At 40.7% G+C, this 144,179-nt stretch overlaps 2 protein-coding genes and 1 pseudogene across 4 annotated transcripts in view; 1 reads left to right on the forward strand and 2 right to left on the reverse strand.

Annotated features, from left to right (window-relative positions):
* Window positions 1-27,295: 27,295 nt before the first annotated feature.
* Window positions 27,296-58,663, forward strand: HOPX (HOP homeobox). Of its 3 annotated transcripts, XM_030313808.1 has the most exons (4): window positions 27,296-27,627; window positions 31,325-31,511; window positions 51,191-51,347; window positions 57,873-58,663. In XM_030313808.1, the coding sequence occupies exons 3-4, from the start codon at window positions 51,204-51,206 to the stop codon at window positions 57,948-57,950; spliced, it is 222 nt and encodes a 73-aa protein (XP_030169668.1). In that variant the 5' UTR covers window positions 27,296-27,627; window positions 31,325-31,511; window positions 51,191-51,203; the 3' UTR covers window positions 57,951-58,663. The 3 variants fall into 3 exon arrangements, with proteins under 3 accessions (XP_030169668.1, XP_030169666.1, XP_032448869.1); XM_030313806.1 differs by lacking the exon at window positions 31,325-31,511 and having other exon boundaries at window positions 27,300-27,627; XM_032592978.1 differs by lacking the exons at window positions 27,296-27,627; window positions 31,325-31,511 and adding an exon at window positions 50,347-50,380.
* Window positions 58,664-59,807: 1,144 nt separating this feature from the next.
* Window positions 59,808-82,353, reverse strand: LOC115513074 (annotated as a pseudogene).
* A 5,938-nt stretch (window positions 82,354-88,291) lies between these two features.
* Window positions 88,292-144,179, reverse strand: part of THEGL (theg spermatid protein like) — a 61,992-nt gene continuing 6,104 nt past the window's right edge. The window contains exons 2-9 of the mRNA XM_030311948.1: window positions 138,180-138,210; window positions 124,136-124,201; window positions 115,842-115,970; window positions 113,472-113,609; window positions 99,178-99,292; window positions 92,699-92,830; window positions 89,873-90,048; window positions 88,292-88,634 (exon numbers count right to left, since the gene is read on the reverse strand). Coding sequence (XP_030167808.1) covers window positions 88,520-88,634; window positions 89,873-90,048; window positions 92,699-92,830; window positions 99,178-99,292; window positions 113,472-113,609; window positions 115,842-115,970; window positions 124,136-124,201; window positions 138,180-138,210 — 902 coding nt within the window. The 3' untranslated portion in view covers window positions 88,292-88,519. The remainder of the gene's footprint in view (window positions 88,635-89,872; window positions 90,049-92,698; window positions 92,831-99,177; window positions 99,293-113,471; window positions 113,610-115,841; window positions 115,971-124,135; window positions 124,202-138,179; window positions 138,211-144,179) is intronic.

Here is a 144,179-nt window from a genome sequence, read left to right on the forward strand (position 1 = left end):
CATCCCAACATAACACAATTTTAAAGTAATCTGGAAGTTTAACTTTGATATTTCAGAATATCAAGGAAATCTCTGAAAAAAGATAACCCTAAGGGCCTAGGCATTTTTAAGAGTAAAAATATTTTAAAGTTCTAGTGATTAAAACAATGTACAAATAACTCTGGAACAGGTAGTTTACTGGAGCCATCTAGAGTGAAAACAGTCAAACTCAAATGGCCATTCACTTGGCACAATCCCCTATTCTTCTGTGTGTCTTCTTTTGTTAGCCCAGTAGGCCTGTTTCCTTGACCTTCTCAAAACCTTGAATCCTGACCCCTCTGCTTCTTACTGCATCTACCTGTTTATCTCTTGTCTTTGTTTTATTCTGAACCTCACTTAGAGTCCATGCTTCACAATTCTTTGCTTATACTTCCAATTTTCTCACTCCATTTGCCTTCCATTATTCCATGTGGTAAAAACCCACAACAATCAAAATAAATTTGTATCTAGTGACTGGAAAGGTACACAAAGAGGGTATACTAGGTTGCACAGTGTCCTCCTCAAATTCAAAACCTCACCAGAACCTCAGAAATAGAGTCTTTGCATATGTAATTAGTTAAGTGCATACCAGGTGAGGATGGGTCCTAACTTCAATGACTGGTGCCCTATAAGAAGGCCATGTGAAGTCAGGGAGACATAGAAGCACAGAAACACACAGAGGCAAGAAGGCCATGTGAAGTTGGAGGCAAAGACCAAAGCAACTATAAGCCAAGGAGCCCCAAGGACTGCTGGGAATCACCAGAAGCCAGGAAGAGACAAGGAAGGATTCTCCTCCAGAGCAGATACCCTGATTTCAGACTTCTAGCCTCCAAACTGAGAGAAGTTTCTGTTGTTTGAAGCCACCCCATTTATGGTTATTTGTTGAAGCAGCGTAGAAAATAAATATAGGGGGTTCTGGGATGCTGGGTACACAGGTGCCTTCACTGTGTGAATTCATCAAGCTATACATGATGTATGCAATCTTCCATAAGTGTTATACTTCAATTAAAGTAAAAAATATTTTGCAACATATACAAATATAGAATCATTATGTTGTCTACTTGAAACTAATATATGTCAATTATAACTCAAATGAAAAAAAAAATTTTAAGTTTGTTTATTTATTTTGAGAGAGACAGAGGGGGCAGGGGAGGGGCAGAGATAAAGGGAGAGAGAGAATCCCAAGCAGGCTCCGTGCTGTCAGCACAGATCCCTATTTAGGGCTTGAACTCACCAACTGTGAGATCATGACCTGAGTTGAAACCAAGAGTTGGAAGCTTAACCGACTGAGCCAATATTTCAATTTTGAAGTAAAAAAAATCCACTAATGTATCAATCATCACTCTTCCTTATCTGGGTCCACATCTGTTCTGGTCAGTGCTGCTTGAGAAAAACTCCCAACCTCAGTGAGTAATGCCTTTATGTTTAGCTCTTGTGTTGCTCAGTGACACTTCCTTCCCTGTCCCAGGGAAGGACTTTCTTATGCTCTCCTGGAGCTATTTCAAAGTTCTCTTGTCAAAATTCATTGCAGGAGAGCATTTCCTCCTTTGGTTGCATGGAATAACCTTGCCTCCAGCTTCTTAGTGAAAAGACACCATTTGAAGGAGGTGTCCTGCCCTGCCATTACCCCCATCTACCTCTCACTCTCCTCCTCCCCTCTAATTCAAATGGAAAAGGCTTCCCTCCTTCTGTCAAGAATTATCCTGTTCTCTGGATCCCATGTCTTCCAGCCTCTGAAAAGATCTCACTCTTTTGCAATGTTCTAAAATTTATAAATAAATCTGTGCTCCCTTTGGCTAAATATAAAGACCTTACCCATCCCTTCTCATCCCATCCCCTGAAGATTCTGAAAGGTTTTCCCTAGCAAGGTGTGCTTTGGTACCCTTTTAAGAATCCCTCTCTTATGTCCTCACCAGGTAAGAAGAATCTGTGGAGCATCATTTTGGGTCGTTTGCATCATGTAAATATTAAATACATGTTGTGTATTGTGTTCCGCATGATGCAGGGTAATATATTGAAACTTTGTTCTGGTATTTCCTGTCACTCTTTCCCAGCCCCACATTCAGGTGGCTTGGCATTTTGTTCTGTTGTCTCAGGAAAGGATGACACAGCAGAATGTGAATAACAAAGGACGCTCATTTTTGGCTTTAGAGTTTCAAAATCCAAGGCCTCAGGGCAAACAATAAATTAGGAAGACTATAAAAAAGCCAGGCTATCCCTCTAGACTAGATAAAGATTCTGTAGCCTGAGGAGTGAGAAGAGAGAGGAGCCAGGGGCACAAAGAAAGCTCAAAGGCCAGTGAGGCACATGGGGAACACTGTGGTCACTGCCCACATCCCCCCTCCAGGACTGAATGCTCATTCCCTCCAGCTTCCTGGAGTATTGATATCTGATGGCTCTCACCTGAGTCCCTCCCCAGGATGTGCAAAAGGCTGCCCAGAACAAGAGTACACTCCCTCGCTAGAGACAACCAATAATAACGATTCTTCTATGTGAAAGAACACAGGTATGGCCCACTTGCTTTACCTTAGAAGGACTCTGAGGGGCCATCCAGCTTCAGAGCCCCCTTAGGAACTGGTAGAAGCCTCTGCTGCACTTGAGCCCTGGTTCAATCTTTCCCTCTGCTCCATCATAGTTGTTGGTCATTCTGAATGGCTCCCTACCCCCACCAGCTTCTTGCATACAAATATTCATATACCTAAAAAGGTTGTTCAGACAGGGCCTGGTACTTCCTGGGAAGATGCATCTGTAAACTAAAGAATTGGAAGGAACCTCAAGAAGACCCCAGAGTTCCTGAAATTTAGCCTAGTGCAGGAGAGTAGAGGAGAAATAGTGTGGGGCTTATACGGGTTGAGAAGGCCCAAGCTGGCCTAAGCATTTCCCACAGGTCCAAACACCTGCCAGAACAGTACAGGATCATTGATGTGACCAGGAAGTGGCCAGTCGTGGCACTGGCAGAGAGCGGATCTGAAGAGGCCTCAGGATGGGACCTGCATGGACTCACAACTACAGATCAGATGGGAATAAGGACATCCCAGAAAGTGCCACCATGATGGACAGGACACTGAGCACCCAAATCCAGCCCTTTTCCTTGAGGTCTTGATACTATCTACACTGCCCCTCAGCCTCCTCAAGAAAAGGAAATCAGGCTGGGAATGGACAGAAATCTCACTCACATAGGCTATGAAATCATGTTTATCAAACCTCCACGCAAGTTCCAAGCCAATAGTCAAAACAAAAAATAAGCAATAGATTGGGGGAAATATTCAACAAATATAAAGACAAAGGACTACTATTTTTAACACAAGGAGTCCACACAAATGGACTAGAAAAATACAAAGACCCCAAACGGGAAGGGGGAGAGGAGAAATAGGCACCAAACTGTTATAGTGAATATTTTGGGTGGAATTCTGGAGGATTTTCACATTCCTGTAATGTTTAAATTATTACAAACTAAAAATTAGGTTAATAAAAGCCAATATTTTATCTTTTTTCTTTTAACCTTTTTTTTGCACTTATTTGATATAGTTTTTATTATTATTATTTTAATATGAAATTTATTGTCAAGTTGGTTTCCATATAACACCCCATGCTCATCCCAACAGGTGCCCTCAATACCCATCACCCACCCTCCCCTCCCTCCCATCCCTCATCAACCCTCAGTTTGTTCTCAGTTTTTAAGAGTCTCTTTTAACATTTTTTTAATGTTTATTTATTTTTGAGAGAGAGAGAGATAGAGTGCAAGCAGGGGAGGGCCAAAGAGAGAGGGAGACACAGAATCTGAAGCAGGCTCCAGGCTCTGAGTTGTCAGCACAGAGCCGGATACAGGGCTTGAAGTCAAGAACCTTAAGATCTTGACCTGAGCCAAAGCTGGAGCTTAACCAACTGAGCCATGCAGGTGCCCCTCTCAATTGTCTTTTGAAGTACATTCCATCTTTTCCCTGTGTGAGAAAAATGAGGCACAGGGCATCACACAGTAAGTGGTGGAGTTAGAATTCATACCCAGAGCCTGACTCTGTAGCCTCCATCTTGACCAGTATGTTATATTGGCATATATTACATATGCCAAACCACCACATTTACCATAGTATGTTTTATATGTATATGTTATATATATATATATAATATATACAAATATATATATTTATATTTATATATTTATATATAACCTACTGTAAGCACTGGACACATAAATGTAAGCATATATGTTTTAATTTGCAGTTAAAATATTTATGATGATTACAAACACTAAAAGTGCCAGTGACAGAATATTACCTGAAAGGTGAGCCAGGAAATGTGTGTACACAGTGATATGTAATTTTCTATATATATAACGTGTATCTCTGAAGGGGTTATAGTCATGGCATGGATGACAGTGATCTTTTTATTTGTCAATGTGCATAAAGTAAGTACCACAAGCCAAGGGTTGAACTCATTCATATGCAGTCCAGGTGTCCAGGCTAGACCAGCTCCCTCTACCTCCTACACCACTGCCCTGGCTCATCCTGCTGTGCCGTCATTGTCAGTGTCGTCGTTTGCTTCTGCAAATGGCACTATGAATTTGTGAGGGAACTGAAGATCAGAGAGTTGATGTGTTTTGGCCAAGGCTGCAAAGCTAGGAAGAAGCCAAAAATGGACTTAAACCAAGCTTCTCCAGGTTTGACCCTAGTTTTCCTGACCCCTATTATTGTTCCTATTTCCATTCCATCATTCTATTTTCTTCTCTATCTAGGAATTGAAACCTATTTTTAAGAATATACTTATTTTTTTATTAAATTTTTTAATGTTTATTTATTTTTGAGAGAGAGACAGAGACAGAGAGAGACAGAGAGAGACAGAGCATGAGCAGGGGAGGGGCAGAGAGAGAGAGAGAGACACAGAACTGGAAGTGAGCTCCAGGCTCTATGCAGTCAGCACAGAGCCTGAGGCAGGGCTTAAACCCAAGAACTGTGAGATCATGACCTGAGCCAAAGTTGGACACTTAACCGACTGAGCCACCCAGGTGCCCTGAAACATACTTTTTATTTTAGAATAAGTTTGGACCTATAAGAAAGCTGCAAAGATAGTACAGGTTCTGTATGCTCTTCCCAGTTTGCTTTAATGTTAACATCTTTCATAACCATGGTACATGTCAAATTTAAGAAATCACAATGACTATGATTATTAACCAAACTCCAGACTTTATTCAGATTTCACCAGTTTCCCCCACCAAGATCCTTTTTTCTGTTCCAGGATCCAATCCAAGAGACTACATTTAGTTGAAACTCATTTTTCTTTCATACACTAAAAACATGAAAACCCACTCTTTAATTCCAGTGGAAAAGACTGCACAAATCTGGCTGTGGTTTCCAAGTGCACTCAAGGAAATTTTTGCTTTTTCAATGGCCATCCTCAAGAATATACAGTCCAAGTATGAGGAACAAAGAACCCCTCAACTTGGTTCAAGTAAGATGTGGGGAGAGCCCATGGGAATTCATGGGCAGGAAGTAAAGACTCTAGGATGGGAAATGGAAGAGCTGTCAGGAATGGAGTCTGTTATTTCCAGTTTGTCTCTGAGTCTCTCCCTTCTACTCCTCACCTGCCCTTCTTTGCCTCCTTCTGCACCTCTCTTCTCTCTCCTAACCTAGTTCCTTAGCTTAATTGTCCTACAAATGCCCACATTGGCCACCTTGGCCCACAATCCTCATAATTCAGCATGTGCCACCAACTGTAACCTCACTCCGCTTTACTCCCAGCTCAGATATTCTAGTCAACCCCTGATTTTCATGCCTGTAGTCAGTCAGTGAAAATGGTGGTAAAGCTCAGGTTTCTTTTCCAACCTAATCAACCTTGTGATACATTTGTTACAATGTTCTTTGTTACTATGGCATAAAGACCAATTTATAATGCAAGTTATCACTAATCTTTGACAATAGATTCATTAGAAGCCACTGAAAAATAGGAGAAAGGGATCATCAAAATTGAATTTTTATTTGTTGAGAGTAAACTAGACAAGAATAAAACCTCTAGGGATCATTAAATATAGCTTGCAGAGACTCTGTCTCAAAGGACTTGGGGCAAACTGCATGGGATTCAAACATTTCCCAGAATTTCAGTGGAAACAGAATTTAGCTAATGTCCTAGAAAAGAAAGCACACAGCTAATCCAAATCTGCTAATTAACCTAATAGACTATACTGGCTCTGGATGGCTTTCCCCTTTGGGAGAGGAAAAAATAACCCTGCTTATAAATCAATATTTCCTTAGACAGATTGAAATTTACTACAGTTCTTCAGGGATTTTAGGTTTCAATAAACCGAGGGGAAAGTTCTTCCTTGAATACATATACCCGCCCTGTTCCCCCACTGACACTAGCCACACTTTTGTTCTTCCTTCTCCTTCCTTCCTCTCTTGCCCTCCCCCTCTCTCCCTGCCTCCTTCATTCCTTCCCAATTGAAGGCCTACACCCGCCACATACTGTTAGGCCTTGGTAAAACAGCAACAAACAATAAGAAATAAAGGGGCTCAGAACATGCCACCTCAAAACATGATGCTTTGACATATTATTTTGAGCTAAAGTCACTTGAAAACCAACAGGTGCAAAGAAAGCACTTTGACCTTTCCTCTTCTTCCTGAAAACAGGAGATGAAACTCCGAATGTGAAAGATGCCCTCCTAACACCAGGAGGAAAAGAACATTTTTATCACCAGAGATGGGGAGTCGAGGTCGAGGGAAATTTGTACAAACAGACCTTTTTAAAATAACTTTTATCTTCTTCTAGTCTCCCCATATATTTTAGTTACTTCTCCACAATCGTCACTCTCCTTTCAACGTTGTACATAAGCCCTGGGGCCTAGATGCTTCTTTGGATCTTTCTTTTCCTGTGAAGACTCCTATGTACGGGCAAACTTTTATTAAATGAAATTTGTATTCTCTCCTCCTCTTCACCTGTTAAGACATCCCTGCCAGAAACCCTCGATGGGCAAAGAAGAAATGTTATCTCCCCTACAGTAGTAAATTAATAAAATAGAATATTAGACATGTAACATGTTTGGGAAAATATAAAGCAAGGGGGGCCCAGGAGTGCTGGCGTGAGGCACTGCAACTTTATATAGAGGGTCAGGGAAGGCTCATTAAGGGGGAAATTTGAGCAAAGACTGAAGCAGGTGAGGGAGAAAGGCTTGCAGATATTTAGGGCAAAAGCAAACGGCAAAGCACTGGGGGTTGTGTGTGCCTGGAGGGTTCAGAGCAACAAAGATCAGGTCTAGGATTAGCCAAAGGCGAGGCGTACAAACGCAGGGTTGGATCCTGCCTTTCTTCCAAAGTTTTGTTTTTTTCTTTTGTATTAATGATGATATGTCATTAAAATATTATCTTGATTACTGAATGTTTTGGCATCTCAAGGTCCATGCCTCACAAGTTTCACTCTGGTCCAGGCCCTGGAGTTGATGGAGGGGGTGAGGGGAGCCCAGGGGAGAGTAGTAGGAAATGACGTCAGAGACAAAGGGAGATGGGGATTCTGAGCAGCTTGGCTTTTACACTGTGGGGTGGGAAGTTGCTGCCAAAACAAATTACCACAAACGTAGTACCTTAAAAAACATAAATTTGTGTCTCACAGTTCTATAGATCAGAAGCCCAACACAATATAGCTCTGCTATCGTCAGAGCTGTATTCCTTACCAGAAACTCGCAGGGGGAAGAATCTGTTTCCCTGCTCACTGGGTTTGCTAGCAGAATTCAGTTCCATGCAGTTGTACGACTGAGGTCCTCTGCTCTTTGCTGCGGGCTTGTGGCCCCTTCCTGCATTTTCAAAGCCAGTAGTAGAGGGTCAAGTCCTCAACAGCAGATCTCTCACTCTTCTGCTTGCCTCTTCTGCTTTATGTGATTAGATTGGGCCCACCTGGTAATCCAGGACCACCTCCACACCCACACCCTAAGCCTAGCTTCCAAGTCCCTTTTGCCAAGCAAGATAACACACTCACAGGTTCTGGGGATTAGGACATGGCCATCTTTGGGGGGCCATCCTTCTGCCATCACGGAGGCTTTGGTTAATGGAGCAATGATCCCTCTAGTTGCTCTGTTGAAAACAGTTGGGGAAGGGGGAGGGACAGGGAGGATCAGAAAAGAGACAGGGAAACTGGTAAAGAGGCTAAAGCAGTAGTAATTCAGAGGAGATGTGATGGTGGCTTTGATAATGTGATGGTAGGTCTTGTAGGTCAAGTTGGCTAGGCTACTGTCAGCAGCTATTCAATCAAACACTGATCTGGGTGTTGCTGTAAAGATATTTTGTAGATGTGATTAAGATCCCTAGAGGGTTGACTTTAAGTAAGTGAAATTATGGTAGATTCAGGTGGGCCTGATTCAATCAGTTAAAAGCCTTCTGAGCAGACCTGAGGGTTCCTGGATGAGGAAGCAGATCTGCCTGTGGATAGCAGCTTCATCTCCTGCCTCAGCATTTCTGCTTGCCTTTCCTAAGGACCCCCTCCCGCCCTAGGGACTTCAGACTCACCTAACCAGCCCACAATTGTGTAAGCCAATTCTTTGCAATGAATCTCTTAATACGCATCTGCCACTGGTTGTTTCTCTTGTTGAACCACATATATGTATAGATACTGACTTAATTTTATAGTTTTGATTGTTATTGATATAGATACTGATTGATATAGATATTAAAGAAATTTTGAACGTGAAGCCAACAGGATGTAGCAGCAGACTGGAAGTAGGATGGGAGAAAGAGAGGGATCAGGGATGATTCCAAAGTTTTCTTCCTGAGCTGCTAGAAGGATGGCTCACTTGTCTCCTTCTAAGATTGGGAATTGCTCTACCATGAAAGCCACTCGAAGAGCACATTCAGTTTCCCCTGCAAGGAAGCCCCTTTCAGAGACAGGGTGTACACAGGCAGGAATGGGTGGGTGAGTCTGGCCAGCCCTGAGGTAGGCAGGCTCCAGTCCAAAGGGGGAAATAGAGAATAAAGTCACCACTGTGTTCATGCCACTCATCCAGAATATTGTGGCTTTCCATTGCATTCTGGAAGAGCAGGTCTCTTTACTGTTCTCTACTCTGAACCCCACCTCCCCTGCTGGTCTGTGCTCTGTGGGAACCAGTTAGCTGAACCCTGAGCCAATAACAAGCAAGAAGAGCTGAATAGAGACTTTATGAATAAATGTTGCTCTGTGGTCTTCTTTTTTCCTTGTGAAGGAACAGGGTGTGCTTGAAAATAAAAAAAATGAGTTTTTTTGTTTTTTGTTTGTTTGTTTTTTTTTTGTAGTAATCTTCCTGGAAGGCAGAAAAGAAAAAGAAAAAAAAGAAAGAACAGCATAGATTTGTCACTTGGTACTGCTCTGGTTAGCACAATGGTTGGGCCCCAGGCCCCTCTCTAGGCCTCCCAACCTGGCACTGAATACAATTGAAGAAATCAAAGGAACTTTTCCAAGAGTCTGGCAGCTCAGACAGATACTGAGATGGCAGAGCTGTGTGGTACCAGGCCACACACAGAGGCCTCCATTTCCTCCTACCTTCTGGAACGCAGCAACCAGAGCTCAACAAACCTGCAGTCCTGTTCAGGGAAACCTCACCTGGGCATCAACTGTTCACAGAGAATCTGAACCACCCCCCCAAGGAGACAGGGTGGGTCAGTTTCTAGCCTAGTCATTGCCAATATAAATGTTTGAGGGGCTCTCTGATAAATAAATCAATAGAACATCTTGAATCTGAAGGGGGCCAAACATTGTGCTTCTTTGGTCTCCTACAAAAGGTAAAAGATTTCATGTCAGGAAGTACTTTGGTATGCCAACAAGTTTCCAGAACCTCTTCCTCCTTCTCCCTCAATTCCGTATTGGACCACCAGTTAGATGTCAGAAACTGATCCTTCTCCCCAAAGAAGTATCAGGTGTTTGTTGTTCCTTCAAAAGCCAAGTTTTCGAGTTTCTGGTGGACTTCACAGGATTTCTCTCCTCCTGAATCACTCCTGGCTGTGGTAAACCTGGGTGAAGTCCTTATCACTCCAAACCTATACTGCAAAAAAAGTGAAATATTTTTGTCTCATCTCCCCCCTGTCCTTGATCTCTACAGGAAGAGGATAAAGGCGCAAGGAGTCAGGTTTGGAGTAAAAACATGCACCACACAAGATATTTGTGAGGATTAAATAACTTGGGCCCAAGTATTTTGGAAGCTGCCAAGGGCTCTACAGATTAGATATACAGAAGTACTGGCTGAAAGCCGACCTCCATTGACAAGCATAATGCAGATGTAAGAAGCTGAAACAGACTCTGAGTCCCTGGTGGGTGGTAGCCAGACAAGGGATGTACAATCATGGGTTGATGGGGAAAAAGTCTCCCAAGAGAAAAAGACAAAATGAGATTCTTGGTCCAGCAAAAAAAAAAAAAAAAAAAAAAAAAAAAAAAAAAAAAAAAAAAAGGCTCAAGAAGGGAAGAAATGGCAGGTAAAAAAGTAAAAATGATAGTGATATAAGAGCATGGGGGGCGGTCCTATTTCTATTCACTAGAGCTATAGATCTATGAGAGACATGTTCAGTGCTAAGAGCACACCCCAGAGGCCTGTGGGAAAATCAAACCCAAGGAGTCCTTGCCACCTCTGTCTCAGTGCATGCGGTCAAGTACATCCAGAGCATGGGATTTGGGGAGTGAAGGGAATTTGGGCTTCTCCATAGTGTTTCCAGACAAGATATTTGTTACTTTCTGCTAGTCAAACTTCTTTTCTGATGATCTTGTGGTATGCATGCTAAAAGAGGATTGAGCTGTCTGTCCCACATTTCAGCTATTCCCAGAAATGCTTGGCAAAGGAAAATGTAGGTGAAAGTGTGACAGCAAAATGCTTTGGAAACCTATGGAAGGGCACATTGCTGGGGGGATGAAAGCAAAGCTAATATAAAGTGATCAATGACTTGCTGTGGGCCAGGCACTGTTCTAAGTATTTTCTATGTATTAGCTCATTTGATCCAGTTCTATGAGGCAGGATGATGATTTTTCCCATTTAATGGATGACATAACTGAGGCATGGAAAAGTTAATTTGACAAAGGTCACAGAGGTAAAGCCAGGTTTCAAATGCAGATTACCTAACTTCATAATCTTCCATAAAGTGGAGATAGTATATTTCCCTAGCCTGTCTCCAGTTAAAAAATGGGGAAATAACATGCTAGCAAGGGTGAGATATATTTGTTTTGACTAGGATAACCTATAGAGATAGAGCATTACAGCTTTGAATGTTAAAATGTTTTTGGCCACTGCATCAGTAAGGATGCTTTTTGCTACAAGTAACAGAATATCTAACCATAATTAATTAAACAATAAAGACATTTATTACTTCATATGTCAATAAGTTGGATTCAGTCCATTTTTTTAAGATTTTTTTTTAGATTTTTTATATTTATTTTTTTAAGATTTGTTTTTTTAAGTCCATTTTTTTAAGATTTATTTTTTTAGAGAGGGAGAGAGCATATGAGTAGGGGAGGTGGGGGAGAGAGAGAGAGAGAGAGAGAGAGAGAGAGAGAGAGAGACCGAGACCCAAGCAGGCTCCATGCTCAGTGCAGAGCCCGATGCTGGGCTTGATCCCACAACACTGAGATCATGACTTAGCAGAAATCAAGACTTGTATGCTCAACTGACTGAGCCACCCAAGCACTCCAGACTCAGTCTAATTTTAAAAGGTTGGATCAATGATGTCATCAGGATCAAGATATTTTCCATCTCTTGAGTTTGCCTTCCTTAGTATTTTAACCCTGTCTACCTCACACTAATAAGATGGCTGTAGTAGTTGACATCCCATGTTAACAAGATTATATTCAGTGGAGAAGGAATTTCCTATCAGACCCTTAGCAGGCTATACAGGTCAATTAGACTAAATTAAGTCTCATGTCTATGCTGTAGCTACAGGGAATTTGAGAATGTGAGTAGCTGGAAGTCACAGCTCTGTTGAAAGGACAAACTCTTCCAACAAGCAAGAGGGAGGTGGGATGAGGTGGTGTTGAGCCACTGATTTGGGCACCTACCTAGTCTTTTTATGTTTTATTTTTCTTCATTTCTTAGCTGTAAATGCATAAAGGACAAATCAAGGTCATGACTTAAAGCAAATTACTAAATCGTAACCAAAAAAAAAACACAAAAAAACAAACAAACAAACAAACAAAACACAGAGCTAGCTCCAGACATGTTTCTGGCTTGAGGCTGGACTCAGGATCTACACAGCTCGAAACATCCATGTGATTTTCTGAAGAGACTTTGCTAACAGTGAAATTGCACCTGCCCCAGCATCCCCCAGGTGTTATGGGTGGTGTCAGCCTAGGATCCCTGAGTTTAGTCCTAGCCTTCCTCCTCCCCACCTGTTTAGAAAGAATCCGTATCTGTTTCTCTTTCTTTATTCTTCAGTGTCATATCCTGCTTCTTCTAAAGAGAAAGCCGACCAATGTGAGAAAGACTTAAATTGGGTCATTCCCTCCTAATAGAATTTTTTGAATACTAGAAATAAAGTCCCTAAGGGCCACCAGAGAGAAGCACTTCTAATTCCAGCACCAGAATAACAGGAATTGTACCTGTTAGAATTAGGTTCTGTTGCAACAGGGACATTAAACATGGCTTAGCAGCACCTGGCTCAAATGGTTAAGCATCCGACTCTTAATTTTGGCTTAGATAATGATCTCATGGTTTGTGATTTCAAGTCCTTTGCCCTGCTTTGTGCTGACAGTGCAGAGCCTGCTTGGGATTCTCTCTCTCCCCCTCTCTCTGCCCCTTCATCACTCTCACGCTCTCTCTCTCTCTCTCTTAAAATAAATAAAAATAAATAAACTTTAAAAATAAATAAACATGGCTTAAACATTACTGGGGTGTATTTCTCTCTCATGGAAATACAGTTCAGGGCTGCTCCGCAGGCTCCATAGCTAGGGCATGATCTATTACCTCATAGGGGGCCCATACATATTAAAGAAGGTCATTTATTTGGAGTCTAGCACATTATAAACTCTTTTGGTTCAATAATGAAAGTAATAATAAATAATATTAGTTGAGCTTTATCTATGTGTCAGGCCCTGGATAAGGGCTCTCGAAATATCAACTCATTTAATTTTCACAATAGTTCTATGAGGAAGGGACAGTCGTTGTCCTTATTTCATAGATGGGGACATTGAGAGATTAGGGGTCTTGGCAATGATTGCCTAGTTAGGTAGTTAGTGCAGAGCTGTGATTCAAACCCAGCCCAAAGGCCTAACCACCAGACTCTACCATCATCACCTCCCTGTCAAAACCCTCCCACCATTCATCTCCTTCACTCCCTTCACTGTGAGATGGTCACAAGGTAGCTGGGAAAACAGAGCATGTATCACCAAAGAGCAAATTTGTAATGTAAAGAAATGGGGTCTAGGTGTCAAATGAGAGGTGTAAGATAAAAGAGAACATCAACTTCCCTGGAGTGGGCACAGAAGGTGTCACACTGGAGAGGGTGTCCAAGTTGGGTTATGATGGACACACAGGGTTTAGAAGAGTAGAGGAGGGTGTGCCAGGCATGAGGAATGGAGTGGGTAAGGCTTGGAGGTGGGAAAGGAAATAGCATGATAAAGGAATAATAAGAAAACAATCTTGGCTAAATCAGGATTCTTACAGAGGAATCCTGAGAAAGCACTTTGGAAATGAAGATTAGAATTAGATTAAGAAGGAGTTTGAACTTCCTTCTGAATAGCTGAACTATAATCGGCAGACACTGGGTAGTCACAGGGGATGTGTGGGGAAGGAGGGGGTTGAACGGTGAAATCGTGTGATGGAAGCAGTTTCTTTAGGAATAATGTGGTGATTGTGGGAGGGGTGACTTACAGATTCAGAGGCTGGGACTCTAGTTAAGCTTTTGAAATGATCTAGACATGAGGTAATGAGAACTTGAAATGGAGTGTTAGCACAAGGCATGGATGGAACAGCAGGGATGTGAGAGATACCACTGGAGCAGAATTGAGGGGCTTGGTGACTAGGTCTGAGAGCCAGGGAATGGGAGGGGTCAGGGATGCCTGCCAAAGCTGGGGTGATGAGAGAACATTGCTGTAAATCAAAGCTCTGGGACTTCCAGTCAGAGAGGACTCCATTTGCTATCCATCCTTTGCAAGATCTCTGTATCCACTGAGCATCTCCACATAGTTGGTATTCACCAAAGCTACCTGGACCAGACAGCCATCTTCTTTTTCTTCTTTGCTGCCAAGTGTTACTTCCATCAGGGAAGACTCTAGGTCAGAAGAGAAAGCATAGACTTTGGGTCAAAGAGCTAGGAATTTAAATCTGCTGTATCCATCACCAGCATGGTAACATTAAGTACATTTCTCAGTACTTTGAGATTCAGTTCTCTTTTTAAATTAAAAATTTTTTTAAGTTTATTTAATTACTTTGAGAGAAAGAGAGAAAGTACACACACATGAGTGGGGGAGGGGCAGAGAGCCAGGGAGAGAGATTCCCAAGCAAGATACACACCTGCAGCACGGAGCCCGATGCAGGGCTCGAACTTACAAACTGTGAGATCATGACCTGAGCCGAATTCAAGAGTCAAACGTTTAACTGATTGAGCTGCCCAGGTGCCCAGATTCAGTTCTCTTTAAAATAGGTATGAAAATACCTATTTGATGGGGGTACTGGGGGGATAGGATAACAAACACAAAGCATTTAGTACTGCGCCTGGCTCATAGTAGGTGCTTAGTAATATGGCTAATGTGTTGAGCTTACTATGGACACCCTTCTAACTGCTTGAGTTACATTCACTATTCATTCCTCACAACAATCCTATGAGAGAGATACCACGATTACCTCCAACTCATGGATGAGGAAATGAGGTATGAAGTAGATGCAGAACTTGCTAACGTCCCAGGGACCAATATAAGGCTAAACCAGAGCTTGAACCCAAGCAGTCCAGCTTCAGAATCTGTATTCTTCACCACTACCTGGCCCTTAAAAGAATATTGTTTGCAAACAATTAATGTAAAGCTATTATATACACTGAAAGGATGCAAGAGTAGCAAAAACAGTCCCTGTAAGGGGAATATAAAACTACATAGCCAGAACGGCTAGACTACCAATATGAGAGAATGGCTACTGATCATAGCTTGAAGTTGGTCCTTTAGGGCCCCTTTGGTAGCTAGATCCTGGAGAAGGTGAATGAGGGAGAGGCCCCAGAGGGAAGTGCAGAGTTCAGTGCCTGTGGTAGGTCCTCAGGAGGTTCAGGGCAGTGACTTTAAACAATTCATACAGAGATTTCAGTATCTTAATTTCCAGTATGGCAGTATAGTGTGTCCCAGAAAAATATCAGAACTGGTTATCTTTTACCAGTGTTTTCTAGTCAACCTGTGGACAAACATGCTGATTTCTTTTCTTTTCTTTAAAAAAATTTTTTTAATGTTTATTTATTTTTGAGAGAGACAAAGAGACAGAGTGAGTGGGGGAGGAGCAGAGAGAGAGGAAGACACAGAGTTTGAAGCAGGCTCCAGGCTCTGAGCTGTCAGCACAGAGCCTGACGTGGGGCTCCAACCCATGAGATCATGACCTGAGCCAAAGTCGGCCGCTTAACTGACTGAACCACCCAGGTGCCCCCACACTGATTTCTTTTAAATGTTTATTTTTGAGAGAGAGAGAGACAGAGTGGGAGTGGGCAAATGACTGAGCTACCCAGGTGTCCCCAAACACACTGATTTTTAAAAAATGTTTATTTATTTATTTTGAAAGAGAGAGAGAGAGAGAATGTAGGGGAGGGGAAGAGAGAGAGAGGCAGAGAGAATTCCAAGCAGCCTCAAACCCACAAACTGTGAGATTATGACCTGAGCCAAGCCACCCAGGTACCCCAAAACACACTGGTTTTTAAGGAAATTCTCAGTGTTGAATATTATACTGATTTTTAAATGTATTTTATTTGTTATTACTACCATGTTTACATAATTTTCAAAAAAAGATTTGAAGTACCTCATAGTAAAAAACTCTTTAAAAAATCATTAAGATATGTATAAATAATAAACATTGTGAATGTAGAAGTTTTATACCTGAAAATCTAAACTAAGATGAAATGAGAAATAGAATGCATTTCCTAGTATGGATTATGAAAATAGACCTAAGTGCTTAGATCCTTGTGCTTAGAATTCAGGTGTGCAGGACCAGCATGGCATTTGGTATGAAGATGGGAAGCCTCAACTTCTATTCTTGCTTAGGAAGAGGCCCACGTCATATACTATTCCACCTGAGTATCCCATAATCAAGGCAAAACATATCTTAGTAGCTATACTTCTACCAAGTAAACAGGCAATCACAGCTTTGAAATGAAAGACTTAAAAAAAAAGGGGGGGGGGGAAGGGTATGCTTGGTACCTTGGGAGAGGAGAATGTGATTTGGATTTGCTTTTTGCTTCAATGGCCTGCCTAAGAGCAAAATGCTAATCTAGGTGGGGTCTTGAATTATCTTAAATAAGCTAATTTGCATGCCATTGGTTTCCCTTCACTCAGATATAGGACCAGCTGATGATCTGCAATCTTCTTTCATCAGAGAACTCTGGAAATACTAGAGGACATTATGGTGGTTACCAGTCTTCCTGGGGAGGCAGCCATATAAGAGGTCTGGGATTCTGTCCTGCAGCACCTTCCTAGAATTTGGGAAAGTCCTCCAAGTTTGCTGTTACGGTTTGTTGGCTTAAGACTAGACCAAAGAATTTCAGAAGGCTTGTTTCCAATAGAGACTCTGATCAAGAAGATTACAGTTTTCTAAGACTAGAAGGAACACCTTCCATACCATTTTTATTATTGATATATATCCTGAATCTCCCTGATCTCACCACCCAGCAGGCACAAAAGAGATTGCATTGGTATGCCCACCTGCTGACTGGGGCTTCATATCCCAAAGGTTCCCCTTATGATTTCTGAGACTCTCCACAGGGTGTCCTTGTGTCTGCTAACTCCTGCCTCACCTGATGCTCCTCCAGTGACTTCAGAGCAAAGGGGAAAGAGGACATTTGGCTTCTGGGAAGAGGTGAAAGGGATGTGGTCATGAAAATCTGTCCCTCGGTTTTCAAAAACAAAGTTTTAGTTCATGAAATGGCAGACATTTGGGTCCAGTCCTGATTTGTTATACTGCCTTGCACAGGTCACCTTTTCTTTTTGTTTCAAATTCCTTTACTAAAAATGGAAACAATCCTCACATCTCACAAAGATGTTGTGGGAACTGGCTGTTTAATGATTGGATGGTATTTTGAAAACATCAAGTACAAGATAAGTGCTAGGTCAAGAAAGCCAAAGACATGTGGCTTCTCTAATGAGGTAGCGGGATGTGCCTGTCTTTCTTTTTGCTTTAAACATCCAAAGGAAATACATTTTTAAATGTCTGCACAATACTGACAGAGAACAATCTCACATTCCCCAAGTCAATAAATTGCTCTTTGAACCTCCTTAAATGAACTAAGTTGCTGCATAGGTGAGGCCCAGGCTCCAAGGAGAATAAAGTTTTAAAAAATCCTATGCAATTTGAAGTTATATAACAAGTGGCATTAGGATTATAGAAAATTTGGGAGGGAATGAGACTTCATAACCAACATCTGATCATGACATTTAAATTTATTTATTTAATGACATTTTAATAAAAAACACATTTAATCCTAAAATACTCTAATGGCATTAATAGCTTTAATGGAAACCTTTACTTAAAATTTGAAGAAGGTGTTTAGGAGATAGGAGAGAATGGCAAGGGCCATGGAAAGGAGAAGCTAGATATAAAGTTTGAAAATTGTACCTGTGATTGGGTTCTACTCTCCAATTGATACTATTAGAAACCATATCAAAAGAAGCTCCTCCCTTCAAAAAATAAGAAACATGCTGTGGGTTGAATTGCTCCCCCAAATTCACATTGAAGTCCTAACCCCAGTGCCTCAGCAGGTAACCTTATTTGGAAATAAGGTCATTGTAGATATAATTAGTTAAGATGAAGCCACACTACAGTAGGGTGAGCCCCTAATCCAATAGGACTGGTGTCCTTATAAAAAGAGGAAATTTGGGGGCACCTGGGTGGCTCAGTCAGTTAAGCATCTGACTCTTGATTTCAGCTCAGGTCATGATCTCACAGTTGTGGGACTGAGCCCCATGTCAGGCTTCATGTTGAATGTAGAGCCTTCTTGGGATTCTGGGTCTCCCTCTCTCTCTGCCTCTCCCCAACTCACACTGTTTCTCTTGCTCTCTCTCTCACAAAATAAATAAATGAATAAACAAACAAACAAATAAATAAATAAACATTTTTTAAAGGGAAATTTGGACAGAGACATATGCATCAGAGAGAATACCATGTGAAGATGAAGGCAGAGATGGGAGAGGTGCTTCTATGAGGCAAGGAACACCAATGAGTTCTAGCAAACCACCAGAAGCTAAGGGAGAGGCATGAAACAGTTATTCTGTTAGAGTCCTCAGGAAGAATCAACCCTACTGACACCATTATCTGAAACTTCTAGCCTCCAGAACTGGGAGACAATAAATTTCTGTTGTGTAAGCTCTCTAGTTTATGGTATTTTATTATGGTGCCCCCCCCCCCCCAGAAAACTAGTACATCATTACACCCAGTTGTTTGACCCTATAGAATGAGAAGTAATGTGGAGAAGAAGGGGTTGAAGGTAGTTAACACTATGTTCTTCAGTATATATTTCACTAATTAAGAGATTTATTGAGTTAACATTATTTTCTTAAAATATAAAAATTTAAAGATTATGATCATCAGTTATTCATATCTTATGGCATGTTGTATTTTTCAAAGATGGCCACAATATCCCCCATCCCACATTGCTCTTCTGGAACCTTGCCATTTCTCCATTAAGAATTAAGAATTCTCCACTAATTCCCCTTGAGTCTAGGTGGGTTTGTGACTCACTTGGAACCAACAGAATGTGGTAGGAGTGATGCTACATGACTTCTAAGGCCATGTCATAAAAGTTGATGCTGCTGCCTTAGGGGCTGAACTACTTGCACTGAAGAACTTAGCTGCCCAGAGGCTGCCATGTTGTGAGGAAGCTCAACCAATGCTTGTGGAGAGCCTGCATGGAGAGACCCTGAGACTACTGAGAGAGATACTCAGCAAGATTGTAGCTTCTCCCAACTCCTCTGCTATTCAAGCTCCAGCCACTGTCTGACTGCAACCATATAAAGGACCTCAGGCCAGAATCTCCCCACTGAGCCCTCCCTGAATTCCTGACCATGGAAACTGGAAGAGGTAATAAAATGATAATGCTTAATTTAAGTCACTAAGCTTTGGAGTGATTTATTATGCAGCAATGGTTTAACAGTCATACCTTAATGCATTATTCAGATAATCAAATTTCTTGACTTTTGAATTAACTGTTTCAGAATTTAATTTTCTTTAAGGGTTAGAAAACGCAGGAGAAAAGACAGCTTGGTAACCTAGAACCATCTAGTTGGCAGGTTTCCCCAGAGTCTGGTGGGCAGTTTTGTGAAAGCCGGCAGTATTGCTGTCCTTGGCATTCTGCCCCTCATTAATTTAGAATGTAAATATGAAGGTGGTACCATAGAATTTGAAGCCAGCGATCACACTAATGTTTATGTAAGTCAGTAAATTCCTGATCGGAGAGTCTTTTTTTCCTCTCCTCCCAAACATGTCCTAATTATGTAAAATTGTGCCATCAACTGCCTTGGACATGAACTAGTTAGTTATCACTGGCGCCAGAGTCTGGCATGTTGAATTTTCCAACTTCTGCAAACTTCTAGTTTCAACCAGAATCTGGCACTAATTCTAAATGAATCTGACTTCATTTGCGGTGGGGTGGGAGGGCTGGGATGGTAAAGATGTTTGCACTTTGAATAATCTCCAGCTTTTGGCATCTTCCTAATAAGAGCCCCCTCCTGTCCTTAGTGCTGACATAGCTCTGCTCAACTATGAAGGACCATTTTCCCCAGTCATTTCCTTCTGTTCAGAAAAATACTGGATCCTTTTGACACCTTCATGTTCCAAACACTCCCTATCAGCCGGCAGCTTGTTTTCTATGGTGTCTTTGATTAAAGCCTTCTTCTATCAGGGCATTTGAATAAATAATTCCCTTGCCTCTCTTTGTTATCAGAGTTCTTACTTGCTGCTTCTGGTCTCCAAGACAGCCTTCAGGCTTTACTGCCAGGGAATAAGATGCCTGTGAAATTCACTCTTCGGCTGCAAAATGCCTTGCAAGGGAGTCTTTTGAAAATATTAACTTCTTTTCCTTTTTCAGCCCTGAAAGAGTAGTTACTGGGAAATAGTCACTCAGAAAATGGCTATTAGTTAAGAATCTCTGCACACAATAGCTGAGGGGTAACAAGGAAGCTGAAAAGAAAAGGCTTCATAATCCCTTATTTGTGACTCCTAAGTGGTAGCTGCTAAAAGTGACTTCTGCAAGTAGGCAGCTGCCTCTGCCATTTACACTTAATCAGATGATCACAGAGCTAGCTAGAAGAGGCCTTAATCCAGCCTTCTGTATTAGCTGGGATTTCTGCATTAGCTAAGGCCTGCAAGGCTTTCTGGATTGTTACAGAATCCTCAAGTGTTGTGCTCACACCTTCACTTGGAAAAGTCAAAACACACTGGGGAGAGGAGACATCTACTCCTTGGAACAGAGACAGAAACACATTACTTTTGTCACCTAATCCTCTCTTTTCTTCCTGAACAATCTTTGAGTGGGTATCAATCCTACTCCTCAAATATTGCATGAGGTTGTGATCATTATTTTCATTTCACATATGAGGAAACTAAGGTTCAAAGAGGTTAAATTACTGGCGGCGATGTGAGAAAACTAGGATAGGTTGACAAACCATCCTTGTTTGCCCAGGACTGGGGGTTTTCCGGGACATGGGACTTCCAGTGCTAAACCAGGACAGTTCTAGGAAAACCAGGAAAGTTGGTCACCATAGGCTGAGCTAGATCCACACTGTCTCCAGAGCCTTCCCTCTGAACCCTAGTACCACCCTAAATTCTTCTCAGACTGAGATTTGGCCTTGGGACAAATGGGGAATCTACTGGCAGCACCATGAAAAATGCAGAGTTTATTTCCCTTTGAGTCAGAGAACAAAGTCATTGGTATTGATGTGAAATGTTGGGGTTTGGGAGCTAACGGTCAAAGAATTCTTCAGTACGAAAAAGTGGTTTTATTAAAGCACAGAGACAGGACCTGTGGGCAGAAAGAGCTGCACTGGGGTTGTGAGCAGTGACTGATTACGTAAGGTTTTCTATCCTATGAAGTGGGGGATGGCATTAGGGCCCCAGGGAATTGAATCTATAGGTTTCTGGAGGTCTGGCTCTTGATAAGATTGCTTTTTTTTTTTCTTCTAAGTCATTAAGACAGTTGCAAACTGATAGAGATTCATGTCCCACATGACTGTGATGTCTATTGGTTGACCATTTGTTTTTCCCTTTCCTTTTTTCTTGGGCAGCCAGGAGTGTCTGAGGAATGTCACACGTACCCCCATGGGAGGCTGAGGGGTGTTGCAGGATGTTAGCTTGTGCTTTACCCTCAGCTTGCCTTTTGCTCCCTCATCAGTGTCATCTTTGGGAAATCAACTCAGGAAACCAGGCCCTCTTGCAGGTCACTCAGAACCCACTGGACAGACTAGTCCAGGAGCTGACTCTCCAGAGAGGTAAAAGTCAGATTCAAGAGTGCACATCACCATTTATGTAATTCACCACATCAGAAGCCATTTTACAAGTGGCCTTAAATCATTGCCCACTGCCCTGCCAGGGCCTCATTATGGAAACCTCAGAGAAGGCCATGGAGGAGGGAGGAGCATTGCTGAAATGTGCAGAGTAGAACTGGGCTGAATTCGTGAACAAACTCAGACTATAGCATAATTTTGCCAAAAGCAGAAATCAACACCTTTTGACATTTTTTTTTCAGGGATGATATACATACAGTTCCTTCCTCCCTCCCTCCTTCCCTTCTTCACCCACCTGCCTAACCCCATTTCCCAAATCTCCCCTACCTTGGGGCGTTCTCTTTCAGAATGACTCCCTGGACTGCATTGGAAAACCAAACACATGCTTGAAGCATTGTAGCTGGAACTGAGTTCTGTTTGTTCCCGTGATACACACACACACACACACACACATAGTGCCAGATGATACCCTCTAATTGCTGGATCCCAGCAGGTTTGGGGAGGCCCAGGTTGTTGAGGAGGAGGACTAGGGAGTCTCTGAATGTTAGTGAGTGGAGTATTTCAGTGTCCTAACAGTTTCTCAGGTTTTACCTATCCACTGATGCTTTCCTTTATTTCTCTCGGCCCTAAGTGGCGGGATCCATCCTTCCCTGTGGCTGCTAGGGGTCCCTCCTCTCCACCCAGTGGCCCCTGACTATCTCCCCTTGGAGGGCAGGAGATTAAAACAGAAAGGACCTCAGAGGGATCATCTAGTTCGACTCCCTCCTCACACAGACAAGGGCTGAGGCATGGAGAGGAGATGAGAACTTCTGGAGTCACATGCCAAGTCCACTCTGGCACCTCTGAGGTGGAGAGGAGGGTGCAGGAAGGAAAAGGTCTGTAGCTGCTAATCAAACCTCTTCTCTCCCTTCTTCAGCTAATCCACAATGTTAGCCCAAAGTATTTTTCAAACCCTTACTCCACTGTGTCAAACATGAATTTTTGGTTGTTTTTTGGTTTGTCCTCAAGCTCTATATTTTTGTTAGCTCCCCTTTCTCCTTTCTTCTTCCTCTTTGTTTCCAGGTAAAATCATTCACAGAACTCAACTATCTCACATAGATGGAACTTGGCATGGGGGTACCCATGGGGAGGTGGGACCTACTCTTCCCCTCCTGCTTAGGTCTTCACCCTGAGAAGTGGCCACAAAGGTCTTGCTGTGTGGTGCTTGGTAGCATGGACTGTGCCTGTGTTTGATGCCCAGTCAGGCAAGTTTTTACTGACTAATTTTGTTTTTTTTTTTTCACCCTTGCTCCCCACCCGCTGCTTTCTAAAAGCACAAGGCCCATCCCTGAAACTTCATGGGCGTGGGGACTCTCTTTCCTCACTCTGTATGTTAGGGGATGACAATCAGGCTGAGGTGGCCCCAACCTGCAATACCTTCCTGTCACTCATGGAAGAGCTGCCTCTTAGGTGAGGCTCCACCCCCACCCCTCTTGAGAATGTCACCCCACAGCTCCTGCTGGCAGCAGTGAGTCCTAATGCTGAGGGAAAGGAGCTGAGGTAGAGGCATTCAGAGCTTTGGTGGGTGAGGACTGATGCCCCCTCCCCCTCCTTCCATAGACGGTCAATGCTCCCCATTACAAGGGCCTTCCCCTCCTCTGACCAATAGCATAAATGGGGTTTCTAGGGGAAACAGTGCTTGTGACCTCCCTGTTCATTAGACTCTGGGCGAAACAAATTCGAGTGAAAAAAAATTGTGATTTTCAAATCAAAGAGCAAAGATGACATGGACCACACCAGTCGAAACAGCCTTCCCCAGGCACCTTCTGCAGTGGGTGCTGTGAATGGGCCACAGCATCCTAAGTCCTAGCCATCCACTGACTCGGGACTCCACAAGGACAACAGGTGGATTAGGTAAGATGATGGAACCCACACTTGGAATGAAATACCTACAGCTCACTGAAAGAGTGACGTAATCATGACCAGTCTACAGCAAACTATAAAGACTACAGAGTGTGGTTGTGCTAGAACTCCTAGTCCCTCCTCACCAGGGAACTTGTGGAACCTCCTGTCAGGAGCGGCCAAGGGAAACATCTCCTACCTAGGTTAGCCGACATCCTTTTCTGCATCCAAGTTATCTGTCATTGCTGATCCTCTGCTACTTCCCCTATTTGCCTCCCAGCTAGGCTAGACCCAGGAAGGGGCTGGGAGTCAGCACTTCCACACCATCTGCACATGGGATGAGATTCTCAGTCTCTCTGTCTGTAAGTTCACACCTTGGGGGCAGAACTTTCAGCAGGTATGCTTCTATGCTCTGGTTACCCCTCTTCCTAACTTGTTTCTGTACAAGTCAGATTTGGCCCTTGGGAGGTTTATATCCCTTATGACAAATTTTCTTAAATGTCTTTGGTAGTTTTCTATTCCCCAGGGAATCGCTTTTCTCTCCCTCTACCATTGTATGCTCCTCAGTCATCAAATGGGCCTGTGCACTTTGGTGATCTGTGGTTTTGAGTAGGAAAAGAGTAGTTGCCTCACTGTCCAGGTATCACTGCCTTCTTTGTAGCTCTTCCAAACACTCCTGTTTGCTGTAGCACTTGGGGGTTTAGGTTCACTATTTTGTGCCTACCATGTGTAGGTCTTACAAATGACTTGGGCTTCATAGTGTAACCATTACCATTTATTAAGCATATGCTATGTTCTAGGCATTATGCTAAGTGCTCTACATGTAATATCTCTAGTCCTTACGGCAAACCTATGAGTTAAGCATCATCATTCCTATTTTATAGATGAGGAAACTGAGTCTGAGAGAAGTTTTATAACTTGCTCTGGCTCATAGAGATGGTAAGTAGCAGAGGTAGGACTGGAATCTAAGCCTGCATGATTCAGAAGACCATCCTCTTTCCTTTCCACCATTCTTCCAGTCACTCAACAAACACTTATGGAGCACCTACCATTTCCCATACATTGTTCTTTTCTTGGAGCTTAACATCTAGCTCACGGCATCCTCTGTCCTAATTCTCTTGATCTGTGACAATGGACACAAGAGTTCCTGAAGCCCACCAAGGAAAACGTCTAGAACAGTGAAGAACAGGAAAACAAAATTATCCACATGCAGGTGTCAATTTGAAGTTTGCTAATCACCAGGAGAGAGAGAAAAAAAAACTATGTGAGAATTGCAATATCAGCCATATGTTTCTAGTTTACAAACCTGAAGCAGTAGCTGGAGCTCCCAGGCAGAGATAGATGCAAACGTGTGGAAATCCCACAGAAATATAATAGACAAGAAGAGGAACAGGAAATGAATCTTAAACCCTCATAGACTGTGTGGCAACCTTTTTATGATGAGTTGCAGTATTAGACTCAATGTTTCTATGAAATCAACAACATCATCAATCCCATCTGACATGGGAGAAGAGGCTGCTAGATTATATGCAATTCCTTGGTTATGGAGAAAATCAGTGGTGACACAGACTGATAATCTAACCCTGCAGACAAAAAATCACTGTGACCAGCTACTTCCCTTATTTGGGGTTGTTGAAATAGCTTCAATTTTGCTAAGAGTTAAAGTTAGCTTTTTCTCATTAAAGAAAAAAAAAGCACATGGAGATAGAGAACCAATAGAATGAAGCACAATTGCCACAGCCAGGACTGGCACCCACGCACCAATGCAGTTCAGCTTATCAGACTTTCAAGGATTTCTTAGACTGGCAGTATTGTTGGTAGCACTGTTCTACTTCTACCCTGTTAACTGAATCCTGATTTTGTTCAGATACCAGGAATTTTTCTGGAAAAGGTAGGTCCTTCCCTGGGGCCCATAAAATGAACAACGGTCAGCCTGATTCATTTCCTCTTTGCAGATGATGGATTTAGCCCATGTAGTGGACATTTGACCCAATTCTCCACAAGGAGACATAACTGGAAGTCTGCTAATGGCTTCTGGAAAGTTTTTTCTCTTTAACAAACATAGAGGGATACTAAGGAGAAAGCTCATTTCCCTTCCTACCTGTCTTTGATTTTTTTTTTTCATTTAATGATGTGATACACCAAGCTGCTGTATCAACCTTGCCACCATGGTGGGAGGCAATGCTCTCACACTGAAGACTACAAAATGAAATACAGAAAAAGCCTGGGTTCTTGGTGACCTCACTGCACCACTGAGCAACCTGAAACCACATACCTGCAGAGTTCTTAGTGATGTAAAAACTGCCCTATGGTTTCTGCCACTTTTAGTTTCATCTCCATGATACACTGGATAAAGAGGAATAGCTTAAAGCCAACACATTATGCAAGAGCAAAAGAAAAATGTGTGGCTCAAGATGAGACTGCCAATTCCAGAACTTCTGTCTTTTGGGTGGCACAGCCTTCAAAAGAATTTAGAAACTAAGCAAACAGCACAGATCTGTTGAGCACCTACTATGCACCAGACACAGTGCTGGGTGTTGGGGTTACAAGAGTGGGCAAGACAGGCAAGGTCATTGAGGTCACGGAAATCACATTCTGGAAGATTAATGATAAACAAATAAATAAGGATAGTTGCAAACATCTGAAGCAACTTTCTAAATATTGATGCAAATCAGCCCCAAGTGTAAACCTGGACACCATCATCATTATCGTCATTGTCACTGTCATAATAATTTGTGCCAGGCTCTATGGGTGTCAAAAGATGAACAAGAGATAAACACTGCATTCAAGAAATCTGGGAGGCAAGAATCCAGATTTGGCCATAGAACAGTCAAAAGTTAGGCAATGAATTAGGCAGGAAACAAAAGAATTCTTCCGGTAACCAGGGTTAGGATAGGCTAGGCCCCCTGTCTCCACTATTCTCCCACACATGTTTTATCACCGTTACCCCCTTTTTCAAGAGAGAAAGAAATTTTCTTAATGATTGCTGTTCTTCTTTCACATTCGGCTGCTGTTCCCAAGAGAATCAAGTAGGCTTTTTCTTTCTCCAGTGAAGTGAAGAAGATAGGCTGTGTAAATCTGGATGGCACTTATAGTCTGTGCTACGTACCAGCAAATACACACAGATACTCCCATAAATGATCTCACCAAACCCTGTCTCCTTTCCTTCATCCTCTCAAAATCATACCCACCTAATGTGTTTAGCATGCTGCAATTGACTATTAACTGCCATATCTAGCTATAAAAATACAGGTAAACATCGACTAACCAGGTCCCCACACCCACACACATACCCTCACCTTCAGAAACATTTCCACTGATGGTCACACGAACCACTGCACACTCTCTCCCATTTGGAGTGCATCTTCCCACAGGCTTGTTCACACAGTGGCTTTTTATTTGAGCTCTCATGGGGAATCTTTCAACTCTTAGATAGGAATTTCATTAACAAAGGAAGGGGAGGGGAAGTCAGGAGGAAAGTACAGATGCAGAAGAAAGAAATCAAAATAGTTTCTGAAGGGGACCTAAAATTGTATCATCTCAGGCTGAACCTCCCCTATAACTATTCTTTATTTGTGCATTCTGTGCCTGGAGACAAAACACAACAAAACAACTTTTCATCGATTGGGCAATTGTCCAAGCTCTTAGCTTGGCATCCAGCCCACAGAGCTGTGAAATCAACCTCACCAAGCCTATGGTTTAAAATGAGGCAACATCTAACTGGAAGCCCATTCAAAATAAGGAACTTGGTGCAGGGGTTCAGGGTCCTTTGTTGCTTCCTTCCTCTCTCAGCAGCATCTCCCATCTAATCTTGGTTGAAGAGTCTTACTTGGCTAAGAAAGAGATCAGGCACAAGAAGGTGGTGCTGAGAAAGTTCCATGAAAACTCAGAAGTCACCGCCTGCATATCAAACTTGAATAACCAGGAGAGATGTAACTTCGGCATACTTTCAGCTGCCTTCCTCCTGCCCACACCGCAGGTTTTTCAGGTCCTTGCTTGAGCGTGCACTCACAGGCGTAAATAAACGTGCTATCAACAGCCTGCGTCAGCCAACCCAGCTATTTAAGCGGGCTGGCATCAGCAAACTCAGCTTCCAAATCCAGGGCTTGTCTTTGCCACTGCCACGTAAGTAACTTTCAGAGGTTTGCCTTTATTGCAGAGGAATGAGATTGTGTAGAAACTGGACTGAAATGTTATAGTTCCCATAGTCACTATTCTGCTGGGGAAGCATAGAGGTGAAAGGGAGAATAAAAGTTAAGAGTTAGTCCCAAGCAGGGAGCCAGAGAACATTGCTGGGTGTAGTATATCAGACCCTTGCAAACATGCAAGGGGTTGAGGTGGACTTGGAGCAAGGTAGAGTCCATTTTGGCCTTTTGGCCAGAAGGTAAGATGTTTTTCTTGCTCTCTCCTATCTCTGGAAGCCACTTGGAAACCACTGTTTGTGTGACTGTGCCAGATACATAGGGATTTATCATTTAGAAGCTGATGTTGCTATTATTCATCTCAGTCTAAAATCAGACACAGTATTATTAAAAATTTTTTGTGTGTTTTATATAGGGGGATAAGAGGGGCTATCTCTGGATTAAGTAGAGGTGGTTCAATTGTGAATTTGCAGTGCTATTTCTTGTTAGGTCCGGTTCTTATAATACTAATTTACAACAATGCAAACACTGATCTTGCTTAAGGTAAAAAGGAATCCCATGCTCTGGGTTTTGAGGAAATATAGGTTTGTGATATTTGAGCACAATGGGTATCCAGGTATTCGGGGAATGTGCTAAACAAAGGGGAATAAGAATCATTGACTAAAGAGGCACAACACTCCACATGACTTAGGTGAGGTCTTAAAGAGAAGGGCCAGGCAAAAAGTTCCTGTGGAGCTGCACTGCCACTCAACAGGCCTATTGGATCTTTAGCAAAGGAGGGAGAGTATAATCAGAGCAGGCAGAGAACAAAACAAAGGAGAGGGGCTAGGGAGGAGAGGGGACAGACAGTAGAGGAGTTACGATTAGACATCATATTTGTAAAATATATATAGGATTATAATAGAACTAAAGCATGACATAAATTCTATAGTTCCTCCTTTTGGGTCAAGAATCTGGCGGGGCGCCTGGGTGGCACAGTCAGTTGGGTGTCCAATTTCAGCTGATCTTGGGATCATGATCTCGGGGTAGTGAGATCGAGCCCCAAGTCAAGCTCCACTCTCTTTCTGCCCCTCCCCACCCCGGTCTCTCTCTCTCTTTCTCTTCTCTCTCTGAAAAAAAAAAAAAAATCTAGTGATTAAGAATCGGTGAAAGCCAAGGACCTTGCCCAGGTAGTTGCCCCTGCCTCAACACATACCTTGACACACAACACTCATTTTCTGGAGCCCTAGAACGCCACGCACCCCAAATGAATGCATTTAAGCTAATGCATTATTTTTACACTGAGCTGAAGCTGCTGACTAGGAACCTACAGAGAAGCAGCAGGGGGTTGGACACCAAACTGAAGCTCACTTCTAAGGTCATAAAGGTCTGATTCCCATCAAGCAAATAATAGCTAAAGGGTTTCTTGGGGCAAAGATAAGTTGGGGTCCTGGAGGAAGAGAAAAGAAATAAAAGGTAGATCCTGTTCTCAAAAAGCTTGATATCTTAAGTATAAGGACATAATAAGAACCTAGGCGAGGGGCTCCTGGGTGGCTCTGTTGGTTGAGCATCCGACTTCGGCTCAGGTCATGATCTCACAATTTGTGAGTTTGAGCCCAGTGTCAGGCTCTGTGCTGACAGTTCAGAGCCTGGAGCCTGCTTCGGATTCTGTGTCTCCTTCTCTCTCTGCCCCTCACCCACTTGTGCTCAGTCTCTATCTAAAATATAAAAAAAATATTTTTAAAAAAGAAGCCAAGTGAAAAATAGTACATATTGTATGATTCCACTGGTATGAAATGATAGAAAATGCAAACTATAGTAACAGAAAGCAGATCAGTGGTTACCTGGGGAAGAGGATGGGAGAGAAAAGGGGTAAGAGGATCACCAAGGGGCATGGAAAACTTTGGGGGTGATGGGTATGTTCACTATTGTGATTGTGGTAACCATTACTTATATGTGAAAATATATCAGATCGTATATTTTAGACACATGCAGTATTATATGCCATTATACCCCAACAAACAATACTTTAATAATATATCATTTGTATATGATTAAAGGTATTTCTAAAAATTAGCCTATGTAACATACTGAAAATTAAAAAAAAATATGTCTGGGAAAAAATTAATTCAATAAATATAATGGAGGACAAGACCATCAGGATTTTGGACTTTTATAGAACCTGGAAGGTTCCAGAGATCATTTAACTCAGCAATTGCAGACCTGGAAAACTGTTTTTAAAAATACTCAGGACTGGCCACACCCCAACCAATTAAGTAAGGATTCCTGGGTGCGCAGTCCTGGCATTGTTTTTTAAAGTGATTCTAATGTGCAGCCAGGAATGAGAAGCAGTCAGATCCAAACTCCTCCCTGACACAGGAGGACAGAGAAGCCCAGAGAGAGGGTGGGTTTGCCCCTGACCACACAGCCACTGGGTCCCAGAACCCAGGGAGGACAGCAACAGGATCTCAACGCTACTGGGTCCTCAAAACCACATTTTCAGCTCAAGCTAGGATAGGGCATCCCGTGCATTTCAAGCAAATTCTTGGCATCCAGACACGCTCAGGGCCGACAGCAGGAAGAATTACTCAGAACCTCAAAGGTGCATTATTTAAGGACTGTGCTAACACGTGAGAAGGGATGTTTCAAAACGAAAGCTTCCTTTTGTTCCCTCAAAAATATCTGGTATAAGCCAGATAATACTTACTGAAAGAATCTCAGCAGATGGCACCAGGCGCTCTGTGGGGGACAGGGGCAAGTTGTTACTTTAGGAACTGGCACAGTTCTCAGCGTTGGGAGGAGTCTATGTTCACTATAGGGGCTCTTCATTGTGGTTTCCAGGTTGGCCCCAGGCAGAAGCGTGAGTGGGTGAAGTTTGTCTTCGTGGCTACTGCTGTTCTGTCTGTCTCTCACCTTGGCTCCTGTGTGGGTGCAGGGGTGCCCATGGGACCACACATCTCACCTGCTCTGCCTGGGCCAGCTAGCCAGGTTTTAGGTGGTTTCTCAGCTCCCTTCTCATCCAAACATGTCTGATTTCCAGGGTCTCATCCCCTCGGGGCTTTGCTTATCCATCTCTGGAAAACTAATTAAAGTTATGATGTTAATACACAATAATTGTTTTAATGAGTTATGTCCTCCTCACCCCCCAGTATATTAACTAGATTCTAGCAAGATAACATATCTGGGAATTCTTTGAAATGTTATATAAACATAATTACCATTTTGGGCAATCAGGAGAATCAAAGTTTTAGGCGAAATATATAATCCCTAAAAATTTCCAAGCAACCTGATGGGGGAAAATACACCAAGATTGGGGGTTTGCCATAGAATTCCTCAAATCACATCCCTTAGGGAATTCCCTACAGACTGTGGGGCCTCACAGAATGCTTTTCCTGAATTTGTCTATTCTTTGTTCACTGCATTTTGTGCTCATTGGAGATGGCAGCATTTATCTTTATGGGAAACAGAGAGCCACCTTAAAGACACTACAGTGGAGATAAAATGTCAAGAAATTCTGCTCACAGGGCTTTATAATTATTACCTAGTTTCTCTTCTGCATGGAAGGCTGGCACTGGCAGAGCAGCTTGCCTAGCCTTAGGGACAAGGGCCTCCTTCCTTGGGGACTCAGTACTGCAGCCTGAGGCAAGAGGCGCCCTCAGTTCCTGTAACTCTGGGTCCTCCATAGCCCTTTCTTCCATTAGGAAAGCTGAAATTGGAAAGCTCTTGCTGGCAAGTGGCAGCTGCATGTGGTACGTCTTGTCCCTAAAGAGGGGTGTGGCCAGGTATGTAATTAACCTTCCTCTGGGGAAGCAGAGTCTGCAGGCAGCCAGGAGTCCAGAGCCCTCTGGCTTTATCTGTGAGTGAAGCAGCAAGGTGAGGAGGGAGAAGGTAAGCACCATCCTGACTCCTGGGAGACGGGGAGACACGGGGCACTCAAGCTCAGGGGAAAGGATTAGGCTATTGGCATCAGGGTGGCCACCAACACTGGTCCAATGCTGCTGTTTGGAAGCCTGATGTTTCCTCCTCTTGCCATTCAGAGTTTCACCAAAAATAATTTTTTTTTTCAATGAGTGGCATGATTGCACAACTGGTAAAATAGCTTTGTATAACAGTGACAGAATTTTTGGCTTCTTTGGATGGGTTTTCTTTGAACATTTCACCTTTGTTTTCACAAATCCTCTTAGTGTGGAATGGCTTAGTTCACTTGGACATTTTTTTTAAGCCTGTGTCATGACCTAACCCAGATTAATTTTTAGATGCTGTCGATGGCTTCCTCAAACTTTTAAAAAGCCAAGTGAATGGGGATGGTCAACAGAAGTATGCAAACATGAAGTTGTTGGCAGAAGGGTGGCATATGGCCCACAGTGATTTATAAAGTACTATCCTGTCTACTTAAAAACCAGCACCTGAGGATCCGGAGGCAGCCCCTGGACCACACCCGTCCCCCATCCTGTCTGCTCGCCTTGGGCAGGCTGGTGGAGACCTGGCTTGAGGCTGCAAAAAGAGGGCTTCTCCTGATGCAGGGGGGTGGTGCACCTGCTCTCTTCCTGGCCCTGGCTCCCTTGACCACTCTACCTTTCAATGCCCCTGATGTGGATTTGGCATCCCAGTACTGTTGTTTCTGAAATACATGGGGTTCGGGTGTGTGGATACATGACCAAACAGGTACAAGTCAGCCCATCCTTTCTATTTGCTGGGAAACTCCCTTCATCAATCTTCAAGCGATATGTTGAACACTCTTTCACAGAATCCCTGTGTAAACAAGTCCTGCAGAGGACAGCCTGGCCTGGGGAGCAGAAGACGGGTCTCATGTTCAGGAACCTGGGTCCTATTTTCAGCTCTAATTCAGCTGTAATGGAATTTTAAAGCCAGAGGGAGCCAGAAATATCAGTTGTCCCAGTGGATTATTAATAACACCCCTTTCACTTTAAAAAAGACTTGGCCTGAGCAATAAACTATATGGTCACCTGTGAATACAATACATGAAAGATCAAGAGTAAAGTGAGTTGTCCTGCATCTCAGGATTAGTTGGTGGCTGAGCTGGGTCTGGAACCCAGGCCTCCCCACACCTCATTCTGGCCTCTCTGCCAAGTCACTCACTCCCTCTGTGACTCAGGTTCCCTGTGGGAAGCACTGTATCTGTACAGCCCAGATGGAGAGCTGGTAGATTTATACTGGCTTGCCAAAGAGAAGTTCAACATGAATGCTAGGGGTTCAGGGGATTGTTCATCACAAGGTCAAGTTACTCTATTTGCTTCAGGGTCTAATGTTAGCTTATAATGATAGAAGCTCTTTTAAAAATAGAGAAGTTAATTTTTACCCATCCTCATATAACTTATTATAATTTGCTTCTGGAAGTTTTGATACAATGTGACCAAACATGAAAACCCAGCCAGATCTTTCAGAACTACTCTGTACTTTGATGTTAAAACAAAACCAGAAACAATCTAAAGCAGACACTGATCTGTTCTAATCTCTTAGTATATACTGGGCACAAAACTAATAGCTGTCATTCTAGCCAGTAGATCTAGAGGATCACGATGGAAGTTTCCTGGAATTCTTAAGGAAATGACAGATCTGCTTAGATAGTCTAGTCTTCACTGATGTACTTTCATTTCCTTCCTGTGTGGTTTCTCCCTAAGAAAATGTATATAAACAATGTCCCTAGCTCTTATATCCCCTCACTCCTTTCCAAAATTCTAGTCTACTGGTTCCCAGGAGTGAAAGATATTTTAGAAAAGAACTTTAATTTAATTTTACTTATGCCTGTAAGTGTCTAACCCTTTATTATGTATTCTTCGTGCTCTTTCTGGGGGGTAGCACAGCATCCTTTGGAGATGGCTGGCACTGGGGTGTATGAAGCAGGACTGGAGAAAGTGGGAGGTCCTCTCCTCTTTCATTAACATTATATCCGGTTCAGGTTCCACAATTTAAAAAGGAGGAGAGTCCTTGGAACTAGCTCAGAAAAACTCCTAGATGACTAAATAATAATAAAACCAAATCCATAAGGAGGGGCAAAAGGGCCTGATGTTATTTAACTTGGACAAGACTAGAAAGCGATTTGATGATGGTGTTGAAAAGCATGGAGGGTGGTCATGGAGGTCAACCATCAGCCATTCACCTGGACAGCTGAGAGTAGACAAACCAAGCCCAGATATTGGTGGGGGCTGCAGCATGAAGGGTATTGAGTGAGTCAGGGAGTAGTCCCTCATTATGCAAAAAAATACCTTAGAAAGAATTATACAGGTAAGGTCTGAAAGATGGGGCAGTCAAATAACCCTTTAATTTTTAAAGTCTTTGTTTTGTTTTGAGGCTCATGTTAACGTATTCCTTAATTCGTAGTACATGCAAGACCCTTCTTAGGTTCTTAGGTTTTACATCTCATTCTATTTTTTCTCTCATTCACCCTCTTTCTTGCTCTTGACACCATATTCTTAAGATCTACCTATGTTGCCGATTATATTTCTAATATTTCTAATGCATTGTTTCTAACTTCTTTTTATTGGTTTCTTATTTATATGCACTCTTTGCTTATCGAATCCTCTGGACATTTCTGTTGTCTCCAGTTCTCACAAAGCATGCCATAATGAATATACTCATATGTATAGTTGAACACCCTTTAGATCTGGTTGATGGGGAGCAGGGGAAGGGAAAGGGGTAGGCTAGATGACCTATGTTTTCTTTAAGCAATGCGGAATACTGAATTGTCCATAAGATATGGAGACACATGATCTCACGAGGTCTAATCTAGTATTTCAAATATTTAGAAGCTTTTCTGAGTTCCTTAGTAATTTACTAAGACTTTAATAAGAGACTGAAATAATATTCTGGAACTTAAAGAGTGTGATCTTCAGTGATCTCCCCTTCTCAATGTCATTTTCTTCAACTTGGGCTAGTCAATTCTGGAAGCATTTTATTTCTCTATATTGGTCATTGATTGCCTAGACAAAGCAAATGCAATGTTCTAAGAAATCATATTAGTCATAAGGTTGAGTAAAGTTTCTAAACTGTTTTGCTATTTTTAAAATTTTTTTTTTCAACGTTTATTTATTTTTGGGACAGAGAGAGACAGACCATGAACCGGGGAGGGGCAGAGAGAGAGGGAGACACAGAATCGGAAACAGGCTCCAGGCTCCGAGCCATCAGCCCAGAGCCTGACGCGGGGCTCGAACTCACGGACCGCGAGATCGTGACCTGGCTGAAGTCGGACGCTCAACCGACTGCGCCACCCAGGCGCCCCATGTTTTGCTATTTTTTAAAGTTTATTTATTTATTTTGAGAGAGAGAGCGAGCCGGCACACATGTGTAAGTAGGAGAGGGGCAGGGTGGGGAAGAGACAGAATCCCACGCAGGCTCCATGCTGACAGCACAGATGTCGGGCTCAAACCCACAAACTTCGAGATCATGACCTGAGCCAAGATCAAGAATTGAATGCTCAGCCGACTAAGCCACCCAGGCACCCCTAAAATGGTTTGATATTTTAAATGTTTATTTTTTTTGAGAGAGAGAGAGAAAGAGAGCTTGAGCAGGGGAGGAACAGAGAAAGAGGGAGAGAGAGAATCCCGAGTAGACTCCATGCTGTCAGTAAGGAGCCCCTTGCAGGGCTCAATCTTGATATTTTAATGATTGCAAAACCTGATGGCACTCAGTTGCCGGACATTAGATCCAGCAAAACACAGTTGCCAGACATTAGATCCTGAATCACCAGGATAGGGATTAGAACCTTAATAATGATACATTGTATTTATATAGTGTTTATAATTTATAGTGCTATTCATAAACATAATCCATCTGATTGAATCCTACAAAAAAACCTGTGAGATAGGTAGGGGTAGGATTATTATAGGTAGGTAGGGAGAGCTTCAATTGTAGACGAAGAAATGGAGGTTCAAAGCAATCAAGTTATCCAAAGTCACTTGGTGATTTAAGTGACATTGCTGGAAGCAGAATGTGGGTCTTCTGAAGTTCCATCCAGCCTTTCTGCATCATCATGTCTAATGCTCAGAGAAACGATCTACTTTAGATTCAGAGTTATCCCCTGAGATGGACTTTCTGGAGTATCTGTTTTTTTCAATTATTTTGTGATGTTAATGAGAAGGCTGTAGCCGCACACCCTCTGTTTGTCCCATTAGTTGAACACCTGTTCATAAAAACAACTCAACTGGGTAAAAAAATAAGGGCTATATAATTGAGTTGCATGGCAACAAGCAGCATGAATGGTTGGACTTTGGCATACTTTGGAGCTCCAGAAAGTACCAAGTGCATGTCATTTTATTCATTACCTAATTACAGTCATAAAATAAGAATGGCGGTTGGACCATTAAAAAAATAATTGATTCCAGTAGGTTTGCACAAGGAGATAATTCCATTCTTCAGAGTCTTTTCTAGACATTTCAAAATGTACAAATAACCTGAGGAAGTTATAGCTGCTTGCATTAGACAGGTTACAGAGGCCTACATGTGCAATACCATGACACTCCCTAATTATTGTTCCTTGTTATGTAATTAGGGCTCAGGCAAAAATATCGTAGAACCTGGTACACATTTTCAAAAAATTAATCATGGTGAAATGTCCCCAGAATTACAAATGGACAGCCCCTTTTCAGAGTCAGGCACTAGAAATAAGAACCTCTTCAGAAAAAAAAAAAATCTAAAGTGACTAAATGGCTACAGAGCAATAGGACAATTCTACTTGATTCTCAGTTATCTGTGTGTGGCTTCACGGTATGAACCTTTGTGTGTGTGTGTGTGTGTGTGTGTGTGTGTGTGTGTGTGTGTGTGTTTTAAATAGGCTTAACACTCAGCACAGAGTCCAACACAGAGCTTGAACTCATGACCCTGAGATCAAGACCTGAGCTGAAATCAAGAGTCCAATGCTTAACCAACTGAGCCACCCAGGTGCCCTTCACTGTATTAGATATTTTAAATACCAGACTGATTTCAGGGTACCTACGTGGCTCAGTTGGTTAAGTGTCAGACTCTTGATTTTAGCTCAGGTCATGATCTCCTGGTTTGTGAAATTCTGCTTGGGATTCTCTCTCACTGTCCCTCCCCCACTTGTACACACGCATGCTCTCTCACTCTCTCTCTCTCTCTCAAAATAAATAAACAAAATACCAGAATGATTTTTATCATCAGTGTTTAAATTTTTGAGCACCCCTCCTCTTCTATGTAACAAACATACATCTCCCTACCCTGAAGCCTATTCATCTAATTAATTTAATTAATGTTCTAAATCAAACAGAATTAGGAAGCCAAATAAGTTACCACAAATGAATAAAATAACTTAACACATAAAAAGCATATTTATTATCTTCCATTTTGACTTACTTGTGCCATTTTTCCTGTCCACAAACTGTTTAGAAAGTTAATCTTTTTGTTATTTGCTTCTAACCTTAGTAGTGTAACTTTCTCTTTATGTTTAATAGTTTTCTTTAGAAAACATTGAGATTCCCTCTGCCCACTGCCTTAGCAGAAATCTATTTGTCTGATTTCTGGTGCATTAGGGCATCAGACATTTTCAAAGAGATTTGATAATTCAATTTACTTCACAAGTCTCTCCCCTCCTGGATTATCTGGTTTGAAAAGCTCTGAGCACATGGCTGTGCCTGGTGGAAATCTCTAGTGCAAGCCGTATTTGTTCCTTTGTTTATATTTGATCATAGGGCCAAACTTTGTTTGAGATGTAATGAACATTCACACTTACTAAGCATTAGCACAACCATAGTAACAATACCCAAAGCAGGCAGAGGCCCCAGCATATTCACCCCATCAGACAAATTTGTATCCTACCCATTCAAACTGGAATAAAAAGGAAATGTCAGGAAATTTGAAACTGTAGTGTATCCTCTTATTTTTAACCACAAAGCTGCAACAATAGGTTTTCTTAAGAGCAAAACGCAGCCTTCTGTTCATTACCATGGTTAGGTATGTATGTTTCTGTCTTCTAAGATTCTAACAGAACTGCATCTTGCTTATCTGTGACAGCAGTACAGATACCTAAATTCAACAGGAATGTTTTTACTATCCCTCACTTAAGTGAGAAGTTTAACATTTTACATATAAGGGGACCAGTATCCAGGTTTGCCTGGGACACTTGAGGTATGCTGTTGCCTTGATGTAATTACTCACAGCACTCCTTTTACACATATGTGTTCTAGGTTAGATGGCAAATTATGTGGTCACGTTAATTTAACGGATAGGCTGAATATTAAAAAAGCACCTTGGGGGCGCCTGGGTGGCGCAGTCGGTTAAGCGTCCGACTTCAGCCAGGTCACGATCTCGCGGTCCGTGAGTTCGAGCCCCGCGTCGGGCTCTGGGCTGATGGCTCAGAGCCTGGAGCCTGTTTCCGATTCTGTGTCTCCCTCTCTCTCTGCCCCTCCCCCGTTCATGCTCTGTCTCTCTCTGTCCCAAAAATAAATAAATGTTGAAAAAAAAATTTAAAAAAAAAAAAAAAAAAAAAAAAAAAGCACCTTGGTTCAAAATGTTTCATGGGCTCCTCAGTTGTCCTTTGAAGTAGAATCCAGGCACAAACTGTTCAGCAAACCAGGGGCATAGCCTGTAGTGGGCCACAGCATTCCTCTTTCTTGGGTCAGTGACATTAGTAAACTGTTGATGAGGAATAACATGATAATTTAAACCCAGGCTGTGCTGATCATCAGAATTTCAGAGGAGAAATGATCTCAGAGGTCACCTGGCCCAACATCTTCACTTTCCTGGGTGAATAAATCATTACACTTTTGGAAATATAAATGTCATTTTACAGTCTTCTAAGTTGTTTCTTGAGCAGAATCTCACTGAATCACAATTACAGTAAATAGAAAAGGAAGAAAGTTTTTCACCACATTTTGCAGAAAAGAGAAGTAAGTTTTAAAAAAATGAAACTCAGCCAAGGTGATGTGACTATTAAGTAGAGGAGCTAAAAGTTGAAATGCAGGTCTGACTCTTTGCCCAGTGCTCTTTCCAATATCCTATACCAGTTTAATATTTTCATTCATTAATGAAGATTTAAAATATATCCTCTACATATAATCCATTAAAGATATACAACACTCCCTCTCTAACTAAGGCTATACACTCAAAAGAATCTTATTTCGGCTTCTCTCTTTCTCCTCCCACCTGCAAAGAGCTCTGGCCAGCAACTCAACTGTTCTTGTCTGACAGCACCTTTTGGTGGCTGGCCCAGGAAATGCAAGGCACAAAACTTTTCCTATCCCCTTCTTTATTTTGCCTTGGGTAAAAGGATGAGGAGAGGACCATGCAAAGTAATCTCTGGGTTTTCCTTTATTGATCATTAATTATGTCTCAGGTAACCTACATGTCACATCAGTGCTTCTCAACATTCCCCTTTGTCCTCTTTCCCCTTCTTTATTTCATCTATGACATGAATATAGCTCTAATGACTGTGCCTTTATAAGAGACGGGAAAGTCATAGTTCCTGAAGTGAAAATAAAGTTCAACCAGCAGGCACTCAATATGTATTCACTGCACATCCAACAATGTGTCTGGGACTATTCTGGATACTTGAGATACATCAGGGTTGTGCTATAAACCTCTAACTTCCTCAAAGTTTCCTGAAAACCCCTTCGGTATCTGCACAGAACCTCATTTCTGTAAGCCAAATCTTAATTAAAACTGCTTTTTCTTAAGTATTTGCTTTCAAAGTGAAATGATATCTTATGAAACTTCTTGAAGATATTTCAACAGGATTATTTTCTACTTTTCTTCTGTAACAAATATGTAGCATTTTAGTTACACTCCCTCTTGTGGGTTAGCCTGGAGTTCTACCTACAATTTATCATGTTCTGTCTAGAGAAAATTTCTTCTGAGTTTGTAACAATCATGGTAGAGATTGACTTTTGGAAAAGCAATCTGTTTACAATATGGAGATCTTCTATAAGGAGATTACAGAAATGGGGTTGCCTTCTTTCATTTGCCCATTTCTTTCTTTCTTTCTTTTTAAAGCTTATTTATTTATTGGGGTGGGGAGAGAGAGAGAGAGGACTCCAAGCAAGCTCCATGCTGTCAGCATAGAGCCCGTCACAGGGTTTGATCCCATGAACCATGAGATCATGACCTGAACCAAAATCAAGAGTCAGATGCTCAACTGACTGAGCCACCCAGGCCCTCTGCCCATTTATTTAGAAGGAGGTAGACCAATATTCTGCTTATTTCATATCACAAAAAAGTCTGAGGTTTTATTATTATCTTGAACTATTTCCCCATGTTTCTACATACAAAGCTTTGACTTAGAGTATGAGTTGGGCTACCAATGAAAAGAAGTCAATGTGTACACAAAGAATTGTATGTGCAGGGTTAATGATTAATTCACTGCTGGAAGTCATTCACAGACACTCCCCACACCCGCCCCCACTACTGCCTCCAATATCTCTTTATAATATCTTGCTATTTTCTATAAGTAGCTGTAGAAAGTCTAGACAACTGAGGAACTTGTTTCAACAACAGCTTCAGGAGATTCCTTAATCAATTCAATGTGACACTGTAAATCTAGCAATTAGGTAGCAGCAATAGTCACTAAGATCCAGCTGGCCTGGTTGAAGCCAACCTTTATATTCCATCCTGTCAGATGCCGAAAACTATTCACTTGTACACTATATTATTCACATAATGTCATCTTTCAATTTATGTCTGTACCAATTAAAGAAGAGCATGTGTGGAAAAGAAAGCCAGCCTGGTTGATGGTGCTGCTGGTATTAACTGAAATCACTAATCCATTTAACTGGGTCAGAGCCATGTTGGTCACCAAGGTTTCGAAACATGTCACAGGGAGGGAGACATTGCTGCCAGGCTGGCTCCACCCCACAGGGAAGCCAGGGTAGACACAGGGCACTGCCTTACTTTTGTCCCAGGAGGTACCACCTGGCTTTACTGCTCCTCTTTCCACAACCACCATCAAGGTTCTTTGGTCTACATGGCTACTTAATGCAGAGAGGAAATACAGTGTAGTGGCTAAGAACACAGATGCAGAAGCTAGACATTCTGGGTTTGAATCCCTGCTCTACTACTCACTACATTTGTATTTGGGGAAAGTTATATACATCTCCTTGGGAAAGGTATAGAAGTTTCCATTTACATCAGTTTCTACATGTATAAAATGGAGACAGTAAGAGTACCTATCCCATAATACTGCTTCCTCTGATGATTATATGAGTTAATGCATCTAAGATGTAGGACTATGCCAGGCACATAGTAATTGATCAATAAATATGTTGTTATTGTTGTAGCAGGGATGAGATTTCTGTATGCAATTCAAAAGATAGGAATCTACTCCATGCTGTTTCAGGCAGTAAGAACCAAAAGATTAGAAGGCTGGAAAGTTATTTTTTTCCAATGTAATGTTTTGGTTTTGAACATGGTCAGTCCTGGTTGTTGAAAATACAAAACAGTGTTTTTCCAACTTATGTCCTAAATCAAGTCATGCCAGATGCCAATTGGTTAAGTTCAGGTCAGCAAATAATGAGCCCTATTAAGTGCCAGATACTCCTAATGAATGCTGGAGAGATATAAATGTTTAAGAGATGACATACCCCCCCCTCCCCCCCACAGAAGAGCATATAATTTAGTGGGGAAGACAGGCCCAGGAACAAATTATTTTTTTTAAGTTTATTTATTTATTTCGAGAGAGACAGAGCATGTGCACATGGGGAAAGGGCAGAAGAGAGAGAGAAAATCCCAAGCAGGCTCCATGATGTCAGCACACAGCACGACGCAGGACTCAAACTCATGAACTGTGAGATCATGAGGTGAGCGGAAATCAAGAGTCAGACACTTAACTGACTGAGCCACCCAGGTGCCCTCAAATTATTTTAAAATGATTTCAATTTAGTCATTATTCTCTTACGCCAACACAGCCTAGAAAAATCTACCCACCAACTCATAGAGTATTTGTTCCTACTTATATTTAACTCCTCGCTACTCATCTTCTGATCTATTAATGCTTCCTCATTAATAGATGAAAGGATAAATTGAGAAGTGGTGGTGAGATGAGCAAAAAAAAAAAAAATACCAACAACTAAATTCAAATCAACGCACAATGTAGAAGTGCTAATGAGAAAACATGCTTAAGATATGACATCCTCCACCCTTCTATCCCCACCTCGTTAGTTTTGAAAACTTCCATCCAGAGATACATCTTATGATGGAGCAATATAGACAGGTTTTGCTGTGTGTGTGTGTGTGTGTGTGTGTGTGTGTGTGTGTGTGTGTGTGTGTTTAAGATTCTGATTTCAACCCTTGTGCTTTACCATTCCAGAAAAATTTTTAAAAGAAATTGGCTCAATAGGTTAAGTGTTCAACTTTGGCTCAGTTGTGAGTTCTCACAGTTTGTGAGTTCAAGCCCAGCATTGGGCTGTCAGTGCAGAGCCTGCTTGTGATTTCCTCTCTCTCACTCTCTCTGCCTCTCCCCCACTCACTCATGAATGTGCTCTCTCTCTCAAAATAAACTTTAAAAAAATAAAAAGAAATTGCAACTCAGAAAGAGTGAAACTTATAAACTGTTCTTACCAACTTGCCACCCAAGAGACACTCCACTGAACGCCTAGCTCACAGTTATTTAAAGAACAATATCTTCCATAAGCAAGCACTTTATAGTTTAGGAATACTTCCCTACAATAATATCATATGAACTTTACAACAAAGCTGTGAGCTAGGTGAAGGTGTGTGTTACTATATCCCTTCTTTACATGAAAGAAATGGAGGCTCGGCAAAGTGACGTTTTGAATGATCAGTGATGTGGAAATGTTGGGGTTCAGAACCGATGGCCAAGAAAGAATTCTTGAGATGTCTTGTGTGCAAAAACACAGTTTTATTAAAGCACAGGGACAGGACCTGTGGGCAGAAAGAGCTGTACTGGGGTTGTGACAAATGATTAATTATATACTTTCAAGTTGGGAGGGGGTTAGGGATAGCATTAGGTCTCTAAGAAATTTTGGAAGCAAGTTTTCCAGGCCCTTGAGGGAGTTAGCTGTTGTTAAGAAAAGGTCATTTATTACTGTTTAATAAAACCTTAGTCATGAGGGGCACCTGGGTGGCTCCGTTGGTTGGGTGTCCGACTTCGGCTCAGGTCATGATCTCACAGTGTGGGTTCAAGCCCTGTGTCGGGCTCTGTGCTGATAGCTCAGAGCCTAGACCCTGCTTTGGAGTCTGTGTCTCCCTCTCTCTCTGCTCCTCCCCCACTCATGCTCTGTCTCTCTCTCTCAAAAGTAAATAAAAATAAAAACCTTAGTCATGAGACCCTTCAGATATATATCAGGGGGCCATATGCTTGGAGGATGATTGCTAACATATATTTGGGGGGTAGAGATAAAGGAAGTTTCCAAAGGAATTTTTATATATTAAAGGAGACTTATAGGATCTTGGAGGTCGGGATAATGTTAAGCTAATATTGCCTTTGGCCCTGAGCAAAGTATTAGCATCCAGGCAGCTGAGTTCCTAGAGGAAGGTCACTATGCCAGTTTCAAAGACTTGTCAGTGGGCTGTAAGTAGCAAGGAAATTTAATTTTTTCTTTTGCCTTTGTTTCCCACATCAGTCACTATTTGGGATTTCTAACTGCTTGTCCTCAGGACTATATTAACTCAAATTTCATTCTGCTCTTAATTCTGCTGGGTTTCCTGGAAGAGAGGGGCTTCTAAGGCAAGAAGAAAGAGAATTAAGAGGAATGCCTGGAAAGTTGTAAGCTGAATTAGCAACTACACAAAGCACACATAAAAGGACACATCAGGGGCGCCTGGGTGGCTCAGTCAGTTGAGCATCCGACTTCAGCTCAGGTCATGGTCTCACAGTTTGTGGTTCGAGCCCCGCATCAAGCTCTGTGCTGACAGCTTGGAGCCTGGAGCCTGCTTTTGGTTCTGTGTCTCCCTCTCTCTCTGTCCCTCCCCTGCTCGTGCTCTGTCTCTTTCTGTCTCTCAAAAACAAATAAAAATGTTAAAAAAAATTTTAAAAAGCACACATCAGATATACAGAACTTAAAAGAAGGCAGCCCTTCATATTTTTAAGCCTTGGGTTTCCAGCTCCCAAGAGAGATGTAATCCCAGAGCAGGGCTGAAACATCGAAAATCAAACTGATGACCCCTTTGCCTGACAAACCTTGGTGGGGATAAGAGGTACTTGGGATGGTGTGGCCCCTGGCCACTAGCTGGAATGGCAGAAACTCAAGTACAAGTTGGCATCTCAGTCTTCCTGCCTCATTGAGTCAAGTGCAGCATGTTCTGGGAGAACAGCGTGCTTGTCATTGTGAGCTGGCAGGTGGTTCTGCATGTGCCCGAAGCTGTTACCCTGAGTCAAAATTTAAGAGCTCCGATCTTATGGACAAACTTGAACAAATCTCCCCAATTTATCTGCACCTCAAACAATGGAGTCAGAACAAAAGTTGAGGGGGGGTGAGTTACCTTGGTGTTAAGTAGACACTAAGGCTTTCCCAGGAGGCACGTGGAGGTCTGCATGAAGGCTGCAGTAGCAGCAAAGGGGATGACGCTGGAGAGACCACAACAGGTCAGCAGTGCCTGTCCCACGCTGGGAAAGACTGGCTGCTGCCAGCTCCAGTTCTTCAGTAAATAACAGACAATGACTCACATTAGAGCTCAATGATGCAAATAGTTGATTCAGTGATATCTTAGAATCTGTGACATCAGTAGAGCATAAGGAGAATATATTTTAAAGGCATAAATCAATCTTGTTACTCACAACCCCACAAACTGCCTTTACTGCTAGAGCCAGAATTAAAAGTAGAATTCTGAGTCTTCCTCCAATGCTGCAGACAAGTTAGTTAACCTTTCTCAGCAGCAAAAGAGGACTAATTCCATTCTGATTACTAGGAGAGGATTGTGAGAGAAACCGAAAGAACAAATTGCTTTTGAACTGGAGCTCAGCATTCCATGCTCATGGTATGGCACTCCAAACACTTGAGCACATTATTTGGTTTTACAGGTTTATACCTATTTTAAATCCACCCCCTAGTGGTCTTTTTTAACACTTCCTGTCTATCCCTTCATCCTTTCTTCTTCTTCTACTCAGTCATTTAAAATCCATATCTGTTGTTTCCATTCAGACACTTTGATATTCACTTTGGGTGGCGGTGGGGGAGTGGATAATTGATATGGTTAACATGTTTTATTTTGTTTTGTTTTGGTTTGTTTTGTTTTAAAGTTCAGAATCAAGTCCTGACTTCCAGGAGCTCTGTAGAAGGGAAAATAGGAACATTTCTAGCATAAGACAGACAAAAGATCTACCATAATTGGTTTTCCATACATCTTTTGTATTGTTTTTTGTGACCCATGGAAATAAACTAGTCTGGAGACAGAGTGTAAACTCTCAAAAAATACTTCAAATCTCCTGCTGGGCTGGAACAGGAAATGCTTTTAAACAGTAAACAGTAAACATATGGAACCTTTTAGCCCCAAGAACTTATGCAAGATGAAAACATAAATAGCTGTGAGAGGTTTAGATATTACTCATGGATAAAAAGAATACATAACAATTTTGGCAAAAAATAAGTTTGACAGCACACGTATCGATGAGGATGTAGACCAAAGGAAATGCTAGACACTGTTTGTAGGAGCACAATCTTGTTCAACAACTTTGGAAAAGAAGTTGATATCCTGTTGAAAAGTTAAAAGCCACGTATCTTATGACCTGTTTCACTCATGTATACCCTAGAGAAACCTCTTGGATGTGCTTCAGAAGGCATATGAAAAAATGTTCCGAGAGGCAATGTTCATAATATTAAAAAACTGAAAACAATCCAAATATCCACCAGCAGGAAAGGGCCTAAATATAGTATATTCACAAGATGGAAACACTACTGAATATGAATGAACTTCTCTACATGCAGAAATATGGATGCATCTTGAAAACATGTTGATGAAAAAAGCAATTCACAGAATAATTATGTATAGTATAGGGGTGCCTAGGTGGCTCAGTGGGTTGAGTGTCTGACTCTTGATTTCGGCTCAGGTCACTATCCAGGATCATGGTATCGAGCCCCACATCAGGCTCCATACTGAGCATGGAGCCTGCTTAAGACTCTCTCTCCCTCTCTCTCTCTCTCTCTCCCTCCTTCCCTCCTTCTCTCTCTCTCTTTGCCTCTCTCCCCCACTTGCTCTCTCTCTCTCTAAAAAAATTTTAAAAAATAATATATATAGTTATATAATATAATATTATTATATTAAATATTATATTATTTTAAATATATATTTAAATATATATTTAAATATATATTATATTAAATATTAAAATATGCTATATTTTATATTATATACATACTATAAAATATACTATATTTTATATTATATATACTATATACTATATTACATACAGTATATAGTATATATATACACTATATACTATATTACATATAGTATATATACACTATATAAAAAATATATGGTATATATAAAATATAGTATATATAAAAAATATATATAGTATAGTTTATACTACTTTTATACAACTCAAAAATATACAAAGCTAAAACAAATATGTTCTTTTAGGGATCCATACATAAGTGATAGAATCTAGTTTAAAAGTCAAAGGAATGATTAATACAAAAATCAGAATTTTGATTTCCTCCAGGGGCAAATAAACCAGAGGGTGGGATTGGGAAGGCAATGCAAGTAGCTTCCATAGTCTTGGTAATGATTTAATTCTTAAATTGAGCAGGGTTCATTAGGGTTAATTTATGCTTCATAACTCAAATGTATATTACAAATATCCTTTTGATACCTAAATGATCTTTGAGTGGAAAATAAAAGTGTACACTTCCCTAATCTTCTGGGTAGACTTGATGGAAAACTTCCATCTTTTCCCTGAAAATGTAATTTGGTACCAATACAGATAAAACTCTGGGCAAGATGGATCATTAGTCTGATCAGGGATGTCTTTTTAAGAAAAAAAAAGTTTCTAATTTCAACATACTAAATCCTTATTATAGAAAATGGGGAAAACCAGAGAAACATAAAGAAAAAAAGGTATAGCATCTGTAGACCCACAATCTAGGTATAATCACTTTTAACGTTTTGTTATATTTTCCTCTAGTTTTTTTAAATATGTAAAACTAGAATTGATATAGCACTTAAAAATATATATTTTCCTATTTCTATTTGGAATCCTGTTTCCCTGAACACAGTAGTGATGCTTTGTGTATACAAATATACATTTGGTGTATCTGTAGTCTAATGTTCGGTTTTAAGTTCTAGTACACAATTCATCCATATAAATAATAACTTAATTTTAGCATTTTTCTGATTGGAAACTTTAAGAAATTAGAGAAGGATAATCATTTGTCAAGTTTTCCCAGTCCTTTCCACTATAATTTTTAACTTCTAAATCAATTACAGATATTTATATGAAAAGACGGAAGGAATCTTTCTTTCGATGATCTGTTGTCTTAGACTCTGATTTCAATGTAAAAATACGTTTTTCTGAAAGATTTTTAAAAGGGTTTTATATTATTTCTAAAGTTTTGAAAGCAGGGAAAAATTTCTCATGATAATTCATAATTTGAAAGGCATTTTCCTCTTTCCTGACCATACGTACAAAAGATTAATAGCATGGTGTCTAAATTTTTTTTCCCAAGGTATATATTTTTTATTTTTAAAACTTTATTCCTTTAAAACTACCTCAACCTACACTCAAGTGTTGAGATGACTGACAGCATCAGACGTAGAAGATATTTTAATGCATTTTTACAGCTGTAAAGTATAAGAAGTTCTAAACACTTATCATTGATTTTAATGATGAAATTGTGAAATCTTATAGGAGCTGAAATACTCTTTATACCTCTCCCACCCTGGATTCCTAAAATTGTTCTGATTCAGAAGGACTGTGGTGACACTGGACATTTAAAAAAAATTTTTTTTAATATTTATTATTTCTGAGACAGAGAGAGACAGAACATGAGTGGGGGAGGGGCAGGGAGAGAGGGAGACAGAATCTGAAACAGGCTCCAGGTTCCGAGCTGTCAGCACAGAGCCCAATGTGGGGCTCGAACTCACAAACCATTAGCTCATAACCTGAGCAGAAGTCAGTTGCTCAACCAACTGTGCCACCCAGGCGCCCCATGACCCTGGACATTTTTACAGGTGACTCTGAGTCCCCACCAGACATGAGCACTACTGCTCCATGCTTAAGGACATTAATCAAACAAAAAACAAAAACAAATACTCAAACTAAAATTCTCTTTTGAAAGCAGCCCTCATGTTAGCCTGGGAGGCAGATCAATATTCCACTCCTATCTGTCAACTTCTGGGAGACACTGACAGCTTGGATGATGTCCCTTGCACCCTGTCCAGAGTAGTTCTGTAACTGATGAATATGGGAGACTCTAACCCCAACCAAAGACCCTTCACTTCTCTTGTGGATAGAAGAGCACATTATTTTTCTCACTTACGAAAATACTAAATGCTTCAAGAGCCCATTGCTTCCTGAAAGTCCACAGTGAATATAAAGGGGATTTGGGCTAAAGAACATTGGGAGATGGCCCTAAAAAATGATTCAACGGCTTTTTTTCTCTTTTGGCCAGCTCACCATGGGACTGTTTCTGAGGAGTATCTACCACCGATAACCATTTGGTTTGATATTAATGGCTTTACAAAGAGACCAGATGGCTGGGAGAGGGAGAAAATGGTAAATATGAGCCCACAGCAATGTCAGAAGGTTACCAGTTTGTAGCACTCTCTGTGAGCTAGTTCATATAATAAATACCTTTAAAATAAATAACTACAGGCTTAGGGGACAAGGGTAAAACTGTCTAACCAGGTGTTGGAATTCATTTAGGAAAGAGCCAGCAGTTTTCATTTAACCTCTTGAAAAGATTTATGCATGGCCTTTCCAACCACAAAAGAAAACACAACCACAGGACAAATTACTCTTGAATGTTTCAGAAGATAGAACTATAACCACAGCAACAATAGAACTTATGCAGAGATTAAAGTTTAAGAAGCTTTAAAATATTTTTAGTTCTTTTCATCTGCAAGTGTTTAGACTACCTTCAGAGAAGCTTTTCAACAGTTTCCTCACTGGAAAGAGTTGAGAAGTTTTATAAAGCCAAGGTTACTGGGGTGATTTGGTTTTTAAATTTCCTTTAAAAGAGAGGGAGAGAAGAAACCAAGTACCGGCTGCAAACACTTGTCCACCAAAGAGGACTGAGATAACAGAAACTGAGTTTTGTGGAGAAACAGTAGATAGATCTGACTTTAGAGGTCAGATCTTTCGTCCTCATTTCTAGAAATCAAGCTTGTTTGTTTGGTGTACCTTGGAGAAATACGTACTTTCAAATGGACTGCCCACGAGTCTCCCTTAGCAGCCGAGCAAGTCCAGTGGCCCTCAGCCAAGTAACCCAAGGAGTACTTCAAAGTCAACCGGAAGCTACCCATGAAACCTCATACAAAGTCCTGTAATAGGAAGTCACAAAAATATAAGAGAAAATGCACCTGCTTAAATGTAAGGACAGTAGCAGCCCTTGAGTTATTTAATAGCAAATATGTAACAGAGAGAAAGAAGTACATGCAGAACAGTCCTTGAACCTGAGTCCAGTTTAGAAATCCATACCTTTGGTTAATACTTCTGAAGGACTGAGGATCCTACAAAGAAGCACAAATTTCACGGAGAAGAGGCAGTATCATTGTGTCAATGGAATTAGCTGGAAACTTTCTGGGGTAAGAAATCAGAGGCTGTCATTTCCCCTCTCCTGTGTTCTTTTAGGCAAAATGAACAGTGGTGAGTGGTTCCAGTGGGCAGCTTTGGCTGGAATTGGTATTCTAGAAGACACTCAATGCTCATTCAAAAGCCCCTGCCTTTAAACTGTTGCCCTCCTGATTTTTTCTGCCAAACTAAAGATACAATGGGCTGCTGAGAAGGGTCTCGCAAGGCACAGGACTGACACTGAAGCCAAGGCTTTTCAAACTCCAGGGTGCTGGTCACTCACTGGGCAACGCTGGGATAGTGAGTCTTCCTGTGCCTCAGTCTCCCTGTGCCAACATCCTGGGCTGTTCCAGGAGAGGACCAGAGAAGTTAATCTCCAAGGTTCTCTCCAGTACTGAACTTCTGGGTCAAAGAAAAGGGGAGATAGGTGCCAACAGGAGAGGAGGCATTTCTGACCTGGCTTAAGCCTGTGAGCACTGTGACGGGAGCCATTGGTACAGATTTTTCAATGGGAGGGCACATAACACCCTAAAAACAGGAAGATTTCACTGTAATAGGACAAGTGCCTTGAGCCCAAGACTCTCTTACAGTAGAATGGCTTCTTGTCCTACCTGAAAGCCTCTTCAAGTGGCCCAGAGGAGAGGTAAAGACATTTATTAGGGAGCACAAGCTGCAGGTCACAGTAGAGAAGGTTGTAACAGCATCAGGTACACTATGCAGGTAGATCAGTGAAGTGTGGCTCCTCTCCAGGCACCAACCACATCAAAACCTACTCAGGATTATGCTGGATGATTTTGCAATTGTTTGTTTAAACAACAAACCAACGTGATTCCCACACTTGTGCATGTCTTTTACTGTCAGCAAAGTCAAGTCCTGACCTGTTTGCACCAAACCCTCAGCCGAGGTCTTCAAGACTGTAACTTCCTACACCTCCCTACATCTTAAATTGTGAGAAGGGGGAGGAGGGGTGCACATCTACCTTGTTTGTTTGTTTGGTTTTGTTTCGTTTTGCCCCAGCCCAGAGGCTATTTAAGTATGGAAAGGGTGCAGCAGGAAGTCGTGGTACCCAGAATTTGCTAAAGCGATGTTTGGCTCTGAAGTAAGGAAAATACGAGAGACTTTGAAGTTGGTAATGAAGCGGGCTCTCGACCACGTACGCCCTGCTACAATGTCCAGACAGCGCTAGGCAGTGAACCGCGCGTTGAGGGGAGGCTGTGGATTCTCGGCTTTAGTTAGAAAAACGGGGGTGGAGGGGTGGGAGGGATGGCGAAGCAGGCTGCAGACTGCAGAGTGACTCACACAAGCCCTCAGGTGAGCATTTCTCCTGATGCTCTCAGCTACCGGCGTTGAGAACTCCAGGAGGGAACGACGTGAAAGGGGGAGATGAAAAGTGCTGCTCCAGGCGCCCCCCCCCCCCCTTTAAGAAGTAACTGCTGTCCGGGTCATTTCTTTGTAGTAGGGGTGGGGTGTACAGCCCTCCTAGGCTAAACCACGTTAGAGACAGAACGACGCGTTCCGGTGAGGTGTGTCCCCACCCCCGCGATCTGTCAGGGCTGTCCCTTTGAAGGCGATTTTCAAAACCGCCGCCGAGCCTCCTCCGCTCGTTCCTGGGAGCCTCCGGGCCAGGAGGGCGCGTCATCGTCCTCCGCCGCCCCGGCCCCGGGCCCCGCGGAAAGTTGCCGTGAGAACCGCCGGGCAGGCCCGGAGGCCGGAGGACGCGCGGCTCTGCGGTGGGACCCTTCGGCGCGCCCGGCCAGGAGCCCGGGGACCCGCGCGACCGTGCGCCCGCGGAAGGGGACAGCCCCGCGCGCAGAGGTGCCGGGCCGGCCGCGCCCGGGATCTCCTTCCCTCCGCACGACCCGTCCGCCCGCGGCCTCGCTCACCGCCGCCGCTCCTTCCCTCCCCGCAGGCGCGCCGAGACCATGTCGGCGGAGACCGCGAGCGGCCCCACCGAGGACCAGGTGGAGATCCTGGAGTACAACTTCAACAAGGTCAACAAGCACCCGGACCCAACCACGCTGTGCCTCATCGCGGCCGAGGCCGGCCTTTCCGAGGAGGAGACCCAGGTGAGCCCCGCACGCGCCCCGACCCCCTGCCCGCCGCGGCCGTCTCGCGAATGCGGGGTCCCCCTCGCGCTCGACTCCCACCTCGCCGCCCTCCCCCTATCTTCCGTCGCTTCTGCCGGCACCCCGGGAGTTCAAACCCCGCTGCGCTCCACCGCCGCATCCCAGCTTCCCGGCTCCGAGGGCGCCCCGTCTGCCCCCCAGTCCCAGCTCCCCCAGGAACCATTCAGAAACCTCACGATCACCCTTCCTTCTCCGTGCGTTTCCACTCTCCCCACAGCCCGGGAGAAACGCGCTGTTCTCTCTCCAGGTTAGGAGCTGCGTCCCTGGTCCCCTCCCCCCCCCCCCCCCCCCGGCACCGCCACTCAACTTCTCCCCTGGGCTGTGGGCGCAACTTTCGGAAGAGGTGCCTGCTTGCGCTCTCTGAGCCCAGCGCCCTCAAATCTGTTCTCGGCCAGAGTCTCAAAGCTGGAAGGCACCTTAAACGATCAGCTATAAACTCGGTCCTGGCTTTGGCAACCCAGGAAACTAAGGCCAAGAGGGAGAGAACCGCCAGGAGGGCAAGGGTCTTTAAGCTTGCTCTTTCTACCCGGTCACATTGCAGCTTCCCCTTAGCTGCAGAGCTAACATTGCATATATCGAGGGAGATTTCACATTTTAAAAAATTCCAGTCTTTTTTTCTGGAGTTTTCCAAGAAGGTAAGCATCTGACATCACGACTGAAGGGAGTGGAAGCAGATGTCCCCTTAAGTGCATTAGATTGATGTATCTATTTTTAAAAGCATCTGTGTTATTGGGAAATTTGTTTAGGGTAGATGGTGAATGCAACAATGCCCATGATTATTAACCTTCAGGTGCAATGTTGACCCCTTCGGCTGCCTGTTTTTTAAAACCCTGTCCAGAGTTTATCTGACTTCTATTTTCCCTTTGGTCATGGAAAGACAATTAGTTATGCATGAAGATACTACTACTTGGAACCACTCTAGCATCTCTCCCACAGGAGCCCAAAGCACTTCCACACTCCTAGTCTCAACTCTAGAGACATTCTCATTCTTCCCATTTTATAGATTAGAGCATCAAGCACTTTGACCTCTCCTCATCTCGAACCATACTTAGGTGAGGCTTTAAAGCTTGTAAAGGGTGCTTCAGTGTATCGTCAAACCAAGACCCTGGACCCCAAGTCTAAAATGACTTTTACTAATTAAGCCAGATGCACTTTGGAGAAATTACCCTTAGAAAATCCTGCTGTTCCTAGGTCAGATAGAAAGTCAAGTGTATCTGTTTTTAGCAAAGGGAATAGCTGTCTGACTAACCAGAACTTAAAGGAAGGTGACTTACTGTAACCCAAGTCTAACAGTTCATGTTTCTTGGAACCCCCTGAGGAGGCAGCCTGCTGAAGCTTTATCATTTAAAATCCCACACTATATGTAGAAAAGAAGAGTGATCACAGAGATAAGAACTCATCTATTAAAAAGAAGTCTGCAGATTTATTGTGGGCACTGTACCAACTAGGGGTCTGAGCTCTTCTCAGTCTCTAAGTCCACCACAGATCACCCTTACCTGTAAGGCAGAATAATTATGTTGCCCTTTGTGATGACTGATACTTGCCAGGTATTGTTCCAGTCATCCTCCAAGTATTAAATCACTTGTCACAACAGTGCTATATGGTAGGTACTATTAGCTCAGTTGGACAGATAAGAGAACCAAGGTACAGAAAGGTTAAGAAACTGGCCCAAGGCCACAACTAGGAAGTAACTAGAATTTGAACCATGGCAGTCTGAGTCACAATCCAGACTCCTGACTACCTTGTTGTCTTGAGAGAGAGAGAGAGAGAGAGAGAGAGAGAGAGAGAGAGGAGAACCAACTTGGAGAGGGAGGGGAGGACTGAAAATTCAATTTACATTGTATTTCTTGCCAGGGGGGTGGGGTGGGGTGTGGGAAACCATACATTACACCACAGTCATCCTGGCTATGTTCAATCTTTTCTTGAGATTCACCTTATATGAAAGAACTGAAATGAAATCAGGTGAGGGGCAGGAAGAAAGAAAGGGCACCTGATTCTTTCTGTGATTGAGGTCAATTCAGACTTGTGATGGAAGGTTCACCTGCCCCCTTGGGCAGCTTTTCTCCATTGCCTCTCTTCTGCCCTCCTCAGATGAGCAAATGGCAGATGCAACTCTGAAATGAATGGGTGTGAGGTGAGTCACCTCAGAGCAGGGCCTCTGGCTTCCTTTTCCTGCCATGGGGCCACCACCTTCTTCCTCCCTGAGGCTGCCACAGCTCTGCTTGCCCCACCCCCCCAACAGCCTTCCTGTGTAGATGCACAAAGCATCTGAGACCCCAGAGCTCAGAGGAAGATAAAATTTAGCAAGTTCGGGGGAAGAGTCTTCCTCGGGGTGTCTGCCCTCTGTCACTCCTTCCTTGGTTGGGTCTCATTTTCCAACTTCCCATCCTTTCCATCCAAACTCTTTCCCAGCTCACCCCACCCCCGTGTGCACTGGTTGGTAAGAATGGTTTCTTCTTTAATCTTCTCAAACAACACTTATACTTTGAAAAGTGTCTTCTGGAGATATAATGCCGAATGGTGAACTTCCAGGTGTATATAAAATTATTTTTATTTCTGGAAGGTTTTGCAGGGACTCTTAAATAACTCCATGAAGGCCAGGGTCTACTGGGCTTACATATAAGCTGTGTCTGGTATCAGCACATCCCCTATTTCTATTCTTTATCTGTATTGCCCCTTTCCACAGGGAAAGATCACCAAAGCCAAAATAATATTTATTTCTCATGCCTGATCCCTCACCCCTAACACCACCCACCTCCAGAATTGGAATCATATTCTTCAATTTCATAGAACAAGTACTACTTTAGTAGAAGACAAAGAAGCATGAGATGCTTCTGTGAGATAGTTAACTAAAGCTGATTCACATTGCTAATACTTTGGCAGGGGCAAGAGGGACTAGAAGTTTGAACCATTCTCTGGGGGCTCTGATGACCTCTGTATGACTGTCCATCCTAGGACAATGTTCTCTGCTATGGGGAGATACCTGTAGGAATGGAGAGTGAGGTGAATGGTGCTCTGATGTTTAACTTTTTAAGTTGCATTTGCTGGGATCCTAGGATCGGTTTTTCTCATGACAGTAAAAAGATATCTCCTACATTTAAATTAGATAAACCTTACAGAATCCTAACCCCTGTGCCTCTCTTATTTTTAAGTCAGTGTGAGAAGGGGCTGGGAAAGCTCTTCTATCAGTCCCGTGGGAGGTCGGGAAGATCTGCCATTTTCTATTATCACTGATTCAAGCTAGTGTAGTTGGCGTTGGTTCTTAGAGAGGTTTCCAGTATTTTTTATCTCCTCTTAATGCCCTGGGACTATTCCCAGAACTCAGTGGTTTTAGTTGTTGGCCATTTTATCAGTGGAATAAAAACCTCTAAAGGTCTCCCCGTGAAAAGAAGAAAATGTTAGTTACTAGAGAAAAGGACAGGAACAATATTATTTTGCCTCAACCCCTCCCAATCACAGTGTCTAATTATCATCTCTTCACTCAGAGTAAATAAATCTCCATCAATGGGGTGAGGTAATGAGGGCATTCATTTATAAGCCAGTGAGGGATGAATGTCTTTCCCAGGGGATGACTGAAACAAGGAAGAGAAGGATAAAGCCAGGTGGAAAATTAGTATTGATGCGAGTGAGATGTGATAAGGTTCAGCTCTTAAGGGGAAAAGAAGCAAGCAAGGTGTTTAGTGGGTTTTGTTGGAGAGCAGCTGGCTTGCTAAATTATAATAAACATACTTGATTTAAAATATAAAATCTTTAGAAAAGCGTTGAGCTTTTCTTGAACCTCGTCCCATCCCCCAACACTAGGGTTCACTTTGTTAGGCATTTGGATGCCAACTCTACAATTGACAAATGTGGTCCTTGCTGAAGTTATTTTTGGTAACTGTACATTAATATTCATTACTAGTAGAAAGGTATGGGTGGCTCTTCTGAATAAGGCCAGCTCAATCATTTTGTCTTAAATGAATCCTGATAGAAAATGAAACTTTCCTCCTCCAAGTTTTAATTAGTCAGTCTTGAAAACGTGGCCATTTATTCAGCCCTAGTAACTGGAAATCCTATTGAATCAGACCTTGTAGCCTCCAAACCCCCACAGAGCTACCTCATTAGTGAAACTAGAGCCATGCTGCTCCCACATCAGATTCCAGAGTTAACTAAACACACGCAGATTACAGAAGAAAATGCACCTACCATTAGCAATAGAACTTTGGTTAAAGCCACCAAAGTTACATGAGTTCTCTTCTCCCTAAGTTAGTGATCTCCAGGAACAGAAAATGGCACCTGGAGAGCAACCTTCAAAGAGAAGTCTCCCCTACAGGTAGTCTGCTGCCCCTGGTTTTAGATTACTTTTCCCTGCTGCCACCCCACAGTACAAAGTATAAGACAACTGGTCTTGACAGCCTTGTAAGGCATTTTAGTGTGTAAACTCTGTTGTACAGTTAGGGCAAGTTATAAGTATGGCCCCATGCTCTTCAGCCAGCTTAGCTTTAGTGCAGAGCCCTAAATGGTTCTGTGGCCCCACTCCCTTTAGCTCTACAGGCCTTGACACCTAGAAGCACTCCTTCCCCAGTGGTTCTCACCCTTTCTTTCTGATCTTGGGCTTATGCTGAACTGCCTTTCAGTTCCCTAGATCTCTGCGGAGATGAGACCTTCCCCAGCATGACCCTAGAGCCCACCCATTTGTCCCTGAGGTTGAATCTGCATCTGGCCATACTAAGTCTGAGCCCTCTGGATATTTCTTACCATACCATCTCCATCAGCACAGCACAGGTCTGGTGTCCATCCTATAGCTGTGTTCTTTCTGCTTCTTTTCTGTGCCTTCATGTGCTTACCTCTAGAATAGGTGAATTTAAAAAACCCCAGAAGGGACAGTAAAGACCCTCTAAGCTTACCTCTCGAGTTGAACTGACTGGCACTGTTTTTAAGGAGCTTCCTCAAGTTCTCATAGCCAGTTGATCACTATAGAGCTTCCTATTGGTAGGACTCAGGACTACAGAGCCCCCAGTGGTCACCTACCCAAGCAACTTGCCTGTTTATACCAGCGTGACATGAAAATATCATCATTCTCAATGTATGCCATGATGTGTGAAAGGCTGGGAAACAGAAGAATAAAGCCTGGCGGTCTGACTTCCCACAGGGCCCTCTGATTCATCCTCTCCCATGAGGATCAGTACATGCTGCTTGTTTCCTCACTAGTTCCTCTTCAACGTTGTTTTTTCAGAAATCCCAGTTTCCTCCTGGACAACCTGATCCATACCCTAGCCTATTCCCAACCCTTATCTCCTCTTATCTCCTTTTCTTCTCTTTGCAGAACCCTCCACCCCTCAGTAGCATAATAAAAGGCAGCCCCACAACATAAAAAAGTGTTTTAGGGGCACCTGGGTGGTTCAGTCGGTTAAACGTCCGACTTTGGCTTAGGTCATGATCTCACGGTTTGTGAGTTTGAGCCCCGCATCGGGCTCTGTGCTGATAGCTCAGAGCCTGGAGCTTGCTTCAGATTCTGTGTCTCCCTCTCTGTCTGTCTCTCCCCTACTCACACTCTGTCTCTGTCTCTCAAAAAATAAACATTAAAAAATTTATTTAAGTGTTTTAGCCCTCACAGGGTATCATGTCTAGAAGCATCCCATCTGGGGCCTTCCCTAAATCCATGGTCTCTTGTGTGAGATGAGAATATCTGGGTCACACAGAGCTAGAAGATTCTGAGTAAGCTGGGAGGGCCCACTCTACTCTCACTGCTCAGCAGCCCTGCAGCAGGAAAGTTTGGGCTAATCTATTCCATGGATCCCCAAGAAGTGCCCTGATGTTGCCCAGTACTCTGCTTTCCATTCATTTTATTTAACCAGTACTTACTAAGCACCTCTAATGACCAGGGTCCTTGATGACATCACCACACATGGCTGAGATATAGTGGCTATAGAGATTTATCTGGGCATCAAGGAGATGCTTCAATTTCTTCTTTCATTCAAGAAACACTAATTAATCTCTGTTAAGCCCTTGTGCTAAGGGCCTAGTATGCAATCAATGATGATAAGATGAATACAGTCTCTGCTTTCATGATCTTCTAGAAGGAAATGTAGACTGCAACAAGTGAATAAACATAGTAATTCCAGATATTAAAAATTCGTGAAGGTAACAAGTATTAAAATAGAGAATAAGGAAATGAGTGGAGAACCCATTTTAGATCAGGGTGGTTAGGGAAGCCTTTGTCAAGCAGGTTCTATTAAATAGAGACCTGAGGATGAGAGGGAGATCATCAGGTAAGCATGAAGATAGAACATGCTAAGCATAGGAATAGCAGGTGCAAGTCCCCAAAGCAGGTGAAGACAAGTATCACAATGAGAAAACCATTCCATGGACACATTCCTTGCTCCTCCTTTCCAGCTAGACCACAGAGGCTACCTTGTAGAAAGGGAAGGGATGTTTCACTTGTTTAGTATGTGACAAGTAATTTTATACATTTCCCTCCTCCAGAAATGGTTTAAGCAGCGCCTGGCTCAGTGGCGGCGGTCGGAAGGCCTACCCTCAGAGTGCAGATCCGTGACAGACTAAGGAGATGGTGGGCACCAGCAGCTTCCCTCCATGAAGACCATCTGCTGTTTCTCTCCTCAGCTTAACCAAGCTTTTTTGGTTTTTCAGTGTAGTGCTGTGTGTTCCATTGTTAGCTGTCCTGCTATTTAACACAATGTTGTATTTTTTAAGTGTACATAACTAGAAAACAAAATAACAATAGGAAGCTATATGTAGCTTCTGTGTAAAGAAGTGTCTTGGCTGGAAAGTGGTGGGGCTTGCATTTCCCTTTGGGTCTTGATGATAGATGGTGTGAAAATCATCTGGTTTGCTTCCGACCATCACCTCCCAGTACCAATTTATTTTTGCCATCCATTTCAGAGTAGGCAAGGCCTCTGTTGAAAAGATAACATGACCAAGGAGGGGGAGCATTTCCTTCCAATTCTACTTTCCTAAGTGGTTTTCCTTATGTTGCATTTAATACATTGAAATTAAGTGAGAATACAGAGGGAGATTTGAGTCATTTGGATTTCATAAAGCACTTCCTTGGATTATAGCTGCATTAACTTGGAAAGAACCCAGTTAGGCTGGAAGACAGAAACTCCACCTGGCAGAAGATCAAGTAAGAAAAAAATCCACAAAAGTCTTGAATTTACCTTATTTAAATGCATTTGTTAAATGTATTTTACTAAACAAAATGAACTGCTTTTTGTCTCTGAAATGATATTCTAAATAAAAGCCTTTTGTTGAAAATGCATTGAGTCCTCTCCAGATTTTTAACCAAATAAGCATATCAAAGAGAAACAGAATAGCTCCAACACAGGAGCAGACTGACAAAAGAGCTGTCATTTTCTAAGTCCTTGCTACTCAAAGTGTGGTCCAGGCCTGGCATCATCAGCATTAGCTGCAAGCTTCTGAGAAATGCAGAATCTTAGACTTCAATCCAGACCTACTGAATCTGGACCCGCATTTTTAACAAGGTCCCCAAGTGGTGTATATGCACACGTGAGGGTGAGCAGCACATTCTCTCACAGACCCTACAGGCAATTTGTGTCCATTTTCTATTACAGCACATTAAATGCCTAAATAGTCTATCAGTTAAGAGTGTATTTGATTACATGGACCAGTAACTCAATTACGATGTATTAACCAAATAGGCTTTTTTATTTAATTGATTACGTGATTGTTTTTATATGGGACAGCAGCAGGTAAGTGACTCCCTGATGTTGTCAAGGACCTATGGTCATTCTTTCTTCCTACTTTGTCATCTTTAACATGTAGCTTTTGTGTTCATGGATACCAGGTGGATGGTTGGCCATTGAGTCTGCATTTCAAACAAAAAAAAAGAGGGGGAGGGGCAAATGCCAGCTAAGTCTCTGCCCTTTACAAAAGGTTTCTTGGAGGCCCCCACTTAGCAACTTTCACCTACATCTCATTGGCCAGAATTGAGTCACATGGCCATGCCTAAATGCAAGGGAGGCTAGGAAAGTGAACATTTTTAACTGAGCATATTGCTGCCTTGAACAAAACGGGGTTCTGTTGGTTAGAAAGAAGGAGAGGGTAGATATTGGAAAGACCACTAGCAGGGTCGGCCAACCCAACCTGGAGTGACAGTAGTCTACACTTCTGAACTCTTACCCACAATGCAGGCACAATTTTTTTCGATCTTTAAAATAAAGAGCCCAGAATAAGAAACACTAACAGTCATTCAATATACAAATGTTTACAAGATCCCATTAAACATCCTTGGCAAGCTTCCTCTCCCTTTACCTTAAGACATTTCTTCTGTAAACAACACACAGCAACCCAGGGTCTGAAAGAATAGCCTCATCTGGCATGTTCCCCTGCAACCTAATTAGTGGTGCCCTCAGCATCTCTCAGCACCAGGGCTGGATGCTGACATCACTTTCTGGAAAGAATAAAAGGAGAAGGTGGAGATGAGGCAAGGATGTGTGCACATAATAAATACCTGCATAGAGAGAACTTTCTTTACTTTTACAGACAGTGGCTAACAGAGAGGAAAAAAATGACTCTGGGCAAAGCAGATGCAGAGCATAGTGATTTACCCATGTCAGGTCCCGAAAGAGACACTAAACCATGTCTAAGACCCACGTCAGAAGTCTTTCTAGCACACCAGAGACATGATTCAAGAACAATGCACCCAAGACAAGAGGTGTTAACCAGTTGGGCAGAGAGTATACCTTGGCACCAAGAAGCACCATTTGTGACAGAAGGATCACTTCCTGTGTTCACCAGGCCCAAGAGTCAAGAGTCCTTGAATGGCACATGCTGGGAGAAAATGAAATTCTGTGTCCTTTTAACTAATTAACTAGTTTGTTTAAACAAGTGGCAAGTTTTTTATTTACTCATTTCTTGCATTTGAAGTACTCCTTAATGGTATCCTTGGCTTGAGAGTCTGCCGTAGTCCTGAGCTACCACACAACTGCAACCAACCGTTTTCTGGTTTTCCCTCTCCAACAGTTTTATAGAGGCCTACCCATTCCCTTAGTTTTGTGTTGTCATCAACCTTAATTAGATGGATTTGGTGTTCAGCACAAAGGGCCTCCACCAACTTGACATACATTGGCTCATCACAGTCGGATGCAAGCACACCAGATGGGCTTGGTGCTTGTCTAAGGCTTCGGCAGCTTGGGAATTCCCTGTGCTAGGCCATCATAGATGAGGCCAGTCTTCAGCACTTCTGGTAAAGCAGTATCAACCTCTATTATACCACCAGCTGCAATGCCTTCCTTGCCCCTGGTGGTGGGGAAGAGGTAGAGGTGAATCTTGAATGTACTAGAGCCTCTGCTTTGGAGGCTCAGCAGTGACAGGGAAAGTCAGTGCCCTTTTAAATACAGATTTGTTAATAATACTAACCTTCCTGAGTTTACTCTTTCAACTGTAATACAAGGATGGAAATACTCTGCTTCAAAAAAAGCATTTTGTAAATAGTAATAATAATTACTATTCCTATAAAGTGCTAACAAGAATGGGGCAAGGATCATTTTGATGCCTGAGAGAAGTCTTAATGAGAACGAGACCTGTATGAGAACCCAGACCTGTATGTGTCCCCTGTATGGGGACACCCAGGGCCACACACCAAAGTGATAACACCCACCCCAGACTGAGAAAAACTGCACAACCCCTCTTTCTTCACCTGGTGTCCCAGTTCTGCTATTGCATATAGTGTTGGCTGCTTAGACCAGTAATACTCCAAACACCTTTCTCTTTTGCCACCTTTCTCTGGCAAGGCTGTAGAGGCTGGAAAATTGAAATACTCATTTCTCTAACCTCACTTGGAGCTGTGGTGGTCATGTGATACCCTCTGGCCAGTGAGGCTTAGGATGAAGATTTGGGTGGGGTTGGGAAGGTGGGAAGCTTGTGGGAAGAGTTTTGCATTTCTTGGTAAAGAGCACAGGGGCAGCAGGCTCTGTTTTTCCTTGTTTGCCTTGAACCAATTTTAATTGTTAATTGTGGAAGTAGAGATAAGTAAAAAACAGAAACATATAATAAAACCAACAAAATCCATAAAATTTACCCATGATTCCTTTACCCAGAGGTAACCTCTTATTAACTTCAATATTATGGTATATGAGGGGAGACATGTTTTTAACGTGGTTTTTAAAAAATTGTTTGTTTGTGGGGCGCCTGGGTGGCGCAGTCGGTTGAGCGTCCGACTTCAGCCAGGTCACGATCTCGCAGTCCGTGAGTTCGAGCCCCGCGTCAGGCTCTGGGCTGATGGCTCAGAGCCTGGAGCCTGTTTCCGATTCTGTGTCTCCCTCTCTCTCTGCCCCTCCCCAGTTCATGCTCTGTCTCTCTCTGTCCCCAAAAAATAAACGTTGAAAAAAAATTAAAAAAAAAAAAAGTTTGTTTGTTTTGAGAGAGAGAGAGAGAAAAGGGCACCAGTAGGGGAGGGGCAGAGAGACAGACAGACAGACAGACAGAGATGGAGAGAATCCCAAGCTGGCTCCTCACTCACAGCACAGAGCCTGACATGGGGTTCAGACTCACAAACCATGAGATCATGACCTGAGCTGAAACCAAGAGTTGTCTGTTAACTGACTGAGCCACCTCAGCGCCCCAAGTTTTTGATGTTTTATATCAGAAGTTCCCAGGGTCACCTCCTTGGATGTGATTAATTTCCTAGAATAGTCCACAGAACTCAGGAAAACAGTTTACTCACTAGATGTCCAGTCTGTTGTAAAGAATATATCTCAGGAACAGCCATATGGAGGATATAGGAGGTAGGGGTGCTGAGCTTCCATGACCATTCTGGGCACACTATACTTCCCAGCACCTCCACGTGGTCACCAATCCTGAAGCTCTGTGAATCCTGTACTTTTGGGATTTTATGGAGGCTTCACTATGTAGGCATGATTGATTAAATCATCAACCTTCAAGAAAGCTCCATTACACAAACGACCTTGCAATGGTGATCCTTTAGGGGATGAGGAAGGAGCTGCTTGAGCTGTGTTTTTGGCACACAGTGGACTGAAGAAACATTTGCTTCTATCTGCTCTCTTCTTCTTTAACCCCTTTACATTTGGGGAACTCCTCCTATTTCATATGGTCCTGGTAGACCAATTACTCACAGCACCACAGAATCCCCACTCTACTCAGAATCAGACATGTGACCCAGGTTGGCCAATCACAATGCCATACCCCAGTGCACACCGGGACCCAAACAAGGTATGGGCTCTTGACCTCATGTGGGCCAAAGTCCTTCACCAGAGTTTTCCCAATTGGATCTGGAGGGGTAGTTCTCTATTATGCTCTTGCATGGAGAGTTATGAGGATAGAGGCCTAGGGTTGCAAGCAGTCATCTACCCAACCATATGAGAAGGGCACTCTGTAGTGGAAGAGAATGAAACCAGGCAGAGATGGGAGTTTCAAAGAGAAGGCAAGAGGGAGATTAGGTCCTGAGGCCCTGGTTTCCCACTCTTCCCCTGGGCTACCCAGCCTTCCTGGCTCTGTGAACTAACGAATTCTCTTCTTGCAGTATATCTGTCATTTGCAGCAAAAAGAATCCTGACTAATGCCAGAGTGAAGAAAGGGAGAGAGGAGTGTATAGGAGAAGGAATATCAGCTACTAGAATAATCAAGAGTCCAGGAGAAACAGGAAATCAAAGTAAAAAACTAACCAGGAATATATAGGCCAATAAACCTTGAAAATAATTGGGCAGAGTACCAGATTATTCTCAATTGATGGGGACTTGAGAAAAAAAATAGTTTTGCACATTAAAGGACAAGATGACAAGTAGATAATTTATGGACATCAGAACATACCTTTTTGAACTAAGTGCAAATGTATATTAGACAGGAGTTTGTCACCTTCGTGGGGACAATTTGCTACTCTCTCTTAACCCTTGCCATCTCCACATAGAAATTTTGCTCCACATATTCCACTGTCCACTAAACGGTCATTTTAAAACCTGATACCAACTGTTCCAAATGTGTCCCTGTCCAAATTCAATGCCAAAGTAGCTAGTCATAACAATGGCAATGAAAAATAATTTGGAACTTCACATTCTTTTCCCATGATGGAAGTACTGAGAGGTAGTGAAGTGGACATAAGTCAGGCAAGGATCTGGGACATCAGCCACTGCTTATGTTGGCAAGGCAGCAGAATAAGATTTGGGGTTTTATGAAGCCTGGTGCTATGTTGTTGTGCTCTTCATAAACAATTATAGGCATGAAGAAGTATTGGTTTCTAGAGACCTTCTCCCTTCTCCTTCACCATCATTTGTATGCTTACAGATATTTAAGTGCTGCCACACTGGGGATGTGCTCCTATGAATATAATTTTCAGTGTGAGGGCACCTGGGTGGCTTAGTTGGTTAAGCATCCAACTCTTGATTTCAGCTCAGGTCATGGTCTCACATTTCGTGGGTTCAAGCCCCATGTCGGGATCTGTGCTGACAGCACAGAGCCTGCCTGCATGGGATTCTCTCTCTCTCCCTCTCTCTGCCCCCCACTCTCTCTCAAAATAAATAAATAAACTAAAAAAATTTTTAAAAAAGATTTCAGTGTAGCGGGGTACCTGGGTGGCTCAGTCGGTTGAGCATCTGACTTTGGCTCAGGGCTTAGGTCATAATCTCGCAGTTCATGGGTTTGAGCCCCGCGCCAGGCTCTGTGCTGACAGCTCAGAGCCTGGAGCAGCCTGCTTCAGATTCTGTGTCTCCCTCACTCTCTGCCCGTCTCTTGCTCATTCTCTGTCTGTCTCCGTCTCTCAACAATATACAAATGTTAAATAAAATTTTTTAAATTTCATTGTGTCTTTTTATGAGTTTACCACCTTAACTTGGAAAAACATAAGAAACATTAGATTTGAATCTCAATTTATGTAACTCCTCCAACTACTTACATATAATGGCAAAATGACTCATAGTTCATATGACTCAGAGTTCCAGATTAGCAATGCAGAAGGATTTTCTTATTCTTTCTTCCAGATGGAAGCTCCCTCTCCCCACTTGTTTCTTAAAAAGCTTTTTACATGGGAATTTGGCCTTGTCTGGGAGTGAAGAAGGCAAATTTCTGGGGCTAGTGACCCTAAGGATAAGAATCCTCTGGAGCATAGGAACTACGATCCAGAAGCCTAGAATTTTTTTAGGATGCAGACTGTATATTCATGTATGAGAAGGCAAGTGCACATGTATACTTGTGTGGCTAGAAGAGAGTGTGGAGAATTCTGTGTGTCCCCTTTACCCTTCTCCCCTTCCAGTTTCATCTGAGGAGATGGCCGCCCAGCTATAGATGAACTTTTCTCACCTCTCTACTGTTAGGTTTTTTAGCCATCCTCCAAGATGCCTCTAACAATTTCTGCCTCCTGGTATTCACTCCTTTGCATAGTCCCTTCCCACATTGTACCAGTGTTGGTCTGTGTGATGATGTGTCACTTCCGAGATTAGGTTAAAAGACACTGCAGCTTCTCTCTGTGTCTGTCTGTCTTTGGGATTATTTGCTCTGGGGGAAGCCAGCTGCCATGTGAAGCAGCCCTGTGGAGAGGCCCATATGGCAAGCAATTAAGGCCTCCTGACAACAGCAAGTGAGGACAGAGGTCTGCCAACAACTATGTGAGTGAGCTTGGAAGTGCATCCACCAGCCCCTTTCGAGCCTTCAGATAACAGCAGCCCTTAAAATATAACCACCCAGCTAAGCTGCCCCTGAAAACTATTTGTTGTTCTAATATGCTAATATTTTGGATCATTGGTTTTGCAGCAACAGATAACTAAAGCACTAGGTATGCCAAAGGAAGTGATGTGTGCTATTTCTGGTTAATGCCTCTAAAAATAATATGTGTGCCCTCTTGTTCTCTTCCCACTTCCCTGAACTAGAATGTCACTATGGTAATGAGCTGTCTCAGATTGTGTAGGTGGCAGCAGCACCTTAGAGTTTGGAAGGCAAAAAACAAAAGGAGCCTGAGTCTCCATATTACTCAAAAATACCTGGTACAGTTGCATTAACAATCAACCTCCAATCTCAGTGGCTTAAAAGCAGTGTTTTATTTCTCACTCCCACAAATATGCTACAGCTCTGAGAAGTTTTTCAGGATGGCTGTCCTTCATATTAATAATGCTTCCATGCAAATTTCAGTGACAGGGAAAACATGGGCAAGTAAATGATTCTGGCACATCCCATACTTACATTTCACTGACCAAAGCAAGTTGCATGACACCATCTAACCCCAAGGGGGCAGAGAAGTACAACCCTCCCTTATTTCCAGAGAAAGGAGGCTGGGAATATTTTTTCAACAGAACTAATATCTACCAAAGCCCTCAACACCATCAATCACATCAGCCCTGGACTCCTATCCAGGAAGGAGCCTAATAGAGAAATAAACATTTGTTTGGTTAAGTTGCAGTGTTTGGGGATCTCTTATTGCAGAGCCTAGGCAATATCCTAAACATAAAAGCATATAGCTATTAAAGAATGGATCTAGGACCTGCCTACATATTAACTGGTTCTAAAGTTATTGACAAGGAAAATGAAGGCACACAAATGGGTAGCCCTATTTGTTCTTCCAGATCTACTGTCCATCCTTTTCTACCTTATTCTGTGGCCAAGGAGGGTGACATTCACCGACTGTCTCAGCCAAGCTCCTTTCCCTCTGACTATTGGTTGAGTTTAGCCAATGACAGTCACTAGTAGGAAGATCAGAGTATAAGAGTAGAGTAATGTCAGGGTATTTTTTCCCTATATATCCAGAGTCACAGTTTGACAGTGACTATGTTCTTCTAGCAAAGGCCACAGCTGCTGGCAGGAGGCTCTCTCCAAAGCTATCAATCTCTCCAGTTTCCAATAACGTCTCTCTCCCTTTGACTCATTTGACCCCTAGAAATAGTGTTATTAGCCTTAATGTTTCACTGCCCCTTGTTGGTTTCTCTTGATACTCTCACATCTTTGTAGAACCCTTTCATTAATCATCTGCAATAACTTCTGCCATCTTTTTCCTGCCAGTACCCCAACCAATACAATACATTTTTCCCTCAAATTATAGCTATTAGTCAAAACAGCCAATGACATAAGAAATGGACAGACATGAAAGTCTCAAAAGGATGATTATCTTTTGGATCAACGACATAATAGTCAAAGCAAACAGGCATTAGCACTCAAATCTTACAGTGCATGGGAAAGATAGCCCCTTTATTGACATCATCAACATAGTGAAAGCCAAGTGGCATCTTAAATATTTGTGACTATCCCAAATCATTCTAGCAAAAAGCTATGTGACATACTTATTCTAAAATTAAAGCTTATCCCCAAATATCTCCATTATTCATTTCAAATATCACTGACTTACCAACTTAATTCCTTAGCTGGAGTTCCATTGAGTTCAGCCAGGAAGCTCTGAATTAGAACATGGAATTTGCCAGGTTTCTGTTTCAACAAGATCCAGGGAGCCTCCAAAATCCCACAGGCCACAAAGAACACTGCTTGCAGCCCAACTTATTCCATGGTGAGAGAAGAAAAAAAAGAGAGAGAGAGAGAGAGAGAGAGAGAGAGAGAGAGAGAGAGAGAGAAAGGGAGGGAGGGAGGGAGGAAGAGAAAGAGGGAAGGGGAAAAGGAAGGAAGAAAAGGAAGGAAGGAAGGAAGGAAGGAAGGAAGGAAGGAAGGAAGGAAGGAAGGAAGGAAGGAAGGGGGAGAGAGAGAGAAAGGAAAAGGCACAAAGAAAGAGGAAGAGAAGAAGGAAGGAAGAAATCTGCCTATCAATTTCATCATCAGCAAATAAGGAGCTTCCTCTTAAAAAACCAACCCCTCCCCCCAAAAAAATCCTCTCATGTGCCCCATCTCAAGGGCACAAAGGTAGGGGACCTAGAAGAAAAAGTGGCTTTGCTTTCAAACACATCTACTTCCAATGGGGCATCTGCAGTGGCCAAAGGAGGAGCCAATAAGATTATGGAAGATGGTTTTTATTCAGAAAGAGATCTGGGATAGAAACCCCTCTATGATTGAACAACACAGTTGAGAAGAAAATGAAAAATATCAGATTCTTCATCATTCATTAAATATTTCCGGGGCACCTGGGTGGCTCAGTCGGTTAAGCGACCAACTCTTCTTGATTTCGGCTTAAGTCATGATCTCACAGTTCATGGGATGGAGCCCCATGTTGGGCTTTGTGCTGACAGCAAGGAGCCTACTTGGGATTCTCTTTCCCTCTCTCTCTCTCTGCCCCTCCCCCATTTGCATGTGCACATGTTCTCTCTCTCTCTAAAAATAAATAAATAAACTTAAAAAAACATTTTCCTATTCTAATCCAAAACAATGCCAACAAAATCATGTGTATTTCTTTAAATGCTTCTGGCTATAGGTGACTGAATATCCAGTTGAAAGTGGTTTATCAGGCTTTCTATTGTCTCGTATTAAAAAGGCAGGTGATTCCAGGTTTGCTTAATTCAATAGCTGAAGTTGGCTAGAGCTCTAGGTTATCCTCTCTTGGATCTTTTCTCCATCACCTCATGGTCCCAAGACACTGATCTAGTTCCAGGCATCACGTCCCACATATATCATCCAAACGCAAGAAGGAAAAGCCCTGGTTTTCTCCTTAGACAACTCTCATTTTACTTTATCAGAGAGGAAGGCTTTTCCCAGAAGCCCCCTTTCCCCTCATTATCTAGAATTGGGCCACATGCTCCATGAACCCCATGCCTATAATTGGTGAAAACAGCACTTAGAACAGAATGACACATAGCAGGAGCTTATTAAATATTTGTTGAATGAATGAAAGGTGAACTGGATTACCATGGTTGCCTTAGACTAATTACAGTCCATCTCCTGGAATCCATTTTTGCAGCATACACTGTCACTTGATGGCTCAAGAAAAGTGTCATTTTCTTATCAAGGAAGAGGGAACGAATGACTCTTTGGCAGTAAGCCAATAGCGAATGCCACATTGGGCCATTTCTTCTTAAAGCAGAGAATAAGAGCAACCCAGGAAAGGGCTTATTATTTTCTAATGGTTACTTTGAAAAAAAACAACTGTTTTTGGATTTAAACAAATCATTCATGCAAGGAGGTACCTCATTAGCAGAAAAGTTACCATATTCTAAAGGGAAATTGATTTTCTATTTTTTGCCCCACCTTAGGCCTCAATTCCTTCAGCAATTTCTCTCTTGGCCCACCCAAACCCAGGCTAGGTTAGGTGTATTTCCTGTGTATTATCAAGTACTGCTTACCTCCTCATAGTACAGCACTTACCACACCGATTATACTTCCTGTTTATTTTTCACCCCTGCAGTAGCAGCTATGATAGGTACACCAAACTCTGTTTCCTTTCTTTTGCACCCAGCTACATTTCCCAACCTCCTTTGCAGTTGGGTGTGGTCACTGACTCAGTCTGGTGGAGGCAATGTGGGTAAAGTGGTGTGAGCCACTTGCAGGCTTGGCCATAAAAATTAGCCATGTGATCTCCTAGTTCTTTCCTTCCCACCTGCTGGCTGAAGGGAGAGGGCTCTGTGGGCACAGAGGAATGTGGGACAAGGAATAGCTGCCTGGAGTGGAATACCTGTCCTCTTTCCAACCTGAATCAGACTGAGATGAAATGCTGAAGAGTATGGTTTATTACTGTGCTAAAGCCACTAAGAATTAGGTGCTCATGAGTGTGTGTGTGCTTTTGTTACAGCACTTACCCCCCCCCCGACAAATACAATTCCCCATTAGAATGAAAGCTTCTTGAAAATAGAAGCCTTTGCCATCTTGATTTTTTTGTTTGGCTCAAGAGGTGGGATGAAGCAGAGGGGGATGGGGAGAGATGAGGGGAAAGAGGTGGGATGAAGTGGGCTGTGATCCACAGGGAGGAGTTAGTGGCAGCGAGTCAGGTGGCTGAAGAGGGCCGGAGAAGGGCCTCCAGGGGCCTTGGGGGCAGAAGGTCAACGTGAGGTGGGAAGAGGAAGATAGCTTTGTGCAGGTTTCAGCTAGCTGGGGTAGAGGGGTGTTTGTCTCCTACTTTTTGCATGGACTTTGTATGCACTTTATATGGGTATTCCTTGGCCTAGAATAGCGTCTGTCACGTAATTGGCACTTAGTACATTTTTAAATGAAATTAATATAATTCTTTCGACTTGTTATCAAGGGGCCACTATGTGCCAAAATTGCTTTAACTTTGTAATGTTATCTTGGTAATTTTTTGTATCTCCTCCTAGCTCAACATTGAAACTTAATGGTAAATCTCTTTAAAAGGGGATGGAGTTACCTGAGGTGATCGTCCTCCTTGGCAGCAACAGAGGGAGAGAAAAAGCTGCCTGTCAACTTTTGAAACTGCATTACTGGGAAGAAGACACCCCCTATCCCCACCCTGGGATAAAGTGAATGGTGGAAGCTTTTCTTCAATTTTTAAAAAATTTATGTATGTATGTATGTATGTATGTATGTATGTATTTATTTAAAGAGTGTGAGCAGGGGGAGGCAGAGGAAAAGAGTGAGAATCTTAAGCAGGCTCCATGCTCAGCATAGAGCCCAACTTGGGCTCCATCCCATGACTCTGGGATCATGACCTGAGCAGAAATGAAGAGTCAGATGCATAACCTTAACTGACTGAGCTACCCAGGTGCCCCTTATGTGTTGAAAAGGACACTCAAAACACTAAAGATCAAACGGACAGTGTCGACAAGGTGCCCTAATGTAAAGTCAAGTGAGAAGGGAATATTCCTGCTGTTATTCCAGGCACACATATGTGCTGGCATTGCTGAACCTCTAAACAGTATTTCTTAGTGGCTTTTGAAATACCAATGATATCAACTAGAGTATCTCTTTAAAAGTGTAAATTCTGAAAAAAAAATAAATAAATAAAAAATAAAAGTGTAAATTCTGTATTTTTAAACCAGCTCTCCTGCTCAGAGAAGCAGGAGAAACATTGCTACATACCCTGCTTTTTCTTTCTTGTATTATTGTTTTTCACTATGTTAATTGGAAAAAAAATCTAGCATCTCCCATTCCATCAAATCCCTTTAACTAGCTAATGTCCATGCTAGGAAAAGACCCAAAACCAGCTACTGGATTTCCTTCCTGCTGGCGGTGGTTGGGGTGGGACAGTTACAGGCACCCTCTCTGGCCTCTGTTTTTATTCGTTTTCTTTCATCCCTCAGCTGCAAAGCATTGCTGGTCCCCTATCTTACAGATCTTCACAAATTTCATGCCGCAAGGAGTTTGGCTCAGGTTAGGTAGTTGCTGACTGCTTTTTCATCTCAAAAATGACCACTGGAATTCTCACTGTTGGTAAGAGTGAAAAATGATACAACCACTTCAGAAAAACCATCTGGCAGTGTCTGCTAAAGTTAAACATATAAGTGACCTATCTCCCAGCAATTCTACTCCTAGACACATCCCAAGAAAAGGGAATGTTTTGTCCACAAAAAGGCATGTATACCAATGTTCGCAGCAGCTTTATATATAATAGCCCCCAAACGAAAACAACTCAATGTCCATTAACAGGACAATGGATAAACATTATGGCATATTTATATCATGAACTACTACACAGCAATATCATAAGAACAAACTACAGATACATATAACAATACACATAGCTCCCCAAAACATTACCCTATGCAAAAGAAGCCATACACAAACCAATAAATGCTGTATAATCCCATTCGTATAAAGTTCAAGAACAGACAAAACTAATCTACGGTAATATAAATAAGAACAGGGCTACTTCTGAGTGAGGGAAGGGGGCTATTGGCCTGGAAGGGTTATGAGAGAATTTCTCTGGGAAGAGGGAAACATTCTAAATATTGATTTTGCCTGTGGTTTCACAGATTTTTATATATGTAAATCACTCAGCTATTTTTTTTTAAGACTTGTGCATTCTACTTTATTTAATTCCAGAAAGATAGATGGTTTCCATGGCTCTCAAGGAGCAGATCCACACATCTGCACTTTCCACTTCCCTACCCATTCTTGTCTACCCTTCCTGCACTCCACAGGCCTCTGCAATTTTTTGTGTTCTTACTTACTGGAAGCTTCCTGAAGTAGTCAGTCCCTGCTTAGTCTCCTTTCTAGAGTTGCCTGTCATTGCTATTGTCGTGAACGGTGCCAAGGCTGATGGTCCTGTGTGTTTACTGGCATCACCCGCCCGCCCCCCCCCCCAAGAGTAGGTTACCAGCTAGAACAGCACAGACTTGGCCTTTATAGCCTAAAGTAGCTGTTGCTGATCTTTTTTTTCAATAGTTCTTTTAAATCTTCTAATTTTTATTTCTTCACCAATTTGTATCTTTTTCACAAATTGCCTATAGCTTTTCGGGGTGAATGAAAAAAAAAATACCAATGCTTTGGTTGGTGAATTTAATCAGGACCACTGTGATTTGGGACACAAGCCCAGATAGGTTTGCCAAAAAGAGTGATTGTGGTGCCAGAGGAACTTGGTGATCCACTAGCAGTGGAGGATTTACAATACCAAAGGCTGGGACTCCGGAAGGCCAAGATTAAAGCCGGTTAAATAAACCTGAGTGTTACAGTCAGAGAATAAACACAAAAAATAGAGCATAGGCCCAGTGTAAAAGGCCTCACATTTCTAGCTCCTTGCATCTGAATTTTTTGCTCAGAACTTCACAAACTATAAAATCCAGGTTTTTCAGGGCAAAAGTGCCAACCCATTTGGACAGAATCCAACTTTTGTTCCAAAGTGGAAAAATGATTGTCTGCCCACAGTTGAATCACAGTAACCTAACCCAGAGAGAGAAAAATATGTTAAGCCTAAAGTATGCCCTCTTTAAAGTACTGAACATTCCGAGTCACCCACAGAAAGGAAAATAGCAGTGAATTAGAGGAGAGATTAAGGAACCATCTTGATTTGGAAGAAGACCTGTCCTTAAGGGCAGGCAGCTTTCTTTGCCGATTCCCGTTACTGGAAGGAAGATAGAGAGGGCAAACGGTCACTTTTTGAGTGAAGGCAACTTGCTAAGGAGTCATGATCCTCTAGGCTGCTGGTTCTCCACCCTGGCTGCACACTGGAATTATGTGTGGATTTTTGAAAAGCTCCGAGGCCTGGATCCTACCCCAGAGATTCTGGGGTGTGACCTGAGCATCTGGATGTTTCAAATCTCCCACCTGGCTTTAATATGCTGCCGAAGTTGAAAACCAATGATATATAGACATATACAAACCAATGAGATATAATTTACCTATAAAATTCACCACTTTAAAGGCATACAATTCAGTGGATCTTCGTATATAAAGAGTTGAGCAACCAGCACCACTATATAATTTCAGAACATTCCCATTACTTCAAAAACAGCCTCAGTATCTATTCAGTGCCTATTCCCCCTTCCTTCAGTGTTTCTCCTGGAAAATATGAATTTTCTGTTTTTATGGATTTACTTATACTAGATGTTTCATCTAAATGGAATCATAATATGTAGCTTTTTTGTTAGGCTTTTTTCACTCATCATAATGTTTTCAAAGTTCATCCATGTTGTAGCACATACTGGGACTTCACCCCTTTTTATGGCTGAATAATTTTCCATTGTACGGGTAAAATACATTTTGTTTTTGCATTCATCAGGTGAGGGACAGTTGCATTACTTCTACTTTTTGGCTATTATGAATAATATGGCTATGGACATTCACATACAAGTATTTTTGCAAGTGTATAGCTTCATTTTTCTTGGGTATATACCCAGGAGTAGCTTTGCTGTGCCATGTGGTAGTTCTATATTTAACTTTTTTGAGGAACCACCGCAGTGGCTACACCATTTTACACTAGCAGTGTATAAGGATTCCAGTTTTTCCAGAGCCTTGACAAAACTTGCTATTTTCCATTTTTTGTAAATATAATATGAATGGAGTGGTATTCATTGCGGTTTTGATTTGCCTTTTCCTAATGATTAATGCTGTCAAGCACCTTTTAATGGACTTATTGGCCAGGTGTACACCTTCTTTACAAATGTCTATTTAAAAAAAGAAATGACTATTTAAATCCTTTGCATATTTTTATATGAGGTTATTTGTCTTTCTATTGTTGAGTTGTAAGAACTCTACATATTCTGGATTCTACACCCTATCATATATATGGTTTGTAATTTTTTTCTCCCATTCTGTGAGTTGTCTTTTCACTTTCTTTTAAAAAAATTTTTTTTAAATGTTTATTTATCTTTGAGAGAGAGAGAAAGACAGAGCATGAGTGGGGGAGGGGCAGAGAGAGAGGGAGACACAGAATCTGAAGCAGGCTTCAGGCTCTGAGCTGTCAGCACAGAGCCCAACTCGGGGCTCTAACCCACAAACCATGAGATCATGACCTAAGCCAAAGTCAGACACGCAACCAACTGAGCCACCCAGGTGCCCCGTGTTTTCACTTTCTTAATGCATAAAAGTCTTCAGTTTTGATAAGTCAAATTCACCCACCTTTTCTTTCATTGCTTGTGTATTTTGTGTCATATCTAGGTCACATGAATTTTGATAACACGTAAAATGGTCACTTCTTTTTCTTTAGCTGTTTTAGGCAGCATCTAAGATGGCTCCAATGATCCCTGTCACCGGATGTTCATGCTGTTGTGGAAACCCCTTCCCTTGACTGTGGACAGGACCCTATCACAAAAGTGATGGGATGTCACTTTGAAGATTAGGTTACAAAAAGACTATGACTGTCTTGCTCTCTTTTGCTCACTCTCTTACTCACTCTGAGGGAGGCTGCTGCTATGTTGTGAGCTGCCCTCTGGAGAGGCCCACCTACCAAAGGAATGAGGGAAGTGTCTGGCCAACAGCTAAATCACCAGGAGCTAAATCACCCACCTAAGCTGTACCCCGATTCCAGACTCCCAGAAGCTGAGATGATAAATACTTATTTTAAGCCACTGAGTTTTGGGGTAATTTGTTACATAGCAATAGAAACCTCAAACAATGACTTTTTGCAAAGGCAAAATGAGGGAAATTACTAAGCTAAAGACCTAGCAGCAAAGCACTCTTGCCTGTAAAGTTAAAGTGAATGGAATTCAGCTGATCAGCCAAATAGTATTCACTGAGCCATCACTACACAAGTGGTGTTATTTACTAATGGGATTTCCAACCAAAAAGATATATAACATATATTTAATATAATGTATGATATGCATGATAGAATGATATAATAAGCTACACGTAACTAATTTTAGTTCAGTAAACACCTGTATCTCTGGAACACTCATTCAGAACATCTGAACCATTTTCTCTCTTCCCTGCTTCCCCTTATTCACAGCTGTTTTCACTACTTCAAACTATGAAGTTACTGAATACAAGTAATTATATCTACATAAGCAAGACCAGGTTAGAGAAATAACTTAGTTATCTAAATAATATACACAATAAATAACGTTGACTATATCACTCGCTCCCATGGCAGTCTTGATTTCAAATCTTTCTCATGGTCTGAATGTGTCCTGTTTGGGGTTCAGAAAACAGGGCTACCACATATATACCGTGAGGTCAAACAGTAACTATTTGGAATCTCTTACAGGTTTATATACTTCACTTCTATTTCAACTAAGTCATTTCATTTGCACCAACAATTGGGAGCTGTGAGGGTTACTGAGTGAAAACTTTACCAAGAATTTGAGATGCTGTAATTAATAAATAAATCATAGACCATCTTCAAAGCCCAGAAAGTTCCAAAACAGGAGCAGCAACTTAAGAGGTTCTGTGTATGGATTTAGCTGAGTCTAAATAAGGATGATAAGGAACTTGCCTTACACTGTCTGAGGGAAAAGCCAAAGCAGGGTCACTTCTAACACAAATCCCAGACAGATGGGTTGTTTTCCTTCGAGGAGCTGAGCTGCTGGCTGAAGAGAAGAGAAAACCTTTGGCATTCCTGTCCTTGACAACTGTTGTTCCTTTCATCTTCTCTCATAAGGAATCTGCTATGTTGTCCAGTCCTGATGCAAAATACTTATTCCAAAAAAGCACATGAGTGTCTGGTCTGGCAATAAGAAGGGGCCTTTCCTTTCACTTTCTGCTCCTTTGTACCATGCGCTCTTTAATGCTTGGTGGAGGTGTGGGGGGGGGGGGAGTGGACAGCAATTAGAAACGGAGAGACAGGAATTTGAACCTTGAGTCAATTAAAATTAATCTGTCTTTTCAGAGCCTGAACGTTATTTGGGGATGTTAAAAAGCTTGGTAAGGTAGAACCCGGTTCCACAAATGTGGACTAAATGCAGTTTTGTTTCAGCACAGTAAGCATTGACTGAGTGGCTGTGAGGTGGCAGACACAAGGCTGGAAACTGGGGTGCAGGAATGAATGATCCTGGACCTGCTCTCCCTTGGTAGATTGCCCAGCATCCAGCCCCAGCATTGCAGCTGAACTCCCAAGGGCCATGTACTCAAACCTCATACAGTACAATTGCAACGCCCCCCCCCCCCCCAAGTCTGCATGCACCTTCAGAACCGAACTCAGCTTCAGGATCAGACAGAAGCTCAGATAGGGTTTCAATAAGGTCTTTGCCTTCCTTGATTTTAAGAGGTGCAAAGTGTACAAGCTCACCCCATTGTGAGATGTCCCGGCAAGATCTTCTTGGCTGCTCTGCAGCTCATTTGGGATCAGGGATCACCCCAGAGCTACTTAAATGGGAATTGGAGAGGGGAAGGTGATCATTCCAAGTACCCAGTTCTCCATTTTCAGCACACAACAGAAGGCTGGCTACCAAAATATCTTGTTGTGATCCAACTGTGGCAGTATGGACCCCTCTTTAGAGAGAAAATGCTAGAGGAATAGAAAAGTTTAGAATGAACGGGTTAATGGCCTTGACAAGATTTAGGGCTGCAGGGGGTGATAGAGAACACCTTCAGTCCCTGCTGGTGGAAGCAGGAGAGAACTGGTAGAAGAGTGGACAGCCGAAGCAAAGAGCTTATTCTCCCTTCTTCATCAGCATGGCACCTTCCAGTGGTGAGCCAGCCACCAGGGGCCCTGGGACTCCAGCCCAGCCAGCTGTAACACTGGGGAAGATACCCCTACTGGATTGAGTGGAGAATGAAAAAAGCTCTCATTGGACAACTCCCATAAAAGAAAGTTGATATGGGGTACCTGGATGGCTCAGTCAGTTGAGCATCTGACTTCAGCTTAGGTCATGATCTCACAGCTCATGGATTCAAGCCCCACATCTGTCTCTGTGCTGTCAGCACAGAGCCTGCTTCAGATCCTCTGTCCCCCTCTCTCTGTCCCTCCCCTGCTTGTTCTCTCTCTCTCTCTCTCAATAAACTTAAAAAAAAACACAACAAAAGAAAATTGATAGGCTCATACAATACCATTTCCACAGAAATAGGGCCTATGTATCCTGGACAAAATTATGAACTTTTGTACTGGTTTCTGAGGCCCTTTCATACTTTATTTTTTTAACTTTATTTATTTTTAGAGAGAGAGAAAAAGAGCATGCAAGCAGGGGAGGGGCAGAGAAAGAAGGAGAGAGAGAATCCCAATCAGTCTCCACACCATCAGCATAAAGCCCGATGTGGGGCTTGATCTCACAAATAACAGGATCATGACGTGAGCCAAACCAAGAGTCGGATGCTTAACCAGCTAAGCCACACGGACACCTCTTATACTTCATTTCTAATTCTAATTTCCCTTGGGAGATTATTATTTTCCTTTTCCAATTTTCAATTTTTCCATCAAAACTTAACTGTCTTGTATCTCATTCCTTCAGGGTTTGCACTCTGCTGAGTAACTACCAAGGTAATCTAAGACATCACCAAATAGCACATTTACATTTTAAGATAGACTTTGTTGCCTCAGCCTAAAGGGTTTTTGGATGTGAAAATTTTGAATAAGCACTGTGGCATTTTGGTGTAGCAGCCTCAATGCATTAAGGTTTCTGCCTCTTCTCCATCCCCACCCCCAGCACAGTAGTAGTAATATGATGATTTCTATTCCCGCCCTATTTAATGATTTGGACCAAAACTGTTCCACTTGATGAAAAACGGTTTTAAAATTCCATCCATTCTGATGAACTATGTTCAGATATACCCAATATCTCCAAAGGTGAACCAAAAATATAATAGTTGGCATCGACTGAGAAGGGAAGTCTTACGATTTAGCAGCAGGGATGTGACCATCATGACCCTACAGGATTGCTCGAGAGCTTTCCTCAAAACTGGCCAAGGCTTAAGGAAGAACAATATGAGATTGTCAGAGGACACACCTTCTCACTCCACAGGTATTGTGGAGGACACAAGAGAACATACTATCAGATAGCTTAAAATATACTAGGGGAAGTAAGGCAAATAAAATATATGGCCACATAACATTTTGAAAATGTGGATTTCTTCCTTTTCCTCTGTAGGGCCCCTTTCTCTTCCTTCCATCCCAGGAGGCTCTGATCTCATTGCCTTGGGGAACGGATGTAGCAAGGAAGAAAAGAGATACGGTTTGAAAGTAATTTTGCTCCTTGTTCCGAAATCTTAAGCCCTTAGGAAATCCTCAGGGTGTGGCACTGTGGGGGAGATTAAAGAAAGAGAGCCTGTGTCATCCCCAGACTAGAAAGATTTGTTTATAGATGGGAGTAAGGGGGCAAAAATGAGAGGTCACGGATTCCAGGAGCAGAAAGGATCTGTGCCTGTCTTTGCAAAACAGTCACTTACTTACTAAGGAAAGAAAATCCCAGAGAAAATGGCTGTGTCTAGGCAGGCAGGATCACAGGCAGTCCTGGCAGAGACTCCCATATCCCATTCACAGCAGAAAAGCAGCAGAAAGCTGGAGGACCTGTAGGGAACATATGGAAAAGGGATAACATGTCTTGGCAGTAACTGTGTGGACCAAGCCCAGAGGACCTTCCCTGCCCCACCCCACCCTCAAGCCCCACCATGCAACATCTTGGCACTGGGAGGCTCCTGGAACCCCAGAAAGGTGTGAGGCTGTTTTTCCACCAGCTCTGTGGAACAAAGCTCAAGTTTAGAAAGTAAGCTGAGTTACAGAGAAGAAAAGCATGTTTTACATAGACTGAGTTTATATCCACGATTCAAGGCAGAAAAGGTGGTGAGTGTCATGAGGGAGAAGTCTGTGAGTGGCCCCAGGGCCAGAGGAGATTGGGGTTGGGTTGTGGAGAGCAAGTTTGAATTCTCCTAGATTACCAAACTTCCACCACAGAGAGGGAGTTAAGAAGCTTGTTCTTTGCCTGAGCAAAAACTGTGTGTTCTGACGAAGTTAAACGAGTGATTGCTGATCAACGAGATACTAACAATAAAGCACTTTGTTAAACACCTTCATGTATGTTTATTGATGTGGTGAATGCTTTAATGAGAATCACTAAGATACAGCCTTTATTTACGGAATCAACTGAGGGAGATTTGGAATTTCTCCTATAAGGCTGAGATTTACTTCTCTGAGTAGATTGATTGAATGTTCATGATTGTTAACCTAATGAGAAAGCTTATTTTGGCAATGGGTGTGAGACATTCTATTGCTCTCATTTTGTTCTCTTATTCCCTTGCAAAATAAACAATGCCCCTTTATGCAAAGTAAATGAAGAATCAAAAGCATGTTTTAGCCTGATTTGTGTTGGATGATTCATTTCCCCCAGGAATGTATCTACCATGTAGCAATCTCCTCTTCCACCAATTTACTTTTTCTCATTAATTAATAGACTTTAATTTTTTGGAGTTTTAGGTTTTCAGAAAATTTGAGTGGCAAGTAGAGAGTTCCCATATACAGGGATACCTCCTTTTATTGAGCTTCACTTTCTTGAGCTTTGCAGATACTGTATTTTTCACTAGTTGAAGGTTTGTGGCAACCATAGGTAGAGCAAGTCTACTGGCACCATTTTTCCAACAACATTTTCTCACTTTGTGTCTCTGTGTCACATTTTGGTAATTTTTACAATATTTCAAACTTTTTCATTATTATTATATTTGTTATGGGTGATCTATGATCAGTGATCTCTGATGTCACTATTATAATTGTTTGGGCCACCAGAAACCCTCATAAGATAGTGAACTTAACCAATAAATGTTGGTGCATTCTGACTGTTCCACCCACCATCCATTCCCCAGTTTCTCTCCCTCTCCTCAGATATCCTTATTCCCTGAGATACAACAACAATGTAATTAGGTAGACTAATAGCCTACAATGGCCTCTGAGTGTTCGAGAAAAGAAGAGTCACACATCCCTCACTTTAAATCAAAAGCTGGGAATGATTAAGCTTAGTGAGCAAGGCATGTTAAAAGCCAATAGGCTGGGGGCGCCTGGGTGGCGCAGTCGGTTAAGCGTCCGACTTCAGCCAGGTCACGATCTCGCGGTCCGTGAGTTCGAGCCCCGCGTCAGGCTCTGGGCTGATGGCTCGGAGCCTGGAGCCTGTTTCCGATTCTGTGTCTCCCTCTCTCTCTGCCCCTCCCCCGTTCATGTTCTGTCTCTCTCTGTCCCAAAAATAAATAAACGTTGAAAAAAAAATTAAAAAAAAAAGAAAGCCAATAGGCTGAAAGCTAGGTCTCTTGAACCAGTCAAGATGTGAATGCAAAAGAAAAGTTCTTCAAGGAAATTAAAAGTGCTACTCCAGTGAATACACAACTGATAAGCAAAATAGCCTTATTGCAAATATGGAGAAGGTGGATAGAAGATCAAAACAGCCATAGCATTCCCTTAAATCAAAGCCTAATCCAGAGCAAGGCCCTAACTCTCTTCAATTCTGTCAAGGATAAAAGAGTCAAAAAGCCATAGAAGAAAAGTTTGAAGCTAGCAGAGGTTGGTTCACAAGGTTTAAGAAAGAAAACTGTCTCTGTAAAATAAAGTGCAAGGTGAAACCACAAGTGCTGATGTAGAAGCTGCAGCTAGTTAGTCAAAAAATCTAGCTAAGAGAGTTAATGAAGGTAGCTAGAATAAACAACAAGTTGTTAATGTAGATGAACAGCCTTATATTGGAAGAAGATGCCATCTAGGACTTTGATAGCCAAAGAGGAGAAGTCAATGCCTGGCTTCAAAGCTTCAAAGGACAAGCCTTCATTGGCCTGTCAAAAGTTTGGCCTTTAAGAATTATGTTAAATCTACTCCACTTATGATCTATTAATGGAACAGCAAAGCCTGGATGACCGCACACCTGTTTCCAACATGGCTTAATGAATACTTTAAGCCCCCTTTTGAGACCTAATGATCAGAAAAAGAGATTTCTTTGAAACTATTACTATTCACTGACAATGCACCCAAGAGCTCTAATGGAGATGCACAATGAGATTAACATTGTTTGCATGCCTGCTAACACAACATCCATTCTTCAGCCCATGGATCGAGGAGTCATTTTGAGTATTATTTCAAGTCTTATTATTTAAAAAATACATTTCATATGGCTATAGCTGCCACAGGTAATGATTCCCCTGATGGATCTGGGCAAAGTCAATGGAAAACCTTCTGGAAAGGTTTCACCATTCTAGATGCCATTAAGAACATTTGTGATTCATGAAAAGAGGTCCAAATATCAACATTAACAAAAGTTCAAAAGAAGTTGATTCTGACCTTCATGGATGACTGTGAGGGGTTCAAGACTTCATTGGAGGAAGTTATTGCAGATGTGGTGGAAATAGCAAGAGAACTAGAATGAGAAGTGGAGCCTGAAGATGTGACAGAATTACTGCAATCTCGTGATAACTGAATAGATGAGGAGTTACTTCGTATGGATGAGCAAAGACAGTGGTTTATTGAGATGAAAGCTACTCCTGGTGAAGATGATGTGAAGATTGTTGAAATGACAACAGATTTAGAATATTACATAAACTTATAAAGCAATGGTAGGGTTTGAGAGGATTGACTCCAATGTTGAGAGAAGTTCTACTGTGGGTAAAATGCTATCAAACAGCATCATGTGCTACAGAGAGATTATTCATGAGAGGAAGAGTTGATCAGTGTGGTAAACTTCATTGTTGTCTTATTTTAAGAAACTGCCACAGCCACCCCAACCTTCAGCAACTACCATCCTGATCAGTCAGCAGCCATCAACATGGAGTTAAGACCTTCCACCAACAAAAAGATTACAGCTCACTGAAAGTTAAGATGATGTTTAGTATTTTTTAGTAATAAAGTATTTTAATTAAGATATGTACAGTATTTTTTGTACATAAATGCTATTGTACAGTTAATATACTGTAGTGTAAACATAACTTTTATAAGCACCGGGAAACTAAAAAACGTATTTGTCTCACTTTATTGCAATATTCACTTTATTGTGGTGGTGTGGAATGAAACCTGCAAAATCTCTGAGATGTGCTTGGACATCAACACAGCTTACTTTTTATATTAACATGACAGTTACTATTCTACTGCTTTCAATAATAAAGTTTTAAGAAACTCTTGCCCAAAAAGATGAAGTTGCAAATAACTTTTGTTATTGACCTGAAAGTATTCCACTGGTCTCATCAATTCTCAAAGGCTCCTTCAGAAATTCTTGCCTTGCTGTGTCTATCAATCTCTTTCCCAGTCCTAATTGAGCTCCAAACTCATAAATACCTCGCTACTGCTCTTTCCTTATTAGATTCAGTTAACATTCTATGAAGGTAGAGATCTCCCTTACCTTAGTAAGCTATAAACTCACCTTTGCTTTGTTCACAAGCTCTTTGGTAGTACTTTGAGGAGAAGCATTTGACAGTACTATTCTTACTACCATTTTATAAGAGAGGAAATTGAGGCCCAAAGAGTTTAATTTATCCAAAGACAGAGAGCTAGTAAGTGGTAGTTCCAGGTTTTAAATCCTGCCATTCTTCTTCTAGAAAGTACACTCCCAGCTACAAGTCTGTACTTCCTCCCCATATATTTGAAATCATACAATACAGTCACTTATTCTTTCTCTACCCATGGTCAGCCATGTGGTAATGATCCAAGAGAAGCCAGAATTCAAAATGGCTTCCTGAGCTAGGCTATGTTTTAAGCTTGCTGAAGCCAGGAATGTGCCTTCAAACTATCTAAACCCTGATCCACCTCCACCTGCTTAAATTGTTACAAAAAAGAGGTGTGTTACCTGGGGTCTGTTATTGCTTTCCTTTGATGTCCACCTGCCTGAGCCACAGCCATTCCGGCCCTTTTTACACAGTGGCTGCCTGACCACCACCATTGTGTCCCTGGTATCCTGGGGTGACTTTGTTCCCTGCTTTGCACTGAAAACGAACTGCTTCTTTCTGCAACCCCCCCCCCCTTCACACAGCCACCGTTCTCTGTCCCCAGTCTTGTGCCTGCCCTGTCTTGCAATCCAGCCCACGATGCTCAACATCCTGGAAGTTCTAGCAGACCACGCCTTGGCAACAGAGAGCAGGCAGGCAGATGCATGCTGCTTCGGGTGGGGAAGTTTCCCATCTGGCAGCCCCTTCCAGATAGAAAAGAAGAACCAACACAAATTATGAAAGATTATGTGTCTTCAGGCTCTCTCTCCTTATGCTTGTGGTATGTCTCTGCTGTCAAGGGAGGTCATGGGCCAGGACTTCCTCAGATGGGTCCTTAGGAAGCAAAACCCTCTGGAAGGGGGACTGGGGAGTTAGGTAAGGTGGAAGGTTCAGCTTTGTCAACAACCAGTATACCCCTTTGCCTCAATTCATGTAGGTTCTTACTGGCCAACTGGTTTAAAGGTCAGGTCTGCTGTGGGATGGCTGTGGGTTATCACACAAGTTGAAAAAAGGGGCTTAAAACACCTAATTGAGGGAGAAATGTTTGCCAGATCATTTAGCAGACCAAAACCAAGGACATCTCACGAACCTATGGAAATCAGTCTGCTGCAGTCAGAACCCCTTGCCCCTCCCCAACCCTTATTGGCATCAATCTGCTGCTCCACCAGCTTATTTATTGCCTGTTTCAGTTAACTATTGCTGAATAACAAACCAACCCAAAACTTACCCCAAAATAACCACTTTCTCCCTGACAATTCTGTAAATTAGCTGCGCACTTCTTCAGCTGGTCTTGCTGCAACTTTAGTGGGTGCACTCAGCAGAGGGTGAGCTGGAGGAGGGGCCCAAAGATGAGGTCTGAGAAGGCTGAACTTCTCCATGAGGTCTCTTAAAGAGGCTGTGTTTCTTCCTATGCAGCATTCCAAGAAGGCAGAGCAGAAGTCACAAGGCTTCTTGAGGCCTGGGCTCAGAAGTCATACAATGTCACTTTTGCCACATTCTCTCAGTCTAAGCAAGTCATGGGCCAACTCAGACTCAAGGAGTGGGCAAGTAGAACTCCACCTCTGGATAGGGTTGTGTTTCACTGGGACTATAACTGGAATCACCAGAGGGAGTAAAATCCATTATCCAGAAAGACATGAGAAGTTTCTTAATACCCACTAATAATGATTAAGAAAACAAAACCTCCTTACTATGTACTGGATATGTACTTCACAAGAACCCAAGGAGATACAAGTTACAGATGAATATTTTGCAGTACTCCTGCTCCATGTGGAGAGGAAGAATTCCCCAGGAAAGAAATTCCTGCTTTTAGCCTTCAGCCACCCCTATTTCTTTCTACCTATGGAAGCAGTGACTCCTCTCCTATGCATCTGGGAGAAGGAGTGCATTTCTTCTTTCTTGAGATCTCAGATCCATAGGCAGAGTGCATTCTATCTGCTCTGGGGATAGGTGTGCCCTGTGGAGTAGTCCTGCCAGGGGCTCAATTCAACTAAGGAGGATGGGTACATTAGCAAATCCATTTGGTTTACCAAAATCACATTCTCCAAACAGCTCTGTCCTTTGTAAATGAGTTATTTTGAACTCCAACTGCCTGGGTTTCTCAATTGTTTCTGAATTCAGGGAAGAAAAGGAGGGGTGTAATTTATTGGAAACTTTCCAATCCCAACCTTAAACACTATTAGCTCCTTGTCACTGAAAAGGTAATTTGTACAAGGTTGCATAGCTAATATTTGGTAAAACCTCATTCCAGGACGAGCCTCCTTGACCCCCTCTCTCCCTGACTGCAGAAAGCCATTTAACATTTATGTCACCATTTTCCTTCCTTCAACCAAATCCAGGTTAACAAGTCTTCAATATCTTCTTCCCACTTATTCTTCACATCTCCTGTGTCAAGCATTTGCAACCTAGAGGTCAAACGGAGGCATGCTGACCTTTGAAGATTCAAATAGATTTATCCTGAAACCCTCCTCTGCCATAGTGTGATGAAAGTCCTGAGTCCTTCCAATACCCCTGGGTTTGGGGTGAGAGCACCAGTTTATCTTGTAGACCTTAATTCACCATTTTGTACATGCTATTGCCTCACACTCTCCCTGGACATGGAGTACAGACATGTTGCCTTGATTTCCCCCTTAAACAACCCTAATACCAAACACCTGGGAGCAAACCAAACCTGACTGAAAGTACAGTGTTGGGGAAGTTTTGCATTGTCCAGGCTCCAAAAGCCTCTGCTAAGACGTGTAACTGTCCATTCTTGCTCTCATTCCACTTTGCACTTTATTATGTAAAGCTTCAAGCACATCTAATAGAAATGAGAACACTATAATGAACCCTCTGTTCCAATCGCTTAGTTTGAACAATCAACTCACACTCTTACCCACTCTTTTGTTGGGATTATTTCAAAGCAAAGTCCAGATATCCCTTCATGCACAAATGTTTCAGCATGCTTCTCTAAAGAACTGCTTTTGAAAGCATAACCCCCATATCAGTATCATCCTAAATATAATTAATAGCAATTCCTCAATAGCAGCAAATATCAAGTCAAGGTTCACACCTTCCTGGTCCCTCTTCTCTCACACACAACCTCCCACCTGGGGCTTCAATCACACCTAACAGTGACGACATGCATGTGTTAATCTTCAGCAGACAGATCTACTCACCTCAACACAGACCCATTTAAAGACTGCCTACCTGAACAAGGCTGACTGTCCTACTGGGCACAGTAGGCTCAAGGCTTACAGCTCACGGTATTTTCAGAAGATCACAAAATGTTGTAGTTTTAAGAGAGAAGGAAAAAATAAAGCTAGCAAAAATGTTTTTCAATATGTAATGATAATATGTCCATCTTTATATGAACTCAGTCATAAAATGTAATTTTTCTTATTATTTTAAGGAAGAATCCAGAAAGGCAAAATGTCTAGGATCCATGGAGGTCATAATACGGCCCCTACACCTGGTACCTCCTTTGAGGCATCTCAACGCCATCCTCTAATCTAAGTGTCCAGAACTGAACACATGCTTCTCTACTCTCTTCTTCTGGCCCTCTCGCAGGGAAGGTATAAATTATGGAAATAAAGATTACCCAAATGAGGACACACCCAGGCCATTTATCTAGAGCTTGTTATTGGGAGTCAGCCACCATCACTTGCATTTGGCAGAGACTCAAAGGCAGAGTCCTAAAGCTTTGCAGGGGCGGGGGGGGGGGGGAGCAGGGAGAGGTGTGGAGGAGGATTTAAGTATGCTCTGACTCAAGGCTGCTGGCATGCGGAAGTTGGAGATGACCTAACTAGAAACAGGGCACCCTATGTGACTGGCTTAGGGAATATATTTGTCTTTCTCCAGTTGGCTCTATGTTGGAAGTGGGGGCAAAAATAGGCACCAGTAAGGACCATTGACCAGATCCTGATCATTCTGTTCACTACAAAGGTTGTGGTTTAGATTCCTGACCTGGTTGCTACAAAGGTTGTGAGTCAGAGTTCTATTGTCATATTTGGACAGACTATTGTCCATCTGTATATTCAGACTCTTACTTCTATCTTGTTTCATAAGCTAGAAATCCAGGAATTATCGTAAATGATTCCCATTTCCCCTCACCATATACAACCCATCACCAAATCCTCAAATATCTCTGAAGTTTGCCACTTTTTTCCATCTCCACTATGGTACCACCAAACTATTTTCATCTTCCATCTGATCTACAAAATAGCTTCCTAACCTGGTCTACATACCTCTACTGTCTCCTCCCCAATTTATTTGTCAAAGACAGTTTCCTAAAAGGCAACCCTGATTATATTATCCCTACGCATAAATTACTTCAACAGCTCCCATTGGCTTTAGAATAAAGACTAAAAGTCAACATGGCCTCCAGGGCCCTTCTTGGTCTAGCTCCCATCCTTCTGCCTCTTCTTGCATCATACAACCCCAATTTTTCCTCTCTGTTTGAGCCAAATTTTCTTTCAGTCCCCAACACACCTATCCACCTGCCACAGGGGATTTACTAGAAGGCTGTGGGTAGCTCCTGAGTCAAAGGAATAGGTGAAGGGCCAGGGTGGCTCCAGGGACACAGGTGGTAGGACCAAAATGAAGTCTCATCAGGGTACTGCTACTGGGAACTATCAGCTCAAACTATACCCCTGACCCCATGCAGCACTCTGCACAAGATCCAAAGCCCCAGAGGACAGTTCAGTGGGCTTGGCCAGTTTAGGTCACATGCTCATCCCTTGGCCAGGACATCTTGAATACAAGTCCCGGTAAAGCTTAACAATGAAGACAAAGTAATTCTCCAAAAGAAAATTGGGAGTTCTTACCAGAAGGAGGAGAAATCGATGCACGATGGCCTCCAAATCAACAAATGTCCACTAAACACATGCTCCCACTACCTGGACTGGCTTTCTATCGCCTCCTATTTGGTTAGTTAACCCTACTCAATTTGTAGATTCCAGCCCAATTGTCCCTTCATTAAAGAAGCCTTCTTTTGTCTTCCTAAGGGGAAACAAAGTTCTCTATTCTGTTATTTCATTGCATTATCACCTCTTCATCATAATACTTACTACTGCTGTAATTTTACATTTATTTGTGAATTTTTGAATTCTATCCCTCTCAGTTGGCTAAACAGTCCATGAGAGCAGAGCCCACAACTGTTTGGGTTAGTATTATTACCTCCAATGCCTGGCACAGTGCCCGGCAAAGCAAAGAAACTCAACAAACATTCATTCACTGTATGAATCAAGCCATAAAGATATTTATTTTCCCAGTGATATAAACTATGCCATTCCCCCTTACAGGGCAAAAGGAGCTAAATTTTAAATAATATTTTTCCAGTTCATGCTTTATTACACAATTTTCTTATTTAATCTTTATAAAAATGCAGCAGGAACCCATTTTACACAAAGAAACAGATACAGAGAGTTAGGGAATTTGTTCAAAATCACATACCTGGGTGCCTGGGTGGCTCAGTCAGTTAAGCGTCCGACTTCGGCTCAGGTCGTGATCTCGCAGTCCGTGGGTTCGAGCCCCGTGTCAGGCTCTGTGCTGACAGCTCAGAACCTGGAACCTGCTTCTGATTCTGTGTCTCCCTCTCTCTCTGACCCTCCCCCCATTCATGCTCTGTCTCTCTCTGTCTCAAAAATAAATACATGTTAAAATAAAAAACAAAAAAACAAAATCACATACCTGTAAATGATCCATGGGGGATACTAACCCAGATATGCCTGATTCAAAAAAGTTCAAAACTACTATATGGTATTGCCTCTCCATAACACTAGTTATCTCCTTAACACAAAGCATTGGAGATAGAACTCAGGCATCTATAAAACTGGTTTTCAGATAAATTCATTTTCATGTAAATCTAGATATATATTAAAATTTAATTTCATTTGTAAAATACTTATCCATGGAGAGAATAAAACAATTAAATTTTAAAAACTCTGGGAAGATGAAATTTGACAGAGAATTACAATGCTTACCAAATACCTTGCTTTTTCTGTCATTCATGATAAATGACATGAATGAAGTAACAGAGATTGGTGCAGGTGTGATTATTTAAGGTAACCCATCCCCTAAATTTCATCTACAGATTATAAAAAGCATTTCAAGTTGTCTCAAAAGGCTTCACCATTTCAGTGTTATTTCTTGGGTAAGGAGGGGAGACTGGAAAAGCAACACAAAGAATTATTTCAATTCTCAGGACTTATTAGAGAAGGGACTGAGCAGAGATCAGCTGCTGGGGAACACAGATCTCTCCGGGAAAGGGAAAACAAACTCAGCAAATACAAGGAGGAGTGTTTCTACAGGTCAGTCAGAGCAATGAGACAGCCAAGATGCTTGTGAGGAGATACAGTAAGGATAAGGCAAGCTCTCATTTTCTCTTTTATTGCATGCTCAAGTCCCCAAACCGGCTAAAGACATGATTACAGGTAACAGCAGGAATTACTATCGATGGTCACAGTGGTGTTCTCTGGAGGTCTCACATGGTTTTTGAGGGGACGGGGAATACAAACTGACAGGATCAGAAATGGGAACTAAGTCACCTAATATGTTTTCTAGATACATAACTACAGTGCGACTGACGTGGCTTTCTGTGCTTAACGCATAAGAGGTTCTGCCAACTCGTGGATCCTCGGAGAACACTGTGTTTTCAGAGCAGCTGGCTTGACTTTAAAGACATTTGGATCGTAATATATAATATGCACAGGAGACCTGAAATGGGGGAAAAAGAATGCAACCTGAAAAAAGATGAACAGAAAATGGAACTCACATTTCTCAACCATCCACTACGTGTTAGGCTCTATGATATTATGCATTTTTGATTTTCATAAGCACCCCACGAAACAGGTGTCATAACCCTCACTGTACAGGTAAGGACAAGAAGGCTCAGGGAACTTATAAAAATGACCTGTGGTCAAATCCAGATTCATGTATCTATCAGATTCCAAAGCCTTTGCTCTTTCCACAGAAAGTTAATTCTGGAAATTTTTCAGTAACTTGCCAATGTTAAAACTAGCCCAACAGTTCTCTGGTGAACTTGAAGAAATCAAACTTTTGAAGTTTCCACCCTCAGCACCTTACCACCAAATAATAACTTTGCCACTTGGGTAAATCCTGGGGACTTGATCTTACTCTTCCCTTTCCTTTGTCAATGAACAGAAAATGAGCTTCATTTCATTGTTGTTGGAATTTATTTCTTTTAAGGCAAAACACTTGATAAATATTTTATTATGTAAGAATTAACATATTTCCTGTTCCCTAAGCTGAAGACTTCTATGACTTTTTCAGTTTCTCCTAGGTTTTCCTGATGATGCTTAAAAAGGGGTGTCAGGTATTATCTCATGAAGGAAACAAAATGAACTGAGGTTCAGGCAAATTAAGAAATCTTCTAGGAAGTAAATAAGAATTAGACGCAATTTCTTCTTTATTAAATGTATTTTCTTATCTATTTCAAATAGGTCACATGATGCAAAACATGGAAAAATATAAAAGCCTATTTAGTAAAAAATAAATCTTTGTCCTATCCCATTTACCTTGGGCCCCCACAAGTAACCATTGTTACTAGCTTCTTGCATACTTTTCTGAGATGTCATAGGCACCTGCAAGCCAATACATGGCATATGTGTATTTTCTTACACAAACTGTAACATATTTCATGCTCTGTTCTGTAACTTGCTTCACTTAACAATATGTTAGATAAATAATCCCACATCCATACTTACAGAGTTGTTTCCTAGATCTAAATTTCAATACTAGTCCACTAACCCTTTAACTGTTGCCTTAGATTTGCGGTAAAACCACAGATTTGTCACAATTAATGTAACAAGTGAGATGTTTTTGAAAATTTCCTATATTCTTACAATTCTTTTTATTGGTCTTATTAGGTCAATTTTTCCCTCTCCCTAGCACCCCCAGCCTTCCTGCCCCATATTAGTTTTAAAATGACATACCTTGTATTTGGATTAGCTAGTTCCTGAATTCTGGGAGATATTTTGTAATGGATAGCAGCATAAGATACTGGCCAATGGGCATCACGGACAGGTCGATAATCTTGATGAAGAGGCTTGGCCTCAGCTAGAGCTATTATTCGAGGGCTAGGTTTGGTTAGCAAGGCAGCACGGGATATCTGTAGTAGAAGCAAAAAGATGCAAAAATAGATTTCAATTTTCACATCTCCCTCTCTTTACAGCTATGCCCCAAACTGAGTCACCATCAGATACAGGTTCTCTCCTGGATTACAGCAGCAGACTCCTCCCTGGTCTCCCTGCTTCCATTCTTGCTCTGTATGATCTAGCCTTTTCTACCAATTACTGAGGGAGAGAATGAGCATTTTAATGAGTGCATTTCATGGGCCACACAGTGTTCTAAGTAGGGCACCTATATTATTCCCACTCAATCATCATAACAACCCCATGAGATACATACTTTCTAAAGCCCAGCTCAGATTATGTCACTCTCAGGGTTTAAAACCTTCCAGTGGTTTCCCATTTTGCTATGAATAACATTTAGACTCCTTACTGTGGCCTCGAAGGCCCTATGTGATCTGGCTGCTATCCCTATTCCTCTGACCTCATCTCCTTCCTCTTCCCACAGTGACCTTTGTTACATGAGGCCCCTCTGGCCCAGCTCTTTCCACGTTGGGATTTTTGCACCTGCCAGTTCTTCTACTTGAAATCCTCCTTCCTCAATCTTGTCATGGCTGCTTCTTCATCATTCAAGTTTCTAGATTCAAACATCATGTTCTCGGGGTGCCTGGGTGGCACAGTCGGTTAAGCGTCCGACTTCAACCAGGTCATGATCTCGCGGTCCGTGAGTTCGAGCCCCGCATCAGGCTCTGGGCTGATGGCTCAGAGCCTGGAGCCTGCTTCCGATTCTGTGTCTCCCTCTCTCTCTGCCCCTCCCCCGTTCATGCTCTGTCTCTCTCTGTCCCAAAAGTAAATAAACGTTGAAAAAAAATTAAAAAAAAAAAAAAAAAAAAAACACATCATGTTCTCAAGGACATCTTCCCTCACCATCCTAGATACATGAACCTTTCTAATAACTCTCCTCTACAGTACACTTATTTAATCTTCTTTATAGCACTTACTAACACCTGACTTAGCTCTCTTATCTCTTTGTTGGTATATTCATTGTCTGTGTCTCCCCATTAGAATATAAGCTTCTTGAATGTTTGCCAAAAGCTAGAATAAGTACATAACTAGTGCTGAATATGTGTTGATTGACAGATGGATCTACTCCTTCTGGTCTTACTTTGAAACTGCATCTGCCAGGTTGCCTTTCTGTTATGTTGCTTAATTGGTAAAACTGGGAGGATGACATATAGCTCCTATTCTCTCTCTTATGTGCTCATTAAAAAGAATTAGGATGGACAACAAACACCACTCAATTGCCCTGAAAGGACTGTGTTGCACTGGTATAGACTTATTTTAGGTTCTAAAAGTATGATATCTGTAGGGGCATCACTTTTTAAAAATATTTTTTATAAACTCCCAAACAATCCTAGCAACTGAAGAAAGATACCTGTAACTCCCATTTTATATACCAAAAGAACTGAAAGTAAAGTGATTTGCCCAAGGGTCACAAGGAAGTCATGTCAGCAAACTCAAGATGCTTGTCTGAGGGGTTTTGATTTCTAGACTAGATTTCTTTCCTAATAGAATTCCATATCAAATCCTCAGGTTCTTAGAGAATAAAATGTATCCAACCTCCTTGGCAACATGATTTAAATATTTATTGAAAACTCAACTGACATTGGACACCAAGTTGCCACTACAATGAATGGAGGGGAGTGTCAAAGAGGAGGAGGGAGGGAAGCCACTGAATGTGCCAGCCTCTGTTCTGAGCACCATGCTTTATCTATTATTTCAAGTCACATCACCCTCCAAGTAGGAACTGTTAACTTTATTTAAAAAAATTTTTTTACTAAATTTTTTTCTAAATGTTTATTCATTTTTTGAGAGAGCAAGAGTGAGCAAACAGGGGAGGGACAGAGAGAGAAGGAGACACAGAATCCAAAGCAGGCTCCAGACTTTGAGCTGTCGGCACAGAGCCCCCATGTGGGGCTCGAACCCACGAACTGCGAGATCATAACCTGAGCCGAAGTTACAGGCTTAACCGACTGAGCCACCCAGGTGCACCAGAACTGTTAACTTTAAAATCTCCTTGCCCACCTGGTTCCACCCAACTTCAAGGTCATCTCAAATTTAAGACTTTGGTATGTGCTCTTCCCTTTACTAGAATATTCTCCTCTCAGACCTTAACTTAGCTGACTCATTCAAGTTTCAGATCAAATATCCCTTCCTTAGAGGGGCTTTCCCTGACTACCATATGCAAAGTAGCGTATTCTCCACTCTCACCCAAAGTCAATCATTTCCTATTTTACTGTCTTCATAGCACTTATCACTACCTGACATTATCTTATCTGTTTATTTTTTGTCTCCCTCCATCTTGTTCACTGAGAATGATGGCTGGCACACAGTAGGCATTCAAATACTTGAATGAATAAATAAGGCTTAGGAACACTGCCACAATATCAAAGAGCTAGTTGTAGTGTTGAGGCTAGAATTTGAACCCAGTTCTTACTGTTTCCAAAGCCCATGCTCTTCGTCCTCTTTCCCCAGCCTCTCCACATATCTTGCAGCTAGGTCTTCCTTCATGCCAGAATCTTGAAAGATTCTCTTTCCCAATGACTTTGGCCTATGCTCTGTAGTGGCAAAGTAGTACCCTAGGAACAACCAAAAAGTGAGGTGAAGGATGCCAAGGAAGTGGTGGCTTACAGGACGGATGGGCATTTCACATCTTTCTCTTTCAAAGCACAGACCCTCTATCTTGATCCTTGGATGGGCAAGGTCTATAATTCTTGGAGTTGCAACAGCACTCAGGGCAGAAGCTGCAATCTTGGTTTCAATCTAGGGGAAAAAAATAAAATAGTGTCTGTAAGTATCAAATAATAAACATGGTACAAAGTACATCTGGCCTCTGAACCAGACTTCTCAGCAAATCCAGCAGAAAGGATGAGTCTTGTAGTAACCCATGATCATAGATGAAATTATCAATTTCCATTTTTTTCAAAGTAGGTTGTATGAATTCCAACCCAGATTTTCAGGAACTTGCTGTTAAACTAAAGATGGGGAGGGAATGACAACATTACATAGTAACTAAGAGCTAAATGGTAACACTGATTTGTGGAATGATAAACTCAGCCAAGAGGGAAGGCTCAGGCCTACCATGTAACAATACTGTAAGAGGGAGAGCTGTGCTTTGTTCTTAACTATTTTCTTAAGCTTATTTATTTATTTTTTGAGAGAGACAGAGAGAGCGAGCAGGGGAGGGGCAGAGAGAAAGAGGGAGAGAGAGAATCCCAAGCAGGCTTTGCACTGTCAGCATGGAGCCCAAGGCAGGGCTCAAACTCACAAACCATGAGATCATGACCTGAGCCGAAACCAAGAGTTGGACGCTCAACCGACTAAGCCACCCAGGAGCCCCTGTTCTTAATTATTTTTGGCCTTTGGAAATTGGGACTCACATTATCACAAATTCCCATACTTAAAGTGAATTCAAGGGGCTCTCTTCTAATTGGAACAGATTAAGAAAAAGAAACCAAAGCCAAGAAGAAGAAAGGCAGAACCACATTCTCCATACACAATGCTGAGCTAGTCCCCCAAGTCATTCCTCACTATATTAATTATGGAAATGTGTTCAAATTATATGGTCTTCTATTTTAATTACTAGTATTCAAACTCAAAACTTACCACAAGACTTTAAGAGGAATATAGTCAATAAAAATAGGGTTTTAACTGTGAGCAGAAAAATAATAAACAAGATATGTTCCAAATCCCTTTTTGTGTTAAGACGTTGATGATACTAACACTGACAGTGTTTTACATGTACTCACTCATTTTTTATCTCACCTGGTATATAATTTTTATTTGTATTTCACTTATGGGGAAACTAAGGTTCTATATGAAGTTCAGCAATTTATTTGAGCTTATATAGTGAATAAGTTGCAAAGTTGGGAGTGAAACCTAAGGTCCTATCTGTCTGTACAATTCCATGATAAGAGTATTTTTCTTGGGTTTTCCCACTCTTCCTCTGGTATCTCTCAATAGCTTATTTATTCTCTTTTATGAGTATCAAATAATCTTAATTATTTACCTATAGGTCTATGGTTTCTTCTAAACTGAAATTTACTTTAAGGAAAGGAACTGTTTTATTATTCTTATTGTGTCTTACATAATATAATTAAGAAATATTTGTTTAATGAATTGGATTAACAAGTGATCATTTTATTTCCTTTTTAATTGTAAGCCTTAACTGAAAGCAGTGGTTGTCATATATTTCTCTGATTTTCCCAGAACCTGATAGGAGGCAAAGTTTTATTCATTGTAAATGATTAATTAGCCCTTCATGGAATTGTACAGACACTGAGCCTGGATTGCTTTAATGGTAAATTCTATCAAATACTTAAGACAAAAAAATAATATAAGTGATGTACAAACCTACAGAGAATACAGATGCTAAGCCCAGATTGCTTAGACGGTAAATTTCTTTCAAATACTTAAGAAGAAATAATATAAATCTTATATAAACCTACAAAGAATAAGAAATACTACTAACCTATGGTGATAGAAATTTGGAAATGGTTGACTCTAGGGCAGGGGGTAGAGTGGAATTGACTAGAAATAGTCAGGAGGCAACTTTTTGGGATAATGTTTTATATCTTGATTGAGGTGATTATTGAATGGATATATACATTTGTTAAAATCTTATTAAACTATACACTTAAGATCTATGCATTTTATGTAAATTATAACTCCAAAATTGCAAAATATATGCTGGAAAAAATAATTTATATATATATGTATATATATGTGGTGTGTGTGTGTGTGTGTGTATATATATATAGCAATTTATATATATATATACATATAATAATGAAGAATATCTATAATATGTAAAGAACTGTTATGAATCAATACAAAATGTGTAGACCATTAGAAAAATAAAAAGCCATGAATAGACAAATTTATAAAAGAAAAATACATAGTTAAATAAATGTTGAGAATTACTGAATTTGTTAATAATCAAAGAAATGAAAGTGTTTATTAATGAGATATTATTTTTATTATAAAATTAATATTTCGTAAAATAATATCTAATGTTCGCAAGAATGCACTGCAAAAGTCAGCCCAAATAATGCAACTGGCTATGTAAATCAAAATCACTTTTGTTGGAACACATTTTGGAATAATATATAAATCACCTCAAAAATGTTCATACCCTTGATCTGGTAACTTTACTTCTCAAATTTTTGTTCTCAGAAAATAATCAGATTGAGAATAATGGTGGGGAGACATGTTGATAGAATGACTTCATAAATTAGGACAACAAGTCAGACAAAGTCATGTGAGGTATCCAGAGTACATGTGTTTAATACTCAAAGATATCTGCTAAATATAAAATGGAGTCTTCAAGCCAAAATCTCTCAAGAGTCAAAGATTTTAAAAATCTAAACAGTTTGATTAGTCTTAAGTAGGAGCTGCAGATATCTGCAAGTAGAGAGAGAATGATAGATATGCATTAAGTGAGCTATGAAACTAACTCTTTTTAAGTTTGTAGTGACAAAGTTACCATAAAAAAGAGACTCAGTAACACATTCATAGAAGGGAAAAAAGATTTTTTACAGTTCATCCATCCAAAGTCTCTGGTGGCAAGTAATCTCAGGTACCTGTGACAGTAACTTGGCTTCCTTTGTGGGCATGTGTATTTTTTTTTAAGTTTATTTATTTATCTTGAGAGAGTGTGTGTGTGTATGAGAACACACATGTGAGCAGGGGAGGGGTAGGGAGGGAGAGAGAGGGAGAGAATCCCAAGCAGAGCCCACACTGTTGGCATGAAGCCTGATATGGGGCTCCAACTCAGGAACCATGAGATCATGAGCTGAGCCTCAGTCTAATGCTTAACCAACTGAGCCACCCAGGTGCCCTATTGGGCATGTGTATTTTTAAACTCTCGGAAGGTTCAGCATTAACTGCAAAGAAGCTAAGAGAAACAAAATCATAGAATTAATAAATAATACCTGGTACTAAGAATAAGTATGCGCTAGAATTGATGACATTTGGACATGGACTATGGAGTGGATACAGTATCTATCAATTAAACTTCCTCATTTTGATAACAATCCAGTGGTTACATAAGATGATGTCCTTGTTCTTGGGAAATACACACTGAAGTATTTAGGAAAATGACTATATGACATCTGTAACTCTCAAAAATGATTCAGGGAAATAACTAAATACACACACACACACCCCACATGGAGGAGACAGAATGATTAAGCAAATGGAATAAAATGTTAATTCTTGCAACTTTTCAGTAAATTAGAAATTATTATAGAAACAAAAACTATGTGTATATTATTAAAATTAAAAAGCACGTACATGGGGGTTCCTGGCTAGTTCAGTTGGTGGAGCATGTGAGTCTTGATCTTGGGTCATGAGTTCAAGTCTCACACTGGGCATAGAGCTTACAAAACAAAAAACCAAAAACAAACAAAAAAACAAAAACAAAAAAAACAAAACCATGTGCATGTTTAAGAGAATTTGGCCTTTTAGAGTGATCACCTTACAACTGCAACTTGAAGCATATATGTGAGTTATAACATTAGATTGAAATCTTAAGTTTATGTCATTCTTACAACATTGAAAACTTTAAGTTCACCATATTTATAAGTTTAATGTAGATTTTCAAATAGTTATTTAATATTTGAGATTTTGTTCGTTAATGTAGATGGCTGAAGTAAAAGGCTTACAAAATAAATCAAATTTAATATATTGGTAAATATGATTTAAGTTATTTGGAGGCATTTGATTAAGTTTAGAAGCCAAATCAAACATTATTCAGGACTCTTAAAAGTTATTGTTAAACTTCTGGAATTATAAACAGAGTAATAAAACTTATGCATTAAATTTAAAAGCCTGAGAAAGAAAAAGATTTTTTTACTGTTTATTTATTTTTGAGAGAGCGAGAGACAGAGAGAGAGAGACAGAGTGTGAGTGGGGAAGGGGCAGAGGGAGAGGGAGACACAGAATCCAAAGCAGGCTCCTGCCTCTAAGCTGTCAGCACAGACCCTGACACAGGGCTTGAACTCAGGAACCATGAGATTATGACCTGAGCTAGAGTCAGATGCTCAACCTACTGAGCCACTCGTTCATCCCGAAAGAAATAGATTTTTAACTTCAAGTTTTAAAAATTGACTACTAATTATTTAAATCAAGAACATACCTCTGAACAGTCTTTTCTATATACAAAAACCATGCTCAAGGATACCAAAAGACTCACATCACTGGATTTTCAGGTTCTTTTCTTAAGTGGCTATAAATTCTTTGAAATTATTCTTCTCTCAGTGAGAGCTGGGGTTTGTGTCCCTGACCCCTTGAATCTGGCCAGACTTGTAACTCCATATCAACAGAATATGACTGTAGTGACATTATGTGACTACCAAGGCCAACTGAAAAAAAATTATGCCGTTCTACCTGGTTCTTTTGGTATGCTCACCCTTGAAACATTCCATTTTAGAATATTCCTTATCAGAATACAGCTGCTATGCTGAGAGAAGTCTAAGCTATATGGAGAGGCCACAAGAAGGTGCTCCTGTGGATATTCCCAACTGAGTCTAGCATTTAAGTCATATCAGCCAAGGTACCACACACAGATGTTGTTATGGACTGACTGTTAATGTCCCTCTCAAATTCATATGTTGAAGTCCTAGTCCCCAGTGGGTTAATATTGGGAGGTGGGGCCTTTGGGAGGTAATTATGTTTAGATGAAGTCATGAGGTTAGAACCCTCATAATGGGATAGGTGTCCTTATAAGAAGAGAGATAAGAACTCCTCTTTGCACACAAAAAGAAGTCATGTGAGTACACAGCAAGATGGTGACTGTCTACAAACCAAGAAAAGGACCTTCATCAAGAAGAGAATCTGCTACACCTTGATCGTGGACTTCCCTGTCTCCAGAACTGTGAGAAATAAATGTCTTTTAAGCCATTCAGTCTATGGTATTTTGTTATAGCAGCCCAAGCTAATTAAGACAAGTATAAAGGAACTTTCAGCCCCCTACCATTTCTGACACCCAAGCCACTAGATATACTAGCTGAGGGATTTCTAATTCATAAAATGCTTGAGTGAAATAAAATGCTTATTGTTTTACACTACTAAGTTTGGGGGTGCTTTGGTATGAAGCAACAAATAACCAAATCCCAACTTTAAGAATTGGTTCTCTGTATTGGTTCTAGATTATCTGGAATTTGTATTTTGAGTATTTGGATTTAAAGTTATTCATGATTCTGTTGCCAGAAGTTAAAAAAAAATCCTGGTAGTCCATAGCATGCAGTGGCAAAACAGAAAGCAAGACTTCGGGTGACCAAGCAGCTGCTACCAGAAAATATTTTAGTGAAATAAAGAAGTATAGTGGGATTATTTGGTTGTTTCTAAGTACACTGGAGAAAGTGAGTTAAGAAATGACTGGCTCAGGCCTTTAAGCTCCCACCTTAAGGTCTGGGTAAAGGACCAGAAAGTTTCTGTGACTTCCATAAAAGAAATCCTTATAGTCTATGGTCACAGGGCTGAAAATTCTGAAAACCAAACTCGAAATCTAATTCTGTGAGTGGGTGAATTATAGTGCAAATTGAATTACCAAATTTGGTCTCCTATGTTCAAGTTAAAGCAATGATTGAGAAGGAACAGGACCTTGAAAATTGGAATGGGAATATATGAGCAGATTCCAATGAAGATGGGGACCCCTAAATACGGCTGAGCCTTTCTTATGAATACAATCAGCCCTTTCTCTCCTGCCTGAGGAGGTCAGATTCCCCCTGCCTGAAGAACTTGTATTGGGTTGCCCTGAAGTAGATACTTTCCAAGTAAGTGCTGGCCTACCCTTACTATCTCTCATTGCTTCTGGGTGTATAACAAGACCCAAGTTCCAACTGCCTAAACAGCCTTCCATAGACTTCTCTATCAGCTTCCACAATTGCTTAAATTCTGCATAGCTGTTCTGCTTCTCTGATTAAATCTTGGCTGATAAATTAGGCATAGAGGAGATAGTAAGAAAAGTTCATTTAATGAGAGGGAAACATAAACAGGGGAGAAAGGAAGATACACCCAGAAATAAGAGGACAGCATGCTACAGTTATAAACACGTTACATGTTGCAAAATCAATCAGGAACTGTTTCTTTCACATGGATCCACTTACCTTTTTTGGAGGAACATAGTTTGGATTTATGGCTTTGGCTATTGACAGTTGTAATAAACGGGGTGAAGGATCAGAGATTTGATGAGAACTTCTTGTTAAGTAATCACTGTAGGGCCTATATACAAATGGAACATGAAATATTATAATCATTGGAGGAAAAATAACTGCATTTTTTCATTGCTATAATCAACCTCTGATCAATTATATATATTGTTTCTATCTTAAAAACTTCTTTTCCCATAATCATAGTTGGGTTTTTTTTTTAATATCAGATTGGTGTTTTCTAAAAATATTTATACTATGAGCCACAGTAAGAAGTGCATTTTATACTGTGATACAGTATATGTAAATCTGTGTGTGTGTGTGTGTGTGTGTGTGTGTGTGTGTGTGTGCTGTATATCCAAAACAAAATTATCATGAAACAATGCTTTACCTGAGTAAGGTATTCTGATTTTTTTAATTCCATTTGATTTCATTAAAAAAAAAACTGGAATCCATTTTATGATCCACTGATGGGTTGAGACTTGCAGTTTAAAAAACACTTCACTTGAGCAGAACGGACTCTCCAGAGCCAAGCGTAGACAAGAGGCCCATGGAAGAGGGTAGGAAGGGCGGAGAGGCGGTGCGCGCTACATGGACTGGTGGGAGGGAGCCGGGGCGGAGGGACAGCCCACCAGCAAAGCAGAGCCCCTGAGTCTGGCTTGCAAAAGCAGAGGGGCCAGACTCCGTGAGTTCTGACAGCCAGCAGGACTTAACATCTGGAATGTTAAAAGTCAACAGCTCTGCTTGGAGAGTGGGAGGGTGAGAGAACACTGGGAGGGAGAGTTGTTGAGCCCTGGAAGACAGAGCTCAGCTCGGCCAGAGTCATCTCCCTCTCCCATCCCCCAGCAGAAATCCCAAAGGGAACCAGTTTCTGTCACCAAACTTGCTTGCACTGCACAAACACACAACGCTGTGCTTCTGTGGATCCATCCCTCTGACGGGTCTGCCTCCCTCCTGGTGCTGCAGGGCCCCTCCCACAGGGGACCACCGACAGCAAAGCAAGCTAAGCCTGCCCCTCCCACCCTGTGCACCCTGCGGATCCACCTTGGCTAATATGCCAGATCCCATCAAAGCAGCACCACAAGCCTGGTAGTGTGCAAGTAGCCCAGACAGGGGCCACACCACTCCACACTGAGTCCTGCCCCTGGGAGAGGGTGAGATAAGGTACACACCAGACTGACTGTGGCCCCAGCAGTGGGCTGGGGGCAGACATCAGGTCTGACTGCAGCCCTGCCGACCAACACAAGTTACTCCAGACAGCACAGGGGAAGTGCCCTGCAGTTCCGCGCCACTCCAGGGACTTCCCAAAATGATGAAATGGAAGAACTATCCTCAAAAGAAACTCCAGGAAGTAGTGACAGCTAACGAATTGGTCAAAAATGATTTAAGCCATATAACAGAACAAGAATTTAGAATAATAGTCATAAAATTAATTGCTGGGCTTGAAAAAAGTATAGAGGACAGCAGAGAATCTATTGCTACAGAGATCAAGGGACTAAGAAACAGTCATGAGGAACTAAAAAATGCTATAAATGAGGTGCAAAATAAAATGGAGGCGACCACAGCTCGGATTAAAGAGGCAGAGGAGAGAATAGGCGAATTAGAAGATAAAATTATGGAAAAAGAGGAAGCTGAGAAAAGAGAGATAAAAAAATCCAGGAGTAAGAGGGGAGAATTAGAGAACTAAGTGATGCAATCAAACGGAACAATATCTGTATAATAGGAATTCCAGAAAGGAAGAGAGAGAGAAAGGGGCTGAAGGTGTACTTGAACAAATCATAGTTGAGAACTTCCCTGATATGGGGAAGGAAAAAGGCATTGAAATCCAAGAGGCACAGAGAACTCCCTTCAGGCATAGCTTGAATTTATCTTCTGTATGACACATCATAGTGAAACTGGCAAAATACAAGGATAAAGGGAAAATCCTGAAAGCAGCTAGGGATAAACACACTCTAACTTATAAAGGGAGACCCATAAGACTAGTGGCAGATCTATCTACTGAAACTTGGCAGGCCAGAAAGGAATGGCAGGAAATCTTCAATATGATGAACAGAAAAATATGCAGCTGAGAATTCTTTATCCAGCAAGTCTGTCATTCAGAATAGAAGGAGAGATAAAGGTCTTCCCAAACAAACAAAAACTGAAGGAATTCATCACCACTAAACCAGCCCTACAAGAGATCCTAAGGGGGATTCTGTGAGTGAAATGTTGCAAGGACCACAAAGTACCAGAGACATCACTACAAGCATGAAACCTACAGACATCACAATGACTCTAAACCCATATCTGTCTATAATAACACTGAATGTAAATGGACTAAATGCTCCAAACAAAAGACGCAGGGTATCAGAATGAATAAAAACACAAGACCCATCTATTTGCTGTCTACAAGAGATTCATTTTAGACCTGAGGACACCTTCAGGGTGAAAGTGAGGGGATGGAGAACTATTTATCATGCTACTGGAAGTCAAAAGAAAGCTGGAGTAGCCATACTTATATCAGACAAACTAGACTTTAAATTAAAGGCTGTAACAAGAGATGAAGAAGGGCATTATATTAATAATTACAGGGTCTATCCATCAGGAAGAGCTAACAATTATAAATGTCTATGCGCACAATATATAAAACAATTAATCACAAACATAAGCAACCTTATTGATAAGAATGTGGTAATTGTAGGAGACTTTAATACCAAGGATTAAAGCAATAAATACCCTATGAACAACGGATAGCTCATCTAAACACAAAATCAATAAAGAAACAAGGGCCCTGAATGATACATTGGATCAGATGGACTTGACAGATATATTTAGAACTCTGTATCCCAAAGCAACAGAATATACTTTCTTCTTGAATGCACATGGAACATTCTCCAAAACAGATCACATACTGGATCACAAAACAACCCTTAATAAGTATAAAAGACTTGAGATCATACCATGAACACTTTCAGATCACAATGCTATGAAACTTGAAATCAACCACAGGAAAGTCTGGAAAACCTCCAAAAGCATGGAGGTTAAAGAGCATCCTACTAAAGAAAGAATGGGTCAACCAGGCAATTAGAGAAGAAATTTAAAAATATATGGAAACAAGTGAAGATGAAAATACAACAATCCAAATGCTTTGGGATGCAGCAAATGTAGCCCTGAGAGGAAAATAAATTGCAATCCAGGTCTATCTCAAGAAACAAGAAAAATCCCAAATACAAAATCTAACAGCACACCTAAAGGAAATAGAATCAGAACAGCAAAGACACCCCAAACCCAGCAGAAGAAGAGAAATAATAAAGATCAGAGCAGAAATAAATAATATAGAATCTTAAAAAAACTGTAGAGCAGATCAATGAAACCAAGAGTTGTTTTTTGAAGAAATAAACAAAATTGATAAACCTCTAGCCAGGCTTCTCAAAAAGAAAAGGGAGATGACCCAAATAGATAAAATCATGAATGAAATTGGATTTATTACAACCATTCCCTCACAAATACAAGCAATTATCAGGGAATACTATGAAAGATTATATGTCAACAAACTGGACAACCTGGAAGAAATGGACAAATTCCTAAGCAACCACACACTTCCAAAACTCAAACAGGAAGAAATAGAAACCTTGAACAGACCCATAACCAGCAAAGAAATTGAATCAGTTATCAAAAATCTCCCAACGAATAAGAGTCCTGGACCAGATGGCTTCCCTGGGGAATTCTACCAGACATGTAAAGCAGAGATAATACCTATTCTTCTCAAGCTGTTTTAAAAAATAGAAAGGGGGGCACCTGGGTGGCGCAGTCGGTTAAGCGTCCGACTTCAGCCAGGTCACGATCTCGCGGTCCGGGAGTTCGAGCCCCGCGTCAGGCTCTGGGCTGATGGCTCAGAGCCTGGAGCCTGTTTCCGATTCTGTGTCTCCCTCTCTCTCTGTCCCTCCCCCGTTCATGCTCTGTCTCTCTCTGTCCCAAAAATAAATAAAACGTTGAAAAAAAAAAAATAAATAAATAAATAAAAAATAGAAAGGGAAGGAAAACTTCCAGACTCATTCTATGAAGCCAGCATACTTTGATTCCTAAACCAGACAGAGACCCTGCAAAAAAAGAGAACTACAGGCCAATATCCCTGATGAATATGGATGCAAAAATTCTCAATAAGATACTAGCAAATCGAATTCAACAGCATATAAAAAGAATTATTCACCATGATCAAGTGGGATTCATTCCTGGGCTGCAGGGCTGGTTCAACATTCACAAATCAATCAATGTGATACATCACATTAATAACAGAAAAGAACCATATGATCCTGTCAATCGACACAGAAAAAGCATTTGGCAAAATACAGCATCCTTTCTTAATAAAAACCCTCGAGAAAGTCAGGATAGAAGGAACATACTTAAACATCATAAAAGTCATTTATGAAAAGCCCACAGCTAATATCATCCTCAATGGAGAAAAACTGAGAGCTTTCCCCCTGAGATTAGGGACATGACAGGGATGTCCACTCTCACTGCTGTTGTTTAACATAGTGTTGGAAGTTCTAGCATCAGCAATCAGACAACAAAAGGAAATCAAAGGCATCAAAATTGGCAAAGATGAAGTCAAGCTTTCACTTTTTGCAGATGACATGATATTATACATGGAAAATCCGATAGACTCCACCAAAAGTCTGCTAGAACTGATACATGAATTCAGCAAAGTTGCAGGATACAAAATCAATGTACAGAAATCAGTTGCATTCTTATACACTAACAATGAAGCAACAGAAAGACAAGTAAAGAAACTGATCCCATTCACAATTGCACCAAGAAGCATAAAATACCTAGGAATAAATCTAACCAAAGATGTACAAGATCTGTATGCTGAAAACTACAGAAAGCTTATGAAGGAAATTGAAGAAGATATAAAGAAATGGAAAAACATTCCATGGTCATGGGTTGGAAGAATAAATATTGTTAAAATGTCAATACTACCCAAAGCTATCTACACATTCAATGCAATCCCAATCAAAATTGCACCAGCATTCTTCTCGAAGCTAGAACAAGCAATCCTAAAATTTGTATGGAACCACAAAAGACCCGAATAGCCAAAGTAATTTTGAAGAAGACCAAAGCAGGAGGCATCACAATCCCGACTTTGGCCTCTACTACAACGCTGTCATCATCAAGACCGCATAGTATTGGCACAACAAAACAGACACATAGACCAATGGAATAGAATAGAAACCCAGAATTAGACCCAAAAGTATGGCCAACTAATCTTTGACAAAGCAGGAAAGAATATCCAATGGAAAAAAGACAGTCTCTTTAACAAATGGTGCTGGGAGAAGTGGACAGCAACATGCAGAAGAATGAAACTAGACCACTTTCATACACCATTCACAAAAATAAACTCAAAATGGATAAAAGACCTGAATGTGAGACAGGAAACCATCAAAACACTAGAGGAGGAAAGCAGGAAAAGACCTGACCTCAGCGCAGAATTTCTTAAACTGACATATCCCAGAGGGCAAGGGAATTAAAAGCAAAAATGAACTATTGGGACCTCAGGAAGATAAAAAGCTTCTGTACTACAAAGGAAACAACCAACAAAACTAAAAGGCAACCAACGGAATGGGAAAAGATAGTTGCAAATGACATATTGGACAAAGGGCTAGTATCCAAAATCTATAAAGAGCTCACCAAACTCCACACCTGAAAAACAAATAATCCAGTGAAGAAATGGGCAGAAAACATGAATAGACACTTCTCTAAAGAAGACATCCAGATGGTCAACAGGCACATGAAAAGATGCTCAATGTCGCTCCTCATCAGGGAAATACAAATCAAAACCACACTCAGATATCACCTCACACCAGTCAGAGTGGCCAAAATGAACAAATCAGGAGACTATAGATGCTGGCGAGGATGTGGAGAAACGGGAACCCTCTTGCACTGTTGGTGGGAATGCAAACTGGTGCAGCCGCTCTGGAAAACAGTGTGGAGGTTCCTCAGAAAATTAAAAAATAGATCTACCCTATGACCCAGCAATAGCATTGCTAGGAATTTACCCAAGGGATACAGGAGTGCTGATGCATAGGGGCACTTGTACCCCAATGTTTATAGCAGCACTTGCAACAATAGCCAAATTATGGAAAGAGCCTAAATGTCCATCAACTGATGAATGGATAAAGAAAGTGTGTTTATATACACAATGGAATACTATGTGGCAATGAGAAAGAATGAAATATGGCCTTTTGTAGCAGCGTGGATGGAACTGGAGAGTGTTGATGCTAAGTGAAATAAGTCATACAGAGAAAGACAGATGCCATATGTTTTCACTCCTATGTGGATCCTGAGAAACTTAACAGAAGACCATGAGGAGGGTAGAAAAAAAAGGTTAGAGAGGGAGGGAGCCAACCATATGAGAACAAACTGAGAACAAACTAAGGGTTGATGGGAGGGTTGGAGGGAGGGGGGGTGGGTGATGGGTATTGAGGAGGGCACCTGTTGGGATGAGCACTGGGTATTGTATGGAAACCAATGTGGCAATAAATATCATATTAAAACAAAAAATAGGGGTGCCTGGGTGGCTCAGTCGGTTAAGCGTCCAACTTCGGCTCAGGTCATGATCTCGCGGTTTGTGAGTTCAAGCCCCGTGTCGGGCTCTGTGCTGACGGCTCAGAGCCTGGAGCCTGCTTTGGATTCTGTGTCTCCCTCTCTCTCTGCCCCTCCCCTGCTCATGCTCTGTCTCTCTCTGCCTCAAAAATAAATAAAACATTTAAAAAAAATAATAAAGATAAATCAATCAATCAATAAATTAATTAATTAATTAAAAAAAAAAACCACTTCACTTCCTACCAAAACCTCATATTAAATCCCTGAGATAGAAATTCCAGTCACTATCAGGGGCCCCTCTGTGATGGCCAGTCTCTTCTGCAGTGCAGTTTGAAACTGCTAGGTATAATGCCCAGCAACTTGACCAATTTTCATAGGCTGTTCCCCAAATATTCCTTTCCTAGTACAAAAACTTACCAACCAACAAAACTACAAACCTAATATGAAACAGTTTTCCACAAATAAATATATGATTACCCTCTAGAGGTAGTCTGTTAGATTTCAAAATTGATATAAAATTAGCATACCATAGAATTTACCTTTTTAAAATGTACAATTCAGTGGTGTCTAGCATATTCACAAAGTTGTGTAACTACTGTCACTATCTAAATTCAGAATGTTTTGGGGCGCCTGGGTGGCTCAGTCAGTTAAGCGTCTGACTTCGACTCAGGTCATGATCTCACGGTCTGTGGGTTCGAGCTCCGCGTCGGGCTCTGTGCTGACAGCTCAGAACCTGGAGCCTGCTTCTGATTCTGTGTCTCCCTCTCTCTCTGACCCTCCCCCCATTCAAGCTCTGTCCTCTCTCTGTCTCAAAATAAATAAACGTTCAAAAAAATTTTTTAAATTCAGAATGTTTTCATCACTCCAAGAGAAACCCCATACTGATTAACAGTTCCTCTCCATTACTTCATTTCCCTCCCCCACCCCCAACCACTAATCTACTTTCTGTCTATGGATTTGCCTATTCTGGACATTTCAAATAAGTGGAATCATACAAATATGCAGCCTTTTGTATCTGGCTTCCTTCACTTGGCCTATTTTCAAGATTCATGAATCAGTATAACATTCCTTTTTATGGCTGAATAATATTCCGTTGTATGGATTTGTCACATTTTGTTTATCCATTCATCCATGGTGAACTTTGAGTTGTTTCCACTTTTTTTGCTTTTATGAAATGCTGCTATGAATATTCATGTACAAGTTTCTGTGTGAACATTTGCTTTCAATTCCCTTGGGGACACGCCTAGGAGTAGAATGCTGATCATATGATAACTTTATTTTTTTTACTGATTTTTTAAATGTTTGTTTACTTATTCTGAGACAGAGAGAGCATGCATGAGCAAGGGAGGGGCAGAGAAAGAGAGAGAGAATCCAAAGCAGGCTCCATGCTGTGAACGCAGAGCTCAATGTGTGGGGTTCAATCTCACAAACTCCGAGATCATGACATGAGCTGAAACCAAGAGTTGGGCACTTAAACAACTAAGCCACCCAGATGCCCCTGATAACTCTATTTTTTAACTTTTGAGGAACTAGAAAGTGGCTTTCCACATAAACTGCACCATTTTACATTACCACCAGCAATGTATAAGGGTTTCAATTTCTCCATATCCTCACCAATACATATTATTTCCTATTAGTTATTATTATTGCCATTCTAGAAGGTGTGAAGTGGTGTCTTTGTGGTTTAATGTGTATTTCCAAGATGATTAATGATATTTAGTATCTTTTCGTGTGTTTCCTGTTCACCTGTATGTCTTCTTTGGAGAAATGTCTATTCAAATCCTTTGCTCATTTTCTAAATTGTGTTGTCTTTTTTGCACTGTTCTAAATATTTTATATATATATTCTGAATACTACTCTTTTATCAGATATATGACTTGCAAATATTTTCTTCCAATTGGTGGGTTTACTTTTTACTTTCTTGATGATATCCTTTGATATACAAAAGCTTTCACTTTTGATGAAATCCAATTTATTATTTTTTTGTCACGTTTTTGTTGTCATAACTGAGAAACAATTGCTTAGGTCACAGAGATTTATGTCTATTTTTTCTAAGAGTTTTATAGTTTTATCTCTTATAATTAGGTCTGTGATCCATTTTAAATTAATTTTTGTGTATGGTGTGAAGTAGAGGTTCAACTTCATATGGATATCCTGTTATCCCAGCATTATTTGTTTAAAAGACTACTCTTCCCCAATTAAATTGTCTTGGCATTCTTGTCAAAGATCAATTGATGAGTGGCACTTGGGTGGTTCAGTTGGTTGAGTGTCCAACTTCAGCTCAGGTCATGATCTCACAGTTCATGAGTTCAAGCCCTGGATAGGGCTCTCTTCTGTCAGCACAGAGCCTGCTTCAGATCCTCTGTCCCTCCCTCTCTCTCTGCCCCTCCCCCTCTCTCTGCCCCTCTCCCATTTGTTCTCTCTCACACACAAAATAAATAAATAAATAAACTTTAAAAAATCAATTGACCATAAATATAAGGGTTTATTTCTGGACTTTCAATTCTATTCTGTAGATCTATATGTCTATTGTTATGCCAGTAACACACTGTCTTGATTACTGTAGCTTTTAAATAAGTTTTCAAATAACTGTTATTTTTCAAGGTTTTTTTTTTTGTTGTTGTTGTTTTGTTTTGTTTTGCTATTCTGGGTCCTTTGCTTTTCTCTATGAATTTTAGATTGCATTGTCAATTTCTATCAAAAAAGGCAGCTGGAATCTCAATAGGGATTACATTATGTTGATCAATTTGGAAAAATGTACCATCATGACAAAATTAAGACTTCCAATTCATGAACAGGAAATGTCTTTCCATGTATTTAAGTCTAATTTCTTTCAACAATTTGAACTTCTCTTGTTAAGTATTTTGTTATTTTATTATTTTTCACTGTAGTAAAATACATATAACATAAAATTTACCATTTTAACCATTCTTAAGTATTTGCTACAGTAATGTTAAATGCATTAACATTGTTGTGCAACCAATCTTCAGAACTCTTTTCATCTTGTAGAACTCTATACCAATTAAACAACTAATTCCCCCTCCCCCCCAGCTTAGTCCCTGCTAACCACCATCCTACTTTCTTCTTTACAAATGTGACTACAGTTGGTACCACTTATAAGTGGAATCATACAGTGTCCTTTTGTGGATGACTTATTTCATTTAGCATAATGTCTTCAAGGTCCATTCATATTGGAGCATGTATCAGAATTTCCTTCCTTTTTAAGGCTGAGTACTATTGCATTACATGTATTATTTTGTTCTGTTTGGTGCTACTACAAATAGAATTGTTTTCCTACCTTCATTTTCAGATTGGTTAATTGCTAATGGAAATATAATTGTTTTTGTATATTGCTCTTGGACTCTGTGCCTTCCTGAACTCATTTATTAGTTCCCATAGTTTTAATATGGATTCCTTAAGATTTTCTAATCGTGTGAACTATGAGTAGAGAAAGTAGTTTTACTTTTTCCCTTCCAACCTGAATGCTTTTTACTTCTTTTTCTTGCCTAATGGCACCCTGACTAGAACCTCCAATATGATGTTCAACAGAAGTGGTGAGAATTGACATCCTTGTCTTATTCCTGATCTTAGGGGGAAAGCATTCAGTCTTTTACCATTAATTATTATGTTAGCAGTGGGTTTTTTTTTTACAGATGTTCTTTATCAGCTTGAGGAAGTCCACTTCTATACCTAGTTTCTTAAGTATTTTTATAGTGTGTTGAACTTTGTCAAATGATTTTTCTGAGTCTATTGAAATGATCATGTGGTTTTGGTTTTCTTATTCTGTTAATTTGATGTATTATATTGATTATAGTAAGTTGAATCCAACATATTCTTGCATTCCTGGACAAATTCAACTTGGTCATGAGGATTTGTTAATTTTATTTCATTTTTTTTTTTCTTTCTGTTCCTCAGATAATCTCAATTAACCTATCTAAGTTTGCTGACTCTTTCTTCTGACTGTTCAAGTCTGCTGTTGAGCCCCTCTAGTTAATCACTAAAATACATGTCCCAAAGTTCAAGCTCATGTAATACATTTATTGGCGAGCCTGGTGTGTCTTCATTAAACACTTGCTTTTTTTCCTCCTCACACAATTCTAACAAGCTTAGTTATCTGTTTCTAATGCATAGAATCAAAAAAAGAGGCTAGTCAAAATTATGCAAGCAGGGGTTCCTGGGTGTCTCAGTAGGTTAGGCATCCAACTCTTGACTTTGGCTCAGGTCAAGATCCCAGGGTCATGGGATCAAGTGCTGCATCAGGCTCTATGCTGAGTGTGGAGTCTACTTAAGATTCTCTCCCTCAGTATTACTCAGCAGTCAAAAAGAATGAAATCTTGCCATTTGCAACTACATGGATGGAACTGGAGGGTATTATGCTAAGTGAAATCAGTCAGTCAGGGAAAGACAAAAATCATATGACTTCACTCATATGAGGACTTTAAGAGATAAAACAGATGAACATAAGGGAAGGGAAACAAAAATAATATAAAAACAGGGAGGGGGACAAAACAGAAGAGACTCATAAATATGGAGAACAAACCGGGGGTTACTGAGGGGTTGTGGGGGGGGGGGGGATGGGCTAAATGGCTAAGGGGCACTAAGGAATCTACTCCTGAAATCATTGTTGCACTATATGCTAACTAACTGGGATGTAAATTTAAGAAAATAAAAAATAAAACTAAAAAAAAAAAGATTCTCTCCCTCTCTCTCTCTCCCTCCCCCCTCTGCCCCTCTGCCCCTCTGCCCCTCTCCCCTGCTCATGCACACTCTCTCTCTCAAATTAAAAAAAAAATTATGGAAGCAGCCAAGTGTCCATCAATGGATGTGAGATATCCATGAATGAAGATGTGAGATATATATATACACACACACACACATACATACACACACACAATGGAATATTATTTGGCCATTAAAAAGAATGAAACCTTGTTATTTGCAACAACATGGATCCAGAGAGTATAATGCTAAGTGAAATAAGCCAGAGAAAGACAAATACCATATGATTTCACTCATATATAGAATTTAAGAGACAAAACAAACAAACAGTAAAGGAAAAAAGAAAAGAGAGAGAGAGAGAGATAAACCAAAAACAAAAAAATACAAAACAAAACAAAAAAACAGGCTTTTAGCTATACAGAATAAACAGATGGTTACCAGTAGGGAGGTAGGTGGGTGGGTGAAATAGGTGATGGGGATTAAAAGTACATTTATTATGATGAGCACTGAGTAATGCATAAAACTATTGAATCCCTATATTATACACCTGAAAATAATATAACACTGTATGTTAACTACACTGGAATTAAAATTAAATTAAATTTTTAAAAAGAGGCTAGTTAGAGACTATTCCCCTGTTAAAAAAAAGAAATGACAGGAAAACTATAAGAAACAAATATCTAATAGTCTAAAAGCAAGAAGTCAGACCACTTAGCCTAATAAAAAACTGTACTTCATATTTAAACAGCTTCTGGGAGGTTTTCAGTATTGAAGTACATACTTGATGTTCATAATAAAGATCTCAAGCCAATGAACAAAGGTTATATGTATGTTTAGCAGCAGGTTATATGTATGTTTCCTGCTTAGGAAAGTAGGGAAACAAACTTTTAAAAATAAAGCAAGTTTTAGCATTCAAGGGGGTTTCACTTATATGAAACATCAAATTCAGGTCTCTCAAAAAGTGGTGAAATATTAAAGTATTCCTCTGGATTATAAACATAGATATAGAAAAAATAAAAGTAAAAATAAATAAGTAAATATAGATATGTAACTACAAATTATATATCTATTTTAACTAAATCTGCAGATTTTGTTGCACAAACTGATAAATAAGGAAATGAAATTTTGTAGGAGGAATTGGGCTTCTTTTGCTGGATTCTATGATGGAAAAAGACTCAAGTTACCCAGTTCAATCTCTCCCTGAAATGCAGGAATCTTCTAAAATTCATGTAAAGTCATAATTCCAGCTTATGCTTGAACACTTTCAGGGATTGTGGGAACGATGGCAGTTGATTTTTCCAGGTAAACATTTCCATTATTGGCTAGCTAGTCAGAAAGATTTTCCTACACTTAGCTGATACCTCCTGCTCTGTAAATTCCTTGTTCTACATCTAGTTTTAGGATCAACACAAAGTAATTTTACTTCTACCTCCTTTTCCTCATTCAGATGCTGACCCTTTAAATATCTGAACACAGCTATCACTGCTTCCTTGGTCTCTTCTCTAAGCTACCCATGTCATTTCTCTTAACTATTTTTTAGGTAACATATTTCCAGAAGCCTCAAAATATCATGCAGCTCCTTCTGCATAGTTTCAAGTTTAATATCATTTTTTTTAATTTTTAAAAATGTTTTTATTTATTTTTGTTTTTTTTTTTTAATATGAAATTTATTGTCAAATTGGTTTCCATACAACACCCAGTGCTCATCCCAACAGGTGCCCTCCTCAATACCCAATCACCCACCCACCCCTCCCTCCCACCCCCCATAAACCCTCAGTTTGTTCTCAGTTTTTAGGAATCTCTTATGTTTTGGCTACCTCCCTCTTTAACCATTTTTTTTTCTTCCCCTCCACCATGGTCTTCTGTTAAGTTTCTCAGGATCTACACAGGAGTGAAAACATACGGAATCTGTCCTTCTCTGTATGACATTTCACTTAGCATAAGTATCATTTTCTTAAAGAATAACATCCATAAGTGGAAACATCCACCTACTATGTCTTGACTAAAGTAGTATAGGCTAGGACCATCACCTCCCTGTAACTGTACACTGTATATATTCCATTAATGTAACTTAGCATTTTTTTAAGAACCATATCACAATCTTAGCTGCCATATGGAAGTATCACCTAAGCTGTCTTTACTTAATTTTTTTTAAGTTTATTTTATTTATTTTGAGGGGGAGGGGCAGAGAGAGGGAGAGAGAGAATCCTAAGCAGGATCCACGCAAAGCCCGATATGCAGGGCTCGATCTCCTGAACTGTGAGATCATGACTTGAGCAGAAATCAAGATGCTTAACTGACTGAACCACCCAGGTGCCCAAAAATTGTCTTTTAAAGACAAGGAGAGGGGCAACTGGGTGGCTCATTTGGTTGAGCATCTGACTTCGGCCCAGGTCATGATCTCGCAGTTTGTGGGTTTGAGCCCCATGTTGAGCTCTATGCTGAAAGCTCAGAGCCTGGAGCCTGCTTCAGATTCTGTGTCTCCCTCTCTCTCTGCCCCTTCCTTACTTGCACTCTGTCTCTCTCTCTCTCTCTCTCTGTCTCTCAAAAAAAAACAAAAACAAAAACATTAAAATAATTTTTAAAGACAAGCAGAAATTCATCATTCAAAGCAAAAGGAGCAACATTTGAAAAGTCACAGAGGCATAAGAGAAACATGAAATTCTACAAAATGCAAAAACTTGTAATTTTTCATTTGCATATTTCCTTTTAACTGACTAATGATGCTAAGTTCAGTGCATAGTTCAACTTCACAATTTGAGTCCAATGTAATTACTGATGATAACCTTCTGATTACCTACAATTGCTGCAAATATTTGATCTTTTTACCCTGATTCTTTGAACATAAGTGGACTTCTAGTTCATAAAACCACATACACTAAAATAGATAAAATATTATGAGATTTAACCAAATTAAGTTAGAATTTATAGAGATTGTCAAGGTACTTTACCTATTTAATAGATATTCTTTCTTGAATCTGTTGGGCAGTGCCAGCTTCTGGATCCTTTTGGATGGCTGGCTAAACAGTGCAGCAGAAGGGATCTCCCAGATTATAGACTCTCTACCACAGCTGTAGTAATATTGAGCCCTGAAAGTTGTAGAAGAGAAAAGAACTGAGTGAAGTGAATATGAATTAGACTTATCATAGTAATTTTTAACACTAACCTCCAGCTCTAGGCCTAGGAGCAAGTATGATAGTTTACCCCTTTACTGCTGAGCCATTTTCCACATAGGAAGAAATCAGAAATAGTTGCAGCCATCAAGTTTCAGCTGGCTTCTAATATCCTATTCCAAAACAGATTAATTTTCTGTAATAAATAAATTGCATCTTCTAAATTCTTTTTTTTAATGTTTGTTATTTATTTTAGAGAAAGAGATAGAGCATGAGGGGGAGAGGGGCAGAAAGAGAGGGAGACACAGAATCCAAAGCAGGCTCCAAGCTATGAGCTGTCATCACAGAGCCTGATGAGGGGCTTAAACCCACGAACTGTGAGATCATGACCTGAGTGAAAGTTGGACATCTAACTAACTGAGGCACCCAGGCGTCCCAAATTGCATCTTCTAAATAGACCAAAAAATACACTAGTGAGAGGAGGAAATTTACTACTTTTAAAACCAAATACTTTCTTAGTCTCTTATAGACAATCACTAGAGATTGGACAGATAGTAAGTGAAACGAAAATAAAAAAATATATGAAGAACTTTATGCCAACACATTTTAAAACTGAAAGATACACATTACCAATACTCATTCAGAAAGATATAATCTTAATAGCCCTTGTCAAGAGTTTAACTAAGCCCCTTCATGGTACTCCTGCCTCAGCACCCATTTTGTTTGGCCAAGCAGCCTCTAGGGACCTTAAAATGATACAGGCCCCTCTCACAAGCACATGCCCTAGATAACAGTCCACAGAGGCATAAGTAAATATACATTCCTGATAGGACTTCAGCAACAGTCCTCGTCACCTGACCTTCAATGCCTTCCTTTTATGCATCCTTCAGATATGACTCCCAAGGAGCCTACCAACACCCTGCTCTTTTGGTTTGAATTGATGAATCTGGCCTTTGCCTGGGAAACCCAAAGCACTCCACCTGCAGGTTCTAATAAGACATGTGCCCTCGGTCCTAACCTGCCCATGTGACTCCTCGAGGCATGCTGGGTACTTCTTCTAGGACCTGTGAGTAGTAAGCTTCTTTATTTCAAATTCTGTTATGATCTGTTGTTGAACTGTGACCCCATGCTCCACTTAACAAGTGTTAATTTGACAAATTTATAACAGCCCTATAACTATTACGTGAATTGAATTTATAATTAAAAACCATCCTACTCAAAAACTCCAGACGCAGATGATTTCACTGTGGATTCTATGAAATACATAAACAAGAAATGCCAATTTTATATATTTTCCAATTGATTCTATGAAGACAGCATTACCAAAAATGAGTAAAGACATTACAAGAAACAACATTACCACAAAGACACTACAAGAAAAATACAGAATAATCCCCCTCATAAACATAGATGCAAAAATTCTAAAGTTTTATTGGAAGACAGACATGTTCAGTTTATATAAAATCTGTGGCTGCTTCCTACTACAGTAGTGGACTTGGGTAGTTGAAACAGAGACTTTATGGTCAAATTTACTATCTGCCCCCTTCCAGAAAAAGTTTGCTGACTTTTGACTAAAGTTGTATATCAAAAAGAGAAAAGTGGACACATCAATTATCTTGGAAACCAAACTTCAGGTAAATAATGGTATCTTCAACTTTTTCTTGTTACTTTAACCTCCCTCACTACTTGAGTCCATTCCCTCCCTTGCTCCAGAGTCTTCCCTCAAAGAGCCAACCAACAGAAAGCCTGGTCATTCAACAAATACGCATTAAAAACAAACTGGCAATGGGTATCAAAAGCCTTAACAATATTCTAACCTTCACATGTAGTAATTAATTAATGGTAATCAAGCCCATGGGTGGTATACAAAATCCACGAAAAGTTGCATGTATAAATAGTTCATGTACAACAATGTTATATATGGTACATACCCTGGTGTAATACTACCACTTTATTAAAAACTCAAAATCCTGGTAATCTAAAACATTATACAGTATAATACAAGTTTATAATGGCTAATATTAATCTTGCTCTGGAAAAGTTTTACTGTAGAATCAGATTAGGAAATACATAGAATCCTTAATCCTCAATAATTTTCTACTATAGTTTGGACAATTTATCATTTTCAGATAAAACGGCTAGATTCTGTGTCATTTTCCCTATGGACTCCTGCTAATGTAACCTGATAGCACACAAACACTAACTAACCTGTTAGGTACATATCGGTGGGAGACTTCCTTGGGATGGGCAAGGTCCTCAAGTCTTTTGGTCAGCTGAGCCTTCAAAGCAAACTGGGAAACAGGGCGAATAGGATCTTGATTCCCCCAAAACAGTTTTCTATTAAAAAGCAGAAAATCAAATGGTAAGGAATTCACTACTAATGGATATCTTAGAAATGGCTCTTGGTGGCTTCTATACTGATGTTGCTTCACTTCCAGAACTATCTTGATTACAGAATGTAACAGTTTCCAGGCATCAGAAACAGATCAACTATTTATGGTAGTTAAAATAAGATTGTTTTACCTCCTGTCCTAAAACGTGGTGACCAAAAATTAGAGAGTTCTGTTTCTGCCATCGTATAATTAACACTGCAATTTATAATCAGGTCAACATAAAATGGGCATGCCATCTATCTCCATTGAGCTTCCATTGTGGGTGAAGCCCTGTACCAGGAAGTCAGAAAACAAAACAGTATCAGGGTAATATTAATAGCTTCCATTTCTGAAATACTGTGGGCCAGGCAGTGAGCTAAGTATTTACTGACATTAGATTTTGTAGTCTGTAAAATAGGCATGATTACTGTGCAGAGGGGGAAAAGAAAAGGAGAATCGGTGTGCAATTCACCTGAAAGGCTTAAGGAAGAAAGTGAAAGGCACAGATTGCCAGAAATGAGTCATGTTCCATGTTGGGGTAACCATGAGAAATGGGAATAATCAAATGTTGATCAAAGCATGTTTAGACAGTATTGGTCAAGACAATGTTTGGACAGAAGCAGAAAGTCATGCTGGGAAATAATTAAGTAGCATTGCTGCAGTGGGTGGGGCAGGCAGGAGACTCTAAAAGCCCCACCAAGGAGTCAGAAGAAGGTGCCTTGGTAACCTAACTTTGCACATAACTAAAATTGCCAATTCATTGAGCTTATCTATTTAGAAGGCCCTGTTTTTGGGTGTCTCAGTCAGTTAAGCATCCTACTCTTGATTTCAGCTCAGGTCATGATCTCATGGTTCGTGGGTTTGAGCCCCATGTTGGGCTCTGCACTGTGTCAGCATGATGCCTGCTTGGAATTCTCTTTCCCTCGCTCTCTGCCCCTCCCCCACTCATGCACACGTGCACACATGCACATGCTTGTGCTCTCTTTCTCAAAATAAGTAAAAACTTAAAAAATAAAACATAAGGCTCTTTTTTTTAACTTTGTCAATACTTTTGTACACAATATTTATTTCTCTACTTTGTAAGCATTAGCCAGAGTCACCATTAGAAATATTAATCAATGAATTAATATCCCCATCCCCTACATTCTGTGGATTCCATTTCCTAAATATGGCTTAAATGTATCCATTTCTCCTTATCCTTGTGGCTGCTTTCCTTGTCCAGATCCCATCATCCCCACTCCTTTGTCCACACACCTGCAAGAGTAGTCTTCTAAACTCCAATTTGATCAAGTCACCTCCTTGTTTAAGACGCTAAAGGTCTCCACTGACTTTACAGTGGAGTCCCAGCTCCTTACTGTGGCTTACAAGGTCTTCCACGGTTTTGACAAAGAGTGCCTGCCTCTCCAGCCTGTATGTTCATCCAAAGGAGGGAACATGACTTAATCTTTTGGAGCAATCTCACTAGGATAGTTTAGTGCTGTATATGACAGGTGTTCCATTATACTTTGATGAATGAAAGAATGGTGAAAACTGGGGACTCACTTGATGGTAATGTGAAACAGGGTGGAGAGGAGAGAATGACTGCAGGGAGAAGAGGCTACAGCAGCAGTTGGGGCCTCAGGTGATGAGGGCCACAGTGGGAGTGACATTGGGGAAGACAGTAACTATGCTTCCAAAAGAGAAGATTTGGTGGATAGAGGTAAGAGCACCATGGAATGGGAGAGGAAGATTGCCAAGACAAGTTGCATCAAATATTATAAGAAAGTGTTAAATATAACTTAAACATCAAGAATGGAAACTGAAGAAAAACAAAAACAAAAACAAAAGACAATAGGACTTGGCCAGGAGGGTATCAGTGGTAATAGAAAAAGTGAGGAGCATCTTAGGGGTAAATACCAAAGCTCTGGTGAGAAAGGCTAAGGGAGTCGGGGATTAGGAAGCAAAGGTGACATATATAAGTTGACCCTTGAACAATGAGGGGTTAGGGGCACAACCCCCATGCAGCTGAAAAATCTGCATACAACTTTTGACTTTCCAAACAACTTAACTGTTAATAGCCCACTGTTGACCAGAAACCTTACTGATAACATACATAGTCAATGAACACATACTTTGTATATGTATTATATGTTGTATTCTTACAATAAAGTAAGCTAGAGAGAAGAAAATGTTATTAAGAAAATCATATGGAGGGGCGCTGGGTGGCTCAGTCAGTTAAGCATCCGACTTCAGCTTGGGTCATGATCTCGCGGTTGGTGAGTTCGAGCCCCACATAGGGCTCTGTGCTGACAGCTCAGAGCCTGTAGCCTACTTCGGATTCTGTGTCTCCCTCTCTCCCTGCCCCTCCCCTGCCTCTCTCAAAAATAAATAAACATTAAAAAATTTTTAAAAAGGAAAATGATAAGGAAGAGAAAATATTTTACAGTAATTTTATAGTATGTATCAAAAAAAAAATCTGGGTACCAGTTCAAACCTGTGTCGTTCAATATTAATGTGTGTATATTGGTTTTGTATTCACTGTTTCAAATTCAAAGCAAAAGGTATTTTAGACACAGCAATTAAACCAGGCTCATAATATATGGTCCTCATGATGCCTCCCAGGAACGGAAACCTTATGAGATCATTATCTGCTTGAAACCTTGGCCATTAAAAACTAGAAAACACATAGTACGAACTAAAAGCATTGAGAATTATGTAAAAGGCAGGAGATCTGGTTCAAAGTAAGCTGGAAGAGAAGGATCAGTGGGAAAAGAAAGAGCAGAGACTGTACAGTGGAGAAAAACGTGGACACAATGTTTATCAGAAGGTAGGGAGAATAACCAAATGTCAAAGTAACATATTATGCAGATGACTCTTCACTCTACTCTGACAGCATTTAAAAATCACTTACGTTGGGGCGCCTGGGTGGCTTGGTCGGTTAAGCGTCCGACTTCAGCTCAGGTCATGATCTCACGGTCCGTGAGTTCGAGCCCTGCGTCGGGCTCTGTGCTGACAGCTCAGAGCCTGGAGCCTGTTTCAGATTCTGTGTCTCCCTCTCTCTCTGACCCTCCCCCATTCATGCTCTGTCTCTCTCTGTCTCAAAAATAAATAAACGTTAAAAAAAATTTAAAAAAATCACTTATGTTTAGCTGTTACATAGCTAATAAAACCAAGGAAGTAAGTGTTTAATCTTCTATGGTCCATGATGAGGACTTGACCCCAGAGCATAGAATTCTTATCCATATCATACCTGTTTGATGGATCTATGAAATATAACAAAAATCTGGCACAATTACACCCCTAGAATTCTAGAATAAGGGACCTAGAATGGGTTCTGGAGAATTCTGTGTTCAGTCATCCTTTTCTGAACAGCTAAATCTCTAGTCTTACCTATTTCCAGAGTCAGAAAACACAAAACAGCTTTCATTGGTCTATTTCCAGAGTGTGATTGTTCTGAAATTCTTATAATTTCTCCTATTATAACAAATATTTATTTAGCTTTTATCCGTATAAACTGCTTTATGTACTTGAAGATTTATGAGTTGGTCTCTAATCTTTCTTTGTCAGTCTGGTCAACCACAAATTCTTTAAATGTATCCTCAAAGGTTCCACTTTTCTTTTAATAATTTTCTTCCTTGGCTTTTGAGGCCCTCTCTGTCCTGATTCATTTCCCCCCTCTCTCTTTCTCTCTCTCTCTCCCTCCCCCTCTCCCTCTTCCAGTTTTATTGGGAAATAATTGGCATACATCAATGTATAAGATTAAGGTATACAGCATGTACTGTGAAATGATTACCACAATAGGTTCAGCTAACATCTGTCTTCTAATTCTCTAGCCTACTCCTTCTCAGTTTCCTTAGGCAGTATCTCTTTGGCAATTTAAACAATGGCATGTGCCCCAGGGTTCCCTCTTCCTCAATATTAAAAAAAAAAAAAAAATACATCACTAAATACTGATGTTTCCAAAACAGTATCTCCAAGAATTCTCAAGTATTCTCCTGAGTGTTAAATCTACACTTCCAAATACTTACTGAATGTCTCAAAAGCATCCCACATGACTAAGTCTATCTTCCTCCCAAACCTGCCCCCGTCTTGTGCTTCCTTTTGCAGTTGTAATAGCATTTTCCACCTTGTTTCTAAAAGCAGAAACCTAAAGGGGCACCTGGGTGGCTCAGTCGATTAAGTGACTGACTCTTGGTTGCAGCTCAGATCATGATCTCAGGATTCCTGAGCTTGAGCCCCATATCAGGCTATGTGCTGACAGTGTGGAGCCTGCTTGAGATTCTCTCTCTCTCTCTTTCTCTCTGCTTCTCCCCAGCTTGCATGCACACACATACTCTCTCTCTCAAAATAAATAAAAATTAAAAAAAATAAAAATAAAAACAGAAACCTAGAAATCATATTTGACTCCTCCTCTCCCTCAGGTTCTTCATTTGTCACTAAGTCCTGCCCATCTTTATCTTGACTTTAACCTTTCTTGTAACCTTAAAAGCCACTCTCTTAGGACAAGCCTTCATTATTTGTCTCCTACATTTTGTAATAGCCTCAAATAAATCTTCCTGGCTCTAATTCTCCATGCAATCAAAGGGACCACATCTTTCTAAAACAGCCATTGTGATATAATGTAAGTAAATGGATTTTGTGGGCTATGAACATAGATTCAAATCCCAATTTGGGTACCCCCAAGCTGGGTTACTTAGATTTTCTAAGCTCAATTGTCTAATTAAATCACTCCTTCAAATTTTTTTAATGGAAAAGGAGCAGGTTGGAGAGAAGTGTTCTAAGATTACTAACAGTTCTAGCAATATTCATTAACACATCTCTTATCAGTGCATGCCTCTCATCAATGTATATGAGTATGTACCCGTCCATGAAAAAGAGAGTATTTAAGCATGTTATATTCTTAACGTTTAAAAACAAGCCTTTTAAAAATGAAAATTTTAGATTATAGCAAAGTTGCAGGATACAACATTAATACACAAATTCTACTGATTTCTTATACACTAACAATGAAAAATTGGAATTTAAAATTTAAAACATAACACTATTTACATTAGCAGCAGAACAAAAATGAAATACATAGGTATAAATCCAACAATACATGTATAAGATTCATATAAAGAAAACTATAAAACTCTGGTGAAAGAAATCAAAGAAGAACTAAATAAATGGAGAGTCCATGTTCGTGGGTGGAAAGACTCAATATTATCAAGATGTCAGTTCTTTCCAAACTGGTCATCAGATCCAGTGCAATCCCAATCAAAATCCCAATGAGTTACTTTGTAGATAGTCACAAACTGATTCCAAAGTTTATGTGGAGAGATAAAAGATCCAGAATAGCCAACACAATATTGAAAAAGAAGAACTAAATCAGAGGACTGCTACTACCTGACTTCAGTAGTAGTAATCAGTAGTAATCAGCCACAGTAATCAGACAATCATATTGGTGAAAGAATAGACAAATAGATCAATGCAAAAAGAGAGATCCCAGAAATAGATCCACACAAATACAGTCAGCTAACCTTTGACAAAGGATTGAAGGCTATACAATAGACAAAAGACAGTCTTTTCAGCAAATGGTGCTAAAAAAATGGACATCCACATACAAAAAAAAAATCTAGAAACATACCTTACACCTATCACAAAAATTAACTTGAAATGTATCTTAGATATAAATGTAAATGCAAAACTATAAAATTCTAGAAGGTAACATAAGAGAAAATCTAGGTCATCTTAGATTTAGCAATGCATTTTAAAATACAAGCAAAACATGATCCATGAGAGAAAAAATTGATAATCTGGACTTCATTAAAATTAAAAACTTTTGCTTTACAAAAGACACTGATAAGAGAATAAAAAGATGAGCCACAGACTAGGAGAAAATATTTGCAAGGCACATATCTGATGTCCTAATCTATTCAGGTTACTACACCAATACCATAGATAGGGTGGCTTATAAACAACAGAAGTCTATTCCTCACAATTCTGGGGGTTTGAAAATCCAAGATCAAAGCATCAGCAGATTTGGTGCCTGGTGAAGACATGCTCTCTGGTTTATAGCCAGGCATGTTGTTGCTGTGTTCCCACATTGCTGAAGGGGTAAGGAGTTCTTTGAAGTCTCTTTTATAAGGACATTAATCCCATTCATGCATATGCCATCCTCATGATTTAATCACCTTCAGAAGGCCTTACCTCCTAATACCATCACACTGGGGATTAGGTTTCAATATATGAATTTTATGAATTCAATATATGAATTATTCATATGAATATATGAATTCAATATATGAATATATAGCATCTGATAAAGGATTGGTATTGAAAATATACAAAGAACTGTTACATTTCAACAATAAGAAAACAAATAACCCAATTAAAAAGTGGGCAAAAGAGCTCAACACACACTTCATCAAAGAAGATACACAGATGGTAAATAAGCATGTGAAATACGCTCAGCATCATGTCATTATAGAGTTACAAATTAAAACAATGAGAAAGATACCACTACACACATTTAGAATGGCTAAAATACAAACACCAAATGCCTGGTAAGGATGTGGAAGGAACAACAGGAAGTATTATTCATTGATGGTGGGATTGGCAGAAACTTTAGACGATGTTTGGCAATTTCTTTTTTTTTTTTTTTAATTTTTTTTTAACGTTTATTTATTCTTGAGACAGAGAGAGACAGAGCATGAATGGGGGAGGGTCAGAGAGAGAGGGAGACACAGAATCGGAAGCAGGCTCCAGGCTCTGAGCCATCAGCCCAGAGCCTGACGCGGGGCTCGAGCTCACAGACCGCGAGATCGTGACCCAGGCTGAAGTCGGACGCTCAACCGACTGCGCCACCCAGGCGCCCCTGTTTGGCAATTTCTTACAAATCTAAACATATTCTTACTATATGATCCAGAAATTGCATTCCTAGGTGTTTACCCAAACGAGTTAAAAACTTTTATCTACATGAAAACCTGCATATCAATGTTTAGAGCATCTTTATTCATAATTGCCAAAAATTGGACGGAAATAACACATCCTTCAATAGATGAATGGATAATCAAATTAGTGCTAAAAAGAAATGAGTTATTAAGCAATGAAAAGACATGGAGGAATCTTAAATGCACATTAAGTGAAAGAAGTCAATCTGGAAAGGTTATATACCATATCATTTTAACTATGCCATTCTGGAAAAGGCAAAACTATACATACAGTAAAAAAAAAAAAAAAAATCAGTGGTTTCCAGGATTTTGGAAAGGGGGCACAGAAGGAAAGAGATGAATAGGTAGAATACAGATAATTTTTAGGGGAGTGAAACTATTTTACATAATACTGTAATGGTGAACACATGACATGCATTTGTCAAAGTCCACAGAACTGTATAACACACAACATTGAACCCTAATGTAAACTATAGGCTTTAGTGTATGTCAGTATTTCTTCATCAGTTGTAACAAATGTACCACACTAACACCAGATGCTAATATGGGAAACAAGAGGAGTGGGTAGTAATACAGAAACTCTGTGTACTTTTGGCCAATTTTTCTGTAAACCTAAAATTGCTTTAAAAATAATATGTATTATTTTTCTTTTAAGCAATAAAAGATGAGGAAAAAAGGAAAAAAATTAAGGCTTTACTCAGGAGCCAAAGAAGAAAAGGCGGAGTCCTGTGGCCAAGGTTAGGAGGACAGTGGGTCCAATCGGCTGGAAATTCAGAGAACAGGTGTTCTCTAAGCAAAGGCTTAGAGACAGCGTGTTAGGAGCAGCAAAGTTGAACCCAAAGGATGAACACAAGATTTTCAAAGTGTTTTTCAAATCTGTATGCTTATTAGAATTATCTGGGGAGCTTTTAATGCTCCCGATGCATGGGCTGCACCCTAGACAAAGTAAATTAGGATTTCTGGGGATGGGGCCCAGGCATCAGTGCTTTATATGTCCCCAGGTGATTCTATGTGCAGACAAATTTGAGAACTACTGACTTAGGGTTAGCCTTCCATATGTTGACTTAACTGAGGGGAGGATACTGGTTCAGTGGATTCAGCTGAGCAGAGAGGTGACTAAACCTAGGATACAAAGTTAGTGGGCAAGTAAGAATAATACTTACCTATCTAATGTAAGGAATACACTCATCACAAACAAGACTATGTAATGTTGTCTTACCTATCTGGGGTTCCCCATTGTTTTTTAGGCCTAGAAAGGTCTTGGATTCTCTTCCTAGAAAAAAAACTAACAAATACCAGCTGATTAATTCAGAGAAAATGCTTAACAAACATGGTTATATTAGATGACTCCTACTCAAACAAATCCCATCTTAGGGGGGAAAAACCCAAAGCACTATATGATGTGATCTGAAGAGTACCGAAAGCTCAAAGTATTCAAAAATATTGTGGACCCAAAATTCTCTCTCCTAGAATCATGGCTAATATAATACATACTGTAACAAAGACAATAAATCTGCAATAAAACCAAGAGCATATTGTCTCCAGAAGACCCCAGATAAAACGCACACTTAATGGGAAAACCCCTCAATTCTCATATTAAGTTAATTTGTAAATGGCTTGATGGCACTGGATTCTGAAGAGATCATACAGATAAATTTCAGAGGGAATATTTGGCTTTGGGAAAACTATGAAATAGGCAAAGTATACTTTGAGTACCACTCAACCCTTTTTCTTCCCTACTCTGCTCCTTTGAACCTTCCCTGATTGTTCTGAATCTACCTATAGCAGAGTTTGTGCTCACCAAGTACCCATGCGTTCCTCCATATTTCCAAGCTTCCCTTCAGTTGTTTACAGCCATGTGAATAGTTATGTCTAATTTTAACAGAAGTGTTCAGTATCAATTCCAGGGCCAATGTGCCTGCTCCATTCCCTTCTTCCCTTATTGCAGTGATTCTGTAAGCCACATATTCTAGATGGTATAGCTAAAAGACAGAAGAGGCCAAGCCATCTCACACTGGACTGTGACAGGAGGGAGAAATAAATGTTTATTGCTTTAAGTCATTGAGAGTTTTGTATCTTATTTGTTACTACAGCATTGCCTATCCTGTGCAGACTAATACACCACCTATGTGTGTAGCTCATATTGTAATTATTTATTCACTTTCTTGGAGTTTGAAGGTCCTAACAAATAACAACACTTTTTTGCCCACAATTAAGAACTAACTAAAAACAGACACAGGAGTCAGATAAATAGAATAAAAATACTTTCTCTGTTATTGATTAGATGATACTGAAGACAGTAGTATGTATCCCTGACAATCCTGAATTGAACTTGTCCCCCAAAGCTGCAAGCCTCCCCCCGCAGGGGCTAAGTTTGCTATGTGACAGAGAACAGATCACAAAGATCACTTCCTATTGATAGACAGGTCCCAAAGAAATTGGACCCAGAAGGAACCAGTTCTCTCTTGCTCAATTCCATCAAACAGAAGTTACTTCCATCCCTCTCGGGAGTCTAATTAAGGGATAATAAGGTAATAAGGTAAGAGGTCAGGAAAATTACTCAAAGGAAGTACTTCTTGCACAAAAAGTAAAATCATTCTTCCTAAAATTCGCCTGAACTCTTTAACAGACCCTTTTCTTTTTTTTTTTAGTTTCAAGTTTTTGTTTAAATTCCAATTAACATACAGTGTAATATTAGTTTCAGGTGTATAATTTAGTGATTCATCACTTACATATAACACCCAGTGCTCATCACAACTGTCCTCCTTAATACCCATCACCCATGTAACCCATCCCCTGGCCCACCTCCCCTCCAGCAATGCTCAGTTTGTTCTCTATAGTTAAGAGTCTGCTTTATGGTTTGCCTTCTCTCTTTTTCCCCTATATTCATTTGTCTTGTTTCTTAAATTCCACATGAGTGAAATCATATGGTATTTGTCTTTCTCTGACTCACTTATTTCACTTGGCATAATAGTCTCCAGCTCCATCCACATCATTGCAAATGGCAAGATTTCATTCTTTTTGATGGCTGAGAAATATTCCATTGTATAAATATGCCACATCTTTTATCCACTCATCAGTCTGTGGACATATGGGCTCTTTCCATAATTTGGCTATTGTTGATAATGCTGTTATAAACATCAGGGTGCATGTACCCCTTCAAACCAGTATTTCTGTAAATACCTAGTAGTGCAATTGCTGGATGGTAGTGTATTTTTAACTTTTTGATAATCCTCCAAACTTTCTTCCAGAGGAGCTGCTCCAGTTTGCATTCCCACCAACAGTATAAGAGGGTTCTCCTTTCCCTGCCTCCCCAACATCTGTTGTTTCTTGTGTTGTTGATTTTAGCCATTCTGACAGGTGTGAAGTGTTATCTCATTGTACTTTTTGATTTATAGTTCCCTGATGATCAGTGATGTTGAGCATCTTTTAATGTGTCAGCCATTTGGGTATCTTCTTTGAAAAAATGCCTATTCATGTCTTCTGCTCATTTTTTAACTGGGTTATTTGTTTTTTGGGTGTTGAGTTTTTTTTTTTTTTTTTTTTTTGTTTTTTTTTTTTTGTTTTTTTTAATTTTTTTTTTCAACGTTTATTTATTTTTGGGACAGAGAGAGACAGAGCATGAACGGGGGAGGGGCAGAGAGAGAGGGAGACACAGAATGGGAAACAAGCTCCAGGCTCTGAGCCATCAGCCCAGAGCCCGACGCGGGGCTCGAACTCACGGACCGCGAGATCGTGACCTGGCTGAAGTCGGACGCTTAACCGACTGCGCCACCCAGGCGCCCCTGGGTGTTGAGTTTTATAAGCTTTTTACAGATTTTGGATACTAACCCTTTATCAGATATGTCATTTGCAAATATCTTTTCCCGCTCTGAAGGTAGCCGTTTAGTTTTGTTCATTGTTTCCTTTGATGTGCAGAATCTTTTGATCTTGATAAAGTCCCAGGAATTCATTTTTGCATTTGTTTCCCTTGCCTCCAGAGACATCTAGTAAGAAGCTGCTGTGGGCCAATATCAAAGAGGTTACTGCCTGTGTTCTGCTCTGGACTTTTATGGTTTCCTCTCATATGTAGGTATTTCATGCATTTTTAAATTTATTTTTGTGTATAGTGTAAGAAACTGGTCCAGTTTCATTCTTTTGCATGTTGCTGCCAAATTTTCCCAACACCATTTGTTGAAGTCGCTGTCTTTTTTCCATTGGATATTCTTTCCTGTTTTGTCAAATATTAGTTGACCATATAGTTGTGGGTCCATTTCTGGGTTTTCTATTTTGTTCCATTGATCTCTGTGTCTGCTTTTGTGCTAGTACCATATACTGTCTTAATCACTAAGGTTTGTAACGAACTTGAAGTCTGGAATTGTGATGCCTCCAGCTTTGCTTTTCTTTTTCAAGATTGTTTTGGCTATTTAGAGTCATTTGTGGTTCCATACAAATTTTAGGATTGTTTGTTCTAGCTGTGTAAAAAATGCTGGTAGTATTTCGATAGGGGTTGCATTAAATGTGTAGATTGCTTTGGGTAGTATAGGCATTTTAACAATATTTGTTTTCCCAATCCATTAGCATGGAATGTTTTCCCATTTTTTGTGTGTCATCTTCAATTTCTTTCATAAGTGTTCTATAGTTTTCAGAGTACAGATCTTTTACCATTTTGGTTAGGTTTATTCCTAGGTATCTTATGGGTTTTGGTGCAATTGTAAATGGGATCAATTCCTTGATTCCTCTTTCTGCTGCTTCATAATGGGTGTATAGAAATGTAACAGAGTTCTGTACATATATTTTGTATTCTGTGACTTCACTGAATTCATGTATCAGTTCTAACAATTTTTGGTGGGGTCTTTGGGGTTTTCTAGAAAATTGTGAAAGTTTGACTTCTTCCTTGCCAATCTGGATGCCTTTTATTTTTTTGTTGTCTGACTGCTGTGGCTAGGACTTCCAGTACTATGTTAAATAACAATGGTGAGAATGGACATCCCTGTCTTGTTCCTGACCTCAGAGGAAAACCTCTCAGTTTTTTCCAATTGAGGATGATATTAGCTGTGGGTCTTTCATATATGGTCTTTATGATGTTGAGGTATGTTCCCTCTATCCCTACTCTGTTGAGGATGTTTATCAAGAATGGATGCTGTATTTTGTCAAATGCTTTTTCTGCATCTACTGAGAGGACTGTATGCTTATTTCTTCTTTTATTAATGTGGTGTTGACTGACTTGCAAATATTGAACATTTTACAACCCAGGAATGAATCCCACTTGATCGTGGTGAGTGATTCTTTTAATGTACTGTTAGATTCTATTTGCTAGTATTGTGTTGAGAATTTCTGCACCCATGTTCTTTAGAGATATTGGCCTACAGTTCTTTTTTTTCGTGGGGTCTTTGTCTTAAAATAAGCCCTGGCCCTGGTGTCAGGCAGGATTCAGGCCTGACACAGTGAGGGCAAATCCTTATGTGAAACACATGGCCTCCCTCATTAAATGGTGACTGATGTATCATGAAGCTCCTTTCAGGAAAGTGGGGGGAAGCAAGGGGAAAAAACCCTTCAATCAGATTATCTGTTTCCATGTTCCCCTGTCTAATTCATTAGCATTGCTTCAGCCTTTAATTACAACTTATTTGCCCCTTAACACCTTGCCTAGGCTATGCTAGGGGAATAATGTAAGCAGGGATTCAATGCACACAAACCAGGCCACAGTGTTAACAGTGGGACAGTTTCCTTGAGGCCAGTGTGGTCCTGGCAGCAACCAATCTTGGGGACATAGAACACTCAATCCAATAATTCTGCTCATCTAACAAATTATTATTCCAGCATCCATACTGGAGATTCTGGGTTTTTATTATTTTAAAATGAAGTGCCGTGTTCTTACACGTGGGCAAGTTATTTAATTCCTTGAGCTTTCAGGAGTGTGCGGTGGGGAGAGGGTTGCAACTTAAAATAGGGTGGTCAAAGAAGGCATTACTGATCAGATTATATTTGAAAAATAACTAGCTATACAGATTTTTCAAGGAAAGATTTTCCCATTCCAATAGTTAACTAGCAAGAGCAAAGGCCCCAGGGAAGAAGCATGCCCCAGAAAAATAATAGGTGACCAGCGTGGTTAGCCTCATCTATAAAGGAAAATAACTATATCCATCTCAAAGGGTTGCATACCTAGCAACTTCTAGCCATGGAGTGGGTATTCAATAAACGTTAGTTCCTTTTTCCTTTCCCACCCACAACACCTAGTATGAAACTCTGTATGTAGTCAATGCTCGGCCAACGCTGAGTTGAACTGAATTGGCACTTAATTGTTTAAAATATAAACTTAGTTTAAGTGTCTTATACAGGAAAATCAGTAAACTATCAGTAAGCTTTTATCACTTGAAGAGGTTTCTAGATAAAATACAGACTTGAAGTTGTAAGAATAGTACCCCACATCCACACTCTTTCGTCTCCAATGTCTAATACTCTGGACCCTTCTAATTTACCCCTTTGCTATTGCAAGCAACCTATCTGCATTTTGTCCCTCAAATTTCTGCTGCTTAATTCAAGAGTTCCCAGCCTGAAGTTCTCAAATACTTAAGGGATCTACAAATACAATAATGGGAGCCTATCACAAGTGTTTGGTTGGAGAATATCAAATGGGACATTTTTGCATCGTGCCTCATGTTTGAATGAAAACACGTTTCATAAATGTTTTCCAAGTCATCTTCTAGGACACTCACATTGAAATTGTGCATGGAGGAAGATGGCGGCGTAGGAGGACGCTGGGCTCACCGCGCGTCCTGCAGATCACTTAGATTCCACCTACACCTGCCTAAATAACCCAGAAAACCGCCAGAGGATTAGCAGAATGGAGTCACCGGACCCAAGTGCAGACGAGAGGCCCACGGAAGAGGGTAGGAAGGGCGGCGAGGCGGTGCGCGCTCCACGGACTGGCGGGAGGGAGCCGGGGCGGAGGGGCGGCTCGCCAGCCAAGCAGAGCCCCCGAGTCCGGCTTGCAAAAGCGGAGGGGCCTGACGGACTGTGTTCCGACAGCAAGTGCGACTTAGCGTCTGGGAGGTCATAAGTTAACGGCTCTGCTCGGAAAGCTGGAAGGCTGGAGGACAAAGGGAGGGTGAGCTGCGGAGCCCCCAGACGACAGAGCTCAGTTTGGCGGGGAACAAAGGCGCTCGCCAGCGCCATCTCCCCTGCCCATCCCCCAGCCAAAATCCCAAAGGGAACCGGTTCCTGCCAGGGAAATTGCTCGCTCCGCGCAAACACCCAACTCTGTGCTTCTGCGGAGCCAAACCTCCGGCAGCGGATCTGACTCCCTCCGGCTGCCACAGGGCCCCTCCTGAAGTGGATCACCTAAGCAGAAGCGAGCTAAGCCTGCCCCCCCTCCCGCCGTGCACCTTGCCTTCCCACCCCAGCTAATACGCCAGATCCCCAGCATCACAAGCCTGGCAGTGTGCAAGTAGCCCAGACGGGCCACGCCACCCCACAGTGAATCCCGCCCCTAGGAGAGGGGAAGAGAAGGCACACACTAGTCTGACTGTGGCCCCAGCGGTGGGCTGGGGGCAGACATCAGGACTGACTGCGGCCCCGCCCACCAACTCCAGTTATACACCACAGCACAGGGGAAGTGCCCTGCAGGTCCTCACCACACCAGGGACTATCCAAAATGACCAAGCGGAAGAATTCCCCTCAGAAGAATCTCCAGGAAATAACAACAGCTAATGAGCTGATCAAAAAGGATTTAAATAATATAACAGAAAGTGAATTTAGAATAATAGTCATAAAATTAATCGCTGGGCTGGAAAACAGTATACAGGACAGCAGAGAATCTCTTGCTACAGAGATCAAGGGACTAAGGAACAGTCACGAGGAGCTGAAAAACGCTTTAAATGAAATGCAAAACAAAATGCAAACCACCACGGCTCAGATGGAAGAGGTAGAGGAGAGAATAGGTGAACTAGAAGATAAAGTTATGGAAAAAGAGGAAGCTGAGAAAAAGAGAGATAAAAAAATCCAGGAGTATGAGGGGAAAATTAGAGAACTAAGTGATACACTAAAAAGAAATAATATACGCATAATTGGTATCCCAGAGGAGGAAGAGAGAGGGAAAGGTGCTGAAGGGGTACTTGAAGAAATCATAGCTGAGAACTTCCCTGAACTGGGGAAGGAAAAAGGCATTGAAATCCAAGAGGCACAGAGAACTCCCTTCAGACGTAACTTGAATCGATCTTCTGCACGACATATCATAGTGAAACTGGCAAAATACAAGGATAAAGAGAAAATTCTGAAAGCAGCAAGGGGTAAACGTGCCCTCACATATAAAGGGAGACCTATAAGACTCGTGACTGATCTCTCTTTTGAAACTTGGCAGGCCAGAAAGAATTGGCACGAGATTTTCAGTGTGCTAGACAGAAAAAATATGCAGCCGAGAATCCTTTATCCAGCAAGTCTGTCATTTAGAATAGAAGGAGAGATAAAGGTCTTCCCAAACAAACAAAAACTGAAGGAATTTGTCACCACTAAACCAGCCCTACAAGAGATCCTAAGGGGGACCCTGTGAGACAAAGTACCAGACACATCACTACAAGCATAAAACATACAGACATCACAATGACTCTAAACCCGTATCTTTCTATAATAACACTGAATGTAAATGGATTAAATGCGCCAACCAAAAGACATAGGGTATCAGAATGGATAAAAAAACAAGACCCATCTATTTGCTGTCTACAAGAGACTCATTTTAGACCTGAGGACACCTTCAGGGTGAAAGTGAGGGGATGGAGAACTATTTATCATGCTACTGGAAGTCAAAAGAAAGCTGGAGTAGCCATACTTATATCAGACAAACTAGACTTTAAATTAAAGGCTGTAACAAGAGATGAAGAAGGACATTATATAATAGTTACAGGGTCTATCCATCAGGAAGAGCTAACAATTATAAATGTCTATGCACTGAATACCGGAGCCCCCAAATATATAAAACAATTACTCATAAACATAAGCAACCTTATTGATAAGAATGTGGTAATTGCTGGGGACTTTAACACCCCACTTACAGAAATGGATAGATCATCTAGACACACGGTCAATAAAGAAACAAGGGCCCTGAATGAGACATTGGATCAGATGGACTTGACAGATATATTTAGAACTCTGCATCCCAAAGCAACAGAATATACTTTCTTCTCGAGTGCACATGGAACATTCTCCAAGATAGATCATATACTGGGTCACAAAACAGCCCTTCATAAGTTTACAAGAATTGAAATCATACCATGCATACTTTCAGACCACAATGCTATGAAGCTTGAATTCAACCACAGGAAAAAGTCTGGAAAACCTCCAAAAGCATGGAGGTTAAAGAACACCCTACTAACGAATGAGTGGGTCAACCAGGCAATTAGAGAAGAAATCAAAAAATATATGGAAACAAACGAAAATGAAAATACAACAATCCAAACACTTTGGGACGCAGCGAAGGCAGTCCTGAGAGGAAAATACATTGCAATCCAGGCCTATCTCAAGAAACAAGAAAAATCCCAAATACAAAATCTAACAGCACACCTAAAGGAAATAGAAGCAGAACAGCAAAGGCAGCCTAAACCCAGCAGAAGAAGAGAAATAATAAAGATCAGAGCAGAAATAAACAATATAGAATCTAAAAAAACTGTAGAGAAGATCAACGAAACCAAGAGTTGGTTTTTTGAAAAAATAAACAAAATTGACAAACCTCTAGCCAGGCGTCTCAAAAAGAAAAGGGAGATGACTCAAATAGATAAAATCATGAATGAAAATGGAATTATTACAACCAATCCCTCAGAGATACAAGCAATTATCAGGAAATACTATGAAAAATTATATGCCAACAAATTGGACAACCTGGAAGAAATGGACAAATTCCTGAACACCCACACTCTTCCAAAACTCAATCAGGAGGAAATAGAAAGCTTGAACAGACCCATAACCAGCGAAGAAATTGAATCGGTTATCAAAAATCTCCCAACAAATAAGAGTCCAGGACCAGATGGCTTCCCAGGGGAGTTCTACCAGACATTTAAAGCAGAGATAATACCTATCCTTCTCAAGCTATTCCAAGAAATAGAAAGGGAAGGAAAACTTCCAGACTCATTCTATGAAGCCAGTATCACTTTGATTCCTAAACCAGACAGAGACCCAGTAAAAAAAGAGAACTACAGGCCAATATCCCTGATGAATATGGATGCAAAAATTCTCAATAAGATACTAGCAAATCGAATTCAACGGCATATAAAAAGAATTATTCACCATGATCAAGTGGGATTCATTCCTGGGATGCAGGGCTGGTTCAACATTCGCAAATCAATCAACGTGATACATCACATTAACAAAAAAAAAGAGAAGAACCATATGATCCTGTCAATCGATGCAGAAAAGGCCTTTGACAAAATCCAGCACCCTTTCTTAATAAAAACCCTTGAGAAAGTCGGGATAGAAGGAACATACTTAAAGATCATAAAAGCCATTTATGAAAAGCCCACAGCTAACATCATCCTCAACGGGGAAAAACTGAGAGCTTTTTCCCTGAGATCAGGAACACGACAGGGATGCCCACTCTCACCGCTGTTGTTTAACATAGTGCTGGAAGTTCTAGCATCAGCAATCAGACAACAAAAGGAAATCAAAGGCATCAAAATTGGCAAAGATGAAGTCAAGCTTTCGCTTTTTGCAGATGACATGATATTATACATGGAAAATCCGATAGACTCCACCAAAAGTCTGCTAGAACTGATACATGAATTCAGCAAAGTTGCAGGATACAAAATCAATGTACAGAAATCAGTTGCATTCTTATACACTAACAATGAAGCCACAGAAAGACAAATAAAGAAACTGATCCCATTCACAATTGCACCAAGAAGCATAAAATACCTAGGAATAAATCTAACCAAAGATGTAAAGGATCTGTATGCTGAAAACTATAGAAAGCTTATGAAGGTAATTGAAGAAGATTTAAAGAAATGGAAAGACATTCCCTGCTCATGGATTGGAAAAATAAATATTGTCAAAATGTCAATACTACCCAAAGCTATCTACACATTCAATGCAATCCCAATCAAAATTGCACCAGCATTCTTCTCGAAATTAGAACAAGCCATCCTAAAATTCATATGGAACCACAAAAGGCCCCGAATAGCCAAAGGAATTTTGAAGAAGAAGACCAAAGCAGGAGGCATCACAATGCCAGACTTTAGCCTCTACTACAAAGCTGTCATCATCAAGACAGCATGGTATTGGCACAAAAACAGACACACAGACCAATGGAATAGAATAGAAACCCCAGAACTAGACCCACAAGCGTATGGCCAACTCATCTTTGACAAAGCAGGAAAGAACATCCAATGGAAAAAAGACAGCCTCTTTAACAAATGGTGCTGGGAGAACTGGACAGCAACATGCAGAAGGTTGAAACTAGACCACTTTCTCACACCATTTACAAAAATAAACTCAAAATGGATAAAGGACCTAAATGTGAGACAGGAAACCATCAGAACCTTAGAGGAGAAAGCAGGAAAAGACCTCTCTGACCTCAGCCGTAGCAATCTCTTACTCGACACATCCCCAAAGGCAAGGGAATTAAAAGCAAAAGTGAATTACTGGGACCTTATGAAGAGAAAAAGCTTCTGCACAGCAAAGGAAACAACCAACAAAACTAAAAGGCAACCAACGGAATGGGAAAAGATATTTGCAAATGACATATCGGACAAAGGGCTAGTATCTAAAATCTATAAAGAGCTCACCAAACTCCACACCCGAAAAACAAATAACCCAGTGAAGAAATGGGCAGAAAACATGAATAGACACTTCTCTAAAGAAGACATCCAGATGGCCAACAGGCACATGAAAAGATGTTCAGCGTCGCTCCTTATCAGGGAAATACAAATCAAAACCACACTCAGGTATCACCTCACGCCAGTCAGAGTGGCCAAAATGAACAAATCAGGAGACTATAGATGCTGGAGAGGATGTGGAGAAACGGGAACCCTCTTGCACTGTTGGTGGGAATGCAAATTGGTGCAGCCGCTCTGGAAAGCAGTGTGGAGGTTCCTCAGAAAATTAAAAATAGACCTACCCTATGACCCAGCAATAGCACTGCTAGGAATTTATCCAAGGGATACAGGAGTACTGATGCATAGGGGCACTTGTACCCCAATGTTCATAGCAGCACTCTCAACAATAGCCAAATTATGGAAAGAGCCTAAATGTCCATCAACTGATGAATGGATAAAGAAATTGTGGTATATATACACAATGGAATACTATGTGGCAATGAGAAAAAATGAAATATGGCCTTTTGTAGCAACGTGGATGGAACTGGAGAGTGTAATGCTAAGTGAAATAAGCCATACAGAGAAAGACAGATACCATATGGTTTCACTCTTATGTGGATCCTGAGAAACTTAACAGGAACCCATGGGGGAGGGCAAGGAAAAAAAAAAAAAAAAAAAAAGACGTTAGAGTGGGAGAGAGCCAAAGCATAAGAGACTGTTAAAAACTGAGAACAAACTGAGGGTTGATGGGGGGTGGGAGGGAGGGGAGGGTGGGTGATGGGTATTGAGGAGGGCACCTTTTGGGATGAGCACTGGGTGTTGTATGGAAACCAATTTGTCAATAAATTTCATATATATAAAAAAAATAAAAAATAAATAAAAAAAATACAAATACAATAATGGGAGTCCACAACCTTTAGAATATTTCAAAAGGTCAAATGGCATCCTACACTATCCACAGTCAGTATAGGCTACCTCAAATACCCAATTTGTTTCTGAATTATATCATCTCCATGTTACCTCATACTGATAGGAGACTCTGATTAATACTTACATCTGTCCTTAATTAAAAAAAATACCAAATATAGTTTGTTTTGTGAGCAATAACAAAAAAAATCTTTCAAAACATGAGATTATGGTCATGGATAAAGATAACTAAAAGGTACTTTGGTGGTAAAATTTTGGGGATCAGCTATATAATTGATAAGATGCAACCCCCAAGTCATGCCTTTTAATATCTAGAAACAATGAAGATACTGTCCATTGCCAGGAAAAAAAAAAATCTACATCCATATTCAACAGAAGAAGGGCTTCATCATGTAAGCACTGCATAAGCCCTGCTGAGAGAGCCTGAGCCAGCTTTCCAGAAAGGGTGGCTAGGTGGAGGAAAAAGAAAGCCAGAGTTGCAGACAAAACATTTTATATACATTAATCTTTTAAAACAAGTTAGCTTCTGGCTTCCATCATCACTTCCAAGCCAAGTTTTCCCTCGCTACCTTTTTCTTCACTGGCTAAATAATGTTTTTTTAATGTGTCACTTTATAGACTGACAGTTTCCTAGTTTATTCCTATAGACACTTTAATTGGGTTGTTACTTCAATTGGAAATAATCTCATTAACATTTGCTTCTTCTGTGTGGAGGTCTGACTAACATCCATCCTCTTCATTCACTTCTTGTGTATTATGTCACCACAGCTACATCTCTAACCTATCTCTTCATCTTAACACAGGCTTCCCCCATCTTTCATGTCTTGCATTACCTCACAATGTCTAGTCATTGTCCTGTGCAGAAACGAAAGAAAGTGCTTGAAGGATTTTCACATTTGAAGGCAGATTTTTTTTAAATGAGGATTACATTGCTGTCCCATGTCTTCATTGATTATTAATCTCCTATGGCTTGCCAACAGCTCAGAAAGTTTTTGAAATCCTTACCTTGGGTGCAGAACAATAAATATACCTTAATATAACAATAATTATGGAAATGATTACAGGTCTGAAGTGATTAATACAAACAATTTTCTCAGTCAAAATGCTCTTCTACATTTAACTATGTTGTTTATATTCAGAGAATATTTTCTTTCATAACAATCAGGCACATCATATTTGTTTAACAATAATCTTTTTAGACAATGGGGATATGATTAAGTAATAAAGATAGCACAATTTCCTTATAGGATCAAGCCAAATTAACCAGCCAAACAAAAGCAAGAAGTGGTATAACACCACGAACAAAAATATGTGTTTTAAGTATAAAAGCTTATCGGGTATAAACTATTTCACTGTGTGTGTTTAGCCCCAGGAGAGTTTGCTTACCCAGCATACATTTATTTGAAGTAATGTGGTATGTTAAGTGGGCACTTGGTAATACTCAGTAAATGTTAGTTTTTCTACCAGCTCTTCTGAATTTCATTTTCTCTCAGTAAAATCTACTTGATTATATTTGTCCTATCAACTTCTCAGGAGTCTTGTGAGAAAAGAGAAATTTTTTAAATGCAAAGCATTACATAAAGATAAGGTGGTGGTATTTACTGCCTGGATGAGTTGAAGGAAATAAACCCCTAGAAAACATAGCAAATAAGAAATCCAAGAGTTGGGACACCTGGATGGCTCAGTCAGTTAAACGTCCAACTCTTGGTTTCAGCTCAGGTCATGATCTCACTGTTTCATGGGTTTGAGCCCCATATTGGGCTCTGTGCTGTCAGCACAAAGCCTGGTTGGGATTCTCTCTCTCTCCCCCTCTCTCTCTGCCCCTCCCCCACTTGTGCTGTCTCTGTCTCTCTCAAAATAAATTAAAAAACAAAACTAAAAATCCAAAAGTCTAAATAATAACAATAAATGTAAATGTTAAACAATAACAATAAATATGAATGATTTAACCCACTTATTAAAAGAATGGATACAAATAAAATTATTATTATTGACTTCTCATCTATATGAGCCACTGACATGAATCCTTGATATTTCTCTTTAATGATTCTACTCTGTTACTTCTTCTAGCTCCATCTTAGCCAAACAGAGTAAGCATCGATTGTTCAGGAGGTATCTACTTTGTGCACTCTATGTACACTTTCTTTTTTCTATTGATAAATTTCATTAGCTACTGTACTTGAAATAGAGGTGAGGGGATATTGGGATACATTGACCTGGAGCTTCACAAAATCTGTCACAAGATTGTCAATGCAGCATCCCAAGTCCCTTAAAGGTTCAGGCCTAACATGTAACATACACCTAGTATTTAGCAAACAAGTAAAACGCTGAGTGAATCTAAGGAGAGTTCTACATCTCCATCTTCTTCCCCCATCTCACTTCTTAATCACTTTAACCCTCTTGTTTCCTTTTTCTGTGGGAATTAGAAAAGGGCCTTATGACCAAGAAAAAACACAGGAACCCCCAAGATAGGCTTTCCCTTCAGATGCCCCAGATTGAGTCTGTACCATCAGCTAGTTAGAGTCTGGGAGAATAGTAGTACACCTACAATCTTACCATTTCCTTGCAATGCCAAAGGGACCAGTATCTATAAGAAGAAAAGTAAAAGCAAACATTATATTCAATAAGAATCAAAGACATGATAAAGACAGCATCACAAATCAATACAAAAAGAGACTGTGAAAAATAACTATCTAGGGGAATGGCCAAATTAAATACGTCACAGCATGTACCAAAATAAACCACAGGTAAATCGAAGAGTTAAATACTTTTTTAAAAAGTTGAATTAGAGGACGCCTAGGTGGCTCAGTCGTTTAAGCGTCTGACTCTTGATTTTGGCTCAGGTCATGATCTCAGGTTTGTGGGATTGAGCCTTGTGCACTGTCAGTGCAAAGCCTGCTTGGGATTCTCTCTCTCCCTCTCTCTGCCCTTTCCCCTGCTCTCAAAAATAAACACTTTTTTTTTTAAAGTTGAATTAGAGCAAAAGTAAGAGAATATCTACTTAATCACTGGATTTTAATATCAGTTAAAGGCAACGAAAGATATAGAGGGAAAAGATAAATAGATTAAAATATTTAAAACTTAAAACTTCTGGGTGCCAAAAATTAAAACTTAAAGAGGAAATGAAAATATTTGGCAACAAGATGACAAAGGGTTATTAAAGTCTTAATACCTGAAGATTATAAAAGTGTAGATGAATACGAAAACACCAAGGTATGTGTCAAAAGTTGAATGGACAAAGGATAGAAACTGAATTAATATAGGAAGACATAAAAACATATATGAAGGCATAAAGACATATAAAGATGTATTTGGTAAGACATAAATAAAAGAAAAAGTTCATGTTTACTTGTAATCAAAACAATGTAAGTAAAGGATGAGATTTTTTTTTTAACTATAAAATTAGCAAAAGAATTTTGCAAAGGATAATGAAATTAGAAGAGTAAGACAAAGGGTGCCTGGATGGCTAGGTCAATTAAGCGTCTGACTCTCAATTTCAGGTCAGGTCATGATATTGCAGTTTTTGAGTTTGAGCCCCAGGTCAGGTTCTGCGCTCTGTGCTGACAGTGTGGAGCCTGCTTGGAATCCTCTCTCTCCCCTTCTCTCTCCGCCCCTCCCCTGCTTATGTTTTTTTTTTTTCTCTCTCTCTCAAAATAAATATATTTATAAAAAAAAGAAGAGCAAAATGAGATGAGTATTTTTGTGTACTGCTGGTAGAAATCTAAACTAGTACACTTTATGAAAAATAATCTGGCAGTATAAGTCAGCAATGTTTATGTCCTTAATCTAATTCTACTTGTAGAAATGTACCCTAAAGAAATCATTCCAAGTGCAGGCAAAAATGGATGCACAAACGTGTTCATTGCATTATCAGTGGAAAATTGGGTCCACCTGAAATGTTCAAAACAGAAGAAATGGTAAAGCAAATTAAAAATCATGTTTAGTTTTTTTCTAAATGTGGGAAAATGTAGGCAATCATACAGGCCAAGCTATGTAAAGGCCTATTATAATAGGCCACAGAAGGACAGATTGTTCCAGTTTTTTCTTGGAGTTTTTAATCATATCTGAGAATTCTGAAATATCATTTCCTACCCTCTGAAGTGTTTTGGGTAACGAAAAGTGAGTGTTCTCTGGCATCAAACATGATTCAAACCCCAGTTCTGTGACTCAGCTATACAACCTTGGATAAGTTACTTACCTTCTCTGAGACTCAGTATCCCTTCTCAGATAGAGGGTAATAGGTATGTCTGTATAAAGAGTACTGACATATATGTAAAGTACTCTGCAAATAGTAGATGAATGGTAGTCAGAATTATTAGTTACTACTTTAGCATATCAAGGTAGGAGCACTACAGGAAACACAGCAACCAAGTATTGATTGGGCTCCCATTATGTGTAGCAGTGCTCAGAGAACAAAAATGAACAGGACATGTTCACCTCTCAAGGAGTTTACAGCAGAGTAGGAGCTAGGCTACAAACTTAAAAAAAGAAAAAAAAGTAAATGGAATTTTTGCATTGGGATTTTTTCTATTACTCTACTGTTTTTAATGTTTACTTATCTTGAGGGGGGAGGGAGGGGCAGAGAGATAGGGGGAGAGAATCCAAGCAGGCTCCACACTCAGTGCAGAGATGCACGTGGGGCTTGATCCCACAAACCATGAGATCATGACCTGAGTTGAAATCAAGAGTCTGATGCTTAACCTACTAAGCCACCCAGAAGCCCCCTATTACTCTGCTTTTTAAGGCTAAACTGAGTCAGACCTAAGGAAAAGGGAAGAGTAGCCCTACAAATACACCCCTTGTGCCCAGTCATGCTTGTCCCATGGACTTTTCACGTATCACCAAGCTTGGTTTTCAGCTTTATATACACAGGTCAGAAAGTCAGTATAACACTGAATAAATCTTTTAAAAAATTCTACAAATATTAATAATATGAATGAAAACACTTTTCCTATTGCCCTATCATGGTAGTTTCTCCCACAGGTAGAGATTGCACTCTTATTTTGGAAATACTTTTGATGTTATCTTACCAATTGGTGGAATAGAATAGCTCTCAGGTGGCTATTGTTAGCTAATGTCCCAAGTAAGGCAGTATTACCATGGTTTCCAAACTAGAATCACCCTGGGATGTTTAAAAATTGTAGGGCCCAGGGGCACCTGAGTGGCTCAGTTGGTTAAGCATTGGACTTTGGATCAGGTCATGATCTCATGGTTCACAAGTTTGAGCCCTGCATTGGGCTCTGTGCTGATAGCTCGGAGCCTAGAGGCTGCTCTGGATTTTGTGTCTCCCTCTCTCTCTGCCCCTCTCCTGCTCAGTCTCTGAAAAATAAATAAATGTTTAAAAAAAAATTGTAGGGCCCAGACTACACCCTAGACCAATTAAATCCACAATCTTTGGAGGTGGAACAAGCACTGGTATTTTTCAAAGCAGACAAGTTTGGGCTCTACCACATATTGTTTAATGAGTAAGGCTACTGGCTCTGGAATCAGACAGCCCAGAACCAAATCCTGACTCTCATCAGGAGAGAGAGGGAAAGCATTTCAGACAGAAGAAATGGCAAGCGTAAAGGCTGAGGTGGAATCAAGCAAAAGGCACAGTAGGATAGTTGGTCAGGGTGGCTGGAGAGAAGCGAGCAAGGGAGAGGACAGCACAATTTGTGGTTGGGCCAGATCCAATGAACCCTGCCAGAGTTTGGAGCAAAATGATGAATATCATCTCCCTCTAAGAGATAATCAGAACATTATGGCTGTTATACGCCTTAAATGTCTGTATTTTATTCTGTAACACACAAACCACATCACACACATTGCCACCTCCAGCTACAAATGGGATGGTCCAAGCCATTTAAAAGAGAAGGCTGCCATCTGCTGGGAAAGAGCATGACTAAATCTGTTCCCTGATGGCAGTGACGAGGCATTGTTCACTGTGAGTCTCATTGCAAGCACAAGTAAAGTATTCTGTAACATGACAAGGATGAAATATTAAAGTATAGCTGTTCTCCACTTTGTCCTCTACCCTGACTCCTAAGGATCCCATGTTTGAGATGCTCAGCCTCTAGTCCTGGGTTGTACCAAATGGTGTACAACTGACCTACAAAGTAAAGGCAGGAAGCACATCTCAGAATAGATCTAGGGGGCACAGGAAGAGAAGGTAAGAGAGAGTCAAGGTGGAGTTTGAGAGAAATAGGAAAGGTATTTTTGGAGATTAGCTGTCATGATGATTGGGACCTGGGAAGAGAAATGCTTCAAGAGCATTTTAGCAGGTTTTGCTCTTATGTATCCCTTCAAGATACTTCAGTAAGAGACCTACTTTATTTTTCAAGTCTTTTTGAAGTAAAATTTGTGCTTGTTTTGTGTACACTATTGTTTTGAAGATTGGTCTTGAAGCAGTCCATTTCTATTTTGGGTGTGACTATGTAAACAGTGGGATGTTCTTTGATATGCATAATAAGCTATGTGATCCATTACTACTGTTCATTCTTCTTGATCCTCTCCTAAGCACGGCTCCCTAGCACTGTGCTCCCCACTGCCTTAGCTCTGGGTCATTGGGCAAGACATAGGAGAGCATGGGAAAGGGTTTTGCTTGAAGGTGGGAAAATAGAGGCAGGAAAAAGGGTAAGTCCTTCCATTTGGTTAAACTATGACAATGACGACAACAGAAACCAGGGACTTCTGTGCAAACCAGAGATCAAAACTAGCACTTTTGTGACACATTTTCTCAAATTTCAAATCTATTTTTCATGTTCATTTTTACCCAATTTCATCTATGTGAAGACGGCACTGGCAACTGGTAGCTGCTAAGAAAGCTGTATTTATAACCCACACAAGGGGCACCTGGGTGGCTTTGTCAGTTAAGCATCAGACTCTTGATTTCAACTCAGGTCATGATCTTGGGGTCATGAGTTTATGGTCGTGAGATCAAGCCCCACATTGGACTTTGTGCTGAGCGTGGAGCCTGCTTAAGATTTTTCTCTCTCCCTCTGCCCCCTCCCTGGCCCATGCTCTCTCTAAATAAAAATAAATAAATAAATATAGATTAATTAATTAATTTAAAAAAAAACTTTAAAAACACTTTATAACTCATACCAAACACCACAATAAATTCCAAATGGATCAAAGATTTAAATGTTTTTTTTTAAAGATTATAAAAGAAGACACATGGGTAATTCCTTCATAACCTGCAAGGGGAAGAAGGACTTTCTAATTATGATTCCATACAGAAGTTAAAGAAGAAATGACTGATAAATGTTATTATAAAAATATTTTTATGGCAAAATAAAACAAAATAAAAATAAGCAAAGACAAAGAGACCATTAATAAACAGAAAAAATAGGTCATACATATCCCCGACAAAGGGCTAATCCTGCAAGTATGAAAAATACGTAGCAACTCAAAAGGAAAATAGAATAGGCAAATGACATGAAAAAATATATATATATAAAAAGATGCTTAATGTCATTCAGATGGTAAGGTAAATGCAAATTAAAACTTAATTGACATACTAGTTTTTCATCAATTAGATTTTCAAAAAGCCAGTAGTTCAACCACACTGGTTGAACCACAATGGTGAAGCTATAGACAATTCCATTGCTTGTGGGCATCAACTCCCATGGAGGGTGATTTTGTTAAATCAAAGTTCCAGATGTGTTTACCCTTCAGTGATCTCACTTCTGGAAATTTATTCTACAGATATAACTGCATGACATGTACTAAATGATATCACATACAGGTTTATCTATTATAGCATTGCTTATAATAGCAACATCCTGGAAACAAACAAGGTGTTAAACTAGTAGTGGCACAACTATGTAACAAAACATGGGGTATCTGTTTTTCTTTTTCTTTTTTTTAATGAAAAAACTCTATATTTAGTTATATGGGAAGATACACTGTCAAGTAAAGAGTGAAGAACAGTATGGCTTACGCTACCCTTTGATAAGAAAGGGGGAACACATACATAAGCTTGTACAGTATTTTCTTGAATTTATATAAAGATGCATAGAAATGAATAAAAGTGGTTACTTATAAAAGGGGAGAGGGGCGCCTGGGTGGGTCAGTCAGTTAAATGTCCAACTTCAACTCAGGTCATGATCTCGCGGTTTGTGAGTTCGAGCCCCGCATTGGATTCTGTGCTGACAGCTCAGAGCCTGGAGCCTGCTTGGGATTCTGTGTCTCCTCCTCTCTCTGTCTCTCCTTCCCATGCTCATGCTCTCTGTCTTTCAATAATAAATAAACATTTTAAAAAATGATTAAAAAACTAAATAAACATTTTAAAAAAGGGAGAGAGGGAACAGAGTGGGAGGTAGACATTTCCTTGTAGTCTTCTATTGTTTTGGTTTTTTAATCATGTAAATATCTTACAAATTTCAAAATAGCTTTAAATTTTAAAAAAAAATTTACTCAATATGATTTCCCTCCATACCCCCTCACTTGCCTGAGATTCTTGCTTTTATTACTTCTCTAATCCCTTATAAATCCAAGTTAAGTACTCTGAGTTCTGTATGCTTGAGATTAAGTATTTAATCTCTATTTCAGCCTATTTTAGGTAAGTAGCTT

The sequence above is a fragment of the Lynx canadensis genome, chromosome B1 (assembly GCF_007474595.2).
Source record: "Lynx canadensis isolate LIC74 chromosome B1, mLynCan4.pri.v2, whole genome shotgun sequence".
Lineage (NCBI taxonomy): Eukaryota > Metazoa > Chordata > Mammalia > Carnivora > Felidae > Lynx > Lynx canadensis.

What these genes read in the sequence shown, in the direction of transcription:
- HOPX (XM_030313808.1), top strand. Translation starts at nt 51,204, where the DNA reads ATGTCGGCGGAGACCGCGAGCGGCCCCACCGAGGACCAGGTGGAGATC. An exon ending in TTTCCGAGGAGGAGACCCAG is followed by an intron (nt 51,348 to 57,872) that starts GTGAGCCCCGCA and finishes TCCCTCCTCCAG; the next exon opens with AAATGGTTTAAGCAGCGCCT.